This window comes from Podarcis erhardii (assembly GCF_964252035.2).
Source record: "Podarcis erhardii genome assembly, chromosome: W".
Classification (NCBI taxonomy): Eukaryota; Metazoa; Chordata; class Lepidosauria; order Squamata; family Lacertidae; genus Podarcis; species Podarcis erhardii.
This window is the reverse complement of record NC_138506.1, coordinates 24,129,670-24,273,848: the sequence shown is the minus strand read 5'-3', so window position 1 is coordinate 24,273,848 and position 144,179 is coordinate 24,129,670.

The window sequence follows — 144,179 nt, the reverse complement described above, 5'->3', positions numbered from 1 at the left end:
TCATCTGTGCCTCTGCTGTGGCCTCATCTACCGGCAGCTGTTGATATGCTTGGGCCAAGTCCAGCTTGCTAAAAAAATTTGACCCAGCCAGGGTAGCAAGGACATGGCTGACCACTGGCACTGGGTATGCGTGGGCTGTGAGGGCCTTGTTTATGGTACATTTGTAGTCTGCGCAGATGCGGACCGAACCATTAGGCTTGACAGGTGTGACGATCAGGGTTTCCCAGGGGGCATTAGGCACCGGCTCCAGCACTCCTTGCTCCATGAGCCGGTCCAATTCCTCGTCTATATGGGGTTTCAGGGCGAACGGGACCCGGCAGGCCTTGAGCCTGACAGGTCGTACTGCGGGGTCAAGCTGTAGAGCAATGGGGGGGCCCGTATACTGTCCCAATTTCCCATTGAAAGCCCCCGGAAATTCCTTGTATATGGCATCCATGTCCACTTGTAAGTTAGTGCAGTTCACCCCGGTGACGGCTAGCTCCAGTGGTCCAAACCATGCCAATCCCAGTAAGCTAATGTAGGGGCCCTTGACCACAAGCAAGTCCAATTGCCGTGTCCGCCTTTCGATATTGCACCCTGAAGGTCCCCACCCCCACTGTAGGGACCTTATGTTTCTGGAAGTCCCGGAGGGTGAACGGGGCCGGCCTGAGTTTGGGACCCCCACTAGGACACAGTTTCCTTAAGGTCCTTGCCGAGATTATGGATAAAGTTGAACCCGTGTCAAGCTCCATGCGGCACGGGGCCCCCTCTATCTGTACCTGTACATAAATTTTCTCTATGTTGGGGTGGGGCAACTGGTATACTTGGAAGTCTGTGAACTCCGTCGAGTTGCCTTGGTGCATTGGGCCCCGGGGCTCTTGGATCCGTCATCTGATGCCTGGCGTCGGGTGGGCCGAGCCCGACACACCCGGGTGATGTGTCCCGATTTTCTGCACTGCCTGCACTCTGCGTTGCGGAAACGGCAGGTCCTCCTCTTGTGACTCTCCCCGCAGCTTGCGCATTTCCCTCCTTCTCGTTGAGGCAGCTGTGGTCTGTGCGCTGCTTGAGTGCGCTGCTGTACTCAGTGCACCTCCTCCCTGTCCGATCCTGAGTCGTCAGTGAGGTCTTCATGGTGGACCCTCGGTTGGGACGGCAGGCTTGGCAGTGCCTCTTGTGTTGACCTCTCAGCAGCTTCTCTTGCCAGGGCTACCTCCAGAGCAACCTGGAACATTAGGTCCTTCTTAGCGTAGAGGCGTCGTTGCAGCTTCTCATCCTTCAGGCCACCGACGAGGCGGTCACGAAGCATGTTCTCCAACTCTGAGAAGTTGCAGAACCAGGCGGCTTGGTGGAGAGAGGTCACAAACCCAGTTATGGTTTCCCCAGGGGCTTGCCGCTTTGCGTAGAAGGCATTTCAACGAGCCACCACTGAGGGCTGCGGCGAAAAGTGCCCCTTCAGCCATTCCATTATTGTTTTGTATGGAACAGTAGCGACGTCTTCAGGCGCAAGGAGAGCCCGGGCGATTTCAAACGTCTCCTCTCCGCAGACGCTGAAGAATATCGACCCCTTTGGCTTCTAGGAGGAAGGTGAAACGGGAGGCGTACGCTTCCCAGTCTCCGGATGCTGGGTTGAACGGCGAGAAGCTGCTGTCAGTTGCCATTCTGAGTTCCTTGGGTCCCGAAGCTGAAGCCTGGATACACGGTGCGAGGCAGCAGTGCAGCAGGTGGCGGTGCTGCGGTGCTGTGTGTGGCAGTCAGCTCAGCGGGATCCCACCTTTGTCGCCAGTGAAATATTTTTTTTATTTTTTTATTTTTTTTAAATAATATTTATTAAAATTTTCCATATAACAACAAAACAGAAAACAAAAATTAAAAAAACACAAAAAATATCCAAAAAAGCGAAACAATTAAAAAGACACATAATATTTATAGAACCTTATCTTCTTTCACCTTATTTCTGCGACCTCCTCCCCCCTCCCCTTTTTGCATTCCAATTTATGTTATCTGCCCAACAAGTTCCTACACATTTCTCAATTAATTTTAAAAACCTTAAAAAACCCAAATTTAACTTAATCTTGAACCTTTTTCCTAAAGTCGACCCAAATTTCCCTTCCACAATTTTCCTACATTCCATAAAAATCGCCAAAAATCACAAAAATTATAAAAAGAAAAACATAAAAAACTTAACAAACTATATTTAACAAACAAAATTTAACCAACTATATTTAAACACCCTTTGGATTCCCAAATCCCACCCTCCCATTCCCGGTTTTGATCCCCAAATCAATATCCGTCAATCCATCAGTTCTCAGCCTGGATCCCAAACTTCTGAGGCTCCTAAAACTCTTTCCATTTCACTCTGCCGGATTTTTTGACCATCCTTTGTGTTCAACACCAACTCTCGAGGAAGATCTGTCCCAATAATGACCAATTTTTTCTCAAGCCAGTCTCTAGATTTAAAAGTGGAGCTCAAATTTAGTACTTTAAATTTTTTCAAACTGTATGTCCCAAAAGCTCCAACTTCCATCTTGATCTCACTTGTGCTAGCAGGCCTCTGATCTGCCTTGATCTTCCACATCATTATAGCTTCATCCTCATTTTCCACCAAATTTTCCATCAAATCCTCATATATCTGCCCAACTGCAGCAATTTCTGTTCCAACTTCAAAGTCTTTTGGCTCCACAACAAAGACTTGTCCTGTTCCAGCAAGTTTGTTTACTGCTTCATTCAATGTTGTCACCCTTGTAGTCAAAATATTAGCCTGGTCTTTGATCTCTCCCTGTAATTCCAGAAGCTTTCCCAGGAGATGAAATGTCCTATTCAACTCAGTCAGTATTTTTCCACTTGCAGCCATTTCTTGCAATGTTCCAAAACTCCCCTCTAGGGGGATTTTTGTTTACTTAGTATCTTTCCAATTCCAATCCAAAAGTCCAATGTAACTTATTTTTCTTTTTTCCAGCAAATTTGTATCCAAATTACAAAAAATCTAACCGGCAGAATCACCAGAAACAACGTTTCCTTTTGTTTCCCAGCTTTGACAGCTAGTTTGACAGCTGTCAAAGTCTGTATCTTTTCAGCAGGCTCTCTCACTGATCACTCCCGGGTCCCGGGGGGTTGCACTTTAACTTTCCAAGCCAACTCTTATCCTCCAGCAAAAATTAATTGTAGTGTCCAATCATGAAATTAATACTTTTAAAAATACTTCTCTCAACTTTAGCTCTCTAGTCCTTGCTTTAGAATGTCTGCAAGGCAGGGGGGGCAGACTTCCTTTTTGCACCTCCCCCGGTCGTACCGAATTTAAATAAAAAAGATCTTTTTTAAGTCCAATTTTCGTGTTACTCACGGGTTGTTACTTTTAATCCGAATGTTCAAGGGAAAAAGTCAGCGCTCTCCGTCCATGGCATGCGGCTTCGCTCAGCAGGGGAAGCAGAGGACTCTCAGCACCACGCCGCTCCCCAGCCCCCGTTCCGCAGCCTTTAAAAAGGCTCCTTCGCGGGTCGGGAGGGCGCTAATGGTGCCCACCGAGTCACCACGTCCACAGGCATCCGCGCCTGTGGTTTTTAAGGGTCCCCGCGTCGCCGGCGCGGTAGAACCCGATCCCTACTGAGCCGATTCCCTCCGGAGCTCGGAGGGAATCCGCCATTAGACGATGGCGCTAACCCGGAAGTCCCTGTCGCCACTGAAATATACTCAGAGTCAAGAGTGGATTTCATGCTCTTTATTCAACTCCTAGTGGTGAGGAGGAATGAAAGTTCCCCCAACGTATCTGCTTTATATACATTATTTATACAATGAGCTGCACGAGACTGGCGAATTCTGGAATTCTCCTGTAGGCCAATCAGGTTGTGGATTCACTTCCATCAGGAGCTGGATTGGGTGGCTCCTGCAGACCAATCATACTGCTGCATTGTTCTAGGACCAATCAGACTGCTGCATTCTGAATCCTATTGTTCTAGGACCAATCAGACTGCTGCATTTTTTTAAAAAAATAATATTTATTCAAATTTTGAAGATTACAAAAAAGACAAACAATCCAAGAAAAAAAGAAAAAAAGCAAAGAGAAAGAGAAAAACACACACAAATCCAACCTTTACATAATTTTCTTTCCTTTGCTTATTTCCTTGACCTCCTCACACCTCCCTTTTTTGTATACTAGTTCAATTAGATATTTCAGCAAATCCTTTCCATCCTTGTTATTATCCTGAAAAAAATTATCTTAATATACTATATTTTTACATTCTCCTCTTTCACTAATTACCAATCTATTTTTACTTAATCCTTTATATCATTTCTGCTAAGACCACAAAACTTCATTCCAACATCCCTCTAACATTCCTTAATTTTACAATATTTCTGTAAATAAACTTTAAATTTCTTCCAATCTTCTTCCACCAACTCTTCTCCTTGGTCTCGGATTCTGCCAGTCATTTCCACCAGTTCCATATAGTCCATCACCTTCATCTGCCATTCTTCCCGGGTGGGTAGATCTTGTGTCTTCCAATACTTTGCAATAAGTATTCTTGCTGCTGTTGTGGCATACATAAAAAAAGTTCTATCCTTCTTTAACACCAGTTGGCCGACCATGCCCAGGAGACAGGCCTCTGGTTTCTTCTGAAAGGTATATTTAAATACCTTTTTCATTTCGTTATAGATCATCTCCCAGAAAGTCTTAATCCTTGGGCATGTCCACCAAAGGTGAAAGAATGTACCTTCGGTCTCTTTACATTTCAAAATCTTCCTGTGTAGCCTTATCACATGTGTTTCTTGTAAACAAATCAAGTCCAATTGTTCTTTTTTTAATAAATGAAAGACTCTCCGTCTCTTTTCCGGGGAGTTGAGTTCATTCACATTCCAGCTTAATACTTGCAGTGCCATGATGTAGTTACTCTGCTTCTCCACCAACAGCACCCAATGCTTGATCTAGTTCTGTCAATGGTGTTGGTTTCCCTCTTTTTGGTGAACTTCTGTCCAAAGCTCCCAGCTCTTTTCCAAGTTCTTTCTGCAGGTCTTCTCCGTAATTTCCCAAAAACTTTTCTTTTTCCTCAAATGATCTTATTTTTATCTTTCTTCCTTTAAAGCTGAAGGATAGACCTTGGGGGAATTCCCACCTGAAGATAATTTTATTCCTTCTCAACAGGGCAACCAAATCTCCAAAATTGGACCTAAGGTCCAAAAGATGTTTCGGAATATCTTAAAAAATTTCCACTCTTGACTGCCGAATTGTCAAAGTATTCTGAAAGTGCAGACCCAAAATTTTATCTCTCTCTTCTTTAGATTGGAGGGTAATCAAACAGTCCCTTATTTTGTTCTTCTTTCCTCCTCTTCCCAGTCTGAAGGCCCTCACGATTTTAAATTCTTCTTGTTTCAAATCCAATTTCCAAAACTCTGCAAATTCCTGTGTCAGAAAATCTATCAAACTGCCCTTCTCCAATTCAGGTACAGCTCTAATCCTTAAATTCATCTGTTTTTCCTTAAGTTCAATCATAGAAAGCGTCAATTTATGGTCCTCTAATTGCCTCTGTAGATCTGGGATTCTCTCTGTTTCCAATTGTGTTATCTTAAATTCCACAGCAGCAACTTTTCCCCTAGCTTCATCTGCGGTCTGTCGGGTCAAAGTAGATTCCTGCAACAATTTCTGAATAGATTCTGTATTAGTGTTCACCTTTTGTCCCAAGCTATTTAAGCTTTCTGTATTTAAGTCAATTTTAGTGGTTGCTGCGTCTACTTTCACCTTTGTCTCATCCACTGTCGTCTTTGTCTCCTCAACCCTCTTATTTGTCTCTTCAACCCTCTTGTTAAGTTGCTCCAAAGATTCATTAATCTTGGCTAATGCATTCACTAAAACTTCTTCTGATGACATTCCACTAGGCTTAGACAGTGTTGGTACAGTCGCAGATGGGGTAGAGAGACCAGCAGCTGATGGCCTTCGCTGCCAAGTCTTCCCAGACCTTGTTGTTTTATCTGGGAGTGACGAGTCTACTTTTTCTTTCCCATCTGCCATAACACTTAAACAATAGAAGAGCCAAGGTCAATCCCAGCTACAAAATTTGTTTTTGCAGGTGGAAAATTCCCCTCAATTTCAGGAGTTTCCTCTAGGGGGAAACAGTTGCAATAGTCCAAAATAACACCTTTTAAACTCAAACAAAGCAAAGAATAAACAGTTCCATTTTTTCTGTTACTTTCCAGTTACTTCCTTCTTTTTAAGAGCAGAAGAGGACAGCTAACAATGTATCTCTCTTGCTGAGCTAGCTGTCAGCAAGTAACCTATTCACAGCAAGTAACCTATTCACTTCAAAGCACGACAATCTTTGTCTATTGGCAGTCCGTTCCCAAGTTTTGAGCGGTGGATTTTAAGTTCTTTCCCTCTCTCTTGCAGGTATATATAGTCCAAAAACTTTCCCCCTCCTTCCCCTGCTTCCTGGGGGGGGGGTGTTGATATTTTTTGTGTTAGGAATTTAGCCTTTTCCAGTCGGATTTCCGAAGCTTTAGCTTATATCCTCTTTGCTTTGATCTATTTACAAAAGCAGAAGGCGGACTTCCTGTTTATACCTCCCCGCTTCGGTGCCAAATTAAGTCTTTTTCCTCCTTTAATACTTCCAATTTTCCCTACTCACGGGTAGCTGTTTTTAAAGTCGAATTGTCACAAGAAGAAGTCAGCGCTCTCCGGTAACGGCTGTGCAGCTTCGCTCCAAGGGAGAAGCAGTCGATTCACAGCACCGCAACGCTCACCCCGTTTCGCTCCGGAACCCGTAATCGGGTTTCCCCGCGAATTGGGGGGGGGGGCGCAAGAGGTGCCCGCCGAATCCCACGCTCACAGGCTTTACCCGCCTGTGATTTTTGAAGGGTCTCCGCTTTCGCCGTAGCGGTGCAGACCCAATTCCCTCGAGGCAAATCCCTCCTAATCAGAAGGATTCTGCCATTACCGATGGCGCTAACCCGGAAGTCCAGACTGTTGCATTTTGGATCCTATTGTCCTAGGACCAATCAGACTGCTGCATTTTGGATCCTATTCAACTCAGTACATAACACAAATCAGAACCAGTGAAGGCGGTGAAGGTCCTGTGTGAGTGTCTGGAGGCGGTTGGAGGATGGATGGCGGCTAACAGATTGAGGTTGAATCCTGACGAGACAGAAGTACTGTTTTGGGGGGACAGGAGGCGGGTGGGTGTGGAGAACTCCCTGGTCCTGAATGGGGTAACTGTGCCCCTGAAGGACCAGGTGCACAGCCCGGGAGTCATTTTGGACTCACAGCTGTCCATGGAGGCGCAGGTCAATTCTGTGTCCAGGGCAGCTGTTTACCAGCTCCATCTGGTATGCAGGCTGAGGCCCTATGTGCACGCAGACTGCCTCGCCAGAGTGGTGCATGCTCTGGTTATCTCCTGCTTGGACTACTGCAATGCGCTCTATGTGGGGCTACCTTTGAAGGTGACCCAGAAACTACAACTAATCTAGAATCTGGCAGCTAGACTGGTGACTGGGAGCGGCCACTGAGACCATATAACACCGGTCTTGAAAGACCTACATTGGCTCCCAGTACGTTTCCGTTCACAATTCAAAGTGTTGGTGCTGACCTTTAAAGCCCTAAACGGCCTCAGTCCAGTCTGAAGGAGCATCTCAACCCCTATCATTCTAACCAGACACTGAGGTCCAGCACCGAGGGCCTTCAGGCGGTTCCCTCACTGCGAGAAGCCAAGTTACAGGGAACCAGGAAGATGGCCTTCTCGGTAGTGGCACCCTCCCTGTGAAACGCCCTCCCAACAGATGTCAAAGAGAACAACTACCAGACTTTTAGAAGATATCTGAAGGCAGCCCTCTTTAGGGAAGCTTGTAATGTTTGATGTATTACAGTATTTTAATATTTTGTTGGAAGCTGCCCAGAGTGGCTGGGGAAGCCCAGCCAGATGGGGGGGGGTATAAATAAATTATTATTATTGTTAACGGAAAAATCTGAGGGCTCCCTTGGACAAAAACAAAGACACCAAGCAGGATAACTTGGAGCAAAACAGCAGCCTGTAGGCTTGGCCTTTATTGAACTGTTGCAACAGGGTGCTCCCCTCACTTGCAGGAGAGAGGAAGGACCCAGAAAAATTGTGTGCAAGGTCTTACAAAGACTTTTGAAATTCCCATCCTGTCGATCAAGCCCACCCCCAGAAACATCATGCATACATCACAGAAAGGAGGAGTTGAGGGAGGAATTGTGGTGGTAACCTGAGTGTCCTGTCACCTGGCTGGTTCCCCCTTTTCCCCTCCCCATGAGTACTTTCCAGGTGACAGAGGGGAGTTTGCAGTTTCCTGCCCCCAGAGGGAAGAGCTGATTATTGTCCTTTGTTCCAGTCTGTGCTGAATCCACTCTCATATGCAAGTTCTTTGTGATCTTGATGGTCTTCTGTCTAGGACCATCAGGGTTGGCATAGCAACTGGGCAGGGCTCCTGTGGATGTGCTGGGATGGTGAAGGGATTATGGCTGCCCTGTATCAAACCTTCCCCATTTTGTAGTCCTTCCTTCATGGAGTAAAATAAAAGTGGAACAGGGCAAATCCGATGTATGGTTGATTTTCTATGAATTTATAACAGATGTGTAGCGTATGTAGTGTGTGAGTGTGAGTGTGTGTGAAGTTTGTACAAACTGAATGATTGGGGGGGGGGGTTTCCTGCTACATTATTATTATTATGCTATAAATTTGCCCCAATAAATAAATTTATTTACCCCCAAAATAAATTTCCCTTCAGTTCATTAATTCCCTCCCCCCAATTCATTATCAGTCACCACATCATTCCTCCAACCCCATCCCAGAAATAAAATTAAAGAGGAACAGCATGCACTGAATGATGGAAAGAGGACACATAGAAAGAAAACGGTTTAGCTTTGTTTGGGCTTATTTCCCTTTGTTTCGTGTTTTTGGGCGTGCATGCATATTCACCAAAAAAAACGCAAAAGAAAGTTAAATAAGCCCAATCAAAGCAAAACACGTTTTTGGGGGGTTTGGGGTTGTGTAAAAGGGGTGTGGGAGAGAGGGAATTTGGCCGTGGAGGACCTTCACACCCCTTCACTTCCTGTCCTCTCTAGGAACCCAGCTCTGCTCCTTTTAACCCTTGCAAAGCCGAGGACACCGAGCCCGCCCCTCCCTCTCCCTGCCTGCAGTTTTCCTGCTTCTGCGCCTTTGCTCAAGGGGCTGCCCTCCCTCTTTCTCCATCTGTGCCAAGGACTCTGCCCCAAGGAGCCCAAATCTTATCCAGACTAACCGCAAGGCAGACAGGGGTGGCCGGGGGGGGGCGTTACCTGGGCTCTCCCCCTCCCCCATCATAGTGCCTTCAGGCTCCTGGATCCCAAGGAAAGGCTGAAATGGACAAGAGGCGAATGTTTGCCTAGTGGCAGGAGGTGTTTTGGCCAAGAAATGGCTCCATGAAGACACCCCCTCAAAAAATAACCCTCCAGCTCAGCGAGGGTGGGGTATGGAGAAGGGGGCTTCCCAGCCAGGAGATCCCTCCCTCCCCGAAAATAATCTCTCCCCCACCAAGCAGATTTTCATCCCAGAAAGAGAGACGAGGAAGTGTCCCATGCAAGTAATGAAAGGCACACACGATGGGGGGGGGAGGGCGATGTGGAAGCCCCCCGCTTAAAAGCACCACAGGCAGGAAAGGGGAAGCCCAGAACTGGGGAGGGAGGGGGCGCATGTTACTCAGGACGGCCCCTCCCTCTGGGACTCTTCCCAGTTCAAAGCAAGAGTGGCACCTGCCCTCCTTTCCCTGTGTTTCCTGCCAGAAAACCAGTTTATACTGGGCTCCCAGAACCATCTGACCCTATTTCCCACCCCAGAGCAGGGCTGGACCAATCAGAAGGCTCTCCATTGCACAGCTGGCCAATCCCCTTTCAGATTCCCCTTGACCTCATCTTCTGCTTCGCCTGGTTTCCTGAGGGATTCCGTCTGTCCGTCCCCCCCCCCCCCGAGTTTCCCTCTTGGCTGCTCCCCCTCCCAGCTTCTTCATTTCTCCTTCATCCTCTTCCTGTTCCTCTTTCCCCCCAATGTCTGGAGGAGGGAAGAGTTGGGGGGGGGCAGCTGGATTTCCCCCCCCTCCATGGCCAGGCAGGCCCAGGAGGAGCCCAGTGAGGCAACAGGGCCAGATGATGGTGTAGCACCCTGCTTGTGGTTAACGCTTAGCTGGAATGAAATATTCAACGCAGCAATAGAGAAATTAAAATAGTAATTTATTTGTCAGACAAATAAATAAGAGGCTCAGTGGTACGTGGTTACCAAGCTCTGGCCTGGCCTCCTGCCATTCTGGCCAGCACTTATATTCCCTTAATCCAGCCCCCTTTGCTCCTCCTGTGGCTGCCTCTGTCCAATCAGCCTGGTTGAAATTCCTATTGGCTGTTTGCTAGAGCCAATCACAAAAGATACACCCACAAAAGATACACCCACTTCCTTGCCCTTATATGGGAGACAAAGAGCTATATATAAATGACAAATAAGTAATAATATATCTTACATGGAATCTTAATTACCAGCTCACCTCTTGCCCTTCTTGCCCTATTGCCTTCTAAAACAAATGGTTTAATCTTACATTTTATGTTCAACAGATGTCAAGGATCTTGAGTTTCACATCAACATTGAAAGATTTCCTTCATTTAATGTTTCTAAACAAATGCCTGACAACCATATATCAAGACTGCTTGGATGGCGTCTTCTGTCTGGCAGGGGGGGGGCTGGTGGCTGACTTAATTTCAGGATAAATACAACTCTTACAACCATATGAAATAAGAATCTAGCATTCCTTAAATCCTTTGCATAATTACATTTAAGCCAATATATTTAAGCTAATATATTTCATACATTTATCATAGGTAGCCTCTTAAAAGAATAAAGCTTTTCAAAGTAAAAAGGAAGGAACTCAATAAAACACAGCTTTTAAAAGAAGCCTCTTCAGTTTGCACCCCTCCTTTCACCCTCCTCTCCAGCCTCAAAATAAAATAGGAAGAAGCTTCTTCTTCTGCCAAGCCAGTTGCCTTTCCAACATTTAACACATTTTAACCTTTTTTAACTCTCTTAGTTTAAGAAACAGCTTTAGAAAAAGACTTCCCCCAAAAATGTTCTCTTTCCAGCTAAATGTTTCTCCCCATTGCTCCTGGCCTTTTAACCTTAGAAAGAAGATCTGGCTCATTTTACTGGGAGGCACATTAGTATTATCTTTCCCCATTCCTAATGGTGTTTTCTCAGCCTTGGGGCAGCATATGTAATTTCCCCTTTTTATGACTTTGAGAATTGTTTTTCCTGCTATAAATCAATGGGGCCCTTCTTGTCTTAGGAGGAAAAACATCTTGCCAAGGTTCTTTTAGGCAGCTGGTCTTTTGCCTGGCATGAAACATTTGAAAATCCTTTTTTTTAAGCTCATTTTTAAATACAAGCCTTGATTGAAATATATAGAAGCTTTGATAAAAATGCAGGCTTATGATTAGATGCCTCATTCCCCCCTTTCAAGCTCAAGGACCTTCATCCCAAGTGTCCTTGATAGCTTGACCTTCATCATATTCCTGAGGTAAAGCTCTGTATAGGGCCATGATATGAGGTAGAGTTTCATTTGAAACCATCTTGCTAATTGTACTTCTAAAACATGAAATGATACATGGCATCATACATAAAACCAATACTACTACTGTCAAGAAAAACAAGCAAGACAATAGTATCCCTTTGAGTCCTGTGACATTAGGTAACCAATTGGTGAGCCATCCCATATCCCATCCTTCCCATGTTTGTACTGGGACATGTGCTATATTCTCCATCTTTGTGGCCAACACACGGATTGCCTCACCATTATCAGAAATGTTAAAGCAACAGGCATTCCCTGTCAAGTTCAAGACTCCACATAGGCCTCCCTGCCTGGCAAGTACATAATCCATTCCCATTTTCAGCTGCAAAATGGCGGCTCTACTTTCATCCAACTGTTGTGCAATAAGTCTCAAACTCTGGGCCGTTGCATTGGTTACAAGTTCCACTACTGCTTGCAATCGAATTATTCTGTTTAGATTATAAATAGGATCCCGTGCCCCTTGTATGAGCTCACCAGGATTCCAGGAGGCAGGATCATAATAGGCTATAATGCGCTCTGGTGGCCAATCATCAGTACCGCTCCAACTTTGGGTACTTCCTCCTGCTATATGAGAAATATCAGCATTCCTTCGTGTTCGCCTGGCCGAACTAGTGGGCATAATCCACATTGGTGGTAATACCCAACCCAAGAAACAAGTCCCACTCCATTTGGAAGGGAGTTTCTTGTATGCCCATTCTCCACATATCCACCACAACCATCGGGTCTGAGGTTTTTGGTACGGGGAGTACAGAAGGCGAAATACCAAAAGGGGTAGAGAGTTTACAGTGCAGTATGTTAGATTGCCTTTTTCTGTCACAGTTATGTTCCACACCACTTTCCATGCATGAATAAAAGGAGGTGCACAGGGCAAGGCATTCCGAGTTCGATAGGTAGTACCGTGTGCCCAGGTATGACTATTCTTCTTATAATCCCAAGTATAGTGACAATGAGAAGAGCCTATCATGGGAGAATCAGCTGCATCTGATGATTTATGTACACAGAATTCCCCTTGTACAGGTATAACTCGTAATGGTTTAGTTGAGTTCCATCCGGGGAAATTCTGTATTTCAGTTTGGTGTGGCATTTCGCTTACCATACCAATAGCATCTAATGGTATCGGTAATAACGGCATACCTCCCTCTGAATCATCTGGCCCAAGAGAGCAAACAAGGCAATTGGTCCTATTTGCAACATTAGCTACCATTTCAGCTAAACCTACCCACATATTGTGGTCATGGCTGAATCCATATTTAGCCAATTTGGTCAGATTCAAGGACCCTTCCCCTTCCCAAGGGATCAGGATTAATAAAATCATGTTGATGTCTAGTATATGCATTCCTTCCACAAAAGATTACCTTATTATGATAGCAAATAATTATTAGCCCCAATATAATTCCCCCAGTGACAGAAATGGGGAACCACCAAGACCAAAACATATATCCCGAGGATCCCCAATGAGTAATATCTCTGATAATTGTTCCACAAGGGGGGGGGCAGTCAATCAATTGTATTAGAGAATCTTTCCGTTCACAGTCGCTGGTTCAGACGCTCCTCAAGCTTCAGGCGTGCGCAGGTCAGCCAGCTTCCAGGTTGTGGCTGCAGCAGGCCGGTCGTCAAATGTTGCCCGTGACCTAGCCCGTTCCCGGTAGGGCTAGATACAGGGGTTTTTGGAGAGAGTTAGTTTTAAAGGATTAGAGGGGTCACCTTTGCACGTCCAACTGCCTTCAGACTTCTTCAAACGAGAGTGATGAATCCAGGGGGTCACCTCAGCTACCTTCACCGCTGTTGGAGTAGAGAGCAAGACGGTGTAAGGTCCACGCCACTTAGGTGCAAGTGGATCGCGTTTCCACTCTTTCACCCATACGCTATCGCCAGCCTGGAACTGATGAATCGGCTCGGCAATGCTGCACGGCGTGCGCTCGAGGGCCCACCTGTTAAGAGAAACAAAAACACGGGAGAGAGATTGCACTTGTTCCTGTGTCACATGATCTCCTATTTGTTTAAGGTCAGCTGGAATATCCTGAACAAAGGAGGGCGGTCTCCCATACAGGAGCTCAAAAGGTGACAACTTAAGTCTTTTTGTGGGTGCACACCGAACACGAAACAGTGTTATGGGTAACACATCTACCCTTCTGAGACTTTAGACATATTAGTGGGCTTCTGGCATGCCCTGCGGATACCTTGCACAAGTGTCTGGCGGTAGGTGGTAAGTCTGGCCAGGTGAATTGCATTGTTTGGATCCCAATTAGGATCTTCCAAGGGAAAGTTATCTTGGAGATGACGGTCAATATTATAAATATTTCCCGCTCTGGCCTGCTCACGCAAATATATCTGTGCCTTTTCAATTATGTCTCTCCTTTCCTCAGTGGTGAACAGAGTATTTAGGAGCTGGCGACAATCTGTCCAAGTAGGGCTATGAGTATTTACTATTGAAGTCACCAAGTCCATCATAGCCTGAGGTTTTTCTGCAAAAGATGGGGTGTGTGTTTTCCAATTCATCAGATCTGTAGTTGTGAATGGAATATATTGCAGGGTCGAAGTTCGAGGTGGCCGTGGTCCGGGTTGCCCATTAACCAGCGCAGGCTCCTCAAGTGCATCAAATACTCTTCTAAGAGGGGCTACTACGTGATCTTTCTCTTCACTTTGCTCTAGGGGCCTCAAATCATAGGGGATGGTATCTGTCGCAAGGCGTTCTTTTAGCAGCTTTATACGCCTGGCTGTATTGCTTGCTGACCGAGCAAGGTCTCCCTGTAACTTCTGTAACATTTCTCTGGGACTTGGATGTACAGGGGTTTGGGGTGGGCAATCAGTTGTTCCACTAAAGGAGACTGTAGATGGAGGTCTATTAGGAGTCACAGGTGGAATAACCACTTCTGCTTGGGCTTTATTATAGAACTCCAATGCCTCCTGAAGATATTTATCATAATCTATCAAGGAATCAAGCTCTGTGACTCCACTCCCATTATTCATTCCAGTTTCTTGCCTTGGGGTTACAACTGGTGGAGTGTTTGGATTAAGCTCCCTTCGATGTGGAGCATAGGGTGGAGGTGGAAGCACCTCTTCCTCTGGCCCCTCAAAAATGGGTTTGAGTTTATTTGGCAAGATTCCTTTCCTAGCTTCGGCTTTTACAGCCAATAATTTGCATCGTTTGACTTTGCATTCCCTTATCCATGGAGGATTTTTATTTAATGTGCTCAGCCAGGAATCTATATATGGAAATTGTTCTGGGCACCCTCCAGTTTCTTTGGCGATATCAGTCCAAAGTTTGCTTACTAAATTTATATCAAAGGTTCCCTGGGATGGCCATCCAGTAATTTGTTTTGGCCATTCTAGTTCACATAACGTTCTCAAGCGCTCTGGCGTCATTTTGACTCCATATGCCCCTGAGAAGGCTTTCTTAAAATTATTTAACATACACTCAAGAGGTGTATTTTCCCCCTTTGAACCCCCAACTCCCATTGTATGGCCCTGTGAAGTATCCACTCAGTCACTCACAGACGCGCTTTGTGGGTTTCCTTGCCTAGTGAAGTCAGCCTTACTAGGAACCGAAGTACTGCCCACTCCACACTCAGGTCAGCTACAGATTGCTCTGTACTTTCTCACACATACAATGCGCTGGATACTTCACCACACTCTACCTCCCAATTTTTCCCTTTCCCTACACCAGATCACCATCTGATGTACCCAACCACCTAGCGTACTCAGTTTCCCCTTACTGAGACGCAGAAGTTTGATCAAGACTTCTCTTCCTCCTAATTAATTGGAGGGCCAAAAATCCCTTTGTGCACTTACCCTTGGTTGGTTCCCTGTTTCCCCCGGTCCGTCGCCGCCAGTGAGCAGGGTATCAGACAGACGAGTCTTCTGCGTTCCCCCTGGAAAAAATTACCAGTGCGCGCTTTGGGTAAGCAGTTGTCCTCTCTCTTGTACCCTGCCCAGTAGGGCGAAGGGGCTGCGTTCCAGCAGACCACTTATCCGAGTCACAGGGCACCATAAAATGTAGCACCCTGCTTGTGGTTAACGCTTAGCTGGAATGAAATATTCAACGCAGCAATAGAGAAATTAAAATAGTAATTTATTTGTCAGACAAATAAATAAGAGGCTCAGTGGTACGTGGTTACCAAGCTCTGGCCTGGCCTCCTGCCATTCTGGCCAGCACTTATATTCCCTTAATCCAGCCCCCTTTGCTCCTCCTGTGGCTGCCTCTGTCCAATCAGCCTGGTTGAAATTCCTATTGGCTGTTTGCTAGAGCCAATCACAAAAGATACACCCACAAAAGATACACCCACTTCCTTGCCCTTATATGGGAGACAAAGAGCTATATATAAATGACAAATAAGTAATAATATATCTTACATGGAATCTTAATTACCAGCTCACCTCTTGCCCTTCTTGCCCTATTGCCTTCTAAAACAAATGGTTTAATCTTACATTTTATGTTCAACAGATGTCAAGGATCTTGAGTTTCACATCAACATTGAAAGATTTCCTTCATTTAATGTTTCTAAACAAATGCCTGACAACCATATATCAAGACTGCTTGGATGGCGTCTTCTGTCTGGCAGGGGGGGGGGCTGGTGGCTGACTTAATTTCAGGATAAATACAACTCTTACAACCATATGAAATAAGAATCTAGCATTCCTTAAATCCTTTGCATAATTACATTTAAGCCAATATATTTAAGCTAATATATTTCATACATTTATCATAGGTAGCCTCTTAAAAGAATAAAGCTTTTCAAAGTAAAAAGGAAGGAACTCAATAAAACACAGCTTTTAAAAGAAGCCTCTTCAGTTTGCACCCCTCCTTTCACCCTCCTCTCCAGCCTCAAAATAAAATAGGAAGAAGCTTCTTCTTCTGCCAAGCCAGTTGCCTTTCCAACATTTAACACATTTTAACCTTTTTTAACTCTCTTAGTTTAAGAAACAGCTTTAGAAAAAGACTTCCCCCAAAAATGTTCTCTTTCCAACTAAATGTTTCTCCCCATTGCTCCTGGCCTTTTAACCTTAGAAAGAAGATCTGGCTCATTTTACTGGGAGGCACATTAGTATTATCTTTCCCCATTCCTAATGGTGTTTTCTCAGCCTTGGGGCAGCATATGTAATTTCCCCTTTTTATGACTTTGAGAATTGTTTTTCCTGCTATAAATCAATGGGGCCCTTCTTGTCTTAGGAGGAAAAACATCTTGCCAAGGTTCTTTTAGGCAGCTGGTCTTTTGCCTGGCATGAAACATTTGAAAATCCTTTTTTTTAAGCTCATTTTTAAATACAAGCCTTGATTGAAATATATAGAAGCTTTGATAAAAATGCAGGCTTATGATTAGATGCCTCATTCCCCCCTTTCAAGCTCAAGGACCTTCATCCCAAGTGTCCTTGATAGCTTGACCTTCATCATATTCCTGAGGTAAAGCTCTGTATAGGGCCATGATATGAGGTAGAGTTTCATTTGAAACCATCTTGCTAATTGTACTTCTAAAACATGAAATGATACATGGCATCATACATAAAACCAATACTACTACTGTCAAGAAAAACAAGCAAGACAATAGTATCCCTTTGAGTCCTGTGACATTAGGTAACCAATTGGTGAGCCATCCCATATCCCATCCTTCCCATGTTTGTACTGGGACATGTGCTATATTCTCCATCTTTGTGGCCAACACACGGATTGCCTCACCATTATCAGAAATGTTAAAGCAACAGGCATTCCCTGTCAAGTTCAAGACTCCACATAGGCCTCCCTGCCTGGCAAGTACATAATCCATTCCCATTTTCAGCTGCAAAATGGCGGCTCTACTTTCATCCAACTGTTGTGCAATAAGTCTCAAACTCTGGGCCGTTGCATTGGTTACAAGTTCCACTACTGCTTGCAATCGAATTATTCTGTTTAGATTATAAATAGGATCCCGTGCCCCTTGTATGAGCTCACCAGGATTCCAGGAGGCAGGATCATAATAGGCTATAATGCGCTCTGGTGGCCAATCATCAGTACCGCTCCAACTTTGGGTACTTCCTCCTGCTATATGAGAAATATCAGCATTCCTTCGTGTTCGCCTGGCCGAACTAGTGGGCATAATCCACATTGGTGGTAATACCCAACCCAAGAAACAAGTCCCACTCCATTTGGAAGGGAGTTTCTTGTATGCCCATTCTCCACATATCCACCACAACCATCGGGTCTGAGGTTTTTGGTACGGGGAGTACAGAAGGCGAAATACCAAAAGGGGTAGAGAGTTTACAGTGCAGTATGTTAGATTGCCTTTTTCTGTCACAGTTATGTTCCACACCACTTTCCATGCATGAATAAAAGGAGGTGCACAGGGCAAGGCATTCCGAGTTCGATAGGTAGTACCGTGTGCCCAGGTATGACTATTCTTCTTATAATCCCAAGTATAGTGACAATGAGAAGAGCCTATCATGGGAGAATCAGCTGCATCTGATGATTTATGTACACAGAATTCCCCTTGTACAGGTATAACTCGTAATGGTTTAGTTGAGTTCCATCCGGGGAAATTCTGTATTTCAGTTTGGTGTGGCATTTCGCTTACCATACCAATAGCATCTAATGGTATCGGTAATAACGGCATACCTCCCTCTGAATCATCTGGCCCAAGAGAGCAAACAAGGCAATTGGTCCTATTTGCAACATTAGCTACCATTTCAGCTAAACCTACCCACATATTGTGGTCATGGCTGAATCCATATTTAGCCAATTTGGTCAGATTCAAGGACCCTTCCCCTTCCCAAGGGATCAGGATTAATAAAATCATGTTGATGTCTAGTATATGCATTCCTTCCACAAAAGATTACCTTATTATGATAGCAAATAATTATTAGCCCCAATATAATTCCCCCAGTGACAGAAATGGGGAACCACCAAGACCAAAACATATATCCCGAGGATCCCCAATGAGTAATATCTCTGATAATTGTTCCACAAGGGGGGGGGCAGTCAATCAATTGTATTAGAGAATCTTTCCGTTCACAGTCGCTGGTTCAGACGCTCCTCAAGCTTCAGGCGTGCGCAGGTCAGCCAGCTTCCAGGTTGTGGCTGCAGCAGGCCGGTCGTCAAATGTTGCCCGTGACCTAGCCCGTTCCCGGTAGGGCTAGATACAGGGGTTTTTGGAGAGAGTTAGTTTTAAAGGATTAGAGGGGTCACCTTTGCACGTCCAACTGCCTTCAGACTTCTTCAAACGAGAGTGATGAATCCAGGGGGTCACCTCAGCTACCTTCACCGCTGTTGGAGTAGAGAGCAAGACGGTGTAAGGTCCACGCCACTTAGGTGCAAGTGGATCGCGTTTCCACTCTTTCACCCATACGCTATCGCCAGCCTGGAACTGATGAATCGGCTCGGCAATGCTGCACGGCGTGCGCTCGAGGGCCCACCTGTTAAGAGAAACAAAAACACGGGAGAGAGATTGCACTTGTTCCTGTGTCACATGATCTCCTATTTGTTTAAGGTCAGCTGGAATATCCTGAACAAAGGAGGGCGGTCTCCCATACAGGAGCTCAAAAGGTGACAACTTAAGTCTTTTTGTGGGTGCACACCGAACACGAAACAGTGTTATGGGTAACACATCTACCCTTCTGAGACTTTAGACATATTAGTGGGCTTCTGGCATGCCCTGCGGATACCTTGCACAAGTGTCTGGCGGTAGGTGGTAAGTCTGGCCAGGTGAATTGCATTGTTTGGATCCCAATTAGGATCTTCCAAGGGAAAGTTATCTTGGAGATGACGGTCAATATTATAAATATTTCCCGCTCTGGCCTGCTCACGCAAATATATCTGTGCCTTTTCAATTATGTCTCTCCTTTCCTCAGTGGTGAACAGAGTATTTAGGAGCTGGCGACAATCTGTCCAAGTAGGGCTATGAGTATTTACTATTGAAGTCACCAAGTCCATCATAGCCTGAGGTTTTTCTGCAAAAGATGGGGTGTGTGTTTTCCAATTCATCAGATCTGTAGTTGTGAATGGAATATATTGCAGGGTCGAAGTTCGAGGTGGCCGTGGTCCGGGTTGCCCATTAACCAGCGCAGGCTCCTCAAGTGCATCAAATACTCTTCTAAGAGGGGCTACTACGTGATCTTTCTCTTCACTTTGCTCTAGGGGCCTCAAATCATAGGGGATGGTATCTGTCGCAAGGCGTTCTTTTAGCAGCTTTATACGCCTGGCTGTATTGCTTGCTGACCGAGCAAGGTCTCCCTGTAACTTCTGTAACATTTCTCTGGGACTTGGATGTACAGGGGTTTGGGGTGGGCAATCAGTTGTTCCACTAAAGGAGACTGTAGATGGAGGTCTATTAGGAGTCACAGGTGGAATAACCACTTCTGCTTGGGCTTTATTATAGAACTCCAATGCCTCCTGAAGATATTTATCATAATCTATCAAGGAATCAAGCTCTGTGACTCCACTCCCATTATTCATTCCAGTTTCTTGCCTTGGGGTTACAACTGGTGGAGTGTTTGGATTAAGCTCCCTTCGATGTGGAGCATAGGGTGGAGGTGGAAGCACCTCTTCCTCTGGCCCCTCAAAAATGGGTTTGAGTTTATTTGGCAAGATTCCTTTCCTAGCTTCGGCTTTTACAGCCAATAATTTGCATCGTTTGACTTTGCATTCCCTTATCCATGGAGGATTTTTATTTAATGTGCTCAGCCAGGAATCTATATATGGAAATTGTTCTGGGCACCCTCCAGTTTCTTTGGCGATATCAGTCCAAAGTTTGCTTACTAAATTTATATCAAAGGTTCCCTGGGATGGCCATCCAGTAATTTGTTTTGGCCATTCTAGTTCACATAACGTTCTCAAGCGCTCTGGCGTCATTTTGACTCCATATGCCCCTGAGAAGGCTTTCTTAAAATTATTTAACATACACTCAAGAGGTGTATTTTCCCCCTTTGAACCCCCAACTCCCATTGTATGGCCCTGTGAAGTATCCACTCAGTCACTCACAGACGCGCTTTGTGGGTTTCCTTGCCTAGTGAAGTCAGCCTTACTAGGAACCGAAGTACTGCCCACTCCACACTCAGGTCAGCTACAGATTGCTCTGTACTTTCTCACACATACAATGCGCTGGATACTTCACCACACTCTACCTCCCAATTTTTCCCTTTCCCTACACCAGATCACCATCTGATGTACCCAACCACCTAGCGTACTCAGTTTCCCCTTACTGAGACGCAGAAGTTTGATCAAGACTTCTCTTCCTCCTAATTAATTGGAGGGCCAAAAATCCCTTTGTGCACTTACCCTTGGTTGGTTCCCTGTTTCCCCCGGTCCGTCGCCGCCAGTGAGCAGGGTATCAGACAGACGAGTCTTCTGCGTTCCCCCTGGAAAAAATTACCAGTGCGCGCTTTGGGTAAGCAGTTGTCCTCTCTCTTGTACCCTGCCCAGTAGGGCGAAGGGGCTGCGTTCCAGCAGACCACTTATCCGAGTCACAGGGCACCATAAAATGTAGCACCCTGCTTGTGGTTAACGCTTAGCTGGAATGAAATATTCAACGCAGCAATAGAGAAATTAAAATAGTAATTTATTTGTCAGACAAATAAATAAGAGGCTCAGTGGTACGTGGTTACCAAGCTCTGGCCTGGCCTCCTGCCATTCTGGCCAGCACTTATATTCCCTTAATCCAGCCCCCTTTGCTCCTCCTGTGGCTGCCTCTGTCCAATCAGCCTGGTTGAAATTCCTATTGGCTGTTTGCTAGAGCCAATCACAAAAGATACACCCACAAAAGATACACCCACTTCCTTGCCCTTATATGGGAGACAAAGAGCTATATATAAATGACAAATAAGTAATAATATATCTTACATGGAATCTTAATTACCAGCTCACCTCTTGCCCTTCTTGCCCTATTGCCTTCTAAAACAAATGGTTTAATCTTACATTTTATGTTCAACAGATGTCAAGGATCTTGAGTTTCACATCAACATTGAAAGATTTCCTTCATTTAATGTTTCTAAACAAATGCCTGACAACCATATATCAAGACTGCTTGGATGGCGTCTTCTGTCTGGCAGGGGGGGGGGCTGGTGGCTGACTTAATTTCAGGATAAATACAACTCTTACAACCATATGAAATAAGAATCTAGCATTCCTTAAATCCTTTGCATAATTACATTTAAGCCAATATATTTAAGCTAATATATTTCATACATTTATCATAGGTAGCCTCTTAAAAGAATAAAGCTTTTCAAAGTAAAAAGGAAGGAACTCAATAAAACACAGCTTTTAAAAGAAGCCTCTTCAGTTTGCACCCCTCCTTTCACCCTCCTCTCCAGCCTCAAAATAAAATAGGAAGAAGCTTCTTCTTCTGCCAAGCCAGTTGCCTTTCCAACATTTAACACATTTTAACCTTTTTTAACTCTCTTAGTTTAAGAAACAGCTTTAGAAAAAGACTTCCCCCAAAAATGTTCTCTTTCCAGCTAAATGTTTCTCCCCATTGCTCCTGGCCTTTTAACCTTAGAAAGAAGATCTGGCTCATTTTACTGGGAGGCACATTAGTATTATCTTTCCCCATTCCTAATGGTGTTTTCTCAGCCTTGGGGCAGCATATGTAATTTCCCCTTTTTATGACTTTGAGAATTGTTTTTCCTGCTATAAATCAATGGGGCCCTTCTTGTCTTAGGAGGAAAAACATCTTGCCAAGGTTCTTTTAGGCAGCTGGTCTTTTGCCTGGCATGAAACATTTGAAAATCCTTTTTTTTAAGCTCATTTTTAAATACAAGCCTTGATTGAAATATATAGAAGCTTTGATAAAAATGCAGGCTTATGATTAGATGCCTCATTCCCCCCTTTCAAGCTCAAGGACCTTCATCCCAAGTGTCCTTGATAGCTTGACCTTCATCATATTCCTGAGGTAAAGCTCTGTATAGGGCCATGATATGAGGTAGAGTTTCATTTGAAACCATCTTGCTAATTGTACTTCTAAAACATGAAATGATACATGGCATCATACATAAAACCAATACTACTACTGTCAAGAAAAACAAGCAAGACAATAGTATCCCTTTGAGTCCTGTGACATTAGGTAACCAATTGGTGAGCCATCCCATATCCCATCCTTCCCATGTTTGTACTGGGACATGTGCTATATTCTCCATCTTTGTGGCCAACACACGGATTGCCTCACCATTATCAGAAATGTTAAAGCAACAGGCATTCCCTGTCAAGTTCAAGACTCCACATAGGCCTCCCTGCCTGGCAAGTACATAATCCATTCCCATTTTCAGCTGCAAAATGGCGGCTCTACTTTCATCCAACTGTTGTGCAATAAGTCTCAAACTCTGGGCCGTTGCATTGGTTACAAGTTCCACTACTGCTTGCAATCGAATTATTCTGTTTAGATTATAAATAGGATCCCGTGCCCCTTGTATGAGCTCACCAGGATTCCAGGAGGCAGGATCATAATAGGCTATAATGCGCTCTGGTGGCCAATCATCAGTACCGCTCCAACTTTGGGTACTTCCTCCTGCTATATGAGAAATATCAGCATTCCTTCGTGTTCGCCTGGCCGAACTAGTGGGCATAATCCACATTGGTGGTAATACCCAACCCAAGAAACAAGTCCCACTCCATTTGGAAGGGAGTTTCTTGTATGCCCATTCTCCACATATCCACCACAACCATCGGGTCTGAGGTTTTTGGTACGGGGAGTACAGAAGGCGAAATACCAAAAGGGGTAGAGAGTTTACAGTGCAGTATGTTAGATTGCCTTTTTCTGTCACAGTTATGTTCCACACCACTTTCCATGCATGAATAAAAGGAGGTGCACAGGGCAAGGCATTCCGAGTTCGATAGGTAGTACCGTGTGCCCAGGTATGACTATTCTTCTTATAATCCCAAGTATAGTGACAATGAGAAGAGCCTATCATGGGAGAATCAGCTGCATCTGATGATTTATGTACACAGAATTCCCCTTGTACAGGTATAACTCGTAATGGTTTAGTTGAGTTCCATCCGGGGAAATTCTGTATTTCAGTTTGGTGTGGCATTTCGCTTACCATACCAATAGCATCTAATGGTATCGGTAATAACGGCATACCTCCCTCTGAATCATCTGGCCCAAGAGAGCAAACAAGGCAATTGGTCCTATTTGCAACATTAGCTACCATTTCAGCTAAACCTACCCACATATTGTGGTCATGGCTGAATCCATATTTAGCCAATTTGGTCAGATTCAAGGACCCTTCCCCTTCCCAAGGGATCAGGATTAATAAAATCATGTTGATGTCTAGTATATGCATTCCTTCCACAAAAGATTACCTTATTATGATAGCAAATAATTATTAGCCCCAATATAATTCCCCCAGTGACAGAAATGGGGAACCACCAAGACCAAAACATATATCCCGAGGATCCCCAATGAGTAATATCTCTGATAATTGTTCCACAAGGGGGGGGGCAGTCAATCAATTGTATTAGAGAATCTTTCCGTTCACAGTCGCTGGTTCAGACGCTCCTCAAGCTTCAGGCGTGCGCAGGTCAGCCAGCTTCCAGGTTGTGGCTGCAGCAGGCCGGTCGTCAAATGTTGCCCGTGACCTAGCCCGTTCCCGGTAGGGCTAGATACAGGGGTTTTTGGAGAGAGTTAGTTTTAAAGGATTAGAGGGGTCACCTTTGCACGTCCAACTGCCTTCAGACTTCTTCAAACGAGAGTGATGAATCCAGGGGGTCACCTCAGCTACCTTCACCGCTGTTGGAGTAGAGAGCAAGACGGTGTAAGGTCCACGCCACTTAGGTGCAAGTGGATCGCGTTTCCACTCTTTCACCCATACGCTATCGCCAGCCTGGAACTGATGAATCGGCTCGGCAATGCTGCACGGCGTGCGCTCGAGGGCCCACCTGTTAAGAGAAACAAAAACACGGGAGAGAGATTGCACTTGTTCCTGTGTCACATGATCTCCTATTTGTTTAAGGTCAGCTGGAATATCCTGAACAAAGGAGGGCGGTCTCCCATACAGGAGCTCAAAAGGTGACAACTTAAGTCTTTTTGTGGGTGCACACCGAACACGAAACAGTGTTATGGGTAACACATCTACCCTTCTGAGACTTTAGACATATTAGTGGGCTTCTGGCATGCCCTGCGGATACCTTGCACAAGTGTCTGGCGGTAGGTGGTAAGTCTGGCCAGGTGAATTGCATTGTTTGGATCCCAATTAGGATCTTCCAAGGGAAAGTTATCTTGGAGATGACGGTCAATATTATAAATATTTCCCGCTCTGGCCTGCTCACGCAAATATATCTGTGCCTTTTCAATTATGTCTCTCCTTTCCTCAGTGGTGAACAGAGTATTTAGGAGCTGGCGACAATCTGTCCAAGTAGGGCTATGAGTATTTACTATTGAAGTCACCAAGTCCATCATAGCCTGAGGTTTTTCTGCAAAAGATGGGGTGTGTGTTTTCCAATTCATCAGATCTGTAGTTGTGAATGGAATATATTGCAGGGTCGAAGTTCGAGGTGGCCGTGGTCCGGGTTGCCCATTAACCAGCGCAGGCTCCTCAAGTGCATCAAATACTCTTCTAAGAGGGGCTACTACGTGATCTTTCTCTTCACTTTGCTCTAGGGGCCTCAAATCATAGGGGATGGTATCTGTCGCAAGGCGTTCTTTTAGCAGCTTTATACGCCTGGCTGTATTGCTTGCTGACCGAGCAAGGTCTCCCTGTAACTTCTGTAACATTTCTCTGGGACTTGGATGTACAGGGGTTTGGGGTGGGCAATCAGTTGTTCCACTAAAGGAGACTGTAGATGGAGGTCTATTAGGAGTCACAGGTGGAATAACCACTTCTGCTTGGGCTTTATTATAGAACTCCAATGCCTCCTGAAGATATTTATCATAATCTATCAAGGAATCAAGCTCTGTGACTCCACTCCCATTATTCATTCCAGTTTCTTGCCTTGGGGTTACAACTGGTGGAGTGTTTGGATTAAGCTCCCTTCGATGTGGAGCATAGGGTGGAGGTGGAAGCACCTCTTCCTCTGGCCCCTCAAAAATGGGTTTGAGTTTATTTGGCAAGATTCCTTTCCTAGCTTCGGCTTTTACAGCCAATAATTTGCATCGTTTGACTTTGCATTCCCTTATCCATGGAGGATTTTTATTTAATGTGCTCAGCCAGGAATCTATATATGGAAATTGTTCTGGGCACCCTCCAGTTTCTTTGGCGATATCAGTCCAAAGTTTGCTTACTAAATTTATATCAAAGGTTCCCTGGGATGGCCATCCAGTAATTTGTTTTGGCCATTCTAGTTCACATAACGTTCTCAAGCGCTCTGGCGTCATTTTGACTCCATATGCCCCTGAGAAGGCTTTCTTAAAATTATTTAACATACACTCAAGAGGTGTATTTTCCCCCTTTGAACCCCCAACTCCCATTGTATGGCCCTGTGAAGTATCCACTCAGTCACTCACAGACGCGCTTTGTGGGTTTCCTTGCCTAGTGAAGTCAGCCTTACTAGGAACCGAAGTACTGCCCACTCCACACTCAGGTCAGCTACAGATTGCTCTGTACTTTCTCACACATACAATGCGCTGGATACTTCACCACACTCTACCTCCCAATTTTTCCCTTTCCCTACACCAGATCACCATCTGATGTACCCAACCACCTAGCGTACTCAGTTTCCCCTTACTGAGACGCAGAAGTTTGATCAAGACTTCTCTTCCTCCTAATTAATTGGAGGGCCAAAAATCCCTTTGTGCACTTACCCTTGGTTGGTTCCCTGTTTCCCCCGGTCCGTCGCCGCCAGTGAGCAGGGTATCAGACAGACGAGTCTTCTGCGTTCCCCCTGGAAAAAATTACCAGTGCGCGCTTTGGGTAAGCAGTTGTCCTCTCTCTTGTACCCTGCCCAGTAGGGCGAAGGGGCTGCGTTCCAGCAGACCACTTATCCGAGTCACAGGGCACCATAAAATGTAGCACCCTGCTTGTGGTTAACGCTTAGCTGGAATGAAATATTCAACGCAGCAATAGAGAAATTAAAATAGTAATTTATTTGTCAGACAAATAAATAAGAGGCTCAGTGGTACGTGGTTACCAAGCTCTGGCCTGGCCTCCTGCCATTCTGGCCAGCACTTATATTCCCTTAATCCAGCCCCCTTTGCTCCTCCTGTGGCTGCCTCTGTCCAATCAGCCTGGTTGAAATTCCTATTGGCTGTTTGCTAGAGCCAATCACAAAAGATACACCCACAAAAGATACACCCACTTCCTTGCCCTTATATGGGAGACAAAGAGCTATATATAAATGACAAATAAGTAATAATATATCTTACATGGAATCTTAATTACCAGCTCACCTCTTGCCCTTCTTGCCCTATTGCCTTCTAAAACAAATGGTTTAATCTTACATTTTATGTTCAACAGATGTCAAGGATCTTGAGTTTCACATCAACATTGAAAGATTTCCTTCATTTAATGTTTCTAAACAAATGCCTGACAACCATATATCAAGACTGCTTGGATGGCGTCTTCTGTCTGGCAGGGGGGGGGGCTGGTGGCTGACTTAATTTCAGGATAAATACAACTCTTACAACCATATGAAATAAGAATCTAGCATTCCTTAAATCCTTTGCATAATTACATTTAAGCCAATATATTTAAGCTAATATATTTCATACATTTATCATAGGTAGCCTCTTAAAAGAATAAAGCTTTTCAAAGTAAAAAGGAAGGAACTCAATAAAACACAGCTTTTAAAAGAAGCCTCTTCAGTTTGCACCCCTCCTTTCACCCTCCTCTCCAGCCTCAAAATAAAATAGGAAGAAGCTTCTTCTTCTGCCAAGCCAGTTGCCTTTCCAACATTTAACACATTTTAACCTTTTTTAACTCTCTTAGTTTAAGAAACAGCTTTAGAAAAAGACTTCCCCCAAAAATGTTCTCTTTCCAGCTAAATGTTTCTCCCCATTGCTCCTGGCCTTTTAACCTTAGAAAGAAGATCTGGCTCATTTTACTGGGAGGCACATTAGTATTATCTTTCCCCATTCCTAATGGTGTTTTCTCAGCCTTGGGGCAGCATATGTAATTTCCCCTTTTTATGACTTTGAGAATTGTTTTTCCTGCTATAAATCAATGGGGCCCTTCTTGTCTTAGGAGGAAAAACATCTTGCCAAGGTTCTTTTAGGCAGCTGGTCTTTTGCCTGGCATGAAACATTTGAAAATCCTTTTTTTTAAGCTCATTTTTAAATACAAGCCTTGATTGAAATATATAGAAGCTTTGATAAAAATGCAGGCTTATGATTAGATGCCTCAATGGCATTTCCTGCCCTTTTCTGAAAAAGGCAGGGACACCATTTTGTTTCTTCCAGAGGTCCCAGCCACTCCCAGAGACACCATGGTTCCCCTGTGGGTCCCACGCTCTTGGAGGTGCCAGCGCTCATGGGGCGTCCTCAGCCGCCTTCCTTCCATAGTGGCTTTGCCTCCGCAGGGCAGCCTCTCTCCTCTCTCCTCACCATGTTGGCCCAACGGATGAGGCCTCTGGGATCCGCCAGCTTCTCCGCCAGGACAGGCGAAGGGCGCAAGTAGGGAAAGCCCCTCTCTGTCTCTGAGAAGAAGCAGAAGCAGAAGCAGAAGCAGAAGCAGAAGCAGAAGCAGAAGCAGAAGCAGAAGAAGAAGAAGAAGAAGAAGAAGAAGAAGAAGGAGCAGAAGGAGCAGAAAAAGCAGAAGGAGCAGAAGGAGCAGAAGCAGAAGAAGCAGCAGAAGCAGCAGAAGCAGCAGGAGAAGCAGGAGAAGGAGAAGGAGAAGGGCTTTATCCCCTCAGAGGTGGAGGGTTCCCTCAGGGGAATTTGTGACGGGAGGTTCCCTTGTGCAAGTCCTGTATAAAGCATCTGCACACATCCAAAAGACGTGCACACTATAAGGCATATCAGCATCCTCCCCTTTTTCTTTGCAACTATTGCAGTGGCATCTTGCACATTTGCAACATATGTACATACACATTTAGTTGTTCCTTATTAACAACTTTTGACAAAAAGTCAGCAGGAATTTCCTTTTCTGGCATATAGGATACAGTTATCAATCCTCTTTTGACACAGTCTCTTGCATGAAATAACTTGATTTGCAAGTATTTGGTTCTTTGCTTACAACCTTCAGAACTTAGCAAAGCCAAGCAAGATTTGTTTTCCTGGTAAACCTGTACAGGACAAGATACATTCAATCTCATGTCCTTACATAATTGCAACAACCATTCAACATCCATGAGTGAATACGTCAGAGCATTAAGTTCAGATTCACAGGAACTTAAACTTACAGTGGTTTGCTTCTTGCATGACCAGTCAAACAAACAGTTGCTGTACATATAGCACACACCATAAGTGCTTTTACCATCTATGGGGTCACTTCCAAAACTTGCATCAGCATATATTTCAAGCCCTCCAGACTTCTGATTAGTAAATCTCAGTCTGTAATGCATAGTACCTTTCAGGTAGTGAGCAACGCATTTCAGCGCTTTCCAATCTTTAACAGTGGGCTTGGTAGCATGTCTGCTTAACAGATTCACGCTGACTGCAATGTCTGGTCTTGTACATCTGGTAATGAAACTCAGTTTGCCTAAAACACTTCGGAACAAAGTAACATCAGAAAAGCTATCATCAATATCATCAATCTGAAAACCTGTAACCATAGGTGTATCAACAGTATTAGCATCAATCAAATTCAGTTTAGTTATTACATCACTGATTTTCTTTGGTGTACCAGAATATCACCTTCTTGGTTTCTCTCTAACTCGAGAGAAAGGTAATTGGTTACCTCACCAAGATTCTTTATGTCAAAGTGCTCCTGTAACTCAACTATGGTGGCTTTGTACATAGCTTCATCCTTCCATAGGAAAAGGATATCATCAATGAAACAGACACAATAGAGCCTGTGTTGCTTTCCCTCTTTGACAAACACACAAGGGTCAGCTTTACCTTGGTGAAAACCCAAAGAAAATAATACTTCAATCAATTTTGAGTGCCAACAACGGGCACTCTGCTTGAGTCCATACAGGGATTTCTGTAGTGGCATCAAGACGCGAACACATACAGTCAATTAAAAGTTGGTTTTATTCCAGAAAAAAACATGCCACTTGTCTGGAGCTCTCTGCTCCCATGACTTATGGCTACCCTGATGATGACTCAACTAAATCCTCAGCATTGTTCCTCTTCCTCCAGAAACAACACGTGAAAACAAATCTCTTCCATAGCTTCTGTAATGTCAATTCCCCCCCCCCTTTTTTAAAAAAAATATTTATTTATTTTAACAGAAAGAAAAAAGGAAAAAACATCAGGAAAATACAAAACAGCAAAAACAATCACAGACATGAATAAAAAAAAAAAGAAAGAAAGAAAAATTAAAGAATAAAAACTCCAATTTTTAAGTTCATGTTTACATAGCTTTCTTTCTTGACTTCCTCACACCTCCCTTTTTTGTGTTCCTCTTTGTCCAATCAGATACAGCAAATCCTTACCCTTCTTCAAAACTCATTTCTGATTATTGTGATCACTTCTATTATGTCTCCAGTCTTTCCTCCTTATAATTAAATACTTTTAACATAATGTTTACTTTGACATAATATAACCTTATTTTTCCACCCTTTTTCTATTACATTTTTTGCATATTTTTTAACACTGTACCACTAATGCCATATTATTTCATATCCAACATAATTTTAGCATTCGTACACTTTATAGTGTTTCTGCAAATAGTTCTTAAACTTCTTCCAATCCTCTTCCACTGCTTCTTCTCCCAGGTCTCGGATTCTGCCAGTCATTTCTGCCAATTCCATATAGTCCATTACTTGCATCTGCCATTCTTCCAAGGTGGGCAAATCTTGTGTCTTCCAATACTTTGTGATAAGTATTCTTGTTGCTGTTGTCGCATACATAAAAAACGTTCTATTCTTCTTTAACACCAATTGGCCGACTATGCCCAAGAGAAAGGCCTCTGGTTTCTTAGGGAAGGTATATTTAAATACCTTTTTCAGTTCATTATATATCATCTCCCAGAAAGCCTTAATCTTCGGGCACGTCCACCAAAGGTGAAAGAATGTACCCTCAGTTTCTTTACATTTCCAACATTTGTTATCAGGCAAGTGGTAAATCTTAGCAAGCTTGACTGGGGTCATGTACCACCTATAAATCATTTTCATAATATTCTCTCTTAAGGCATTACATGCCGTAAATTTCATACCGGTGGTCCACAACTTTTCCCAGTCAGCAAACATAATGTTATGACCAATGTCCTGTGCCCATTTAATCATAGCTGATTTAACTGTTTCATCCTGAGTATTCCATTTCAACAGCAAGTTGTACATTCTTGAAAGAATCTTAGTTTTAGGTTCTAACAGTTCTGTTTCCAATTTCGATTTTTCCACCTGGAAGCCCAATTTTTTGTCCGTATTATAAGCCTCTCTTATTTGATAGTAATGAAGCCAATCTCGCACTTTATCTTTTAGTTTCTCAAAACTCTGCAATTTCAATTTATCTCCTTCTTCTTCTAATATCTCCCAATATTTCGGCCACTTGGCCTCCATATTGAGTCTTTTCTTGCCTCCATGGGTGACAACCACCTTGGGGTCTTGCTTTCCAATAAATCTTTGTACCTTATCCAGACATTAAATAATGCTTTCCTGACAATATGGTGTTTGAAAGCTTTATGCGCTTTAACCTTGTCGTACCACAAATATGCATGCCATCCAAAAGCATTATTAAAACCTTCCAAATCCAAGATATCAGTGTTCTCAAGAAGCAGCCAGTCTTTCAACCAGCAGAAAGCTGCTGATTCATAATAAAGTTTAAAGTCTGGCAGGGCAAACCCCCCTCTTTCCTTCACGTCAGTTAATATTTTAAATTTTATTCTGGGCTTTTTGCCCTGCCAGACAAATTTAGAGATGTCTCTCTGCCACTTCTTGAAACAATCCATCTTGTCCACAATCTGCAAACTTTGAAACAAAAATAACATTTTTGGCAATACATTCATCTTTATAACTGCAATTCGACCCAACAAGGAAAGCTTCAATTTGGACCATGTTTCTAAGTCTTTTTTAACTTCTGACCAGCATTTCTCATAGTTGTCTTTAAATAAGTTCAAATTTTTGGCTGTCATGTTTATCCCCAGGTATTTCACTTTCTTAACTAAAGTCAAACCAGTCTCATTCTGAAACCTTTCTTTTTCTGTCTGTGTTAAATTTTTCTCTAAAACCTTCGTTTTTAACTTGTTCAATTTAAATCCAGCCACTTGACCAAATTTTTGGATCAGTTCTAATACCCTTTTCGTACTAGATTCTGGCTCCTGTAATGTCAAAACTAGGTCATCTGCAAAAGCCTTCAATTTATATTCTTTAGCTCCGACCTGAATTCCTTTAAGTCCTCTTTTTTATAGCATTCTGTTGAATTAAGAACCCTCTCATAACCGCTTTACTTGCGTCCCAGATTACTCTTTTTTCCACCATAGTTCTCAGATTTACTTCAAAATAGTCTCTCAGTGTCTTTTGGGCCTTCTTGATGATCTCTTGGTCTCGTAATAAGGTGTCATTCATCTTCCATCTAAAGGAACCGGTTGGTATTAGTTTCATTTCCATCTTTACGGCATTATGGTCGGAGCAAGTTCTTGGGCAGATTTCCACCTTTTTTATCTTAGGTGCCAGTGCTCTAGTTATCCATATCTGGTTAATTCTAGTCCATGTCAATTTGGCTTCAGAAAAGAATGTTCCTTCTCTTTCCAAGGGGTTTTTGGTTCTCCATATGTCAATTAAATCCGTATTGTCAGTCAGTTCAAAGAAAGTTTTTGGGAGTCTGCCCTCTTTTGTTACAGTCTGTTTCTGTGCTTTATCCATGTTCGTGGATACCACTCCATTCATATCTCCCATCATAATGATGTTATTGTAGTCCATATAGTCCAACATTGTCTCATGCAACTTCTTGTAAAACTCCGATTTCCCCTCATTTGGTGCGTAAATTCCTAAAATCAAAATTTTTTCTCCTTGTGTTTGAATTTCAATTGCCAAGATTCTTCCTTGTTCATCTTTGAAAATAAATTTTGGTGATAGGCTTTCCTTTGCATAAATGACCACTCCTCTCTTTTTAACCTTATCCGATGCAATAAACTCCTGGCCCAATCTTTTGTTAATCAAAACTTTCCTATGAAGCCTAATCACATGTGTCTCCTGTAGGCAGATTATGTCCAATTGTTCCTTTTTTAATAAATGAAAAACTTTCCTCCTTTTCTCCGGGGAGTTTAGACCGCAAATATTCCAACTTAATAGTTGCAGAGACATGATGCTGTTCTTCTATTTCCCTCCTACTGCTCCCAAAAGTTCTTCCTCCTTTGACAGTGGTGTCGCTTTCCCTGGTAAGTCAGGTCCCAAAGGTGGTGGTATTAAGCCCAGTACTCCAGATCTTAAGGCTCTCAGTTCTTCCTACACCTCTTTTTGAAGGTCTCCTCCGTGTTCACTCAGAATTTTTTCCTTATCTTCAACTGATCTTATTTTCACTTTTTCCCCTTTATATGAAAAAGATACCCCCTGGGGGAATTCCCATCTGAAAACAACTTTATTACTTCTCAGCAGTGCCACTAAGTCTCCGTAGTTAGCTCTAAGTTCAAGCAGATGTTTGGGGATGTCCTTGTAAATTTCCACTCTTGAATCCTGGATCTCCAAAGTTTTCTGGAAGTGCGCACTCAATATCTTGTCTCTCTCCTCCTTCGATCTGAGGGAGATCAAACAGTCTCTCGACCTGATTTTCCTCCCTCCCTTGCCGAGCCTGAACGCACTTACTATCTTAAAGTCCTTATCCTCTTCCAAGGCCCAAAATTCTTTAAATACCTGTGTAAGATACTCACTTAAATTCTCTTTCTCAAGTTCTGGGACTGACCTAATTCTCAGATTGTTCTCCTTACTCTTCAATTCTAACATAGACAGAAAGTCCTGATGTTCCCCAATTTGTTTGCGCATAGGCTTTATTTCCTGTTGCACAGCCTCTACTTTCTCTTTCTCAGCTGTCTTCCGATTCGACGCAGTTTCTTCCAAAAGTTTTCCAATAGTTTGTGCGTTTGAACTAACTTGCTGAGTTAAATTATTTATACTGGCTGTATTTTGGTCAATTTTAGTTGATTGTTCAGTCACTTGCTTACTTAAGCCATCCAATTTTTCATAAATTTTGTTTAGCACAGAAGTAAAGTCCCCTCCTGAGGCCATTCCTTCAGGCCTACTTTGATCTAAATCTTCCTCTTGTGCAACTGGGAGGCTGGGAACAGATGATCTACGTAGCTGAGAAATTATGCTAGGCTGCTGTGTTTTGGTTTTATTTGATCTTGTTATTCTACTCATCCCACTTCTGTCTATAAGTCAAGGTCAGTCCCACGGTCAGTTCTTCTCATGGAAAATCCCCAAGTCCAAAGATGGAAAAATCCCCCAGTGGTTGCACAGTTTCAAAACTCCACTAGAGGTACACTATGTTTATCCTTGCAGCCACAGTTTAAAAAGTCTCTTAATTTTCAAAGTGTCCCCTTAAAAGTTTATACAGTAGCAAATCTCCAGCAGACCTTCTAAAATTTAACTTTTGCAGAGTACTCCTAATAAAGATACAATGTCCCCATAGAGTGCGAATTACAATATAGCAGTTCAAAACAGCCTGTCAATTCTGACGACTTGGCAGCCCGATTACCGGGGATTCAACAGTTCTTTTATAAATCCACAAGAAAAAGGAAGAGGTAAAAGCCAAATTTGTCCCTTTCCCCCTCAATTTTCTTAAGGGGGGATCTTCTTTGGATGTTGAAGTTTAGACTTTTAAAGTCACGATCTCAAAGGCATTAGGCTTAAACGTCGTTGCTTTGAAGTCTTAAACAAAGCCGGGAGACGGACTTCCTGGTTGCGTCTCCCGCTTCAGTGCCAAATTTCAGATTTTAGATCCAATTAAACACAGTTTCATTATGCTTCACCTACTCACGGGTAGTTGTTTTCTTAGCCGAATAGTCCCAGGAAAAAGGTCAGCGCTCACCGACAACAGCTTAGCGGCTTCACCCCACAGAAAGAGCGATCGGCTCACAGCACCGCGCCAACCCCCGTCACGCTCCAGAACCCCTTGCGAGGTCCCTTTGCTGTTTCGGGGTGCGCTGATGGTGCCCGCTGAGCCCCACGGCCACAGACTTCTGCCACCTGTGGTTTTTCAGCGAGAGTCTCCGCTTTGCCGTAGCGGACGACCCGTTTCTGCGGAGCTTCCTCTTCACAAGATGAAGGGGACCGCCATTGCCGTTCGCGCCGCCTCCGGAAGTCGTCAATTTCCCCTTTTCTTACACCCCTCCTCTCCTGCGTTCCTGCACACTGAGAGGCTTGGAAACTGGCTCAGACAAGCTATTGTCTGATAACTCCTGTGTTTCTCTGGGCTGTGAACTCCCCCCTGTACTTTCCTCTGGTCTTCCCATAACAATTCTCCCTTTGTGCCCTGGGCTGCCGTTCAAGTCTGGCAGCTGCTGTTGCTCACTTGCTGGCTCCAGCCTGACAATTTCTTAAGATTACACACCATTCCCTGTTTCACTTTTACACCATCAGGTGGCAGCATGTAAATATCCTCAGCCAGTTCACCATACAGGAAGGCTGTGTTGACATTGTGATGAGAAACATTCATTTTCTCTTCAGCAGCAATTTTAAGCATTAATCTTATGCTTTCAAACTTCACAGTTGGTGAATAGACCTCGTGGTAATCTTGATCTGGGATCTGTGAAAATCCACAAGTGACTAGTCTCGCTTTGTGTCAAATTACCTTTCCATGCTGGTCAGTTTTGGCCTTAAAGACCCAATGACTATCAATTAACTTCATGGAAGGTTGCATTAGAACCAATTCCCAAGTATCGTTCTTACATAAGGAATCAAGTTCAGCCTTCATGGCATTAAGCCAAGGCTCGGCATCCTCTGAGGACAAACCTTGAACCTCTTGGAAATTTGCAGGTTCAAAAACCTGTTTTGAGTTGCTAGCAACAGCCGTGTTAGCATACTCATCAGCATACCTTTTAGGAGGTTTACCTTTAGTGACTCTGAGCCCTGCGTATAATACGCAAATCCTCAGGATCAGGTCTCTCATTCTTTGGAAAGGACCACCCTGTAGTGAAGAGGGGTACCTCTAATTCAGTATCAGACTCATCAGATGGTTTGAGAGATGTTTTGGTGCCTTTGTAATCTGCTGTGTCTGTATTACTATCAGAACCTGCAGCAGCACCATCATCACTATTAGAATCTGAACTTTCATCATCAACATCAGATTCATCACTTGTATCCTTAGAAGTGGGGTGACACTGAAAAATTCCCACATTGTCCCATTTTGCATTACATTCAACACTCCTAGTCAACCTTATTGTGTTGGTATCAGACATTAACACATGATAAGCACCTTTCTCATCAGTATCGCTCAGCAGCCATTTCACCCTTTCCACCCTATTCAAGTGAGTTCCATTCGGAAACAGGGGTTTTATGAATCGGTCTCTTGGGTCTATATATTATGGGCACTGCAATAAATAGTGGCACAGGTCCTCCACACAGGGTTGCCCACACAGACAAAGTCTCTCCTCATAATGTACTTTGCCGTAGCATCCATCCAACACCGCCGAGGGCATTGATTGGAATCGTAATTCTGTGAAAGCGATTCTAAGTACGGCAAGTGGGAGCTTTGACAGGTAACTGCCCCAGGTATGCTCCATTTTAATAAGTGGAAACCATGGCGAACTCTTGGTAGAAGTCATCATGGTTAGATCTCTTTCTGCATCAGACCTAAAGAGACAATCTCTTAAGTGCCTCTTGTCCATCTTCATAGTTACCTGAAAATCTTGTAATTGGTATTGGGACAAGAGGCATTGGATACCGTCCTTCCAACATTTGGTCTGTTTCTGTTCTGTGTGTGACATAGTGGGGAATCTCTCCTCCAAAACAAATTGAAGTCTTTTCACATAATTTAAGCACAGGTAATCAATTCTAGTCTGTATTGTTGTCACATCAGTTTCAATGCGGAGAAGAGGAGCTGCAGTCTTGTTGGGGAGCGAGAGCACTTTCCTGAGGAATTTGTTCTGTGCTATTTCTAAGGCTTTGTTGGCATTTGGGTCCTTGCCCCATATCACTACTCCATGAAGCATCTGGGAAACCACTTTACTGGCAAAGATTTTCAAGGCAGGTTCCAATAGCTGACCACCCGCAGTAAAATAGAATTTCATTAATGTCCCACAAGCTTTCTGTGCTTTGAATTTCATAGCCTCAATGTGCCCCTTCCATGATAGTGTCTCAGTGAAAAGGGTTCCCAGATATCTGAAGGAGCGTATTTACTCCAAGTTCTGCCTATCCATTTTCCATTTGAATCTGGGACTGCGCTTCCCAAAGACCATAATTTTGGTCTTGGATCAGTTACAGATAGGTAGCCGTGTTGGTCTGCCATGGTCAAAACAAAATAAAAAAATTCCTTCCAGTAGCACCTTAAAGACCAACTGAGTTAGTTCTAGGTATGAGCTTTCGTGTGCATGCACACTTCTTCAGATACACATACAGATACAGAGTGTACAGATACAGATACTTCTTCAGATACACATACAGATACAGAGTGTATCTGAAGAAGTGTGCATGCACACGAAAGCTCATACCTAGAACTAACTCAGTTGGTCTTTAAGGTGCTACTGGAAGGAATTTTTTTATTTTGTTTTGGTCTTGGAGTAATTCACGACGAGCTCTTCCTGCTTGCAATACCTGCTGAAAGCTGTAAACAGATTGTTAAGACCTAATCAGGAGAGTGATAGAAGCACCACATCATTGGTGTGCAGCAAGCAAGATATCTTCCTATTACTAATTGATGGGGCGGGAGATTGCACCTGTGCTAGCTGCGGCACCATATCATTTATACAAAAGTTTAAAAGTGTGGGAGCCAATATGCAGCCTTGTTTCACACCTCTTGATGTCTTGAATGCTTCTGAGAGACCTCCCTTTAAGCCCACTCTGACTCGTGTTTCGGTACCACTATACAGTTCATGAATTAATAATAGTCATACATTAGTATTGGTATAATAAGGCAATAGAAATAAACCCTTTTCAAATTTGCCAGACAGAATGACCTCATTGCTCTTGATAATTTCACATTTAGTCTTAGTGAAGCACACTTTGAAGCCTTGTGAAGTGAGCTGTGATACACTCAGAAGATTATCTGCCAGGTGTGGGACATATAGTACATTCCTGATGGTTGTATTGAGGCTTTTAAGAAACACAGTTCCTTCTTCTTTGCTCTCCAACAGTCCTCCATCAGCTTGGTGCATCGTTCCCTCCTGCATTTCAAGCTGGATGAACAGGCTTTTCTCCTTACAAAGGTGACATGTCGCACCAGAGTCTATGACAAAAGAACTCTGCCTACGCTGACTGGAACAGCATGTGACCAAAGCTTTGGGTTGGGAAGGTCCCTGAGGCTTGCCCCCACCTTTCCCTCTGGAGCCATGTTTAAACTTGTAACCTTTTTCACAAGATTTTTGCAGATGTCCATATTCTCCGCAATTAAAGCATCACTGTGCTTTAAAAGCTGTGGCGCATTCTAGACTCTGTGCTGAGGGCTTGGGAACGTTGCTAGCCCTCCCCTGGCTATGATTAATGGCTAATTGCAGATCATTTCATTAAGCAAAACACCTCCCACATGATCAACGGTCAGTTGCGCTGCTGGGAGGACAAAGCTGGGCAACAACTGAATCAAAGCTTGCGTACAAACTATTGGTAATCATGAAACAGAAAACATATTCAGAGAGTTTCACTCCCTTTTTATTAAGTTCCTTCCGGAGAAATTTAAGCTGCGGCAGATGGGCCTCTAAATCACCACCTGGCTGAAGCTGCATCTGGCAAAGCTTCTTAAAATACACTATTGAGGACCTGGCAGAAGTTCTCAAATGAATGTCTCTGAGAGCATCCCACATCTGACTTGCACTCTGCTTACCTTGCAGAATAATTAATTGGGCATCAGAAACCCCCAGCGCGATCGTGCCTCTGGCCTTCTGGACTGCTTTGTGCCACACATTCATGACGGGCTGTGGCGCATCCTCTGTAATGACATGCCAAAGCTTCTCACACATTAGTAAACTTTCCATAAGAAAACTCCATGTTGTGTAATTTGTGGAATCCAGGCGAGGGAATGTAAAAGCGTTGTTTCCACTCTGCACTCTGGCCATTTCTAGCTTTTTCCTTTAGCTAGCAAATGAAGCACACAGCAGCAGAGACTTACGACCTGCAATTTACCCCTCTTTGCCTAATAAGCGAACCACCCGAGAGAGCTTGGCAGCAAAACAGACAGATGCCTCACGTGCACAAAGTCAGCCGGCTCCCACAATCATTCCTCCAGCCCATAGCCCACCCAATCAAATGGCTTGCCACAGAGACATTTCGAGTCCAGGACCTGGGAGACCTGGAACGCCTCATGGCAGTCAACCTGGACTGGCGGTGGTGGTGGGGCGATGCGACCCGGAAAATGGTCCACATGGCAAGGCTTGAGCTGAGATACGTGAAATACTGGGTGGATCTTCAGAGGGGGGGGGGGGGGAGCTCCAACTTGTAGGCGACCGGATTGATCTGCTGCAGGATGGTGAATGGTTCCTGGTACTTGTAGTCCATCTTAGCCAAGGGATGCCCAGTGCGGTGGTGCTCCAAGGACAGCCAAACCTTATCCCCGACCTGGAACACGGGGCCCTGCTGGTGCTGTCAATCCGCTTGCCCCTTATAATCAGCCTTGGCTCTCTAGGTGCCGTACCAGGTCAGCTTGTGTCTTCTGGATGTGGGAGACCCGATCACCGGCGGAAGGCATGAGAGATGCTGCCGGAGTGCAGGGATGGTTGCGTGGGTGGTACCCGAAGTTGGCGTAGAAAGGGCTCTGTCCTGTGGAGGCATGGAAGGCGTTGTTATAGGCAAACAGCCAGTGGCAGCAGGTCCAACCAATCGTCCTGATGGTAGCTCAGGAAGCAGCGGAGGCATGGCAGGTGTTATTGTGAAATATTGCTCAGGGTGAAGGTCCGGCAGGCTTCCATGACGCATCTCTGCTCCTTTGGACCTCTGAGCACAGCAGAGTGAAACACAGCGAATTGTCCTTTTGTGCGTGCAGAGTGTGCATAAATCAAAGACTGCACTTAGCTTCTTTTCTACTCTAGAAACTTTATTTAAAGTAATAATACATCAGCCAGTGTCCGGAGAGAAAAACATCCTCTGTCCCGGACAAAACCAAAAGTCAGGCAGAACAAAGAAACCAGCTGCTCCGGAAGTGGAAACAGCTCCTCCCCAAAACAGGTAGGGCGATTCTTTTTTCTTTTTTTAAAAAAATGTTTTTATTAAATTTTCCATTTTAACAATCCAATCAAATCACATTAAGTATTCCAAATTATACAAATACATATCATATAGTCCAAATATTCTGCCAAATTATAAATTTTTGTTGGGGCTTCCCATGCTTCAAGTTCAGTGGGGTTCCAATCATCTTATGTTTCTACTGCCTTGAGTTTCCAATAGTTCCTTCTTTAAATCTTCCTGTTGTTATCCTTCTTTCTTTTGTGGCCTCTGAGTTGTTTCCACAGGCGAGTTTAAATAAACAATAATGTGCTTCTGTGTGAAATTTGGAAGACTCTCCTTTTTTTTGCAGCTGGTAAGTCTGTTGTTTGCAGAATGGCCAGGATGGGAACAGAGGTAAAAGCCTCCTTCAGGAACTAAAAACCTCTTGCGCTGCCAGCGTCCACTGAAACGCGGCATCCTTCCAGACCAGGGCGCAAATGGGGGCAACCACATGCGAAAATCCCCGAAGCGGCGGTAGAACTTGGCAAACACAATGAACCATTTTGCCCCCTTTACATCCCTGCGGGGGCTCCAATCCAGCACTGCCTGCACTTTTGGGGGATCCATCTGGAGACCTGCAGGGGAGATGATATATCCTAGGAACTCCATGCGCTCCTGGTGAAATGCACACTTTTCCAGGACCAGGCGGACATGTTGGCGATGCTCTTCTGGGGACGTAGAAAATATCAAGATGTCATCCAAATATGCAACCACGAACTGGTCCAGTAAGTCACGGAGAACATTGTTTACGAAGTGCTGGAATGTGGCCGGCGCGTTACACAGTCCAAAAGGCATAACCTGGTACTCGAGATGGCCGTACCGGGTCCGGAAAGCTGCAATGTGAGCTGAAATGTGAGAGGGGGGAGGGGCAGCCTAGCGGCATGGCTTCAGAGAACAGAGAGCAGGCAGCAGATAGCAATGGTAATCTGATCCCTGAACATAGTAACCAAGGAAGGGGGAGCCAGAGCATAGATCCACAAAATACCAATCTTAGCTCAGAAACAGATGGAGAGAGGCCAGGAATAGCCAGCCCAAAAACTCGAAGGCACGAAAAGGTCAGTGAGAGGAGGGGAAAAGAGCGGAAGCGAAAGGGTTTTTTCCCTTTGTTGGAAGAAGAGGAAGGGGCGGAGTTTAGACTCGGAACTGCAAACTTGGAGTCAGACACAGAGTGAAGGAGCTCCGGAGTGATTTATGTGTTTGAGCAATAAACCTGAGATAATTATTGCCGGTGTCTCGCTTCTGTGGGAGAGCCAAGCCATTACAGATTGCCGAGTCTCATCTTAATCTCTCACGCCGGAGGACATCAAAGACCTTGATGGATGGGCAAGTACCGGACGTGGGAAGTGCGGCTGGGGGAGCAGCTGGGGGGGGGCAGGAGAGCCCACTGACCCCATAACAGAATTAAGGAGCTCCACGTGGCAGCTCAAAAGCCAACTAGATATTTTGGCAGGAGCACTGCAGGAACAGAGGTTGACTTCAGAACAGGAAAGAAACCTCAGAGCCAGCAGGGGGCCTGGACTGGACCCGGCTAAATACAATGGAGATACAGGACGTTATGCAGCCTTTAGAACTGAAGCCAGATACATTTTGGACTTGAGATCAGCTGAATTCAGCTCAGATAAGCAGCGTGTTGCATGTCTGATCAGTTGGCTGGGGGGGGGGGAGCGAAGGACTGGGCTATCACCCTTATGGAGATGCAACACAGGGCTCTAGGGAACCTGCAGGAGTTTTGGAGACTGATGGATGCCATGTTCAAGAGCCCACTAGAGCACGCTGCTGCAGAGCAGCAACTACTGAACTTGCGAGAAGGGGGTGACTCTACGGCCTCTTACTGGACTACCTTCAACTCACTAGTGCACAAGGTGGGCTGGAGACAGAACACATGGCCTCTTGCCGCCATGTATCGTGCAGGGCTGAGTCCTTTGATCCTGGACGAGATGGCGAAGATGCAACCCATGCAGTCACTGGAAGAGATAGTTCAAGCGTCCTTACAGCTAGGGTTACACCAACAGCAGAGGAAGCTAAAGAAGAGGGGGCAGGGGGGCCCTTGGGGGTAAGGGCCTACACTCCCAAGCTTCTGGAACAGGGGGTTGGCAGCACACCTAGTCAGGGAGAAGCTGTTGAACCGATGCAGATTGGATCGGTGGAAAGGGAGAGAACCAGGAGGGCATGGAAGGAAGGGAGTAAACAGCGTCGGGAGACGCGCACTTGCTTCGTGTGCACCAGGCAGGGGCATTTGGCTAAACAGTGTCCTGATAGTAAGACAGGGGGATCCCTTTCATGGGGCAGGGCAGAGGAAAAACCCAAACCCCAAGCAGAACAGTAGGGAAACAGCCAATCCCAGCCCTTAAGAGAGGCCAGGGCCTGGGAGACAAGTCAGTAGAGGGGCCTCAAATGGAACCAGCCATTCCTGGGATAGCTCTGCCCATGACGCTACAACTCCCAGATGGTCGCAGGGTGCAAGGGCAAGCATTGGTGGATTCGGGGGCTTCTCTAAACTTTGTCGATGCAGATTTTGCAAAGCAACACAACCTTGGGACACAGCAACTAGACTCCCCAATCGAAGTACAGACGATAGATGGTTGACTCTTAATAGGGGGGGAGGTGGTTCAAGCCACACAATCGTTAGGGGTGGAGATGGTGGGGCACAAGGAGACAATGAGGTTCCATATCACTAAGTTAGCGGCACACCCCATAGTCCTAGGAATGACGTGGCTCACAAAACACGATCCTGTCGTGGCCTGGTTCCAACGCTCCTTAACATTCGCGTCAGCCCTTTTGACAAGCGAACTGCTTGAGGCTTGAAGTACCTAGAGAGGTGGGAGCACAGGGGGCGGAGGTAGGAGGGAAACTCACGGGAGAAGAGAGTTCCATACCCCCGCAGTATAAGGCCTTCAGAAACGTGTTCTCTGAGAAGGAGGCAGACCAGTTACCCCCACACCGCCCTTATGACTGCAAAATAGACTTGGTGCCAGAGGCCCAGATACCCACCAGTCGCCTCTATTCCATGTCAGAGACAGAGCTAGCCAAGCTGAGGGAGTTCTTGCAGAATAATTTGGCAAGGGGTTTTCTCCAACCAACAAAGGCACCAGGGGGAGCCCCAGTTTTCTTCGTAAGCAAGAGGGACACCCCGGAAAAAAGGCTTGTTGTGGACTATAGGAGGACCAAACAAGAAAGGAGGAGGAGTGGCGTTATATGTCAGGGATGTGTATACCTGTGAAGAGATCCAAGATTTAGAACCTCAATGCCAAAGTGAGAGCATTTGGGTCAAAATTAAGGGAGAGAAGAATAACAGGGACCTCATTGTGGGAGTTTACTATAGATCCCCAAGCCAAACGGAGGACATAGATGATGCCTTCCTGGAACAGATGGCCAAGCATGCAAAAGGAAGGGAGATAGTAGTAATGGGGGACTTCAATTACCCGGATATTTGCTGGATGTCAAACTCAGCCAAGAGCATAAGGTCAAACAGATTCCTCACTGGCCTTGCAGACAACTTCGTTGTCCAGAAAGTGGGAGAAGCAACAAGAGGAACAGCCATTTTAGATCTGGCCCTAACCAATGTTGATGACCTGGTTAGTGGGGTAGAAGTGGAAGGATCATTAGGCGCGAGTGATCATGCTCTTCTGAAGTTTACTATACAGCGGAAAGGAGCAGCCAAGCATACTAGGACTCAATTTCTTGACTTTAGGAAAGCCGACTTCATAAAACTTAGGGAAGTGCTGGGTGAGATCCCATGGACAGTAATACTAAAGGGAAAGGGAGTTCATGAAGGCTGGGAGTTTGTTAAGAGGGAGATAGTAAAAGCACAACTTCAGGCAATACCAATGAGACGGAAACATGGAAGGTGCCTAAAGAAGCCAGGGTGGCTATCTAAAGAACTTTTAACTGAGTTAAGATTAAAAAAGGATGTGTACAAAAAATGGAAAAGGGGGGGAAACCACCAAAGAGGAATTCAAACAAATAGCCAGCACGTGTAGACACAAAGTCAGAAAAGCAAAAGCACAGAATGAACTCAGGCTTGCTAGAGAGGTTAAAAGCAACTGTCAGAGCTGCCTCTAGGTCCCAGCTCACAGAGGACCAACGCCCGGTTGATGTAATGTACAAAAGTCTTTATTGAAGTTTAGTTTCCATTTCAAACCCCAGAGCGTGCAGCCCTACGTCTTGGCTCTAGATCGGCGAAGTCCCCTCTGAGTCACTACCCCTTCCGCACCAGTTTAAGATCCTAGCCCGGCTCCACCTCCTGCGCTGTTCCTTCCTCCTCTGGGTCCTTCTGCCCCCTGGGGTTTCCTCCTTCCTGGACTCTTCTGACGCTGACCCCCCTGAGTCTTGCCCTTCCTTCTGGCGGGCTTTAGGACCTGGCTCCCTATCCGGGCTACCTACTGTGCCGCTCGCCTGTACATTTGAACTTGGCGCGCGCGCCCAGCCGGTGACTTTCCTCTTGACCGTTTCCCCGCTCTCCGATGGAGGCGTGGTCAATCCTGACTCATCTCCTCTCTCTGGTGGTGAGAACACTGGTCCCGATGCCTGGGACTCCTCCCCCCCACTGCGCTCTGGTGGGGAAGCTGGTCCTGATTTCCAACTGCTGCTCAGGGAGTCCCCGCTGGCCCCTTCCTTCTGGGGTTTCCCCCTTGGCACCCCACTTGCCCTGGCCATCAGCGCTCCTTTCTGTGAATCTTCCGATTCGCTGGAGAGACTCGTGGAATCTCTCTGACCACTGTCACTGCCTACACCCCCCTTGGATTCCTCCTCCTCGCTCTCCATTTGCTCCATCTCCTGTGTCTCTGCTCCTGAACCCCTGACATCCATCCCCCCCTCGAAGCCCCCCCTTCCCCCTCCCCCTCTTCAGGTGCGGGTTCCGGGAGCTCCAGTGTTGTGGGGGTGAGCGCTGGATACAGTTCGTCCCCGGTGGCGTGCAGCCATCGGGATAAGTCCGGGAAGTCCTGCATGGGCTCATCGACGGCGATCTCCTCTGCTTCCATCTCTTGGGAGGCGTGTTCGAAACCTGGAGCCACCCCCAAATCCCCCAAGACCCCCTCTTCCCCTGGTTCCTGGGACGACACTGCGTGCCAAGGTCCTTCGGCAGGTCTCTGCGCCAGCCCACTTCGGGTTGATCCTCCCACCAATAAGACCCTCCCGTGCCAAACCCTGAGAGCGATCCCTCTGGGGAACTAGTCCCCGGAGTCGTCTCCTCAGCTGATGAGAAACCCTGGAAAGTGCTGGCTGAGAGTGTGGGCGTGAAAAGATATTCGTCGAAATAATCCGCTGGCATGGGTTTGTGCGGGAAAATTGTATGGAATTCTTCCTTGAGCCACTGCTCCTCCACTGCATAATCTGGCACCCACCTGTTGGCGCTGGCTGGGGTGTCTTCTGTGGCGAGGAGATATTCAATCCCTTCCTCCCCCCACCTCGAGTCTAAAATCTCTGTGGCTTCATTGAGTGGCTCCTCTCTCGGCGACCCCCCCTTCCCAGGTGCCCCCCTGAGCGGTTCTGGTGCTGTCCCTGGCGCCTGAAACCTGTGAGGTGCCTTGTAGGGCGTGAGCACTGATCTATGAAAGACCGGGTGCATTCTGGATCCCTCCGGGAGTGTCAACCGGAAGGCCACTGGGTTGATCTGTGCCTCGACTTGGTAAGACCCTAGCTGCTTGTGTCCGAGCTTCTTCTTGGCTAACGATCTGGCCGGGACTGCCTGGGCTGCTAACCAGACCCAGTCCCCCACCCGGATGTCCTCCCCAACTCTCCTGTGTCGGTCTGCCTGCACTTTGTAAGCTTGTTTTGCGAGCTCCAACTGCCTCCTGAGCTGCTCGTGGACCTCCTGCAACTCCGCTGCCACGGCCTCTGCTCCCTGCGGCTCCCCCTCCCTCACATTCTCTAAACCCGGGAAGGTTCTGGGATGCCGCCCATTGTTGGCGAAAAACGGTGTCACCCCCGTGGACACGTGCTTCATGTTGTTGTAGGCAAACTCGGCCAGCGGTAGGTAGTCCACCCAGGTCGACGGCTGCTGGTTCGCGTAGCATCTCAGGTACTGCTGCATGACGGCGTTGACCCTTTCTGCCTGTCCGTTGGTCTGCGGGTGTCTCGCCAACGCCAGGTTGACCTTGACGTTCAGGATGCCCATCAGCTTCTGCCAGAAGTTGGAGATGAACTGGTGCCCCCGGTCGGACAGGATAGACCGTGGTAGGCCGTGCACCTTGAACACGTGGTCTATGAACAGCTTGGCGGTCTGCTCCGCTGTGGCCACCTTCGCGCAAGGAATGAAGTGGGCCATCTTGGTGAACAGGTCTACTACCACGAGTACCGCTGTCTTCCCCCTCGAACTGGGCAGATCAGTGACAAAGTCCAGAGCCACCCGCTCCCACGGTTCGAACGGTGTCTGTAGCGGTTCCAACAGCCCCGCCGGCGGCTTGTGTACCGGCTTGGCCCTTTGGCAGGTGTCGCACCTATTGACATAATCCGCGACTTCCCCCCGCATCTTGGGCCACCAAAAGTCTCTGGCTACTAATTCCACCGTCTTCTCTTTGCCGAAGTGCCCAGCGGTGGGCGCGTCGTGCAACTGCTGCAGTACTTTCGCGCGGAGGTCGTCTCCCGGCACGTAGAGGGCCCCTTTGCGGATGAGCAGTCCGTCACTTATTTGGAACTCGTCGCCCCTCGCTGTGCCGCTGCGCACCTCCTCCATCTTGGCTCGAGCGAAGGAGTCCGTCTGCAGCGCGCGACGTACCGTGTCCAGGTCCACCGTGGCTGAGGCGCATGCCCACGCTTCCGGTGCGAAAATGTGCTTGGCCGCCGGCGGTGCCTCTTCCTCGAGATACTGTGGTTTCCTGGATAGCGCATCCACCATGATGTTGCTGTCTCCCGGGATGTATTCTATCCTGAAGTCGAAATCTGCAAAGAACTCCGCCCAGCGAATGTGTCTCTGGTTCAGGAACCTCGCCGTGCGCCAGTACTCCAAGTTCTTATGGTCCGTGCGGACCTGCACCGTGTGTTTGGCTCCGATGAGGAAGTGCCGCCACGCCTTGAAGGCTGCATGAATGGCCAGCAACTCCCTGTCCCAGATGGTGTAGTTCTGTTCCGACTTGCTGAGTTTCCTGGAGTAGAAAGCGCACGGCCTCCAGTCCCCCTGGTGGTCTTGCTGCAACAGGACGGCCCGCACGGCTCTGTCTGAGGCGTCCGTCTCAACCCTCATGGGCCTGGTGGGGTTCACATGTAGGAGTTGTTCCTCGGACGCGAAGAGACGCTTGAGCTTTTGAAAGGACTGCTCCGCCTGCTCAGTCCAGATGAACTTCTTCTTCTTGGAACTGAGGGTGTCGGTGATGGCCGCCGTCTGCATAGCGAAACCCCTGATGAATTTGCGATAGAAGTTGGCAAAGCCGACAAACCTCTGGACCTCCTTCCGATTGCGCGGGCTTTTCCAGTCCAGCACCGAGCGGACCTTGGCGCTGTCCATGGCGAGTCCCTTGTCGGACGGCTTGTAGCCCAGGAAATCCACCTCCGTCCTGTCGAACTGGCACTTCTCCAGCTTGGCGTAAAGCCTGTGCTCCCTCAGCCGCTGCAGGACTTCCTTGACATCTCTCTTGTGAGCCTCCGGCGACTCCGAGAAGATCAGGATGTTGTCCAGGAAGCAGACGCACTTGTGCTGGTCCCAGGGGGGATGAGGTACTATTACCGTAGGCCAAGATCAACAGGGAGCCGGGCGGGGTAGCAGGAACGATGGTAGAGCAGAAGCAGGAAGCCAGGCGAGGAACCGGAACACTGGTAGGGTAGAAGCAGGAGTCCAGGCGGGGAACAGGAACACTGGTAAGGCAGAAGCAGGAAGCCGGGCGAGGAACAGGCACACTGGGAGTGCCGAACAAGGACTGGGTAAAGCAGATACTTCACAACGACGTTGCTCCCGCAACCTGGGACCGGGCTGCCTGACCTTTATCTTCTTCTAAGGCCGGGGGCGGTCCCGGCCCCCAGAAGCCCCGCCTCTCTTGGCCTTAAGGCGAGCACTCCTCCTGGGAGACACCAGTTCCCTTCGCCTCTCTGCCCTAAGCCTCTGCAGATCAGGAGAGGCCGAAGGGTTACTGGGCCCCGGGGGAGGCTCACCTGTAGCCACTGAGTCTTCCAGCACCTCTGGGGCCTGAATGATTTCACCTGGTGCCTGCTCTTGAGTTTCCTCAGCAACTAGGCCTTGCCCCAGTTCAGCCGGCCCTGGAGGCGGGGACTCCTGCGCCGGCTGGGATTCCTCCGGATCACTCTCAGACTCGGAATCCCAGGCCATCACACCATCCCCCCTCCCAGGCCCCCCCCTCACTTGAGGGCCCGGACCCGGCTTGCTGGGATACGCTGCATGAAACTCCCGGATGCAGGCAGGTGCGTGGACGTTGACCGCTGGTTCCCAGGAACGGTCCTCTGGCCCATACCCCTTCCAGTCAATGAGATACTGCAGCCTTCCCCTGCGGTATCGGGAGTCCAGAATGCGTTCCACCTCGTACTCAGGCTCTCCCTGCACCAAGACTGGCTGCGGTCGGGGACGGTCCGGGTGGAACTCGTCGGGTGGGGCCACCGGACTCAGAAGGGACCTGTGGAATACCGGGTGAACCTTCAGGTTTGCTGGCAACCGGAGACGGAATGCCACAGGCGAGACCTGGTCCACGATAGGGAACGGGCCGGTGAACCGGGCGTCCAGCTTCCGCGAAGGTCGAGAAGGGTGGAGGTGGCGAGTGGAAAGCCATACCAAGTCACCGACGTGAAGTTCCGGCCCCACCTGGCGGTGGCGGTCGGCCTGGACCTTGTACGCCTCCTTGGCCTGGTGCAGCTGCTCCATCAACAGCTGTTGCTGGGACTGGAGCTCCTGAAGCCACTCTGTCACCGCAGGGACCATAGATGCCGGCAGCACATCCGGAAACAACCGTGGATGAAGGCCATAACTGGCTTGGAACGGGGTCTGCTGGGTGGACGCATTCACCGCGTTGTTATAAGCGAACTCCGCCAATGCTAGGTGGTCGACCCAGTCGTCCTGCTGGTAGCTGCAGTAACACCGGAGGTACTGTTCCAGTACCGCGTTCGCCCGTTCCGTCTGGCCATCAGTCTGTGGGTGGTAAGCAGATGAGAGACAGACCTCTGTTCCGAGGGCCTGGTGCAAAGCACGCCAAAACCGGGACGTGAACTGAACGCCGCGGTCGGATACTACACGCTCAGGTAGGCCATGCAGGCGGAAGACATGCTGAAGGTACAGCTGCGCGGTTTCCTTAGCTGAGGGTATGGATGGGCAGGGGGCACAGTGCACCATCTTCGTGAAGTGGTCGGAGAAAACTAGAAGGCAGGTGCAGCCACGAGACGGGGGTAACTCCACTACAAAGTCTAGAGAAACTGTGTGCCAAGGACGTGGTGGAACCGGCAACGGCTGAAGGAGGCCGGGGGGTCGCCCGGTAGGCCCCTTGGCCCGCCTGCAGACGTCACAACCAGCGACGTAGCGAGCCACGTCAGCCTTTAAACGGGGCCACCAAAACTCACGGCTTACCAGATGGGTGGTCCGATACCGCCCAAAGTGCCCCGCCGCTGGAGCGTCATGGGTCATCCGGAGAACCTCAGCCCGCAGCGGCCCTGGTGGGATGTACAGGCGCCCGTAGTGCAGCAGAAGACCCTGATGCGAGACCAGCCCTGGATACTGAGGGCATGATCCTTCGGCCAGTTCCCGGAGTCGTTCCTGGGCCCAAGCGTCGACCCGCTGCTGTTCCCGCACCCGAGCCTGCAGTGGCTCGACCTCCTGGGTGGCCAGGAACGCAGCTGGTGGTAGGATCGTGGTGGGTGCTGCTTGCTGAACCGTGTCTGCGTTGTCTTCAGGTTTCCGGGACAGGGCATCCGCCTTCTGGTTTTGGGAGCTAGGGATGTAGCGGATCCGGAACTGGAACCGGGAAAAGAACAACGCCCACCGGATCTGCCTTTGGTTCAGCTTACGGGTGGTCTGGAGGTATTCCAGGTTCCGGTGGTCGGTTCTCACCTCCACCGGTGTCTTGCTCCTTCAAGATGGTGGCGCCAAACCTCAAAGGCCACCTTGATGGCCAGCAGTTCCCGCTCCCACACGGTATAGTTACGCTCCGCTGGAAGGAGCTGGCGGGAATAGAAGGCGCAGGGTAAGAGTGGCGCTTCCGGTCCGTGCTGCTGAGACAAGACGGCACCGAGAGCCGTACTGGAGGCGTCAGTCTCTACCACAAAGGGTCGAGAAGGATCCGGATGTTGCAAGATTGGCGCTCTCTGGAAACAGGCCTTCAACCCTTGAAATGCCTCCTCCGCCTCCTTGCCCCAGGAAAACGGCGTCTTGGGGCGCAGAAGCCGGGTCAACGGGGTGGTGCGGTGAGCATAATCCGCAATGAAGGTCCGGTAATAGTTGGCGAACCCCAGGAAACGCTGTAGGTCCTTGCGGTTCCGAGGTGCCGCCCATTCTCGAACCGCTGCCACCTTCCCAGGATCCATTTGCACCCCACCTGGTGAGAGTCGATGACCCAGGAAGTCCACTGCCTGCTGATGGAACTCGCACTTGCTGAGCTTTGCATACAGACGATGCTCGCGCAAGCGCTGCAGCACGGTCCGGACATGGCCCTCGTGGCACGCCGGGTCACGGGAGTAAACCAGAATGTCATCCAAGTACACCACCACGTACTTGTCTAGCAAGTCCTGGAACACGTGGTTGATGTACCGTTGGAACACAGCAGGCGCGTTGCACAAACCAAAGGGCATAACCAGGTATTCAAACTGTCCGTACCGGGTCCCGAATGCTGTCTTCCACTCATCCCCGGCGCGGATCCGAATCAAATTGTAGGCTCCCCGGAGGTCTAGCTTGGTGAACACCTGCGCCCCTTGCACCCGCTCCAGTAACTCCGAAATAAGGGGCAAGGGGTACCGGTCCGGGATGGTAATTTTGTTCAGGGCCCGGTAATCATGGCAAAGGCGGAGCTCCCCACATTTCTTTTTAACAAAGAGCACTGGTGCAGCAGTGGGCGAGGTAGAGGGCCTAATGAACCCACGCTCCAGGTTCTTGCGCAAGAAGTCCTGCAAAGCCTCGCGCTCTGGCTCTGTTAACGAGTATAAGCGACTCACCGGTAGAGGCGCTCCGGGCTGGAGGTCTATGCCGCAGTCAAAGGACCGATGCGGCGGCAGCTGGTCTGCCCCCCGTTCCTCGAACACGTCGTGATAGTCCCGGTACTCAGCGGGGAGCGTCGCAGCCGCCTCCTCAGTGGGCGCAGCTGCTAGCATCTCAGTCTCAGCAGGAGAATTGGGGTCTGGGAAGTGTACAGTCCGTTTGACCCAGTCAATCTGCACATTGTGAGCCTCTAGCCAGTCCATCCCAAGCACCAGGGGGAACCGGGGCATGGAAGCAATATCCAGAGTTCGCATCTCACGGTGCTGCTGGAGGCACAGGACCAGGGGCTGGGTCTCTTGAGTGACGGCGCCCGAACGCAGTGGCCGTCCGTCGATTGCCTCCACCTGTACCGGTTCTGGCTTGTTCCGAAGTGGCACCCGATGCTGGGCAGCAAAAGCAGCGTCCATATAAGAGCGGGTTGCCCCTGAATCCACCAGAGCATGGGTAAGAATCCATGGCCCTCCTGGAGGGTATAGATGTACCGGAACCATAAGGTGTTGTAATTCAATTGGTGCGGCCCCATTCTGTGCTGTTTGGGACCCCCGGTAGCTAGGGCCATCAGCTACTGGGGTTGGCGGTTTCCCTGCGGCTGGCGTTTCTCTGGACAAGACCGAGCGAAGTGTCCACTTCCGCCACAGTAAAGACAGAGATTTCCCTGCCGACGCCGCGCCTTCTCTGCAGGGGAAAGGCGTGGCCGCACTGCCCCGAGCTGCATAGGCTCCTCCGTTAAATCAGTTGTGACCGTGGGGCTGCTGGAAAAAGCTGGTGCCGTGAACTGGAAGTGTCGGCGACCCCGGGCCTGACGACGATCCTCCAACCGATCGTCTATTTGTAGACACCGTTGAATGAGAGTGTCTAGCGTGGTGGGGCGTTCCATTGTGGCCAACTGGTCCAGTACCTCGTCTGAAAGCCCCTCGAGATACTGGTCCCGCAGTGCCGAATCATTCCAGGTCAAGTCCTGTGCCAGCAGCCGAAACTCCGTGGTATATGCGGCCACCGTGGACTTGCCCTGTTTCAAACGCCGAATCGCCCGGTTGGCTTGACTCCCTTTCTGGGGATTGCCGAACGCGGCCTCCAAATGATTGCAAAACCCCGTATAGTCTGCCAGCAAGGGGGAGTCTTGCCTGAGTAGCGGCAACGCCCACTTGGCCGCCTGGTCCTTTAACAAACTAATCAAAAAGTGCACCTTGGTGCGGTCGTCAGGAAAGTTCCGGGCTCGCCCCTGAATATACAGCTTGGCCTGGGCCAGGAACATGGGAAAGCTGGCCGGAGCTCCATCAAATTTCTCAGGCAAAGCCACTGGGTACTTGCCAGGAGCCGGGGCGTCGGCCCCAGGAGCCGGTAGGGCTTCCAAGCGTTGCTGAAGTGCCACAACCGCGTCACTGAGCTGCTGCACGGTGTGAGTCAAGGTCTGGTTCCTCTGGGCCAAATCCACCAGTGCAGCCGCCTGGTCAGCCATGGCCTCTGGCTCTTCCCGAACGCACCCCTACGAAGGGGGAGTGCGGGTATGGCGGGAGCAAACTGTGCTGGTCCCAGGGGGGATGAGGTACTATTACTGTAGGCCAAGATCAACAGGGAGCCGGGCGGGGTAGCAGGAACGATGGTAGAGCAGAAGCAGGAAGCCAGGCGAGGAACCGGAACACTGGTAGGGTAGAAGCAGGAGTCCAGGCGGGGAACAGGAACACTGGTAAGGCAGAAGCAGGAGTCCAGGCGGGGAACAGGAACACTGGTAAGGCAGAAGCAGGAAGCCGGGCGAGGAACAGGCACACTGGGAGTGCCGAACAAGGACTGGGTAAAGCAGATACTTCACAACGACATTGCTCCCGCAACCTGGGACCGGGCTGCCTGACCTTTATCTTCTTCTAAGGCCGGGGGCGGTCCCGGCCCCCAGAAGCCCCGCCTCTCTTGGCCTTAAGGCGAGCACTCCTGGGAGACACCAGTTCCCTTCGCCTCTCTGCCCTAAGCCTCTGCAGATCAGGAGAGGCCGAAGGGTTACTGGGCCCCGGGGGAGGCTCACCTGTAGCCACTGAGTCTTCCAGCACCTCTGGGGCCTGAATGATTTCACCTGGTGCCTGCTCTTGAGTTTCCTCAGCAACTAGGCCTTGCCCCAGTTCAGCCGGCCCTGGAGGCGGGGACTCCTGCGCCGGCTAGGATTCCTCCGGATCACTCTCAGACTCGGAATTCCAGGCCATCACAGCACTTCTTGTAGAGGAGACCCGCTAAGACGTGGTGCATGAAGGCCTGAAAACAGTGGGAACCATTTTGTAATCCAAAAGGCATACCTCTATATTCATAGGTGCCTAGCGGCGTAAACATGGCCGTCTTCAACTCGTCGCCTTCCCGCACGCGTATGAGATTGTACGCTCCGCGCAGATCCAACTTAGTAAAGATGCGACCCTTCCTCACCGTCGCCAGGAGGTCATCGATCTTGGGCATGGGGAAGGCTGAGGGCTTGGTCTTCAAATTCAAAATTCTATAATCAACTACCAGCCACTTCTGGGGCGTGTCTTTTTTCTTCACAAAAAACACGGGACTGCCCCCCACTGCCTTGGATTCCCGGATGAATCCCCGCTTCAAGTTGTGATCTATGAACTCCCTGAGTTCCTGCAGTTCATCCTCAGACATGGAATACAGTTTCCCCGTCGGCAGCGTCGCCCCCGGCAGGAGGTCAATTTTGCAGTCGTAGGGTCTGTGGGGAGGCAGCTTGTCCGCTTCCTTCTCGCAGAAAACCTCCAAAACCTCTTTGTACTTGTTGGGTACTGCTTGCAACATGCCTAAGTTCAGCTGTGGTCCATCCTCGTGCCCCTCCTCTTCCGCGTTAGCGAGGATGCAGTGTTTTGCACAGTAGGGGGAGCCGAAGGTCAGTTGACGCTGGTACCATGCTAATGCCGGGCTGTGCCTGTCCAGCCAACTCATGCCCAACACTATGGGCGTGTCTGATAGGTGGGTGACATTGAAGCTGATGACTTCGCGGTGGTTACCAATTCGCATCACCATTGGAGGTGTCTGCTGCAGCACTTGCCCTCCCAGTAGCTCTCTGCCATCCACCGTGACTACGTTCAGGGGCATCGCGGCTGGCAGGAGCGCCACGTTGTGTTGCTTGAGAAAATCCACTCCGATAAAGTCTGCATTGCTGCCAGAGTCAATGGTAGTAGGGACTTCCATGGTGAGCCCATTGGGAAGCTGGAGGGATGCGGTGAGCTGCACCACTGGTTTGGGTGGGAGGGGGTCTGTGGGCTGTAAGATCCCTGGGGACTGCTTCACTGACTCGTCTGGCTGGGCCCCAGTGCCTCCGATTCCAGCCAGACCATTCCGTTTCCCTGCTGTGGTGCATTCTGCTGAACTGATTCTGTTGCTGTTGCTGAGGCTGCAGTGTGCTTGTGAATCCTCCGGGGACACTCTTTCGCCATGTGCTGAGCACTGTCGCAGATGTAACATTTCCTGTTCCCTCTAGGAGGTTTCGTTTTGACTGCTCCCGGCGTTAGGGCTCCGGCTGCTGACTGAGCCTTAGCACCACCTAACTCCATCGGCTCTTCTCCCCCTCCCAGCGGAGGCGTGGATTGAGCGCGCGCTGTTTCCCTGGGAAAGGAGGGTGGTGCTCTTGCTGGTGTGCGTCCCCAACGCCCTTCCTCCTTGTTCCAAGGGCGTTCCTCCAGGCGCACCCCAATCGTTAGCGCCCTCTGCACCACATCTTTGGTGGTCTGGGGTCTCTCCCCCCTTGCAATTTCGTCTTTCACAGCACCGTTCAGCCCCTCCCAGAACAGGTCTCTGACGGCAGCTGACTCTTTCTCCCACCCCAGTGCGTTGACCAATGCGAAAAAACGGGAGTGATATTGTCTCACAGTGGCTCTGCCTTGTCTCAGTCCATGCACCTCTTTCCTGGCGATATCTACATCAATCTCTGACAAAAAACACGCATCCATCGCTTTAATGAAGGCATCCGCATTCCGGAGGGCTGGATCCTTATCTCTCCAGAGATTGCGCAACCATGCTTTAGCTTCTCCATGGAGATGACTGACTATGAAGCCTACTTTCTCCTCCTCATCTCTAAAATCCTTCTCCAGCAACTTTAGCGCATAAATCACGTCTGCTCTGAAGTTAGGATACTGCTGCAGATTCCCATCGAAATGAGACACATGGCTCCCTCCTCTCTTCCCCAGCCCAATCCCCACTGGTCTGGGTCCCGGCAGCCCCTGTGTAGTCAACGCGTCTAACCTGGCTCGCAGATCCTGGCAGGCAGCCGCTGCTTCCGCTTCCTTTTTCCTGGATGCCAAAATTTCCGCGTTAAGTTGTGTTACTGCGTTCCGCAGGCTTGCTATGTGTTCTTCGGTAGTCATTTTGCCTCCTTTTCGTGAGCTCGCGAAGCACCAATCTTCGCCCCTCGCTGCGTTCACTCACGTTGCGAGGTTTTAAAAGTTGAGAGGGGACTTACTGTCAGAGCTGCCTCTAGGTCCCAGCTCACAGAGGACCAACGCCCGGTTGATGTAATGTACAAAAGTCTTTATTGAAGTTTAGTTTCCATTTCAAACCCCAGAGCGTGCAGCCCTACGTCTTGGCTCTAGATCGGCGAAGTCCCCTCTGAGTCACTACCCCTTCCGCACCAGTTTAAGATCCTAGCCCGGCTCCACCTCCTGCGCTGTTCCTTCCTCCTCTGGGTCCTTCTGCCCCCTGGGGTTTCCTCCTTCCTGGACTCTTCTGACGCTGACCCCCCTGAGTCTTGCCCTTCCTTCTGGCGAGCTTCTGGCGGGCTTTAGGACCTGGCTCCCTATCCGGGCTACCTACTGTGCCGCTCACCTGTACATTTGAACTTGGCGCGCGCGCCCAGCCGGTGACTTTCCTCTTGACCGTTTCCCCGCTCTCCGATGGAGGCGTGGTCAATCCTGACTCATCTCCTCTCTCTGGTGGTGAGAACACTGGTCCCGATGCCTGGGACTCCTCCCCCCCACTGCGCTCTGGTGGGGAAGCTGGTCCTGATTTCCAACTGCTGCTCAGGGAGTCCCCGCTGGCCCCTTCCTTCTGGGGTTTCCCCCTTGGCACCCCACTTGCCCTGGCCATCAGCGCTCCTTTCTGTGAATCTTCCGATTCGCTGGAGAGACTCATGGAATCTCTCTGACCACTGTCACTGCCTACACCCCCCTCGGATTCCTCCTCCTCGCTCTCCATTTGCTCCATCTCCTGTGTCTCTGCTCCTGAACCCCTGACAGCAACAAAAAAGGCTTTTATGGGTATGTTCGTAGCAAAAGGAAGAACAAAGAAACAGTGGGGTCACTCAGAGGAGAAGATGGTGAAATGCAAACAGGGGACACAGAAAGGGCTGAACTCCTCAATGCCTTCTTTGCCTCAGTCTTCTCCGATAAAGAAAACAATGCCCGACCTGAAGAATTTGGAGCAAATGATTCAGCAGAGGAAACACAGCCCAGAATAACTAACTAACTAGTTAGTTAGTTAACTAATAACTAACTAACAGAATAACTGACTGACCGAACCCAAAGGGTGCTCATCAATGGTTCCTCTTCATCTTGGAGAAGAGTGACTAGTGGGGTGCCACAGGGTTCTGTCTTGGGCCCGGTCTTATTCAACATCTTTATCAACGACTTGGATGATGGACTCAAGGGCATCCTGATCAAATTTGCAGATGACACCAAACTGGGAGGGGTGGCTAACACCCCAGAGGACAGGATCACACTTCAAAACGACCTTGACAGATTAGAGAACTGGGCCAAAACAAACAAGATGAATTTTAACAGGGAGAAATGTAAAGTATTGCACTTGGGCAAAAAAAATGAGAGGCACAAATACAAGATGGGTGACACCTGGCTTGAGAGCAGTACATGTGAAAAGGATCTAGGAGTCTTGGTTGACCACAAACTTGACATGAGCCAACAGTGTGACGCGGCAGCTAAAAAAGCCAATGCAATTCTGGGCTGCATCAATAGGAGTATAGCATCTAGATCAAGGGAAGTAATAGTGCCACTGTATTCTGCTCTGGTCAGACCTCACCTGGAGTACTGTGTCCAGTTCTGGGCACCACAGTTCAAGAAGGACACGGACAAACTGGAACGTGTCCAGAGGAGGGCAACCAAAATGGTCAAAGGCCTGGAAACGATGCCTTATCAGGAACGACTAAGGGAGCTGGGCATGTTTAGCCTGGAGAAGAGGAGGTTAAGGGGTGATATGATAGCCATGTTCAAATATATAAAAGGATGTCACATAGAGGAGGGAGAAAGGTTGTTTTCTGCTGCTCCAGAGAAGCGGACACGGAGCAATGGTTCCAAACTACAAGAAAGAAGATTCCACCTAAACATTAGGAAGAACTTCCTGACAGTAAGAGCTGTTCGACAGTGGAATTTGCTGCCAAGGAGTGTGGTGGAGTCTCCTTCTTTGGAGGTCTTTAAGCAGAGGCTTGACAACCATATGTCAGGAGTGCTCTGATGGTGTTTCCTGCTTGGCAGGGGGTTGGAGTCGATGGCCCTTGTGGTCTCTTCCAACTCTATGATTCTATGATTCTATGAAGATCATGATTCCCAGCCAATACCCCTTGCCACGTATTGGGGATCTGCTGGAGAGGTTGAGATCAGCAACATTTTTCACCAAGTTGGATCTGAGGGGGGCCTACAACCTGATACGGGTGAGGGAAGGCGATGAGTGGAAGACGCCCTTTAATACAAGATATGGGACCTTTGAGTACTTAGTGATGCCGTTTGGGTTGGCTATTTGCAGTTTAGTAGCGCTGCAGAGAGCTTGCTGTGGAGACCATGCATTAAAAAGGGACTCAAAAATAACTTAAACAAGGTTTTAATAACAAAAACAAAACTCCTTTTACACTAAAGATAACAACAAACAAACATGACCCAACCACCAACCCATCCCCCAGGGTAATGGGAGAGCTAGGTGCTGCTCCTTATATACTATACACAATTGCTGACACAGCTTGATTAACACAACTCAGCAGCACCTGCTATGTTTCACAGCTGTAAGACTGGGTCTCGTTATTTGCCCTGGCCCTGGCCCTTAAAGACATACACAACTTGTGAAGCAATAATGAACCTTCACATTTTAAAGTGACCATTCAACACCTTCCAGGCCTTCATCAATCATGTTTTGGCAGACTTGCTAGACAGGAACATGGTATCTTACCTTGATGATCTTTTGATATACTCAGAAAGTCCTGAAGAGCATGTGCGACACGTAAGGGAGGTGTTGCAACGGCTGAGGGCGCATAGACTCTACGCCAAGTTGGAGAAGTGCCAGTTCCACGTGACAGAGGTGGAATTTTGGGGGTATTGCGTGTCTCCTGAGGGGGTGCATATGGATCCGGCGAAGGTGAAGGTGGTGTTGGAGTGGCAGAAGCCTAAGACCAAGAAGGACTTGCAGAGGTTCTTGGGTTTCGCTAACTACTACAGGAAGTTCGGTCCGTTTGGAGGTTGGGCAAATTCCTATCAGCACTCGGATATGGATACTGAAGATCCATTATTGGCTAAAGCTTATTTTTTCCCCGGTTGGGCTGGCACCCTTAACCTTAGTAGATGTTGGTTTCTGTTTCCTTCACTGTGCAGCGAAATGCTTGTCACGGGACATTGTTTTGCATTCCACAGTCAGAGTACTATTGGGTTCCCACGGGAATGGGAGACTGGATGTGACATTCACTGGTTTCCTGTTTTTCACTATTTCTCTCAGTGTTCTTTGTTTCCGAGAGGAGTTGCTTCTCTGCTCTCGCAGAGGCAAGATGCATGTTTGTATTCTCTCAGCATAGAAGTGTAAATAAAGTTAAGAATGTGGCACATACTGCTCATCCTTCCGCTGTGTGGACTACGCTGCTTTGGGCTCCAGATAAGATGAGCCAGTATCAGCTTCAGCTTCAGATGGGCAGAAGCTGGTCAAAAATCTCACATTTTTGGTTATGGGCCCAGACAAATGGAATCTAATGGCTCCTGGCAGAGGAACAAAGAACCAGAGGATCGGAATGCCGGCAGAGGAACAGAGAGACGGATCGGTGTTATCTGCTCTGCGCGTCACGATGATTGATGAGAGGTATGTGCTCATGCTCCGGGCAGCCTGCCAGCTCCTACTTAATGGCTTTATGGCTGGACTTTGAACTTTTAAAGCCGTCTGCTCGGCAGAGGCTTGGGAGGCTTGAAAACCGAAAGTGCCTTTTAAAAGTGCTTTTGGAATGAAGCAGCTGCAGTAAACACAGACGCAGCTTGTTTAAAGCAGCAGAAATGGCAAATGCAAGGCTGGCTGATGCTTTTGGGATTCCTAAGCTCAATAAGAAAAACTATGCAGAGTGGGTACTCTATGCTGAGGCTATTCTGCGAAAAGAAGGTCTGTTTACAGTTATTTCAGACGCCCCCCCCAGCTCCAATAACAGATGAATGGGCAGCTAAGGATTCCAAAGCAAGGGGAACTCTTACAATGATAGTCTCCCCAGAAGAGCTCTGTCTGTTGCGTGATAAGACCTCAGCCAGAGAAATTTGGCACACTTTGAGAGAGGCTCATTTGAGAACAGAGGCTGGTGCTTCTTTGTTCTACTATGCCAAGCTGCATGATATGGCACTTGCTGAAGGTGCAGATGTGCGTACACATCTGATGGAGATGCAGAATCTGAGACATGAGCTGCAACAGAGAGGACTCACCTTTCCAGAGGCTGTGTATTCCTTCATGATACTACATTCTTTGGGTTCAATTTGGGAGTCCGTTGCCACTCAGATTGCTGTTCAGCCAACTGCTCAGCTCACAGTAGCCCATGTTACTGCCGTGATTCTGAACGAAGCAGACCGCCGGGGTGCTAGCTGCATGGGTAAGGGGGAGTCTTCACAGACGTCATCCCAGAATGCAGTGGAACCACCAGATGGCGCCAAAGCTTTGAAGGCAGTGAAATGCTACTCGTGTGGACGTCTAGGCAATATGAAGAGGGAATGCAGATATCCCAGGGCCAAGACAGAGCAGCGCAGCGAAAGCTCATCGCATGGAAAAGGCAAAGACAAAGGTCCGGTGTCCAGGACTACGCAGCACAAGACAATGGTCTCACGCTTCACTCCAAAGGTTGCAAAGGTCCAGAAGACGTCTAGATCTTTCTTCGTTGTGGATTCAGGAGCCACGAGACATTTATGCAATGATAAGCGACTGTTCGTGTCTTTTACACCGCAGTAAGGTGCGATTCACCAGGCAGATGACCACACGAACTCCAGTCAAGGCTACGGAACTGTTGTTCTTCATAGTTTGGACTTATCGATACAAGATGTGCTCTACGTTCCAGATGCCACACACAATCTACTCAGTGTTGTGCAGCTGAATGAATGGAACATTGACGTTTCCTTCAAGAACAAGAAGTGCACCATCACCAAGAAAAACGATTATGTATTGCATGCTGAATATGTTGATCGTTTGTTTGTTTTGTATTTTGATGATGATGTGCAGGTTGAAACTTGTTGCATTGCAGGTTCTAACAAAAATTTGCATGCAGGATGTATTCATGATTTTCACAGGAAATTTGGTCATTTGCATTTTGAGGCAGTATCTAAAATGCCTGCCTTGGTTGAAGGTATGACTATTAAACCCTGCAAGTACCACATGAAGTGTAAGGCATGCACAGCAAACAAGGTGAAAATGGCTGCGAAAGGTAAGGTGTCCAGTAGGCAAGCTACAGAACCATACCAGGTTGTTCATGCTGATTTAGTTGGTCCACTATCGCCCTCTTTGGGTGGAAACAGGTACTTCATGGTTCTCATTGATGCATTTTCCAGGTATATTTATGTGTACAATCTCAAGCAGAAATCAGAGGCTTTTCCAAGGTTCAAGGAATTCTGTGCTTGGTTGGAAAATGTGCATGGTAAGAAGATAAAGACTTTTTTCACTGATCGCGCGGGGGGGGGGGGAATTCACTTCTCAGCAGTTTGAAGCTTTTCTGACTGAGAAAAGAATTCAACACGATTTGTCTAGTCCTCGCTCGCCATGGCAGAATGGACTTTGCGAGAGGGCAAGCCAAACATTGCTTCAGGGTATGAAAACCTTGCTGCATGATGCCAATCTTCCAGAGAGTTATTCGGCCGAATCTCTCTCTTGTTTTGTTTACAGTTATAATCGCAGGTTATCTTCAGCGATTGGTTGTACATGAGAAGATGTTTGGCAAGAAGCCATACATCAAACACATGAGAATTTTTGGTTCTGACATGTGGGTTCACACACCACAAAGCTCCAAGTTAGGCAAGCGTGGATTGCATGGTATCTTTCTAGGTTATCAGAAAGGTTCTTACAGAATATTGATGACTGACTCTAAGACAATTAGGCTCAGAAGAAGTGTTGAGTACAATGCCAAGTGGGGGGAGAATGTGGGAATTTTCCAATGTTATCCTGATGACAGTGATGAGACTGAGGATAGGCAACAGCAAAAGCAGCAGCAACAGCCACAGCTGCTGCAACGACCCACACCCACTGATGAAAGTCCTGATTCTGAGTCTGAGACTGAGTCGGGTGATTCAGAGGATTTCAAGAGTGCGAAAGCCTCTATGCGACCCTCTGAAAGCTCTGATCAAGAATTGGAGGAACCATTGTTCACAATAGGTCACTTTTCTCCTAAGAAGGAAGAGGAGAGTGTTGAAGACCTACGGCTAATTCGCAGGTCACAAAGAGCCACAAAAGGCAGACCTCCAAAGAGATTTGCTGATGAGTTTGCTAAGATAGCAGTAGCAGCTGTTAAAAGCTCCAACAAGGTATTTGAACCTTCAAGTTTCCAAGAAATCCAGGATTTGGATTCAAAGGATGCTGAGCCATGGTTAAATGCCATGAAAGCTAAGCTTGATTTCTTAGAGAGGAACAAAACATGGGAGCTAGTTCCAGTAGTTCCAGGAATGAAACTGCTTGGAGGTAAATGGGTCTTCAAAGTGAAGACTGATCAAAATTGCAAGATAGTCAGGCACAAAGCCAGATTGGTAGCCAGAGGTTTTTCACAGGTACCAGGTGAAGACTATCACGAGACCTACTCACCCACCGTGAGGTATGAGAGCATTAGGCTTATGCTCAAGCTGGCTGCAGAGGAGAATCTACACGTTAGTCACCACGATGTGAATGCAGCATTTTTGTACGGATCTCTAGGTGAATCTCTTTATATGCTTCCACCTGATGGCGTACAGTTAAAACAGGGATTTGTTTGTGCTCTGAAGAAATCCCTTTATGGTCTCAAACAAAGTGCACGGTGTTGGCACACAAAACTCACTGAAGTATTGTTTTCTCTAGGTTTTCAGCAAGGGAAAGCTGATCCATGTGTATTTGTCAAAGAGGAGGGGCAAAAGAAGCTGTATTGCTTGTTTTATGTTGATGATATTTTATTCTTTTGGAAAGATGTCACAATGTACAATAACGCCCTAACTCAACTGAAAGAGCACTTTGACATGAAAGATCTTGGTGAGGTAAACAACTACCTATCTCTGGAAATAGAGAGAGATCAAGATGGTAACATTCTAGTACACTAGTCACGGAAAATTGCTGACGTGTTAAGCAAACTAAACCTGATGGATGCTAACCCTGTAGACACACCGATGACAACAGGTTATCAGGTAGATGACACTGAAGAAGCATTTTCTGACACTACACTGTACAGAGGTGTGCTAGGCAAACTGAACTTCATTGCCAGATGTTCAAGACCTGACATTGCTGTTAGCTGTAATTTGCTAAGCAGACAAGTCAACAATCCTACTGTTAAGGATTGGAAAGCTCTGAAACGCATAGCTCGCTATTTGAAAGGCACTATGCATTACAGACTGAGATTTAACAATCAGAAGTCTGGTGGTCTTGAGATATTTGCAGATGCAATTTTTGGTAGTGACACTACAGACAGGAAAAGCACGTCTGGAGTTTGCTACATGTACAATCAGGGTCTTTTTGATTGGTCATGCAAGAAGCAAACAACAGTTAGCTTAAGTACTTGTGAAGCTGAACTGAATGCACTGTCTTATTCACTTAAGGATTGTGAATGGTTGTTACAATTGTGCAAAGACATGAAAATTCCTGTCAAATGTCCAATCCAGGTTTACCAGGACAACAAAGCATGTTTGGCTTTGCTGAATTCTGAAGGTTGTAAGCAAAGCACGAAGCATTTGCAATTGAAATTGTAACATGCTAGGGAACGTATTCAGAAGAGACTCGTAACAGTGTCCTATATGCCAGGTAATGAAATTCCTGCTGATGTATTGTCCAAGGTTGTATCAAGGGATCAACACTGTACCTATGTGCAGAAGTTGGGTTTGTACTGATATTGTACGAACACGCTGCCCAGTGATGTTCACAGAAAGGGGGAAGATGTTGGTTTCTGTTTCCTTCACTGTGCAGCGAAATGCTTGTCACGGGACATTGTTTTGCATTCCACAGTCAGAGTACTGTTGGGTTCCCATGGGAATGGGAGACTGGATGTGACGTTCACTGGTTTCCTGTTTTTCACTGTTTCTCTCGGTGTTCTTTGTTTCCGAGAGGAGTTGCTTCTCTGCTCTCGCAGAGGCAAGATGCATGTTTGTATTCTCTCAGCATAGAAGTGTAAATAAAGTTAAGAATGTGGCACATACTGCTCATCCTTCCGCTGTGTGGACTACGCTGCTTTGGGCTCCAGATAAGATGAGCCAGTATCAGCTTCAGCTTCAGATGGGCAGAAGCTGGTCAAAAATCTCACAGTAGATACCTACCAATCCAGATGGAAAGCTACACTGCTGGAAAAACTTAAAGGCTTGGGGATCCCACAGCAGACCCTGATAGCAACAGGCTTCGAGAAAGCCAGGACTACAATTTGCCAGCGTATCCGGGATGTAGAATTACAATGCCACATGAGTGGAATGATTAAACATCCAGCAATAAGGGACCATGGGAGAGGTTTCTCTCCAGCTAACTATCTGCCAGGTCTTCAGGTACCCAAATACAGACGGCCTTTTACCCTCGCCAGATTTAATGTTCTCCCTTCTGCCTTACTTCAGGGCAGATTTGAGGGTAAACCTTACACAGCACGGGTCTGTCCTTGTGGCTCGTTGGAAGTTGAAACTGCTTCACATGGAAGTTGAAACTGCTTCACACTAAATTTGAAAATTGGCTGAAAACGGGGAAGGCACTAAACAAGGAAGTCTGCCCCCCCCCCCCGAACTGCATGATTAGCGAAGCAACGAAAATAGCAAGCTGTATTTGAAGGAAAAACCTTTTGCAAACTGTCAAACCTGACATCGGACTTAATATTCCCCCCAATTGGCAGGAGAAGGGGGGAAGATAAAATTGGATATTGTTCCTGCGCGGAAATAATCGTAAAAAAAGACTTTTCACTGCCAAACTCCCCCAGATCGGGCTGCCTGAGCAAGGCACCGGGAAAGGAGAACTGTCAGTCTAAATTGGATACAAAATAAGGTTTTGTTGGAAACTTAGCTGTTGGACTTTATTAAATTTGTTGAACTTCTGGTTAAACTGAAACATTTGTGGATTTACAGTATCGACTCTTGAACTTTTGGCTCATTGCTCTATGTTTCCCTTGCTTCTTTGTTACCCATTTCCTTTTGGACACAATTGAAAACTCCCTCTAGAGGGTTTAAAGAGAAACTTTTTACATTGAAAAAAGAAACAGTGGGATTTTCCACTTGCAAGTCTACTCTGTGAGAACGACCTTGAGGCCATGAGTGGCCCTGTGGAGGAGATAGTAACTAGACATAAATCAAAACAAGCGCAAGCACAAGCACAGAAGAAAAGGAGCTCAATATCAGATACAACACCAGCTGCACAGGAAAAGACAGTAACAGCTTCTATGGAATCTATGACTCAGGCACTGGTCAAAATAAATCAATCTTTGGAAGCTCTGACAAAGCAATCCATAGAACTGACAAAGCAGTCCACAGAAAATTCTAAAAAATTGACAGAATTGACAGCAAGATTGGACTTGAACACGGCAAGCGTGTCATCTAATACAGATTCTATAAATAAATTAATTCAAGAAAGTTCTGAAACACGAAGGATTGCTGAAAGTGCAAAAAATACTGCAGAGGAAACAAGGGGAAGATTTGAGCCGATTGAAAAAAAAGTAAATGAACATGATGCAACCCTCTCTTTATGGGAACTACAGAGAAAGGAGAAGAATTTGAAACTTAGATTGGTTCCTGAGAGTGAGGGTGACAACCTTGTGGGATTCCTTAAAAACAACTTTGCAGAATTTTGGCATGAGGAATGGGGAGAAGGAGAAGGAGTTGAGATTGAAATAACAACAGCCTTCCGGCTAGGCAGGAGGCAGACAAAGAAACCAAGGGATTGTTTAATCACATTGGGATCCAAGGAACAGAGAGATAAAATATTGAACCTACACTATCAAAAAGCCTTGGTGATCCAAAATTCTCAGGTACAGATTTTTAAAGATATCCCTAAATACATTTTGGAGGTGAGAACCCTCTTTAAAGAATTGGTTGACCTGCTGAAGAAAAACGCCATTCCTTTTAGATGGGAATTTCCACAGGGCTTGTCCTTTAACTTCAAAGGAAAGAAGATCAAAATAAGAACAATCCAAGATAAAGAACAGTTTTTGGGGAGACACCGGGAAGACTTGCAGAAAGGAACTGTAGACGAGGAAGAACCAACTGACATTGCTAATCTGTCATTTGGACTTTTGTTACCACCATCAGAAGAAGAACAGAAACTTGGAGCAGTTGGAGGAACAGGTACTTAGTAACAAAATGTCTCTGCAACTTCTTAGCTGGAACTGTAACGGTTTGAACCTTCCCCGAAAAAGACACCAAGTCTTTCATATTTTGAAGAGAGAGCAGTTAGACTTAATATGCTTGCAAGAAACCCATATTGTCAGGACACACAGGAAATTATTGATAAATAAGAAACTGGGACAGGAATTTATCTCATCAGACAAAGTGAAGAAAAGAGGAGTGGTGATCTATGCAAAAGAAAAACTGGCTCCAAAAATGATATTTAAAGATGAACAAGGAAGATACCTGGCAATTGAAATACAAATTCAAGGAGAAAAAATTCTGATAGTCGGAGTTTATGCACCAAATGAAGGGAAGGCTGAATTTTTTAAGAAGTTGCATGAGACTTTAATGGACTTTCTGGATTATAAAATCGTATTGATGGGAGATATGAATGGAGTCGTCTCCACAAACATGGATAAAGCACAGAGACAAGTGATTTCAAAGGAGGGGAGACTACCAAAGACTTTTTTTGAAATGACTGAAACTATGGACTTGATTGATATCTGGAGAACAAGGAACCCTCTTGAAAGAGAGGGAACCTTCTTTTCTGAAGCAAAAATGACATGGACAAGAATTGACCAAATTTGGATTACTAGCAGCCTGGCGCCAAGAACCAAAAAAATAGAAATCTGCCCAAAAACCTGCTCCGACCATAACGCTGTAAAGATGGAGATGAAATTAACAACAACTGGATCCTTCAGATGGAGAATGAATGACACCCTATTTAAAGATGAAGAGATTTATAAAAAGGCCCAAAAAACATTGAAAGATTATTTTGAGATAAATTTGAGAACAGACGTGGAGAAAAGAACAATCTGGGACGCTAGCAAAGCCGTGATGCGAGGTTTCCTAATTCAACAGAACTCTATAAAAAGGAAAAGACAAAATGAGAGGAAAGAAATTTTTTTAGGAAAAATGAAAGAAGGAGAAAAGAAATTGAGGTCCAAACCAAAGTCCCAAGAGTTCTTGAGAGAGATAAAGTATTATCAGACGCAATACATGGAATTGATGAACCAAGAAATAGAATGGAAAATAAAGCAAATGAGACAAAAAACATTTGAATCTGCAGATAAATGTGGGAAACTTTTGTCATGGCAATTAAAAAAGAGGCAGAAACTGAATACAGTGACGAGCTTAGAGATGGAGGGAAAGACCATCTACAAACCCAACGAGATAAGTAATTGTTTTCAAAGTTTTTTTAGGAAATTATATGCACAAGGGCCAGTAAACGAACAAGAAATTGAAGAATTCCTTAGAAATTACGGATTACCAAAAATTTCAGAACAAAATAAAAGGATCCTGAATGAGAAAATAACAGAACAAGAGATAGAGGGTGCCATCCAGAATATGCAATTGGGAAAATCACCAGGACCAGACGGCTTGACTGCCAGTTACTACAAAATGCTGAAGGATTGGTTAATACAACCTCTAAAGGAAGTTTGCAATGAAATTATGGAGGGGAAAAAGGCACCTGAATCGTGGAAAGAGGCTTTCATCTCACTTATACCGAAATCAGAGACTGAAAAAAACCAGGTTAAAAACTACCGCCCTATATCTTTACTCAATGTGGATTATAAAATTTTTGCAGACATTTTGGCAAAAAGATTGAAGCGAGTGTTATTAGGGGAGATTCATAAGGACCAAACTGGCTTTCTCCCAGGGAGACATATGTCAGACAATGTGAGGAACATTATCGATATTTTGGAGCTGTTAGAAGTTGACATTAATAGAAAGGCTGTTTTGATTTTCGTGGATGCGGAGAAAGCCTTTGACAACATTTGTTGGAGTTTTATGAAAAAGAATCTCCAAGGGATGGGGGTAGGCCAAGGTTTTGAAAACGGTATAGGTGCAATATATTCGGAACAAAAAGCAAAGTTAATTGTAAACAATGTGGTAATGGAAGAAATACCTATAGAAAAAGGTACACGACAGGGTTGCCCAATATCTCCTCTACTTTTTATATCAGTCCTGGAGGTTTTGTTAAATATGATTAGAAGGGACCAGTTGGTTAAAGGAGTTCAGGTCGGAGTTAGACACTACAAACTAAGAGCATTTGCAGATGACCTAGTTTTGACTTTACAACAGCCAGACACTAGTACTAAAAGAGTGCTGGAATTAATTGAAATATTTGGTCAAGTAGCAGGATTTAAATTGAATAAACAGAAAACAAAGGTTTTGGAGAAAAATTTAACAATGGAAGAAAGAGAGAGGTTTCAGAGTGAAACAGGTTTGGAAATAACGAAAAAAGTGAAATACCTGGGGGTAAACTTAACATCTAAGAATCTGAATTTATTTAAAGACAATTATGAAAAATGTTGGTCAGAAGTAAAGAAAGATTTAGAAACATGGTCAAGGTTGAAACTGTCCTTGTTAGGTCGAATTGCTACTATTAAGATGAATGTATTGCCTAGAATGCTATTTTTGTTTCAAAACTTACAAATTCTGGACAAGATGGATTGTTTCAAGAGGTGGCAGAAAGATATATCAAAATTTGTCTGGCAGGGCAAAAAGCCCAGAATTAAGTTTAAGATTTTAACTGATGCAAAAGATAGAGGGGGATTTGCCCTGCCGGACTTAAGATTATACTACGAAGCAGCAGCTTTCTGCTGGCTGAAAGACTGGCTACTTCTTGAGAACACAGACATCTTAGATTTGGAAGGATATGATAATTGTTTTGGTTGGCATGCATACTTATGGTATAACAAGGCAATGGTGTACAAAGGTTTTAAAAATCATATTGTTAGAAAAGCATTATATAATGTTTGGAGCAGATACAAAGATCTACTGGAAACTAAAACTCCCAGGTGGTTGTCACCAATGGAAGCCAAGGGGGTGAAAAAACTTAATATGGATTCTAAATGGCCAAAATATTGTGAAATCTTAGAATATGAAGGTGAAAGGGTTAAGCTTCAGAGTTATGAAAAACTAAAGTCCAAAGTTCGAGATTGGCTGCATTACTACCAGATAAATGAGACATTTAAAGAGGACAGGAAAATAGGATTTCAGAAGGAGAGGTCAAAGTTAGAAACGGAACTGTTAGAACCCAATACTAAGAATCTGTCAAGAATGTATAATTTGCTGCTTAAATGGAATACACAGGAGGAAACGGTGAAATCAGCTATGATTAAATGGGCACAGGATATCGGTCATGACATTATGTTTGCTGACTGGGAACAGTTATGGACCACTGGTGTTAAGTTCACGGCATGTAATGCCTTAAAAGAAAATATAATGAAAATGATCTACAGGTGGTACATGACCCCAGTCAAGCTTGCAAAAATTTATCATTTGCCCAATAATAAATGTTGGAAATGTAATGAGAATGAAGGTACCTTCTATCACCTATGGTGGACCTGCCCGAGGGTGAAAGCATTCTGGGAAATGATTTATAATGAAATTAAGAAAGTCCTTAAATGGACAGTTACAGATAGGTAGCCGTGTTGGTCTGCCATAGTCAAAACAAAACAAATTCCTTCCAGTAGCACCTTAAAGACCAACTAAGTCAGTTCTTGGTATGAGCTTTCGTGTGCATGCACACTTCTTCAGATACACACTGAATCTGTGTATCTGAAGAAGTGTGCATGCACACGAAAGCTCATACCAAGAACTGACTTAGTTGGTCTTTAAGGTGCTACTGGAAGGAATTTGTTTTGTCTTAAATGGACATTTACTAAGAAACCAGAGGCTTTTCTCCTGGGCATGGTTGGCCAATTGGTGCCAAAGAAGGATAGGATTTTCTTTATGTATGCTACTACTGCAGCAAGAATTCTTCTGGCAAAGTATTGGAAGATGCAAGAACTACCTACTCTGGAAGAATGGCAGACAAAGGTGATTGACTTCATGGGACTGGCAGAGATGACCGGCAGAATTCGTGACCAGGGGAAAGAGGCAGTGGAAGAAGACTGGAAGAAATTTAAAATATATCTTAAAAACTGTTGTAAAATTGAGGAGTGTTAAGATGTCAAGGGGTAAGAAGCAGAGAATTACAGCTGTAACCAACAAATTTATGGGAATTTAATGAAGGGAACTAAATGGATAAATTGACTAAAGGGTTGCTAAAATAAATTCTTTCTAAAATAAGGATGCAGCGAAAGGGAGGTATGGGGAAGTCGATTGAAAGAAGTTACAAGAAAATAAGATTATGAATTTATTTATGTTTGATTTGTTTATGTTTGTTTGTATTTTGTGATGTGTTTGTCTTTCAATTATGTGTTTTAAAAATTGAATAAAAATTATTATATATATAAAAAAAGAAACTGCTTCACATGTATTATTACGTTGTCGTCTTTATGAGGATATACGTTTGACTTTTATTACACCTGTTTTGCAAAAGTCTAGGAAAGAATTGGAGTACCATAGCTTAAAACTACTGCTAGAGGACAAGAATCCCAAGACTACATTAAATGTAGCTAAATTCTGTGCGTCTGCAATCAATTGCAGGAAGCAAGTGGTATCCCATAATGATCAAACCCCTAAATGTTAATTACAGGGGGTACGCTAACAATTAATTTTTAATTTTTATATTTAAATCCTTGTTATATTCATATTGTCTCTTGTATTTTTGATATTTTTTATGACCTGTGATATTGTGTGTGTTGACGCTGGTCTGTGACCGTATTAATAAATTCATTCATTCATACTACAGGAAGTTCGTGCCTAACTACTCGCAACTCACCACACCCCTCACTGACTGCTTGAGGGGCAAGAAGCCGTTCGTCTAGACGGAGGAGGCGTAGTGTGCGTTTGAGAAGCTCATGGAGATGTTTGCCGCGGAGGAGTACCTGCACCACGCAGATCCGTACAGACCGATGGTAGTGGAGACGGATGTTTCTGAAAGGGCAGTAGGAGCGGTGCTGTTGCAGGAAGACAGCCACGGGGACTTACGGCCGTGTGCATTCCACTCGCGGAAGCTTAAAGCCTCAGAACAGAACTACACCATTTGGGAAAGGGAGCTGCTGGCTATAAAAGAGGCCTTGGAGACATGGAGGCATTTCCTAGAAGGTGTACGACACCAAGTGGAGGTGCACACGGATCACAAGAACTTGGAATATTGGCAGACCACAAGACAACTGAACCAGAGACAGATCAGGTGGTCGCAGTTCTTTGCCTGCTTCAACTTCCGCATACAATATGTACCGGGGCACCTGAACCAGAGGGCGGACGCCTTGTCCCGGAAACCGGAATACATGAAGGGAGAACAGAAGCAAGAATTGAAACACATTCTGAAGCCAGAACAGTTGCAACTAGTGGCGACATTGATTGTCGGAGTAGAGGAGTTCAAGCGCCAAACACAAGGAGATGAATTTGCGTTGCAGAAACTGGCAGCGATACGTAACAAGGAGAACAGCACTGAAGGATTCACTGAAAGGGAAGGCCTCTTGTTTAAGGGTGAGGTGCTCTAGGTGCCAGAAGGGGATTTGCGAGCACGAGTCATGCGGCAGTGCCACAACAACCTGACGGCGAGTCACTTTGGGCAGTACAAGACCGTAGATCAACTAAGGAGACGGTTTTGGTGGCCCAGGATGAGAGAAGAGGCCCAGGAGTATGTGAGGGCATGTGACACTTGCCAACGAGCAAAAACACCTAGAGCAGCACCAGCGGGACTTCTGCAACTGCTTCCGACTCCGCAGGGTCCTTGGGAGGCGATCGCGATGGATTTCATCACAGACTTGCCGCCTTCTTGCAAGCAGACAGTGATCTGGGTTGTGGTGGACTTGTTCATGAAAATGGCACACTTCATGCCATGCCCAAAGCTGCCGTCGGCACAAGAAATAGCCCAGATGTTTGTAGACCACGTGTTCAAACTGCACGGGCTGCCATTGCGAGTGATTTCGGGCAGAAGAACACAATTTACCTCACAGTTTTGGAGGAAGCTGATGCAGCTTTTGGAAGTTGAAGTGTGTGTGACATCAGCGAGACACCCTCAAACCAATGGAGAGTCAGAGAGGACCAATGCTACGTTGCAGAAATACCTGCACTGCTGCGTGAACTACCAGCAAGAGGACTGGGTAGATAAATTGGGACTAGCAGAATTCGAGTATAACAATGCGGTACATGCGTCTACCCAACAAACACCGTTTCTGGCCAACTATGGACGACATCCGAGGGCGTTTCCAGAACCAGAGGACACCTTGTTGGTGCCGGCGGCAGAACAGTTCGTAGGGGAGATGCAGGCGTTACACGAACTACTGAGAGAAAAGCTGGACGCAGCTAAAAATGCATATAAGAGGAATGCTGATGAACGTAGACAGCAGGGAGAAGAGATCAAGGTGGGAGACAATGTTGGAAAAACGCCCACCCGGGAAAGGTGCCAAGCTTCCCGGCATGCCGGGGCTTCTCTCCGGTGGTCACTCTCTGGCTGGAACCCTCCCTCAGTCCAGAGAGACCGATAATAAGCGACCCCTCCCTCCTGAGAGGAGCACACTCACTTCCTCCTGGCATCTCATCACAGAAGAAAGAGACAGTCCGTAGTCTACTGCTACTTTATTAAGCCTGTACAATCATGACTGCTCTCTGAGCAGCATAACATGAGAGTCTCCGACTCGACTCAGCTTCTACCCAGAAGCGAAAGAACAGCACTCAGTAACTCCACCCGGTTACACTGAGAACTGTCTCACGCTCAGGAACATCACATGATGTCAACAGCTGGTGGGAACTGAAATCCCAACAGACAAGGTGTGGTTGTCGGCCAAGGATTTACCAACAAAGGGGAGGTGCAGGAAGTTAGAGGCAAGGCGGTTGGGGCCATTTGAAGTGGTAGAACAGGTAAACCCTGTAGCGTTCAAACTGAGATTGCTTACCCCGATGAAGAGACACCCTATATTTCACAGGGCTCTCCTGTCACCATACGTTCCTGCACATCCCTACCAGGAACCTAAACAGACACCTCCTCCCCCGCCTGCTTCTTCTTTGCAAACTTCTTCTGCTGCTTGCGCTGCTTTGGACCCTCAGACACGGCCTCCTCCGGACACTGCTTCCTCAGATGCCGAGTAGAACTTCACCGGTAACAACGCTGAACAGCAAACGCAGCCTCTTCGCCAGCCATGGCTCGGGTACGTTGTTTAGGCTGTTTCTCTTCAGAAATGCTGCCTGCATTCCTCACAAGCCTATCACTTGACGAAGCACTCAAAGCTGACAACTTCTTGCTGTCACGCCTCTGCCATTCCTCCAGCAGCCTGCCAGTGACATAATCCAGAGTCAGATCTTCTTCACACATAGCTTCCAGCATGAGAATGAGATTGTCCCAGCTGTCAGGGAGAGAACTCAAGATAATGCAGACCTTTTCCTCCTCTGGAAGATTACAGCCTCTCTCCTGAAGTGCCACAAACTTCAGCTGCAAATCGTGGAGATGGTCTTGCATTGTAACTCCTGGTTTTAGCTCAGACTTGTACAGAGCCTTCCGGATAGCCAGCTTCGAACTAGCCGTCTCCCGAATGTGGAGATTTCTCTCTCCCCCCCCCCCGCCCCGCATAATTTTTATTGTTTTTTAGATCATAACAAACAAAAAAATAAAGCAGTTTACACCTTGTTGTCGCAGATTTCTTTCTATAAGACTTCCTTCAGCTTCCCCTGAAATCATCCATACCCTAATTTAACAAATTCACACAAATCCTGGCTTATATTGACATTATTTTCTCTTTCCTTCTTTTTCTCTTTAGACAATATTCCAACCTTTTCACAGAGCTTTTTTAAACCCAACTAGCATTATCTGACCTTCACTTATATTTTCCAGATATTCCACAAATTTCCCCCAGTCCTCAATGAACCTTTGGTCTTTTAAATATCTAATTTTCCCCGTCAATCTGTCCATCTCCACGTATTCTAGTAGTTTTGCTCTCCATTCCTCAAGCGTCGGTATGTTCTGTTGTTTCCAATTTTGAGCCAATAGGACCCTTGCGGCCGTTGTTGCATATTGAAAGAATTTACTGTCATTGTTCTTTATATCACTTCCTGCTAGGCCTAACAGAAAAGCCTCCGGCTTTTTCCCAAAGTTATATCTTAATATACTTTTCATTTCATTATATACACTTTCCCAAAAGCCTTTGACCTTTCTGCAGTCCCACCCCATGTGGAAGAAGGATCCCTCTTTTTCCCTGCATTTCCAGCATTTATTGCAAGTTTTATATATTTTTGCTAATTTTGCAGGTGTTATATACCAACGGTAAAACATCTTCATGAGGTTCTCTTTTAACGTTATGCAAGCTGTAAATTTAAGATTTTTTTTCCAGAGTTTCTCCCATTCTTCATAGTATATATTATGGCCGATGTCCCTTGCCCAATGAATCATCACCGACTTCACTTCCTCATCTATCAAGTTATACTCTAATAGCATATTATACGTTTTAGAAAGAATTTTGTAATCATTGTTTATTATTTCAGTCTGGAATTTAGATTCTTTATCCGCGTATCCTCTCTCTTTAACGTCTTGTCTAAACATTTCGTTTATTTGGAAATAGTGTAACCAATCATAGACTTTTTCTTTAACCTGGTCATATGGTTTCAGTTTCCATGTCCCCCCTACTTTTGTTAACAATTGTTCATAAGTTATCCAATCACCTCTCATGTTTACTTTTTTCACGCTCATAACTTCCAATGGGGATAGCCAGTGTGGTACTTTAGGTTCTAGTAAAAATCTATTCCTCTCCCAAACTTCCATTAGAGGGCCTTTAAAGATATGTGTTGCGAAACCCTTGTGCTTCCTCTTCCCCTGCCATAAGTACGCATGCCATCCTGCTCTATTGTCGAACCCCTCCAGATCTAATAGTTCCTTATTTTCCAATTTTATCCACGTTTTCACCCAGCAAAGGCACGATGCCTCGTAATATAATTTCAGATCTGGCAGAGCGAATCCCCCTCTTTCTTTAGCTTCTGTTAACAATTTAAACTTAATCCTTGGTTTTTTGCCCTGCCAGACATATTTTGAGATTCCTCTTTGCCACTCTTTAAATATCTTAGTGCCCTTGATTATCGGTAAGTTCTGGAACAGAAATAACATTCTCGGGAGAACGTTCATCTTAATTAAAGCTATCCTACCCCAGAATGACAATCTCAGCTTCCCCCACCTCTCCAAGTCCTTTTTTATCTCTTTCCGTACCTGCTCATAGTTATTCTTAAATAGGTCTATATTTTTCGGGGTTATCCATATTCCTAGATATTTCACCTTTTTGGCCACTTCTATTTCTGTTTGTTGTTGTAATTCCTCGATTGCCTTCGAATCTAAATTCTTCACCATTATTTTAGTCTTTCTTTTATTTAACTTGAAACCAGCCACCTTACCAAATTGTTCCAGTTCTTCCAGTATCTCTTTTATTGAGTTCAGCGGATCTTCTGTTGTTATTACTAAATCGTCTGCGAACGCCTTAACTTTATATTCATTTTGACCAATTCTAATCCCTTTTATTTTCTTATTTTGTCTTATTGAGTTCAGAAGTACTTCCAGTACTATTATAAATAGCAACGGGGAGAGTGGGCAACCCTGTCTTGTACCCTTCGCTACCGTTATTTCTTCTGACACCACGTTGTTTATAATCAATTTGGCCTTTTGCTCCGTATAGATTGCCTTTATTCCGTTGAAAAAGTTCATACCGACCTCCATATATTCTAACTGTTTTAGTAAAAAGTCCCAAACTATATTATCAAATGCTTTCTCTGCATCCACGAACATCATTATGGCTTGCTTATCATACCTGGCAGACAAGTATTCTATGGAATTTATTATATTTCTAATATTATCTTTCATTTGCCTGCCCGGCAGAAAGCCCGCCTGATCGAATGTGGAGATTTCTCAGTGCCAACCACACATCTCGTGCAGAATTGAGCCCACGCACATGTGGCAGCTGCAAATCATCCAGTCCCAGGATTAATGTGGCTTTTGCTCTTTGGTCTTTGTCTTTGTCTTCAGCATCAGGCTTCAAAGGCGGTCTGTCCACCGACTCCCAGAGAAACTCTCTCTGCAACATAGCCTGCATGCGTTGAGACCATAGCAAATAGTTGTGGTTGTTGAGCCATTCAAATGGCAGCGCAGATGGAAAAGCCATTGCTTCTGAGCAGTGTTCCACAACAAACAGGAACCAGCAGCTCACAGTTTACAACTCCAGAGTGCGATCTGGAACATCCAGCTTCCAAACACTCCAGCTGGTGTCTGTATTTAGCTGCTCCAAACATCCAAACACCCAGGACATGCAGGTCTTGCCGGGTCAGCTTCTGGCGTCAACACACACATGACACAGCTACCGCTGATCACCTCCGGCCAGTCCTCACCAACTCCTATGCTAGGAATCTGGGAGACTGTTGACCCAGGTGTCCACTGCTTCAGGACTCGCTGCAACCAATCTGCACCAATCTGGGCCCATAACCTATTGGCAAAACCTATTTGGTGTTTCGCAACTTTCTGACTAGTTGCAGGACCTTAGCCAGACCTAGCAGAGTACACGCAGAATCCACGGAAGCAATTGGCAACTTGGCTGCAGACAGGATAGACGAAGCAGGAACCAGGAACTTGTAGTTAGGTGTTTATTATATACAGTGGATAATTTGCAGGAACAGAACACGGATCTTTAGCTAGCTCTCTCTGACACAACTCACAACTCCTACACTGACACACTGAACCACTGAACTCAGAACTACCAGTTAGTAGGCCATTAATTATCACTCCCTTGAGAGAGCTTGACCAGTCAGGGAGCTGTCTCTGTGCCTCTGTTATCACCAGGCAGACTTACTCTTTCAGATTGCCTTCTGGCTGTCTGCCAAACCTTAATTGACTCTGTGTGAGTAGCTGCACGTACACAGTTTCCCAACAACTTATCCTCTCTGCATGTCAAGAAGATTGATGAGAGGTATGTGCTCAAGCCCCGGAAAGCCTGCCAGTCCCTAATTAATGGCAATAAGGGTGGACTTTGAACATTTAGCCAAAAGCACTGACTGGCTGCAGCTGCGGCAGCAGAAGCCTCATGCAGTGTGCTTTTGGAACGCAGCTGCTTGTAAACAGAGGTAGCCTGCCTTAAAGACACAGACATGGCTAATGCTAAAGTACAGGAGGCCCTTCAATATGCGATGGGAATTCCGAAGCTCTCAAAAGGGAATTATCAGGACTGGGTGCAGTATGCAGAAGCTCTGCTAAGAAAAAAGGGTCTGTTTAATTGAATGAAGCGGATCGGCATAGCGCTAGCTGCATCACTAAGGGGGAGTCCTCACAGACGTCATCCCAGAATGCAGTGCAACCACTAGATGGCGCCAAAGCTTTGAAGGCAGTGAAATGCTACTCGTGTGGACGTCTAGGCCACGTGAAAAGGGCTTGTAAATATCCCAGGGCAACAGAGCAGCGCAGCGAAAGCTCAACGTGTGCAAAAGGCAAAGGCAAAGGTCAGAAGTCCAGGACAATGCAACACAAGGCTATGGTCTCACGCAACACTCCAGAGGCCCAGAAGACGTCTAGATCTTTCTTCATCGTCGACTCAGGAGCGACCAGGCACGTCTGTCAGGACAAACACCTGTTTGTGTCCTTTACTCCACAGGAAGGTGCGATTCACCAAGCAGATGACCACACGATCTCCAGTCAAGGCTATGGAACGGTTGTGCTTCACAGCTTAGATGCTTCGATATGTAACATTCTTTTTGTTCCAGATGCTGCACACAACCTATTGAGCGTCTTGCAGCTGACTGAACAGGACAGAGACGTTTCCTTCAAGAAGAGGAAGTGCACCATCACCAAGAAAAATAACTATGTATTGCATGCTGATTATATTGATCATTTATTTGTATTGCATTATGATGATTCTGTTGATGTTGTGCAGGATGAAACTTGTTGTATTGCAGGTACTAACAAGGTTTTGCATGCAGGTTGTATTCATCATTATCACAGGAAACCTGGTCACTTAAACTTTGAGGCAGTTTCCAAAATGCCTGCCTTAGTTGAAGGTATGACTATTAAACCCTGCAGGTACCACATGCAGTGTAAGGCATGCACAACAAACAAGGTCAAAATGGCTGCAAAAGGTAGACAAGCTACAGAACCATACCAGGTAGTGCATGCTGATCTCGTTGGTCCACTAGCACCCGCTTTGGGTGGAGCCAGATGTTACCATAAAGAAGCAATGCAGCAGCAAGCGGCAGCTTTGTCAGCTGCAGGTGGCTGGAAAGCCAGACAGGATGTTGATGTTTGTGACGGTTACCATGGCAAGAAAGGGGCAGTCCATTCTCCGTACTGAGCACCGGACGTTAGCTCAGTGTGTGTCATCTGACCTGTACAGGATGTACATGGGTGGAGTTTGTTACTCTCTGCTGTTGTTGTAAAGAGAGCAGACATGTTTATCTGTATGGCTGCTAAGGACAGAAATAAAAGCATGTAGATACATTTCTGTCTGAGTCTGTTTCCCCTCCCTGGGGATAGCAGGGAGGAGAGTGAAGCAGTGGTGTGTTTTTCTCACGTCTGGGAAAAATCGCCGATTACAGACCTCGCCTGTTTACCTGCCGGGAGTCGCAGGAGGGAGGTCAGTAAGGAATTCAGCCGGTGCCTGGAGAATGGCACGTTCCTCTGACCGAGGCAGAATTCCAACACCAAATACTTCATGGTTCTCATTGATTCATATTCCAGATATATTCATGTGTTCAATCTCCAGCAGAACTCAGAAGCGTTTCCTAGGTTCAATGAATTCTGTGCTTGGTTGAAAAATGTGCATGATAAACACGTGAAATGTTTGTTTACAGATCGCTGGGGAGAGTTCACTTTTCAGCAATGTGAAGCTTTTCTGACTGAGAAAGGAATTCAACAAGACCTTTCAAGTCCACAGTCTCCTTGGATGAATGGACTTTGTGAAAGGGCAAGCAATGTTGGGATATGAGTGCTCAGCAGCTGCGAACCAGCAGCTCATTGTTTTCATCATGTGATTCTTATGATGTGACTGAGCGTGAGAAAGGATGTTCAACGCTTTCCTCAAGGTTGTGTTCTCAGTGTAACTTGAGACCTTCCTGTTGTTGCTGTAAAGGGGGAGTGAGTCGGTTGTACGGAGAGTTCTGAGAGAGCACACATGCTTTGTGCAAGCTCGTGTACAGTCCTGGAATAAAAGTAGAATGAATTAGACTACTTTCGGACTGTTTTACTTTCTTCTGCTGAGATGCAAGGAGAAAGGGATTGTGCATCTCTCAAAAGGGAGGTGTCGCTAATTACCGATCTCCCTGGACTAACCGAAGACCAGCCAGGGGCAGATCACCAGCAACAGGCCCCAGCGCCTGGGAAGAGGAGTCAGCCTTTCCTGAGGGGGCCGAAAGCCAACAAGTGGTAGCAGAGTTGCTGGTTGTGCCGATTGCATCGACCTCTGCCAGTTCCTGATGGATGGCTGCCTGATGAACGCAGATCGAAGGCTTCTCCGGTTCATCGAAGCTCAGCTGCTGTTTTTCTGCTGTTTGTTTTTGGATTAAAACACAGCGAAAGTCAAGTTCCTACATTCCGGAGGAGAGCTGTTTACCCTGCCGGTAACCGCCAAGGAACTGTGAGTACTCTGTCCTGATTTATGGGCTCGTTAAGCCTCAAAGGAGAGCAGACGCAAGCCGGAGTTGAGCGGTTAAGGCTCAAAGACTGTTGGAATTTTACAGCTTGCTTGCTGCCAAGATTTACAGCTAGTGGCTGATAGCTGTTAATTGGGCTCAAGATGGATGCCAAACCGGGGACTGGGCTGCCCTACCCACCGCCATTGTCAGATGGGAATTATTCCTCCTGGTGTCTAAAAATGCAAGCGCTGCTAGAGAGACAGAGAATATTTGGAGTAATTCAAAATCCCATTCCTGCTGCACCAGCAAGGGCCTGGAATGACTAACACGCAGGCAAGGTCTGCAATCATCTTGTGTGTAGGAGACGACCAGTTGGTGCATATTGCTGATATGGATTACGCAAGAGATTTGTGGCTTGCTTTGAGACGTATACATATGCGTGAAGCAGCTGGGACTGCGCTGCTGCATTTTGAGAAGCTCACAAACTTGAGACTTAAGCCGGATGGGGATAAACAGAAACAAAACACCAAGCAAAGTGCATGATGCTGGCACTCTAAACTCACTGAGGTGTTGTTTTCTCTAGGTTATCAGCAAGGTAAAGCTGATCCATGTTATTTGTCAAAGAGGAAGGGCAAAAGAAGCTGTATTGCTTATTTTATGGTGATGATATTCTTTTCTTTTGGAAGGATGCCAAGATGTACCATAACGCCCTAGCTCAACTGAAGAAGCACTTTGACATGAAAGATCTTGGTGAGGTAACCAACTACCTATCTCTGGAAATAGAGAGAGACCAAGATGGTAATATTTTAGTACACCAGTCACAGAAAATTGCTGATGTGCTAACCAAACTGCACCTGAAGGATGCTAACCCTGTAGACACACCAATGACAACAGGTTGCGTGGCGATTCCCGCCCCCCCCCCCCAAGTTGGAATAAATAAAGACACAGGACACCAGAATTTAAGGTTAATGGGCAAACAATGGCCACAACTTTATTGGTTACAGGTAAGAGCGGTATTGGCTTTAGGCATTGGTCCTACCAGACTATCTGGGATAAAATCGGAAGGGGTTAACACCAACAGGGGGAGCCCCTGAGATGCACATCCCTAGGCGCTCCCCGAGGGGTCACCGCTCGGGAGCACACTTTAGGCCCTAGCCTCCGTAGGTTTTGGACGAGGCAACGCCCCTCAGAATCCTTTATCGGACTACCCCTAAATATTTGGGGGAGGTGATGGCGCTCCCTCCGACTCATCAGCATAATAATACTCCTACCAATGCCTAACCGCCACACGAGCCCAAGCTCGCCGCAAATACCCTCAGACCTGCAACCAATCCCTAATCCCCGTGAAGATGTCAGCAAGCCAAATATCATTACCAGCATCGGAAAGATGCACGCCATCCTCACGGTAGAGGGCCTCATTGCTAAACTGGATGCTGGGGTGGTCAATGACCCTCCCCCCCAGAGCTGCCACTCTACGTGCCACTGAGTGCTCCAGGATCTTCCTGGCTCTATTCACCGCAACAGGGTTTTTGCAATCCCTCCAAGTGCGCCTCTCAAGCAATGATGACCAGATAATTGTTAAATTCGGAAAGGAGGCCCGTAACTCCCCAAAATCATTGAAAATAAACCACATTAAGTCCACCCCCTTCCTGTAGGCTAGGTCGTTCTCGCCCTGTTGGATAACCACCACCTCCGGGGGACCTTCCAGGGCGATTCTTGATGTTAATGCGGGGAGGAATTCCGCCCATCGCATTCCACAGCGCACGATCCAGGACACCCTGACATTGTCTGGGAGTTCTAGGCCGTCTCCCCAGCCCCTGGTGACAGCTCGGATTTTGGCCCAATGGACAATGCTGTGGCCGGCGATCCACAGGCGCACCGCCCCAGTACCTGAAAGCGAAAGAGTAAGAGAGCTGGGTCAGGGTGATGATGGGGAGGGGGATCATTAAAATGGTTTCCGGGTGTACCCTCTGTACGTGTTGGACTTCCAGCGACCCATATCCATTATCCTTTCTGCTGGCAAGCCCAGGTGCACGGCCGTGGTGGCTGTGCCAATGCGAAATGAGTGTGCGACATACTCCTCAGATGGAAGCCCAATAGCAGGGATAGCCTTGCGCATAACCCTCGTGAATTGATGTTTTGACAGGCGGGAGCCATCTGCATGTATGAAAAAGGGGCCAATGGTGTTTGGTCTTAAATACAGGTATCTTCTTGCGTCTTTTACCGGGCAAGGGCCAGACTGCTGGGTAGCTTGCAAGCGAATTAGGGCCCCTCTCCCGAGCTGATCAGTTTTTGAACTACGAATTTTTAAAATCACATCAGTGCGGGACAAGGTCACGTCCTCCAAGAGGAGCCCCCTGTCATTTAAATCCGGTTGGTCTTCACAGACCACCTCGCCTATGCGTAATGCACCAAAGAAGGCGAATGAAAAGGCTGCTGAAAATAATCTGGCTTCATACTTAGACCAGCAGATGACCTTGAGCTTCTTGTGTATTTGCAAGAGTACGTCATATGTTATGGGCCTTCTGCTGTTGGAGCTAGGGGGCTGTAGTCTGCGCCAGCCCTCTAAAAGCTTCCGCACAACGAAGTGTGCGCAAGGGTCGACTGAGAACATGGCCTTGCAGAAGAACAATATTGCTGCGGATTGAATATTGAGAGTTTTAGGTGCACGCCCCAAGTCGTGAAGGTGCACGAGGTATTTTAAGACCTCTGACTTGGCTGGGGGCTTGCCCGGCCTATATAGCCCCTTTCTCTGGTGAAATGCTGTGAAGTCTGACCACGCCTTTTTATAAGATCTTAGGGTTGAGAGAGCAATTGATGCCAATACTCCCTTTAGCACTTCTTGTTCCCAATGCTCCAGAGGTGCTCCGGAAATGGCTGAGGCAGTTGCTGCGCATCCGGTGCCAATGAGCAAAAGCAATCCATCTGGAAACGAGACAGAGCATCCGCAATGTTGTTACTAGACCAGGTATAAATTTGGCCGAGACATACAAATTTAGCCGCAAGCAAGAAAGGACAAAAGACCGCAAGAGAGCTGCCACCCTGGGAGAACACGAGGATTGTTTATTTAAGACTGCAACCACTGCCTGGTTGTCCGTCCAAAAGCAGACCCTGTGGTCTTTGAACTGCTCGGCCCATAAATGAATTGCCACTACAATGGGGAAAAATTCTAAGAATGTTAAATCCCGCAGTATAGGTTTACCCTGCCACGATGAAGGCCACCACTGCGTGCACCACTGACCTCTGAAGTAGACGCCGAATCCCAAAGAACCTGCTGCATCTGAATGCACCTGAAAATCGGCCTGCAGAGCCATGTTATCTTGCCAAAGAGAGATGCCATTATATTCATCCAAAAATTCAAGCCAGCCCCCGAGATCTGATTTTACTGCTTTTGAAAGACACACCCTATGGTGTGGTGCCCGTAAGCTCGCTGATAATTTCGCCAGTCGCCCACAGAAGGGGCGACCCATGGAAACCACTCGACAGGCAAAGTTAAGGTGACCTAGGAGGGATTGGATTTGTTTGAGAGTAACCTTCCTTAGCGGCAATAGCTGTGAAATGAGTTCTTTCAGAGCGGTAAGCTTGTCGGAAGGGAGGCATGATGTTTGAGCAATTGTGTCAAGCTCAATGCCTAAGTAGGTCATAGTTGTGACTGGGCCTTCTGTTTTTTCGTTAGCCAAAGGGACGCCCAGCTCCTCAGCCAAGGACTTGAAAGCCTGTAACAGGGTTGCGCAGTCTTGTGCATTACTTGCGACCAGAATAAAGTCATCCAAGTAATGCCCCACCCCCTCAGAACCGGTTTTAAATTTCAAAGCCCAATCCAGGAATGTACTAAAAGTCCCGAAGGCCGCACGGGCAATTGAGCATCCCATGGGCATGGCCTTATCTATGAAAAAAGACCCCTCAAATTTGAAACCCAGCCAGCGGAAATCCTGGGGGTGGACTGGAAGGAGGCGAAAAGCCGATTCGATATCGCACTTGGCCAAGAAGGCGCCCCTACCAAAACCACGAACAAGCTTTACTGCTTGATCGAAAGATGTATATTTTACTGAGCACAGCTCCTGAGGGATTGCATCATTAACTGAGGCACCCTTTGGGTAAGAAAGGTTGTGTATCAACCAGAATTCCCCAGGGGCCTTTTTGGGGACAATACCTAGCGGTGAGATGTGAAGATTATCCATGGGGGGTTCCGAAAATGGGCCAGCTAACCTTCCAGCCAAGATTTCCTTTTGTATCTTTTTCATTGCAATGTCGGGCCTCTCCATAACTGATTTTTGATTAAGGGGGTTTCCGGAATCAGGTATGAATGAGACCGGGATTCTGAAGCCATAGGAGAACCCTTCCCATAGGAGAAGGGCGGCCTGCCTATTAGGGTATAAGTCTAAGAACGTTTTTAAGGGTTGTAGTTTGATGGGGGAGTGAGCTAAAGCGAGGGACAAATTAGTAGCGGTTGCCTGCTGTGCTGTGGGAGGGTCCAGGAGTACCTGTGGGGGCACCTCGATTACCCTGATGGAGGTGACCCCTGCCGCCCCGAAAGGGCTGCTGTTTACTCTTGTAGCAGGCTGTTGCTGGATGGCTGCCTAGACACTTTTCGCATTCGTGTAGGTACTTACAAGAAGGGCGTTGGCAGGCTCCCCTATTAAAATCCCAACATTGTTTGCGACGTTTTGCGTCCACCTTGGTAGATTTAGCGGGGTCCTGCGTTTTCTTTTCGATGTAGGGACCCACATGCTCCATCCAATAGTTCTGGTCCCTCAGGTCCCAGCGGGTGGACGGTAACAGCAAGGCATTTCTACAAAAGTCCATGTTTTGCGGTGCGAATTGGCCCTTCTCTCATGCATCCACAAGAGGGCCCCAGTCTCCTCTCCTTCTCCCCAGTAGCTCTCCATGGGAGCATCACTATTGCCCTCTGAAGAAGAGGTACCTGTTTCATCCTCGGAGTCAGATGGCTCGCTTCTCTTGCTCTTCTTGGAAACGTGCTTCCTCTTAGCTTTCCTCTTCCCACCCTTGGCACCGGTGTCCTGAGGGGCTGGGTCAGTGGATGCTGATGTTGTCTGCTGAGGAAGTAGCTCTTCATCCAAGGAAGACCCAGATGCACCCTCTGACAGAATGGGCTGAGAAGGTGTGTCCTGAAACAAACTAGGGACATCAATTACTTGCTGATTTGAATTAGCGCGGGTGGGCCGTGATGCTTTGGAGGCGGCCCCCAGGCGACTGGATTTTGCAGCGCTGGATTTAGACTTCTGCGTGCATGAGGATTGTGAACGCGTTATAGGCCCACTAGCCAACCCCCCGCCAGGTTGCGCCGCACTAGATGCAGACGTTGAGGTAACTGCCCGGACCTGCTCACTGGGGCGGGGTGGTGGTGTCTGGAATACAATCCTGGGAGGCCACCACCGCTGTGGCAGTACCGGCAGCCAGAGGCCTGCATTGCAAGTAAAAGGTTTGAATTGCCGCAAAGAATTGAGCTATGGCTTGAGGGTTACAAGGCATGGCGGGTGTTTGGGAACCATCGGGTGCCCCGGAATTGCTCCTATCTGCCATGCTAACGATAATAAGATACTACCAAGATTAGATGTGCACCTGTGCGGCCTGGGAATTTGAGCACCTAATGAAATATTATGTGTGTATGTATGTATGTATGTATGTATCTAAATTTATTTATTTATTTATTTATTGTAATTGATATTTATTATTTATTTATTTATTGTAATTGATATTTATTATTTATTTGTTAATATTTATTATCGTTTATTTATTGTTATTATTGTTGTTGTTATTATTAATATTGTTATAGTTAGGAATATGTATCCAATAAGAGGCCTAGAGGATATACAATATATATATAGTAATAAGCCTGCAGAAAGACCTCTCCCTAACCAAGCAATAAATTCCGCTCAAGGCCGCATGCCTGAATTTAGTTACAGCTCACTCACTGCCAACAAGACACAGATCTATAGTATGCCCTATGAATTATTCCCTTGTTAAGTATTCCGGCAAGAGAAGACTTCCAATGAATTATTCAGACTCTTTAGTAAGCCTATGAATTATTTAAACCCCTAGACAGATTCCTGTAATTAACGCCGCTTGAATTATTAATATTTCAGGCAGCGCAATGAATTAAAGATGAAGCATTATGAACTAGAGCACACAAAGGCAGACTATTCCTCCCAAAGTTATCCCCTTTTTCAGGGCAGCAATGCAAGGCACGCCTCTCTTGCTACTCGGTAAGCCTCCCTTGCTGCTCAGAACTGCTAGAAACTGTCCGCAAAGTAACCTTGCCAGCGACCGCTACAAAGAATAGAAGGCTACCCTAGCAGGGACACCATGTAGCCCTCAAGGATAATGTAGCTCCTTTTGGGTTGGAATAATAATAATAATAATAATAATAATAATAATAATAATTTATTATTTGTACCCCGCCCATCTGGCTGGGTTTCCCCAGCCACTCTGGGCGGCTTCCATAAAAACCAAAAATACACTAAAATATCACAGATTAAAAACTTCCCTGAACAGGGCTGCCTTAAGATGTCTTCTGAATGTCAGGTAGTGCCTCTACCGAGAAGGCCCTCTGCCTGGTTCCCTGTAGCTTTGCTTCTCGCAATGAGGGAACCGGCAGAAGGCCCTCGGTGCTGGACCTCAGTGTCCAGGCAGGACGATGGGGGTGGAGACGCTCCTTCAGGTATACTGGGCCGAGGCCGTTTAGGGCTTTAAAGGTCAACACCAGCACTTTGAATTGTGCTCGGAAACGTACTGGGAGCCAATGTAGGTCTTTCAAGACCGGTGTTATGTGGTCTCGGCGGCCGCCCCCAGTCACCAGTCTAGCTGCCGCATTCTGGATTAGTTGTAGTTTCCGAGTCACCTTCAAAGGTAGCCCCACATAGAGCGCATTGCAGTAGTCCAAGCGGGAGATAACTAGAGCATGCACCACTCTGGCGAGACAGTCCGCGGGCAGGTAGGGTCTCAGCCTGTGTACCAGGTGGAGGTGTTAGACAGCTGCCCTGGATACAGAATTGACCTGCGCCTCCATGGACAGCTGTGAGTCCAAAATGACTCCCAGGCTGCGCGCCTGGTCCTTCAGGGGCACAGTTACCCTATTCAGGACCAGGGAGTCCTCCACACCAGCCCGCCCCCTGTCCCCTAAAAACAGTACTTCTGTCTTGTCAGGATTCAACCTCAATCCATTAGCCGCCATCCATCCTCCAACCGCCTCCAGGCACTCACACAGGACCTTCACCGCCTTCACTGGTTCTGATTTGAAAGAGAGGTAGAGCTGGGTATCATCTGCATATTGATGGACACCCAGCCCAAACCCCCTGATGAGCTCTCCTAGCGGCTTCATATAGATGTTAAAAAGCATGGGGGAGAGGACGGAACCCTGAGGCACCCCACAGGTGAGAGCCCAGGGGTCTGAACACTCATCCCCCACCACCACTTTCTGAACACGGCCCAGGAGGAAGAAGCAAAACCACTGTATAACAGTGCCCCCAGCTCCCAGCCCCTCTAGACGGTCCAGAAGGATGTTATGGTCGATTGTATCAAAGGCCGCTGAGAGATCCAGCAGAACTAGGAAACAACTCTCACCTTTGTCCCTAGCTCGCCGGAGATCATCAACCAGCGCGACCAAGGCAGTTTCAGTCCCATGATGAGGCCTGAATCCCGATTGGAAGGGATCCAAATGGTCCGCATCCTCCAGGCGTGCCTGGAGTTGTTCAGCAACCACGCGCTCAATCACCGTGCCCAAGAATGGAAGATTTGAGACTGGGCGATAGTTGGCCATCGTGGCCGCATCTAAAGATGGTTTTTTAAGAAGCGGTTTAATGACCGCCTCTTTCAGCGGATCTGGGAATGTTCCCTCACAGAGGGAAGCATTCACCACCCCGCAGAGCCCATCGCCCAGCCCTTCCCGGCTTGCTTTTATTAGCCAGGATGGGCAAGGATCCAGGAGACAGGTGGTTGGTTTCACGCGTCCAAGCAGCCTGTCCACATCCTCGGGGGTAACGGATTGAAATTGATTCCATGCAACTTGACCAGACAGAGCTCTAGCACTCTCCCGCCCCAGCCCTGTTCCCACGGTGGTGTCTAGCTCCTTCCGAATACGAGTGATTTTATCTGCAAAAAACTTTGCAAAATCGTTGCAGGAGATCTTGGGGTCTTTACAAGGCCCCGGTGGTAAAGGTGGTTCCGTTAAGTTACGAACCACCTGAAAAAGTCTCCTGCTACTATTTTCTGCAGATGCAATAGAGGCGGTGAAGAAAGTCTTCTTCGCCGTCGCTATCGCCACTTGGTAGGCTCGACGGTGAGCTCTAACCTGTGTCCGGTCAGATTCGGAGTGAGCTTTTTGCCACCGAGGCTCTAGCCATCTCAGCGATTGTTTCATCGCCCTCAGCCCTGAAGAAAACCGCAGAGCTGTCCGGGCCCCATGCAATCGGAGAGGGCACTTCGGAGCCAGACAGTCGATAGCCCTGGTTAACTCCGCATTCCAGCAGGTCACCAGGGAATCAGCTGAAAGGCCATCAACATGGGATAAAGCATCCCCTACCACTCTCTGGAAACCATTTGGATCCATTAAGTGGCGGAGGCGGACCATCCGAATTGGTCCCACCTCCCTGCAGAGGGGAAGGGTCGCAGAGAAGTCCAGTTGCACCAGGAAGTGATCTGACCATGGCACTTCTTTTGTTTCACTTTCACTTAGTGTCAGATCACCCACGTCACTAGAGGTGAACACCAGGTCTAAGGCTTGTCCATGACTATGAGTTGGGCCAAACATATTCAGGGACAGCCCCATGGAGGCCATGCTTTCCACGAAGTCCCGAGCAGCCCCTTGTAAGGTCGTGTCGGCATGGATGTTAAAATCCCCTAGGACAACCAAACTAGGTGTCTCCAGGAGAAAATCCGCCACGACCTGAAGCAGCTCAGACAGGGAATCCTTGGTGCAGCGGGGAGGTCGGTACACCAAAAGGAATCCTGTACTGCCCCTAATGCCCAACCTCCAGAACATGCACTCAGAAAACTGGATCTTCCCAGTAGGACGCCTGGTGCAAGCTAGTGACTTCCTAAAAATCACTGCAACCCCCCCTCCCCGCCCACATGACCTGGGTTGCTGTGCGTAAGAGAAACCTGGTGGGCAAGCAGCGGCAAGGACAGGCCCATCTGCTTCCTCCAACCAGGTCTCTGTCACACATGCCAGGTCAAATCCTCCATCCACAATCAGGTCGTGGATGGCAGTGGTTTTATTCATCATTGACCTGGCATTGCACAGCAACACCTTCAGGTCATGTAGGTTTCCCCTGTTGATTCCAGTATCCATCCGGTCAAGGCCAGACCCAGAGGCAGGGATAGTCTTCAAACAACGACTAAACCTGCCTCCTCTGTAATGACATGGTCTGGTCTTAGCGTAACTCCACCTCCTGCCCATGATCACCGAGATCGGATGTCCCAGTGCTTCCCCCCCTGTGGAACTTGTCCCAGCCATCGTGTTGGCTGGGGTCCCACTCCCAAGCAGCCCTGATTCCGCCCCTTCAAAACAAAACACAAACTATACAGAACCAATAGAACAACAACAACAACAAAAAGGAACAGAACAATTATACTAAAATTAATCCCCAACCAAATATCCATCCCACCCACCCCCAACAATGGAAAAAAGGAAAAAAAGAAATAAACATTTAAATTGCCACCGACTGCTTGAGGACATTTTAAAGCACATTAACCACCTGGAACAGGGAAGCAATGGCAGAACACTTCCCACCCTTCCCCAAGAGTTTGTTCCAAAAGTTTGTTCCTGGGCCACGCCCCCTGGGCCAGTTGGAAAAGGCCCTGGAAGGGAGCAGGCCCTGCAGTCCTCACCCAGCCGATGGTCCGAGGCCTCACTGCAGCAGGAGTCCCTTTGTAGCTGGGAGAGAGGGCCTGGGCCACGCCACCTGGGCCAGCTGGAAAAGGCCCTGGAAGGGAGCAGGCCCTGCAGTCCTCACCCAGCCGATGGTCCGAGGCCTCACCGCAGCAGGAGTCCCTTTGTAGCTGGGAGAGAGGGCCAGCCCAGCCGATGGTTGGAAAGCAATCGCCTAGCAGGGCAATCGCCGGTATATTGCTAACAAAAGGATGCCTCTCCCAAAATGTGTTGCTATCAAAGGGTTAAAAGGTAGCAGAAACGCTCTAATCACTGAGCAGCTGGAGGTCATTAGGCTTCCAGGAACATGAGTTTGTATAAATAGTCTCCCGTGTGTTTGTTCTTCCCCTCTCCCCTTTTGGGGGTGTTTGCTGATATGTGTGGTTCGTCGCTGGGGTTTTTTCTTTTGTAAATAAACCTTTTCTTTGAGTTCCAAACCGCTTGCTCCAAGACTCCTCTTTGAAAAGATACTGCCTCTCCTACCCTCCTTAAACCACTGTGCGAAATGCTCTGCTGTAATGGGACTTGCGACGATGGAAGCGCACTGGACATTTACTTAGCATTAAACTAATTAAAGTTTAATGGGACAGGTTATGGTTGTTTGTACGTCAAGAAGGAGATAAGGAGTGCAGTTCAGAGTGATTTATGCAAGGACTGGAGTGAAGTCAGAAGCGGTTGCCGACAACGAAAGCCTTCAAAGCAGCTTGAGTCCTGCAACGTGCCTAGAAAAGTTTTAAACAGGCACTGAGCAGTTTGTACTCGCTGGAAGACGTCTTATTCCTCAAGGAGCCACCTCAGCAGCTGGGAGACGGTCTACAGGTGTGTGAGTATCGTTCCTAAGCCCCAGGGAGGATGGCAGAGTCCCAGGAAAGTTTTTCTGTCCCGTTTACGTGACTCAATGGGAAAAACTGGCAAGATTGGAAGGCTAGATTAAGGGTTTGGTTGCAAGCAAAAGAGTTGTGGAGTTGCACTGAAGCACCGCCTTTACAGGCAGCTGCAGACGCGTCTGCAGAAGACAAAGCAGCAGCAGCAGCTTCACAGAAACGCGACAGGAAAGCCCAAGGTCTACTAGTTTTGGCAGTGGGACCAGAGCAAATGCCTTATGTTTCTGAGGTCTGGACGGTTCTGCAGCGGTTAAATTCTAGAAACACTGCGGGGGCCAAGATCCATGCTACAAGATGTTTGTTTGATTTACGTCTTCAACCGGGAGCGTGTGTGAAAGAACATATTGCCAAAATGGTGTCTGCCTTTAATCAACTAAGACAGCTGGGCATTCCTTTCTCTATGGAGCAGCAGTCATACATATTGTTGTCTTCTCTTGATAAAAGCTATGAGACTCTAGCTCTAACTTTGGAAGCTATGCCTTCAACTGAATTAACCCTTGAATACATTTCATCTCGGCTTGCAGATGAACAGGATAAAAGGCAAAGAAAGAGGTTTGTCTTCAAAGGGGAGTTATGCTGTGCCTAAGAGTGGGGTTGCTGAGTTTGAGAACACAGTAAATGCTTTTGCAGCTAGACACTGTTTTCGCTGTGGTTCCCCTTCCCATCTAATTAGGAATTGTCCACATGAACCTGGTCAAGACAGCACCAAGGCCGTTACCCCTAGTTACCAGACAAGGAGTTCCAGGGGACGTCGAAGAAGAGGAGGAGGTCGTGGCTACTCCCACAGCACACAGCACATGGCTTCAGCAATGGCGTTGATGCAAGGGCGTGGCCAAGGCAGCAATCTACGCTGGTTGATCGACAGTGGTGCATCTCACCATCTGGTGGCGCCATCTAGTGTCCGTTTGCAGAATTGCAGACATTTGCAAACCCTTAAAGTTGTGACAATGGCAGATTCAACTAAACGTTCCTTAGAGACCGTAGGCACAGTGTTCTTGAATTGTTTGCAAACAGAAATTGATGCCTACGTGCTAAAGGGAATGAAGGGGTGTATTTTGTCTGTGTCAGAACTTGATAGAGTTGGGTTTAAAACTGTGTTTGAAAATGGGGTTTGCACTATTTCAAAGAATAACGTAGCTCTTTTGCAGGTGGAATGCAGAAATGGGTTATATTATTTTGAGACAAGTCCAGATGGAGTTGAACAGGTTCATGCTGGTTGTGTGAACTCGCCTACCCATAATTCTTGTGTTCATTTATGGCACCGCCGTCTGGGACATATTAATTTTCAGTATGTTAAAAGGCAACCTGAATTATCAGAAGGGTGCAAAATGAACAAATGTACTAAGTATTTGGATTGTACTGCATGCAAAAGGGCGAAGGTTCATAGATGCAGCTATCCCAGTTCAGATAGGAAATCTGACAAAGTATTCTAACTTGTGCATATGGACCTATGTGGCCCAATGCCTGTTGCTAGCATGGGAGGTTCGAGGTATGCACTGTGTCTCTCGGATGACAAAACGAAGGTTACATGGTTTTTTCCTCTCAAAACAAAAGCAGATGCTGCAGAAACAGTTAAAAATTGGGTTCATGCAGTAGAACTTGAATTCGGTACTAAAGTACTTGCTTTTCAGACAGACAGAGGGTCAGAATTTACCGGGTCTGTGTTGCAGAATTTCTTTAAGAAAAAGGGAATTAAGCATCGTCTGTCTACACCTTATTCCCCCCAAGAAGGAGGCGTGGCCGAACGTAAAAACAGGGTTCTGCAAGAGTTGGCAAACTCTATGTTGTTTGATGCTAAACTCCCTCAAAGTTACTGGGCGGAAGCCTGGCAGGCGGCTACTCATATTCTGAACCGAGTATATAATTCTGTAATTGGCACTACCCCTTATTTTGCTTTATATGGGAAGAAGCCCAAAATTAATTACTTTCGGGTGTTTGGATGTCAAGCCTATGTACTTATCCCAAAAGCGTTAAGGAAAAAGGGAAGTCCAAGGGCTAGGAAACTCATCTTTTGTGGGTACGAACCACACGCCAAATCTTGGAGATTCGTGAACCCAAATGGGGATACTACAAGAGTGGTCCTCAGTAGGAGCGCTGAATTTTGTGAGCAGTCCGGATGGACTCACTTACATGCTAACCCTGACATTTTGAGAGATGATTTAGGCATTTATGCTGAGAATGAAAGTCCAGAGAGTAGTGAGCCAGAAGGGGATGGTGCACATGGTTCAGATGCAGATTCTGACCAGGCACAAGGTTCTTCTCCTAAGGTAGAAAAGCCAGAATCTAGGAGTGTTCCAACATCGCCAGTCAGTAGGCCTAGCAGACAGCAAAAGCGAAGCAGGTCACCTGCAACACCAAGCCCAAGGGAGGTATCTAAACGGAGGTCTTTATCCCTAGAGGCACATCCAGATATAAAGTCTGAGACAGATTCTGACAGCCAACGGTCAGAGGGGGCACAAGAGGAACAATTGCGCAGGTCAAACCGTGCCACCAAAGGCAAGCCACCAGAGCGGTTTAAGGTGGCAAGTGTATACGTAAATATGGCACAGTGTGAGCCAGATAGCTATATGGAAGTACAACAGCTTCCAAGCTCAGAAGCTGTAAAGTGGCAGGAAGCAATGGAAAAAGAGATGGCTTCAATGAAGTCTCTCGGTGTGTTTACAAGTACAGAGCTTCCAAAAGGGCAACAAGCTGTAGGTTGTCGATGGGTATATCGTTTAAAGCCCACAACTACTGAAGAGTTGCAATATAAAGCCCGACTAGTTGCAAAAGGGTCTTCGCAGTGCAAAGGTGTTCACTATTCTCAAATCTATGCCCCTACTTCAAGATCGGAGTCACTAAGAATGCTTTTAGCCTCTTCAGCTAAGAAGGGAAATAAGCTGTTTCATTTTGATGTCAATGTGGCTTATTTAAATGCAGACTTACAGGAGGAAGTCTATATGACACCACCACCAGGTTTTGAAGGAGACAAGCCAAACCAGGTCTGGCGCCTACACAAATCCATTTATGGGTTGAAACAGTCCGCCCGTAATTGGAATTCCTGCTTAAACGATGCTCTAGAGAGCATGGGGTTCAGAAAGAGCGCAGCAGATGCGTGTCTTTATCTAAAAGGCTCGGGATGTGAACAAGAAGCAGTCTTGATATTTGTTGACGATTTATTATACAGTGGAAAGGATGATAAACGTGCACAACAATTTGCCACAAAGCTTGGAGAAAGGTTTCAGATAAAATCACTAGGCAATGTATCTGTTTATCTAGGAGTTAAAATTCAGCAAGATGAAAATGGGAACTATTGGCTCAGCCAAGAAGCTAAGATCCAGCAGTTGCTGGAAAGGTTTAAAATGGACAACTGTGCTGGTGTTAAAACCCCAATGGAGTTAAGTTACATAAAGGATGCTCAAGCCGAGCAACAGGCAGAGTTCTCTAATCCCGGGGTTTACCAGTCAGCGATAGGCAGTCTACTCCACATTGCACAGTGGACTCGGCCCGATATAACATATGCTGTCAACATGCTGTGTAGACAAGCTGAAAAACCATCAATGCATGCTTGGCAAGGAGTAAAAAGAGTTTTAAGGTATCTCCAAACTACCAAAGGGTTTCGCTTAAAACTATCAGCAGAGGGCAGCACACAACTTGAATGTTGGGCCGACAGTAGTTGGGCAGATGCTGGACCAGATAGAAAATCAGTGTCAGGAATGGCGATAAAATTTGGAAATGCACTAATTGGTTGGAGATCAAGAAAGCAATCACTTATAGCTTTAAGTTCAACTGAATCTGAGTTCAATGCATGATCAGATGTATGTAGAGAACTGGAATTTTATAAGCAACTGGTACAAGAATTGTTTGGAGAATGTTCCCTACCTATCAAAGTGTGGGAAGACAATCAACCTTGTATTAAACTAGCTAAATCAGGTCAATTCAAGGCACACACAAAACACTTGGATATCCGTTATCAAAATGTATGCGAAAGTGTAAAACAAGGTTTAATTGAACTAAAGTATTGTCCAAGCCAAGAAAATATCGCAGACGGTTTTACGAAAGCTTTGAGTCCGCAATCTCATAAATGTTTCTGTTCAGGTTTAAATTTGAATTAAGGTTGGTACAGCTCAGTGTTACGAGCGAGAGGGGGTGTTGCTATCAAAGGGTTAAAAGGTAGCAGAAACGCTCTAATCACTGAGCAGCTGGAGGTCATTAGGCTTCCAGGAACATGAGTTTGTATAAATAGTCTCCCGTGTGTTTGTTCTTCCCCTCTCCCCTTTTGGGCGTGTTTGCTGATATGTGTGGTTCGTCGCCGGGGTTTTTTCTTTTGTAAATAAACCTTTTCTTTGAGTTCCAAACCGCTTGCTCCAAGACTCCTCTTTGAAAAGATACTGCCTCTCCTACCCTCCTTAAACCGCTGTGCGAAATGCTCTGCTGTAATGGGACTTGCGACGATGGAAGCGCACTGGACATTTACTTAGCATTAAACTAATTAAAGTTTAATGGGGCAAAATGGTCGCTGTAGGGACCACGTGGTCCAGACAAAGTGGTGACTGCTCGCAGCTGTAGTCAAGCCAACCGCAGCCGCCTCCGCCGCTGCAAAGGTAATTATCACTCACAAAAATCACCCTAAAGAATTTTATAAATCAATTGCCATGCGTTAGCCGCATTCAGCTCCAATCAGGAGCCCCACAAGGCTCTTAGCTGTATAAAGCTGGCAGCACTCTTTAAACGCTAGAACCCCTTGCCCGGTGAGCAAAACTGCAGCGACATGAATTCCAATACAACTAAGCTCCGCCGCCACCCCTCCAAATGCGCGCCGGCGCCGTAAGTAATAACCAAATCGGTCCCCAGAGCCCGTGATCCCCCCCCCCCCCGCGCTAACTGACTCTGAATGCGGCCGCAATCCCCGATACGGCCAACCTTCCATGAGCGCTGCAGCAGCTCACAACCGTAGATCACTTCCTAGGGTCCCTGAGGGCAGCTGCGAGGCCGTGAATTGAACGCAGGTCACCGGATCACAGTAAGGAGAAAATATGCCTTCCCAAATGACCGGTGTGGCTGAATGAAGCCTTGACCAGGAAACTGTACCGCGGAAAAACCTGTAAGGTAGACAGAAAAAGAAAACACGCGGCCGAAAAAACAGCAAAGAAACAAGAAGCCCGTAAGAACTAGGACAAAACCGCAGCTGAAATGAAGAGGAAAGGGGGCTTTCTCGGGCCGCACTGTCCTTAAATGACCCCCAGCTCCGCCCCTGAAGCCAGCCGATTGGCTGGCCCAGAGTATGATGCGGCCCGAGGATTCCCCAGATTGCGCAGGGCTGAAGCCAGTCCTGCGCGGATGTTAGTGGGCGTGAGCCCGCAACCAACCCCCCCGCCCCCGATGTCAGGAGTGGCTTTATCAGGTAGATGATACTGAAGAAGCATTTTCTGATACTACACTGTACAGAAGAGTGCTAGGCAAACTAAACTCCCCTGCGTGAGTGCCTAAGGGCCCCGTTCCTGCCACTCACCACCTGGCCCAGGGTGGGGCCTGACAGGCCTCACAAGGACGGTTGCTGTCACTGCTGCTGCAGCCCAGGAGGACCCAGAGGGGCACAGAGTTCTTTTTAAAATGTTTTAAAATTTTCCTTTCCCTTTTGATTTTTTTGTATGGGGTGGGATGGATGTTTGGTTGGGCTTGGGAATTTGTTTGATTTTGATGGATTTGTAATTTTTACAGTTTTTTGTTTGTATTGTTTTATTATTTTCTGGGGGGTTGTGTTTGTTTGTTTGTTTGTTTGTTTTAAGGTTTTATTTTGTTCTTAAGGGGAGGGGTCAGGGAGTGGGTCCCAGCCAACAAAATGGCTGGGGCATGTTCCACAGAGGGGGATGCGCTGGGACAACCGATCTCAGTGATCACGGGTAGGAGGAGGAGTTACGCTAAGACCAGACCATGTCATTACAGAGGAGGCAGGTTTAGTCGTTGTCTGAGGACTATTCCTGCCTCCGGGTCTGGTCCTGACCGGATGGATACTAGAATCAGCAAGGGATACCCACATGACCTGAAGGTGCTGCTGTGCAATGCCAGGTCAATGATTCATAAGACCACTGCCATCCATGACCGGATCATGGATGGAGGACTTGACCTGGCATGTGTAACAGAGACTTGATTGGATGAAGCAGATGGGCCTGTCCTTGCCGCTGCTTGTCCACCAGGTTTTTCTTATGCACAGCAACCCAGGCCTTGTGGGAGGGGAAGGGGGGGGTTGCAGTGATTTTTAGGAAGTCATTAGTTTGCACCAGGTGTCCTATTGTGAAGACCCAGTTCCCTGAGTGCATGTTCTGGAAGCTGGGCATTAGGGGCAGTACAGGATTCCTTTTGGTGTACCGACCTCCCCGCTGCACCAAGGATTCCCTGCCCGAGCTGCTTCAGGTCGTGGCGGATGTTCTCCTGGAGACACCTAGTTTGGTTGTCCTAGGGGATTTTAACATCCATGCCGACACGACCTTACAAGGGGCTGCTCGGGACTTCGTGGAAAGCATGGCCTCCATGGGGCTGTCCCTGAATATATTTGGCCCAACTCATAGTCATGGACAAGCCTTAGACCTGGTGTTCACCTCTAGTGACGTGGGTGATCTGACACTAAGTAAAAGTGAAACAAAAGAAGTGCCATGGTCAGATCACTTCCTGGTGCAACTGGACTTCTCCGCGACCCTTCCCCTCTGCAGGGAGGTGGGAACGATTCGGATGGTCCGCCCCCGCCACTTAATGGATCCAAATGGTTTCCAGAGAGTGGTGTTTGTTTGTTTGTTTGTTTGTTTGTTTGTTTGTTTGTTTGTTTGTTTAGTCCTTTAGCCAGGCACTCCAGTCTTCCACTGCCTCCCGCAGTTTGGTCAGACTCATGTTTGTAGCTTCGAGAACACTGTCCTCTGTCATCTTGTCCTCTGTCGTCCCCTTCTGCCCTCAATCTTTCCCAACATCAGGGTCTTTTCCAGGGAGTCTTCTCTTCTCATGAGGTGGCCAAAGTATTGGAGCCTCAGCTTCACGATCTGTCCTTACAGTGAGGACTCAGGGCTGATTCCAGAGAGTGGTAGGGGATGCTTTATCCCATGTTGATGGCCTTTCAGCTGATTCCCTAGTGGCCCGCTGGAATGTGGAGTTAACCAGGGCTATTGACTGTTTGGCTCCGAAGTGCCCTCTCCGATTGCATGGAGTCCGGACAGCCCCGTGGTTTTCCACGGATCTGGGGGCGATGAAACGATTGTTGAGACGGCTAGAGCACCGGTGGCGGATGACCCACTCTGAAGCTGACCGGACACGGGTTAGAGCTCAATGTCGAGCCTACCAAGTGGCGGTAACAACGGCGAAGAAGACATTCTTCACCGCCTCTATTGCATCTGCAGAAAACAGCAGCAGGAGGCTTTTTCAGGTGGTTCGCAATTTAGCAGAACCACCTGCTACATCGGGGCCCAGTACGGGCCACATGATCTCCTGCAATGATTTTGCAAAGTTTTTTGCAGATAAAGTCGCTCAGATTCGAGAAGAGGTAGACACCACCGTGGGAGCAGGGCCTGGGCGGGAGAGTGCTAGAGTCCTGTCTAGTCAAGTTGTGTGGGATCAATTCCAATCTGTTACCTCCGAGGATGTGGACAGGCTGCTTGGATGAGTGAAACCAACCACCTGTCTCCTTTATCCTTGCCCATCCTGGCTTATAAAAGCTAGCCGGGAAGGGCTGGGCGGTTATTAAACCACTTCTTAAAAAACCATCTTTAGATGCGGCCACGATGGCCAACTATCGCCCAGTCTCAAATCTTCCATTCTTGGGCAAGGTGGTTGAGCGAGTGGTTGCTGAACTACTGCAGGCACTCCTGGAAGAAGCGGACCATTTGGATCCCTTCCAGTCGGGATTCAGGCCTCATCATGGACTGAAACTGCCTTGGTTGCACTGGTTGATGATCTCCGGCGGGCTAGGGACAAAGGTGAGAGTTGTTTCCTAGTTCTGCTGGATCTCTCAGCAGCTTTTGATACCATCAACCATAACATCCTTCTGGACCGTCTAGAGGGGCTGGGAGCTGGGGGCACTGTTATACGGTGGTTCCGCTCCTTCCTCCTGGGCCGTGTTCAGAAAGTGGTGTTGGGGGATGAGTGTTCAGACCCCTGGGCTCTCACCTGTGGGGTGCCTCAGGGTTCTGTCCTCTCCCCCAAGCTTTTCAACATTTACATGCAGCCGCCTGGAGAGATCATCAGGGGGTTTGGGCTGGGTTTCATCAGTATGCGGATGATACCCAGCTCTACTTCTCTTTCAAATCAGAACCAGTGAAGGCGGTGAAGGTCCTGTGTGAGTGTCTGGAGGTGGTTGGAGGATGGATGTCGGCTAATGGATTGAGGTTGAATCCTGACAAGACAGAAGTACTGTTTTGGGGGGACAGGAGGTGGGCAGGTGTGGAGGATTCCCTGGTCCTGAATGGGTTAACTGTGCCCCTGAAGGACCAGGTGCACAGCCTGGGAGTCATTTTGGACTCACAGCTGTCCATGGAGGCACAGGTCAATTCTGTGTCCAGGGCAGCTGTTTACCAGCTCCATCTGGTACGCAGGCTGAGACCCTATCTGCCTGCGGACTGCCTCGCCAGAGTGGTGCATGCTCTGGTTATCTCACGCTTGGACTACTGCAATGCACTCTATGTGGGGCTACCTTTGAAGGTGACCCGGAAACTACAACTAATCTAGAATCTGGCAGCTAGACTGGTGACTGGGAGCGGCCACCGAGACCACATAACACCGGTCTTGAAAGATCTACATTGGCTCCCAGTATGTTTCCGAGCACAACAACACAATCCGAGTGTTGGTGCTGACCTTTAAAGCCCTAAACGGCCTTGGTCCAGTATATCTGAAGGAGCGTCTCCACCCCCATAGTTCTGCCCGGACACTGAGGTCCAGTGCCAAGGGCCTTCTGGTGGTTCCCTCGCTGTGAGAAGCCAAGTTACAGGGAACCAGGCAGAGGGCCTTCTCGGTAGTGGCACTTGCCCTGTGGAACGCCCTCCCACCAGATGTTAAAGGCATCTGAAGGCAGTCCTGTTTAGGGAAGCTTTTAATGTTTAACAAACCACTGTATTTTAATACTTTGTTGGAGGCCATTCAGTGTGGCTGGGGAAGCCCAGCCAGATGGGTGGGGTATAAATAATAAATTATTATTATTATTATTATTATTATTATTATTATTATTATTATTATATTTGACAGTGAGTTTGGAGGTGGCTGGTGGGTATCTCTGCCCCTGGCACCAGGTCTATTTTGCAGTCATAAGGACTGTGTGGGGGTAGCCGGTCTGCCTCCTTCTCACAGAACACGTCTCTGAAGGACTTATACTGCGGGGGTATCTTTCTCTCCTATCCAGTGAGAGGCCCACAGACCGTCATCCCGTTGGCCTCGCCTCTTCTCTCCGTCTTCATTCCTAGACAGTGGAGTCTGCAGTGCGCCAATGAGAAGGGCCTGGATCTCTGTCCCCATGAGATCACTGGGTCATGTCGAGATAGCCAGCTCATTCCCAAGACCACGGGGTAGGAGGTCAACCTGGTGATGTGGAGTGCAATGGTCTCTTGATGACCCGGCAACTCTAGCCCTATGGGCATTGTGGCCTCCGACACTCAACCTGACTGCAACAGCCTTCCGTCTATAATCCGCACTTCTAAAGGAGATTCCAATGTCTGTGTCTCTATTCCCAACCTTCTCACTAGGTCTACGTCAATAAAGTCTGTTAACGCTCCCGAATCGATGAGGATGTGTACACGCTCGCCCCTTCCATCTGGGAGTCGTAGCGTAGCACCCATGGTGATTACTGGTATGACTGGTCCAGGCAGAGGCCCTTCTCCTCCCAACCTGAGGCCTCCGGAATGGGTTGGGGCAGATCTTTTCTTGACAGCGTCTCTCTGCACTCTCCTGGCGTTGCCACGCTCATCCCTGATAAGGCTTCTTGGGACCTTCCCACTGTGCACTGTCGGGCCATGTGGTTGGCAGACCCACAGGTGAAACACAAGTGCTCCCTCCGCCTTCTCTCTCTCTGCCTGTGTGGTTCCTGGCGCTCTTCCCCCTCTGAGGGAGCCCAATTGCATGGGTTCCCCTTCACCCTGACTTGGCAGCCCCGTGGTCTCCGCTGGGACATATATTCGGTGGCTCACAGGCCTCCCTTGCCCCCTGCGCATCTTGTCACGCGACTGGAATCTCAGGCCTAACTGCAGAGCGGCTTGCCCCACCTCTTCCAAGGTGTTCAACTTTGGCATTTTCGCAAGCTCATCGCGAATTTCCTCGCAAAGCCCTGCTTTGAACAGGGCAATCAAGGCCTTCCCTTCCCACCCCAGTTGACAGGCGTGCATCATAAAACTGGACCAATACTGTGCTACTGTCCCCTTTCCTTGCCTGAGGTTCAGGAACTCCTGTTCCAACTCCGCCTCTTGTGCGGGATTCCTGAATAAGTTGTCCAAGAGCTTCAAAAAGGCAGATAAGTTCGTGAGCATGTGGTCATTGGACATCAGGTAAGGGGTAATCCACTGTCTAGCCCCCACTTCCAGAAGCCCCACAATTGTGGCTATTCTTGCTTCATCATCTCTGTATTCTTCCCCTTTAAGCCATAGGTAATATAAGCAGGAAGCTCGGAAGGAGTCATACTCTGCACTATTCCCATTGAAGCCAAGCCCCAAGCCGCCCCAAGCCGCCCCAAGCCGCCCCAAGCCGCAAGCCGCCCCACACCACACCACACCACACCACACCACACCACACCACACCGCCCCACACCACACCACACCACACCACACCAGCTCCTCCTGGCTGTTTCTCCAGCTCCCGATACCTCTGCTCTTCCCGGCTGTTCCCTCTGGGATGCTCTGACAGCTGGGCTGAGGTTGTCTTTCACTCTGCACGCCTGTCCTCCTGTGCATATGTTAGGTTTCTGTTTTCTGCCACTGTGCTGTGCTTGGAGTCACAAGACTCTGTTTTGCATTCCAGACATTCCAGATGGTTGGAAGTCTCATGGAAGACGGGAGACGGATGTTGATGTTACTGGTTCCCTGTTCCTTTGTTCCGGTTGCTCTCTGCTTTTCACAGAGAGAGGATGTATATTCTTACTGTCCTGCATAGTTAGAAATAAAAGGTAGCGATGTCGCTCATATTTCTCGTCCTTCTGCTGCTGTTTGTATACTCTGCATAATGGGAACGTGCCTGGAGCCTCATCAAAGGCTTAGGTCGTTAATCACTGTCGGAGATTCCGAAGACTTGACCGGAGGAGCAGCTCGGTCGTGCGGAGATTCCGACAGGAAACAAGAAACAGGAAACCAGTAACACACCCGTCTCCCGTGAGACTTCCAGCAGTCTGTAATGTCTGGAATGTCAATAGAGTCTTGTGACTCCAAAAACTGCACAGTGGCATAACAGAAATCTAACATCCTCCCCCTTTCTGTGAACACCACTGGGCAGTGTGTCAGTACAATCTCAGTACAAACCCAGTTTCTGTACATAGGTACAGTGTTGATCCCTTGGAACAACCTTGGACAATAAATCAGCAGGAATTTCATTACCTGGCATGTAGGACACTGTTATGAGTCCTTTCTGAACACATTCTCTATCATGTTGCAGCTTCAATTGCAAGTGCTTTGTGCTTTGCTTACAACCTTCATAAGTCAGCAAAGCCAAACATGCTTTGTTGTCCTGATAAACCTGGATTGGACACTTTACAGGAATTCTCATGTCTTGACACAAATGTAACAACCATTCACAATCCACAAGTGAATAAGTGAAGTTCAGCTTCACAAGAACTTAAGCTAACTGTTGTTTGCTTCCGGCAAGACCAATCAAATAGACCCTGGTTGTACATGTAGCAAACTCCAGACGTGCTTTTCCTGTCTGTATTGTCACTTCCAAAACTTGCATCAGCAAATATCTCAAGACTGCCAGACTTCTGATTGTTAAATCTCAGTCTGTAGTGCATAGTGCCTTTCAAATAGCGTGCTATGCATTTCAGAGCTTTCCAATCCTTAACAGTAGGATTGTTGACATGTCTGCTTAGCAAATTAGTGCTAACTGCAATGTCAGGTCTTGAACACCTGGAATTATTATTATTATTATTATTATTAATAATAATAATAATTTTATTATTTATACCCCGCCCATCTGGCTGGGCTTCCCCAGCCATTTTGGGTGGCTTCCAAAAATATTAAAATAATGTAATACACCAAACATTAAAAGCTTCCCTAAACAGGGCTGCCTTCAGATGTCTTCTAAAAGACTGGTAGTTGTTGTTCTCTTTGACATCTGGTGGGAGGGTATTCCACAGGAAGGGCGCCACTACCGAGAAGGCCCTCTGCCTGGTTTCCTGTAACTTGGCTTCTCGCAGTGAGGGAACCGCCGGAAGGCCCTCGGTGCTGGACCTCAGTGTCCGGGTAGAAGGATGGGGGTGGAGACACTCCTTCAGATATACTGGACCGAGGCCGTTTATAATAATAATAATAATAATAATAATAATAATAATAATAATAATAATTTATTATTTGTACCCCGTCCATCTGGCTGGGTTTCCCCAGCCACTCTGGGCGGCTTCCAACAAAGATGAAAGATACACTAAAATGTCACATATTAAGAACTTCCCTGAACAGGGCTGCCTTCAGATGTCTTCTGAATGTCAGGTAGATGTTTATCGCTTTGACATCTGATGGGAGGGCGTTCACAGGGCGGGCGCCACTACCGAGAAGGCCCTCTGTCTGGTTCCCTGTAACTTGGCCTCTCGCAGTGAGGGAACCGCCAGAAGGCCCTCAGAGCTGGACCTCAGTGTCCGGGCAGAACGGTGGGGGAGGAGACGCTCCTTCAGATATACTGGACCGAGGCCGTTTAGGGCTTTAAAGGTCAGCACCAACACTTTGAATTGTGCTCAGAAATGTACTGGGAGCCAATGTAGGTCTTTCAAGACAGGTGTTATATGGTCTTGGCGGCCGCTCCCAGTCACCAGTCTAGCTGCCGCATTCTGGATTAGTTGTAGTTTCCGGGTCACCTTTAAAGGTAGCCCCACGTAGAGCGCATTGCCGTAGTCCAAGCGGGAGATAACCAGAGCATGTACCACTCTGGCGAGACAGTCTGCAGGCAGATAGGGTCTCAGCCTACGTACCAGATGGAGCTGGTAAACAGCTGCCCTGGATACAGATTTGACCTGTGCCTCCATGGACAGCTGTGAGTCCAAAATGACTCCCAGGCTGCGCGCCTGGTCCTTCAGGGGCACAGCTACCCCATTCAGGACCAGGGAGTCTTCCACACCCACCCGCCCCCTGTCCCCCAAGAACAGTACTTCTGTTTTGTCAGGATTCAACCTCAATCTGTTAGCCACCATCCATCCTCCAACCACCCCCAGACACTCACACAGGACCTTCACTGGTTCTGATTTGAAAGAGAAATAGAGCTGGGTATCATCCGCATATTGACGAACACCCAACCCAACCCCCCTGATGATCTCTCTCAGCGGCTGCATGTAGATGTTGTAAAGCATGGGGGAGAGGACAGAACCCTGAGGCACCCCACAGGTGAGAGCCCAGGGGTCTGAACACTCATTCCCCAACACCACTTTCTGAACACGGCCCAGGAGGAAGGAGCGGAACCACTGTATAACAGTGCCCCCAGCTCCCAGCCCCTCTAGATGGTCCAGAAGGATGTTATGGTCGATGGTATCAAAAGCTGCTGAGAGATCCAGCAGAACTAGGAAACAGCTCTCACCTTTGTCCCTAGCCCGTCAGAAATCATCAACCAGAGGTTTAAAAATTAAAGAAGGTAAAGTGGATTGAGAGAACTTTTCGTCCCTCTCCCATAATACTGACCTCAGGGGCACCCAGCGAAAGGAAGTGTAGCCTTATTGGAATTCACTGATTGGGTCAGCGTTACTCCGGGACAGGAGGAAGGAAGTCAAACGACACCTGAGGTTGATTCAAAGAAAGAGTTTATTCTGCTCTCTGGATAGCAGAAGGCACTTGCGTGATCAAGTCCACAGCAAGTCCAAAGAAATGACAGGTTTCATGCAGTTTATATATCCTCCAGGCACCCTCTCACTCCTCCCCTAGGAGCCCAACCACGTCGGCCTATGTACTCAGGTTGACATCACATATGTTCCTGCTCTGGTACTCTCAACCATAAAAGGATCTTCCTGTACTTCTGACCATAAAAGGGTATTCCTGTTCCTACTCCTATCTTGGAGCCAGAGGTCACTACTTCCGAGAACATGCTCTGGCGTTAGTCCCAGACTTGGGTCTCTGCGTCATTTGTGGTCAGGACATAAGATATGTCTCTGTCTGTTCTACTGGTAAAGTCAAGGCCAGTCTTGCCGTCAAACTGATAAGGGAGAGAGCTGTGTTCTTGTTTTGCATTTGCTCAATGGCTAAAGTTTATGCATTTTAGCTAAGGAGAAATGGGGATTTTGGTGCAGTTTAAAAACTGCCTGCACAGTCAGTTTTGGGGTTTGTGAAACCCATTCCTTCATTCTCTCCTCTTCTTTTGGACAGCCTTACGGCTCGTCCCAAGGTACTGGCTGGTATTCTCATGTCAGTGCTATAATCTGGGGCCGAATCATTCGTGACATCATTTTACGCATCATATTTTGCAAGCATTGCATTAAGCAGGGTATACAGGAGCAGAATATTAGCAAGATTAGTCCATTAACATCATTACAAGTCCTCTAAGCCACCCAAGGTTCAGAAGCCACTCAGTCAACCAAGACATGTCCCATCCGTTCCAGGTTGGGACAGGAACATGGGCTACCTCTTTCTGTTGCCAGGTGCCGAATAGCTACACCATGGTCAGAGATGTTAAAGCCACAGGCTCCTTCTGTCAAATTTAACACAGCCCAAAATCCGGCAGAACCCAAAATCGGGGCCATAACTGAGGACTCATTCCAAGGCACAGGGAGGAGGAGTACTCCTCCCAAAGCATCTGTAGGTCACAGAGTGCGAGAGGTTCCGGGTGCAGACCGTGCAATTGGTTCAGTTTTGCAGAATTGGCTTCCATTTCTGCGTGTTGCGGGCACCCCATTCTCTCATTAGCCGCTGGGTTACCTTAAGTGGTGTGGGCGCGGCGATGGCCAGAAATCAGAAGACTACCATCCCGGCTAAAACCATGTCCCCCCCACAGCCCTACCTGCATCATTTGGGCACAGGGATATATCTATTTCCTAATACCTTCTTCTTCTAATACCGAGGGTACCTCCCACAAAGCTACATATTCAAAGGGAAAGAAAAGAAAATGTCCTCTTTTAGTCCATGCTGGATTCTTCTTTTGCCGTGCATAGAGATGCCAGCTTCCAGAGGTGGCACCAGCAGCGCGGTCATCTGGTGGGCGCCGAGCCAATGCGGTGAGGAGAAGCGTGAGGCAGCGTAGATCAGTCGTAGCAGTCCAGTCTGATACTGCCTGGGGTTGGCTTCATTCTTCAAATCAGGCCTGCTGGAATATATGCAGTCAGGTGTTGGAGGCCCACCCTCTCTCTCCCATAGGTGGTAGTGTAACCATGTTAAGAGTCTCAGTAATTCGCAGCTGCAACCACGGGTGCATGGGCAGTATAAGTCAGCTGCTAGGCGCTTCATCATCTCTGCTTGGGATAGAAAAATAAGTTCCTTTCATGTCCAACAATGCTGGCACAGCATGAGGAGTGACGCACGTGGTTTCTTGTCCAAAGGTGAACCTGTCAGTTCTCTTTTAGTCAGAGTGGCGGTCGCCACTACTGTTCGCATGCAGGGAGGCAAACCTTGTTCCGTAGTGGTAAAATTTTCAGACAAATAGGCTATGGGTTGGTCATCATCAGGGTCTAACAACTACCTTGATAAAATTACCTTGATAAAAAAAACATATTTTGCCATGTGCAAATGGCTTTAGATACATACTAGGTCCACAAATCACCATATAGCATATATTCAATACACACACAAAAAACGACAATTTGAGCCCAACAAAGGACTGCTGAACATCCAAAGGGCCCCATTACCCCATTAATGCCTTCTGTTTCTTCAGCCAATTCCCATCCCTGTACTCTGCTGCCCTCAGGACCAAAGGCCCACTTTATCGCTATATGATCTTATATACTGAAACACCCTTTTGTACTGTCCTTTTGTCTACTTCACCTCCTTTTCTTAAGTCCTTTCTAAATTATTCAATCCCAACATCATTTCCCCCTCTCATCCTCTCTCTCTCTCTCTCTCTCTCTTTGTGTTTGTGTGTGTGACACTGACACAAAGATGAAGTACGTTAACAAGGTAACACAGGTGATGATCTGGCATCTGAAATCATTTACACAAACAGAATGCTTAAACACACACACAAAAAAAACATGTACCAGATGCTGGCTCTCTTCTCCAGGGTTAAATGTGATTGTAGCATATACACACAAATTGCAAGCAGAAATTAAATCACAAAAGAATGAGATCCTCTCGGGGGGGGGGTGTAGCATATTACTGTGATTATCCTACCTTTGCCTCTTAAGATATGCTTTTGTTTTAAATTCTTTCTGCAGAATATTCACTGTGAAAGGGGGTTCTGTTGGGCTGCATTTGGAAGTTGATTGACCTTTTAAATAAACTATAGGACAGTCCTTCCTAGTTTCCCCCTATTATTATTTATTATTTATCTGCAGATAATTTAATCCTTGATATACATATACATGTACTTAATTGACTTGGGACAGTGGTTCAGTTAAATTAGGGTACAGCAATAGGTTAAGTTCCACCTGCTGTATGGCTCAATATTCTTATAAAAAACATCTGATAACAGTTTGAAAGGGTGCAACTCAACTTTTAACACCATTTCCCCCCCCCATTTCTATTCAATTCAATCCTATATATATCTCAGATGGGGGGGGTTGTCGGGGGGGGGGTTGAGAGAGCAGGTACCAAGACACTGTTTAGGGGAAAGGTTCCTGCTTGTTCCATTTCATAATGTGAAACTAAATATCTGACCTAGAGCACTAGGAACATTTTAGAGAACACCACGTAGAAGGCTACGACAGCATACAAGCAGCCCTGATAAGAAGTGCCTGATAACTTCCATATTTGAAACCACAAAGAAAGGCACAAACCACAAACGAACGAATACAGGCAGTGGGGCCTCTTGCTTGGTGTTATTTGCTTTATGAATTAAGGTCCCAGTTTCTCAGTACACACACTTGCTATTCACCCCAACACTCTTCCTACATGGATTCATACACACAAAATTCTTATCAAGAGTGTGCCTGAATTTGCGTCAGTGTAACCATGTTTGGTAATAATAAAATTCTGCACATTTATGTAATTCAGACATACAAATTATAATGCACTTTTGCATTCAGTTGGGCCAGTGTTCACAACATTCTGTTTTACTTAGCATTTTGGTTTGAAAACCCAGTTCCACTTTCTCTGCACTTCCTGCAAGATTGTATATTATTAAACAATAAAAGGCACAATTTTCCAAGAGAACATATGTCTTGGAGTTGCATATAATCCCCACCAGGCATCAGAAACTGGCAGATATTACTCGGAAATTTCAAAATTAATGCCCAGATAATTCATATCTTCTCCCCCTGGGTGGTCGCAAATATAAACTTGAAAGTCTTTTGATACATTCATATAAAAGTTCATTTACACCTTACATACTTCAGATAGAAATGGTTCTGGAAAAGTGCAGTTACAATCAGAACACAAAATTCTTCCTCTTCCAATTATTCACCATGGTTCAGTAGCATACCAGTGATTTGTTCATTGTACATACGTTCTCCATTTACTTTAATATATCAATTTGCATGCAAACATTAAATAACACTTTTCCTTCAAAGGAACCATACATAGGGTAACTTTGTTCAATATTGCCTTTCACCCAAGGGAAACCTAGGAGGAATCACCTACTGGGTAACTGTATCAATAAGCATTGGGGTATTTTGTCTATCAACGTCTTGATTCTGCTGTTACTAATGCATTTGACACCTTTTGATTCTGGCAACTACCCTGAGTATATGTGTGTCTCAGAACAGGAAAATTTCAAAGCATTGGACACTTTCCACAGCCTAATGTGAACAGGGAAATAAAAGTTATTTTGCCTAAGACCTCTCCTGGCATGTACACTTAGAATTCAAAAAGGGCCATCTCAATTTTCAATTAATAGATATCCAAGGGAGTATCTTTCATGGGAGGGACATACTAAAAAGAGCACAAACAATATTCCAGGTCCCTACTCTTGCTGTTAATTTATGGATGGTTAGCTGTCCAGCCAGCCAAAAAAGAGGGAGGGCTGCTCCATAATATATTGTATTCTTAACTCAGAATTCAGAATTCTTTAAAAGCTGGTTTTTACTCATGAAAACCTCAACCAATAATCTGAGTGCATTTTAACAGCACATGCAAGACTTGACTAAGTGTGTCGCTGGTCACACACAGCTTTTATGCAATACAGCTTTTACTGTATTTAGTAAATTCTCTCTGAATAAAAAGAATTTACTCTCTCAATAATAGCATATTATTACTCATATAATTAGCTGTATTAATTACTCTCAATAATAGCATATGAATATATTAATTTCAGTGATACTATCAGCATAAAACACTCAATTGTCTTTGCAACCCATTACCCAACTTTTCTCCTGTTCCAACATTCTCACTTCTCTACCCTCTACCTCTCACCTTCTTTTCTACTTCCCTCTACCTTCTCCAGACCACTACTTCACCTTCTGTATAACATTTGGGACACAATTGTTCATCCCTTTTACAAATAAAAATTATACGCATTTCAAAAATATATCAGAAGAAAGGTAGTGCAAAAATCAATTTTGGTATCAATTAGTGTGCTCATCCTTATTTTAAACTGAGCTGAGATTTATAATAAAATCTAACTTGCACGCCCCTTTAAGTTTTAAAACACAGGTCTGCAAATATTGCAAATTCCCTTTGCTGCTACTTGTAAAAGTATGTCAAATTTACAGAACCGCCTCTATGATAACAAAAAGAGGTCATATGTTTAAATGACACAGGTACTCTTGCTCATGCTCTGGGGCCTGGCATGTCATGCAATATTTAGTAATTTTGTAATTTTCCTGAGTGTTCTTTGGCCCCATTTTAACCTGGTTTCCAGACTCCACCAAGGGCTGCATAGCGTCTTTGTTTCTGTGTTAAACACAGACACTGCAAGGGGGATGATTTACTGCTTTGTCCCCCGTAACCCTCTCACTTCTCTTCTCATCTGTCTGAACATGGATTTAAAACCCCATCCCTTTTGACATCACTACCTTTTCCCCCCATACATTTGTACATTTTTACTTTTTATCAACATTTAACAAGTGGTTTCTAAATCACCCAGGGTACCTTATGCAACAGAGTCAATAAGAAACAAACTTATTAACAAAATATTAAGATACCAAGTAGCTCAAAGCACAGTGAATGGATGACATTCAAATTCTGAAACCAGTACATGATTACATGATTGTATTAGTAATTGAAACCTTCCCACCTTTAACATGAAAATATAAAATTTGACCTCATGAGCAACTCATGTCACTTTTAATGTTAAAGACCAAATAATGCTTTTTTATACTTGTACTCTGCAAGATTCTAGGTGTTTTAAAGTCTGTTTCCCAATCCCCTAACATGCAGCACAGTGAATGTGGCAGAATTGGGAACCCCTTCATGCAGGGTTCTATTCCTGGCGCCTCTGCAGAGCACATATCTTTTTTTTCCCCGGACCCCACATGTTGGCAATACAATACAAGCCAACTGGACGCACCTATGCTGGTCACTGCCAGAATACAGAAAGGAGCTTAAAGGGTTTTTTTCAACTGTAGCTTGACATTTCCAATTGTCCCCAAAATAAAACACTGCAAGGGGGGTCAATTTACTGTTTGCTCCCCCCATGATTTTGGGACACTCCGACCACCTAATGTAATTACTGTATTTTTCGCTCTATAAGACGCACCAGACGACAAGACGCACCTAGTTTTTGGAGGAGGAAAACAAGGAAAAACGCACACACATTTCCCCTTACCTTTTAGGAGGGAAAAAGTGAGTCTTATAGAGCAAACTATTACCGGACCTTCATTGCAGATTATGCTCATCGTACCACCCCGTTGACCTGGCTACTGCGCCCCAAGACGCCATTTTCCTGGGACAAGGAGGCGGAGGAGGCGTTTCAGGGGTTGAAAGCCTGTTTCCAGAGAGCGCCAATCTTGCAACATCCTGATCCCTCTCGACCTTTTGTGGTAGAGACTGACGCCTCCAGCACGGCTCTCGGTGCTGTCTTGTCCCAGCAGCGTGTTTGCTGATATTGGGTCCAGCAAGCTTCCCAGTTCAGCTCCGTATCCCTGGAAGCTCTGAGCTGGCCTAGCAGAGTAATGCAGCGGTCCTGAGTCCATGTGAGAAAAGGGATAAATCAAGTCCAAAAGACAGATCGGTTCTTATCTCTAGAAGCGTTTATTTACAAGCCATAAATCAGTCTTTTTCCCGTCAGAAGCCTCCGCCATTCTGGCATCTCTCAGTGCTTCCAAAAGCACACAGACACAGCCTGTCAGTTTAGCTGTGTCTCTCAGCGTCTCTCGGTAGAACTGAAAGTAACTCTCACAGACAAAGCCTGTGACGTAAGGCCCTGCTTCCGGCCCCTCCCAGATGCAGGGCACCACGGAGTTTTAACCCTGTCTGTTCCAAACTCCACACCCCCTCTTGTCCTGCATCTGGGGACAATAGCCAGCAATGCTTTCCCCATACACAAACCCTCACAGAACTCCTTGTGCTTCTGGAAGGTTAATGGTTTTGTGAAACCATCAGCGAGGTTCCTGGTTGAGGGACAGTATTCCAGAGCAACTAGCCCCTCACGAACGCTCTGACACACATTTTGAAAACGTGTCCAAATGTTTGGTTCTCGCCTTGAATTGCCCCGTCTCAGCTAATTTAAGGCACGGTTGATTGTCTTCATGCACCACAACAGGCAGACAATTTTCTCCACAGATTTCCTCGACCAAACACACATAGAACTCCAACTCTCTGCAAGCATCTGATAGCGCACTGAACTCAGCTTCAGTAGATGAAAGCGCTATGAGACTTTGCTTCCGGGATCTCCACCCAATCACTGAGTCCCCAAACTTCACCACTAGACCTGACACTGATTTGCGATCCTCAAGGTTAGCCCAATCCGAGTCCACCCAAGCAGTCAGCTTGACATCTCCTTGAGCTGACAACTTAAGACAAAAGTCTTTGGTATCTTGCAGGTAACACAGCACCCGCTTTATACCATTCCAGGCCTGCACACTAGGACTTGAGGCCTCTCTACTGAGCAGATTGACAGCAAACGCTATATCTGGTCTGCTCCACTGTGACAGATATAACAGACTACCCAGAGCTGACTGAAAGAGCTCAGTGTTTTCGAACACCACACGTTCTACTTGCTGACACTCCTTTACAAAACCAGCCTCCATGGGTGATCTGGCACCTGCACACTCAGACATCCTGAACTTCTCAAGCAACTGTTCAATCTTACCTTTCTGGCAAAGCAAGAAGCTTCCATCACTTGCTTTTGTGATCTGCACGCCCAGATAGGATTTGACATCTCCAAGCTGCTTCAACTTGAACCGCTTTCCAAGCTCTTCAGCAAACTTTTCCACCTGTTTACCTGTCTGTGCCATCACTAAGATATCATTAACAAACACCTGGATCACTTCCTGTTTTAAGCCTGACTCTTTAATGTAAAGACAACTGTCTGCAAGAGATCTCTTAAAACCTAGCTCTTCTAAGGCTTCATGTAGGCACGTATTCCAATTCCTGGCAGATTGACGTAATCCATAGATGGATTTGTGCAATCGCCACACAACGCCTGGCTCACTGACTTCAAACCCTGGAGGAGGAAGCATGTACAACTCCTCCTTGAGATCTGAGTTCAGATAGGCGACATCTACATCAAAATGGTTCACCTTCCAACCTCTCTGTGCTGCTATCGCCAAAAGCGTTCTCAGAGTCTCCACTCTCGAGGTTGGCGAATATACCTCTGTGAAATGGACACCTTTCCTCTGTGTGAATCCTCGGGCTACTAATCTCGCTTTATACTGTGGTTCTCCTGCTTCTGTGGATTTCAAACGGTAAACCCATCTGCAGCTAACAGCTTTTTCGCCCATTGGCAACTTCGTGAGAGAGAACACACCTAGAGACTCCATTGAGTTCATCTCCTTCTGCATCGCCTCATGCCATTTGCTAGCTTCTTCCTGAGGCAACTTCTGAACATCCTCAAAGGATTCAGGCTCACATCTAGCCACACCAACCCAGACACTAGTGGCTTCATACCTTTCAGGTGGCTTTCCCTTTGTTGATCTTGCTGACCTCCTCAGCGTGAATTCTGGAACTGCGCCTGATTCACCTGGATCAACCCTACTATCCTCTGTGTCAGACACATCCCCCTCTGACCTGCTGCGCCGTTTCGGGCGCACAGCTGGTTCTGCTGGTGAGGATGGTGCACTCCTTAGCTCAGACTTGACAGTGACCTGTGGAGGGGTCCTAGGACTCCCTTTCGGAGAAACTGGCGCTGGACCCTGTTGCTGTGGACCGCGCGCATCAGCAGCAGGTTCAGCCTCGCCTTCCTCCTCTTCCTCATCTGAGTCTGACAGAACATCTGGGTTCCCGTGAAGACGTTTCCACCCACTCTGCTCTCAAAACTCAGCACTGCCGCTAATAAGCAGCTTAGATTGGTTGCCAGTAGGGTATGCGAAACGCCACGCCTTTGAACCCGACTCATAGCCCACAAAGATCATCTTCCTAGACCTTGGCTCACCCTTTCTGCGCATGGCTTTTGGAATGAGAACCAAAGCCTGAGAACCAAAAACATGGAGAAACTCCACCTTCGGCTTCTTCTGATGCAACAAGTAATACGGTGTGTTGCCTACACTGGAATTGTACACCCTATTCTGCACAAAACATGCTGTCCGATAACTCTCTGCCCAAAAGCGCTGTGGCAAACCCGAGTCTGCCAGCATGGCATTCGCAGATTCCTGTAATGTGCGAAGCTTTCTCTCTGCAACCCCATTCTGTTGCGGAGAGTAGGGGGCCGTCAATCGATGATTGATACCCTTCTGCCTGAAAAACGATTGCAGCGCAGAACCTGTGAACTCCCCCCCGCGATCAGATTGAAAGGAAATCACCCTGGTAGAGAACTGTAGTTCTATCGCCGTGATCCAATCCCTGATCAATGCAGCCGCTTCTGACTTGCATTTAAGCGCAAAAATCCAACTAAATTTCGAAAAATCGTCAATCAGAACTAGAACCCACTTAGACCCAGCTAAAGAAGGTGTCGGCATGGGTCCTGACAAATCTGCATGCACAAGTTCAAAGGGTTTGCTAGTTCTCCTCTCTGATCTGGGATATGGGCAAGTTGTGACTTTCGACTGCTTACAGGCTTGACAATCTAGGTATTTGTCACAAGCCTTGAACCTACAACCAATGGTGTTCTCTGCGGCTTTTCTCACAAGCGACCACCCGGCATGTCCGAATTTTCGGTGCCACAAGTGAATACAATCATCGTGTGGTGGGACATTTGCACACTGCACATGGGCATCTTCAATGGACTCTCCACTAGCCCCATTTTCCACCAGCCCCATTTTTCCACCAGTCCCATTTTCCACTAGTCCCATTTTTCCACCAACCCCATTTTCAACAGGCATCTGCACCAGAAAGAGCCTGTCTGTTCTCTCAACGCTGTAGATCTTCTTTCCATCCCTGTAGAAGGAACAACAAGTGTTAGAAAAATAAACATCGAACCCAGCATCATTTAAGGCTGTTACACTTAAAAGAGAGTGCGCAAGCTCTGGGACAACATAAGCTTGCACCCAACAATCCAAGAAAGAACAATATAAAGACCCAGATTCAGTCAGTGGTCTCTTAGATCCATCTGCCATTTTGACATAACGTCCAGTGTTAACTGTCTTGCAGTTCCTCAGGAGCCCACCAGATGGCACAAGACAGTGAGTCACTCCCGTGTCTATAATTAGAGATAAAGTGTCTCTCTGGCTGTCTTCCAAAGCTGCCATGGCAACGCTCGCACCCCCACCGGGGCCTCTGCAAGTGTCAAAGCCAGTGTCCATCGTGGTTGCCATGGTTACTGCACGGCTGCTGCTGCTGTTCCCAGGCTCTGTTGTCTGCGAAACGCTGCTTATCTTGCTTCCTAGCAGGTGGCTGACCTTGCATTCCAGAGCCTCAGCAGAACAATGCCCTTTGCTGTTGGACTTCGCCTCAAAGCACAAACAACTCTGGGAGACTTTGGCTTTCTCAGAGCTCTTGGATCGGCCTGCACCCCCACTCCTGGGTGCCACGTCGCCTAAGGAACAGCTTGCCACTGCTTTCCTCTTTCCAGCTCTCAGCCTTTCCCCAGGACACAGATGTGTTGAAGCATAAAAACAGCTCCGCAAAACAGCCCCAGCTTCTTCTGGGCTTCCCTTAGCTCCCTCTGGGCTGTCTGGGCGTTGCTCAGCCCCTCCTGGGCTTGCTGCTCCCTTTGGGCATCTGCTAGCCCCCTCTGGCCTGGCTCCCACTGCTTTCTGACATGCTGTCTTCAGTGCCTGCCACGCGACCCAGGGCTTCTTCCCTTGGAGCTCTGGCAACAGCCATGCACGAACGCTGCACTTTAAAATGGCTAGCACCCTCTGCTCTCTCTCTAGAGCATCAGCCACGTCTGCTTTGGGCTGGGCCTGGCCTGGATCGGCTTGCGTGCATTCCCACAGCTCCTTTCCCTTCAGCCAGTGGTACATGTGCTCACTCCAGGCCTCCCAGTTGGCCCCATTCAGCCTTTCACCGGGGTAGCTATCTTGGCCCTGCTGTGCCTGAGCAGCAGCCATTCTCCTCCCCCCGGGGCTTTCAGCGTACTCACACGTCTGCCAGCAAGCTGGACGTCCGAAGCAGCCGTCTCTCTTGGCTCTTGGCTCTGATCCCCAGCATCTCCCACTGCCCTTCCTGGCAGGAGATCACAGCAACTCAAAGCTGGTGTTCTCCTCCCTTCTCACACTTATCAGGAAACACATAACCATCCATAACCTTTGCTGATATTGGGTCCAGCAAGCTTCCCAGTTCAGCTCCGTATCCCTGGAAGCTCTGAGCTGGCCTAGCAGAGTAATGCAGCGGTCCTGAGTCCATGTGAGAAAAGGGATAAATCAAGTCCAAAAGACAGATCGGTTCTTATCTCTAGAAGCGTTTATTTACAAGCCATAAATCAGTCTTTTTCCCGTCAGAAGCCTCCGCCATTCTGGCATCTCTCAGTGCTTCCAAAAGCACACAGACACAGCCTGTCAGTTTAGCTGTGTCTCTCAGCGTCTCTCGGTAGAACTGAAAGTAACTCTCACAGACAAAGCCTGTGACGTAAGGCCCTGCTTCCGGCCCCTCCCAGATGCAGGGCACCACGGAGTTTTAACCCTGTCTGTTCCAAACTCCACAGCGTGGACCTGATGCGCCACTGTTACCCTGCGCCTTCTATTCCCGCCAGCTCCTTCCGGTGGAGCGTAACTATACCGTGTGGGAGCAAAGTGGCCTTTGAGGTCTGGCGCCACCATCTTGAGGGGGCACGACACCCGGTGGAGGTGAGAACAGACCACCAGAACCTGGAGTACCTCCAGACCACCCGCAAGCTGAACCAAAGGCAGATCCGGTGGGCGTTTTTCTTCTCCCGGTTCCAGTTCCGGATCCGCTACATCCCTAGCTCCCAAAACCAGAAGGCGAATGCCCTGTCCCGGAAACCTGAAGACATTGCAGACACGGTACAGCAAGCAGTACCAACCACGATCCTACCACCGGCTGCGTTTCTGGCAACTCAGGAGGCTGAGCCACTGCAGGCTCGGGTGCGGGAACAGCAGCGGGTCGACACTTGGGCCCAGGAACGACTTCAGGAACTGGCCAAAGGGTCATGCCCCCAGTATCCGGGGCTGGTCTTGCATCAGGGCCTTCTGCTGCACCACGGTCGCCTGTACATCCCGCCAGGGCCACTGCGGGCTGAGGTTCTCCGGATGACCCATGATGCCCCAGCAGCGGGACACTTTGGGCGGTATCAGACCACCCACCTGGTGAGCCGCAAGTTTTGGTGGCCCCGCCTGAAGGCTGACGTGGCCCGCTACGTCGCTGGTTGTGACGTCTGCCAACGGGCCAAGGGCCCTACCGAGCGACCCCCCAGGCTACTTCAGCCGTTGCCAGTCCCACCACGTCCTTGGCACACGGTTTCGCTGGACTTTGTAGTGGACTTACCCCCGTCTCGTGGCTGTACCTGTCTCCTAGTTTTCTCCAACCATTTCACTAAGATGGTGCACTGTGCCCCCTGCCCATCCGTACCCACAGCTAAGGAAACCGCTCAGCTTTACCTTCAGCATGTCTTCCGCCTGCATGGCCTACCTGAGCGTGTGGTGTCTGACCAGGGCGTTCAGTTCACATCCCGTTTCTGGCGAGCATTGCACCAGACCCTCGGGACAGAGGTCTGTCTATCATCAGCCTACCACCCACAGACCGATGGCCAGACGGAACGGGCGAACGCAGTGCTGGAGCAGTACCTCCGGTGTTACTGCAGCTACCAGCAGGATGACTGGGTCAACCACCTAGCATTGGCGGAGTTCGCCTACAACAACGCGGTGAACGCGTCCACCCAGCAGACCCCGTTCCAGGTCAGTTACGGTTATCATCTGCGGCTGTTCCCAGATGTGCTGCCGGCATCCGCGGTCCCTGCGGTGACGGAGTGGCTTCAGGAGCTCCAGTCCCAGCAACAGCTATTGATGGAGCAACTGCGCCAGGCCAAGGAGGTGTACAAGGCCCAGGCCGACCGCCACCGCCAGGTGGGGCCGGAACTCCACGTCGGTGACCTGGTCTGACTCTCCACTCACCACCTCCACCCCTCTCGACCTTCACGGAAGCTGGACGCCTGTTTCACCAGCCCGTTTCCCATCATGGACCAGGTCTCACCTGTGGCATTCCGTCTCAGGTTGTCCACAACCCTGAAGGTTGACCCGGTATTCCACAGGTCCCTTCTGAGTCCGGTGGCCCCACCCGACAAGTTCCACCTGAACCGTCCCCGACCGCAGGCAGTTTTGGTTCAGGGGGAGCCCGAGTACGAGGTGGAACACATTCTGGACTCCCGATACCGCAGGGGAAAGCTGCAGGATCTCATAGACTGGAAGGGGTATGGACCTGAGGACCGTTCCTGGGAACCAGCAGCCAACGTCCACGTGCCTGCCTGCCTCCGAGATTTCCATGCGTCGTACCCCAGCAAGCCGGGTCCAGACCCTCGGTTGAGGGGGGGCCTGGGAGGGGGGATGGTGTGATGGCCTGGGAATCCGATTCAGAGGCTGAACCGGAGGAATCCCAGCCTGCACAGGAGTCCCCGCCTCCAGGGCCGGCTGAGCTGGGGCAGGGCCTTGATTCTGAAGCGCCTGCACCTGTGCCGGATCCTCAGGAGCAGGCACCAGGTGAATCCACTCTGGCTCCGGAGACGATTGAGGACACATTGCCTACAGGTGCACCTTTCCCAGCCCTGTCAGGGGAAAGTGAGTCTCCCCCTGGGTCCAGTAACCCACCAGCCTCTCCTGAGCTGCAGAGGCTCAGGGCAGAGAGGCGGAGGGAACTGGTTTCTCCCAGGAGGAGTGCTCGCCTTAAGGCCAGGAGAGGCGGGTCACCTGGGGGCCGGGACCACCCCTGGCCTCAGAGAAGATAAAAGCCAGTCAGCCCGGTCCCAGGTTGTGGGAGCAACGTCGTTGAAGAGCTGTTTCGGCCAGCACCCAGTCCTGTTCCCCCAGAGTTCCTGTCCTTGCCCGGCTCCTCGCTGTGGACCCCGCTCTGCCTGTGGAGGACTGTCTGCCGACCCTCGACTCAGGTCCTGGACCTCGCCCCATGGTAACCTCCCCCCCTGGACCAGCACACTGAAAAAGAAAGAGCATTTTTGGCAATACATTCATTTTTATCGCTGCTATTTTTCCTAATAGAGAAAGGTTCATTCTGCTCCATATTTCTAAATTCCTTTTTATCTCAAGCCACACTTTTTCATAATTGTCTTTATAAATATTTATATTTTTTGCTGTTAGCCATATCCCTAAATATTTTACTTTTTTATGGACTTCTATCTCAATACTTTGCTCCAACACTTTTTTTTCTTATTCCTTCAAATTTTTAACTAATAACTTAGTTTTATTTCTATTTACTTTAAATCCTGCCACTTCCCCAAATTTTTGAATCTCTTCTATGACTCTAGGGAGGGATTTTTTTTGGATCTTTCACTGTAATTACTAAATCATCAGCATATGCTTTCAGTTTAAATTCACTTTTTCGAGTTTTTATCCCTGTGATCTCTTTATCTGCTCTTATATTTCTTGCAAGTACTTCCAGGACCAGAATGAACAATAGCGGTGATAGTGGACATTCTTGTCTAGTTCCTTTTTGTATCTTATGATCGTCCATTATCACCTGATTTACAGTTAATTTAGCTTTTTGTTTTGAATATATTGCTTGAATTCCTTTTAAAAATTTAAATCCACAATTAATTTCTTCAAGTAATTTTTTCATAAAATCCCATGAAACATTATCAAAAGCTTGTCCATTAAACTTTGATTAGTTTAATGTTAAGTAAACGTCCAGTGCGCTTACAACGCCATAAGTCTTATCTCAGCAGAGAATTTTGTGCAGCGGCTGAAGGAGGCAGGAGAGTCAGTACCTTTTATAAATGAAGAATCCTGGAGCAAGCACTTTGGAACTCAGGGAAAAACCTTATTCACAAAAGCAAAAAAAAAAACCTGGCGATAAAGCACACCTGCTTTTATCTCCGGCATAAAGAAAACTTTACTCTAAACTTAACTCATATCAGCAAACACGCCCATGGCCACAAACTGAGTCTGCGAGTCAGGTCAAGGGGGGAAGAGAGAAACACGGGTGAACTGACTATTTATACAAACCAACTCACATTCCTGGATGCTTAATGACTTTCAGCTGCTCAGTGATTAGAGCGACTTGTTACCTCTTAACCCTTTAGTACCAACACCGGGGGCCAGCGCTGTCCGGAGACACTTCCGAGTCACGTGGCCAGCGTGACAAAGCTGCATTTGGCGAGCCAGCTCAGCGCACGAAAACGCCGTTTACCTTCCCTCCAGTAAGCGGTCCCTATTTATCTACTTGCACCCGGGGGTGCTTTCGAACTGCTAGGTTGGCAGGCGCTGGGACCGAAAGACAGGAGTGCACCCCGCCGCGGGGATTCAAACCACTGACCTTTCGATCGGCAAGTCCTAGGCACTGAGGCTTTTACCCACAGCGCCACCCGCGTCCCTTCTGTAATGCATTGTGCCTTTCAAATAGTGGGCTATGCGTTTCAGAGCTTTCCAATCCTTAACAGTAGGATTGTTGACTTGTCTGCTTAGCAAATTACAGCTAACAGCAATGTCAGGTCTTGAACATCTGGCAATGAAGTTTAGCTTGCCTAGCACACTTCTGTACAGTGTAGTGTCAGAAAATGCTCCTTCAGTGTCATCTACCTGATAACCTGTTGTCATCGGTGTGTCTACAGGGTTAGCATCCATCAGGTTTAGTTTGCTTAACACATCAACAATTTTCCGTGACTGGTGTACTAGAATGTTACCATCCTGGTCTCTCTCTATTTCCAGAGATAGGTAGTTGGTTACCTCACCAAGATCTTTCATGTCAAAGTGCTCTTTCAGTTGAGCTAGGGCGTTATTGTACATTTTGACATCTTTCCAAAAGAAAAGAATATCATAAACATAAAACAAGCAATACAGCTTCTTTTGCCCCTCCTCTTTCACAAATACACATGGATCAGCTTTCCCTTGCTGAAAACCTAGAGAAAACAATACTTCAGTGAGTTTTGTGTGCCAGCACCGTGCACTCTGTTTGAGACCATAAAGGGATTTCTTCAGAGAACAAACAAATCCCTGTTTTACCTGTACGCCATCAGGTGGAAGCATATAAAGTGATTCACCTAAAGATCCGTACAAAAATGCTGTATTCACATTGTGGTGAAAAACGTGAAGATTCTCTTCTGCAGCAAGTTTGAGCATAAGCCTAGTGCTCTCATACCTCACGGTGGGTGAGTAGGTCTCGTGATAGTCTTCACCTGGTACCTGTGAAAAACCTCTGGCTACCAATCTGGCTTTGTGTCTGACTATCTTGCCATTTTGATCTGTCTTCGCTTTGAAGACCCATTTGCTTCCTAGCAGTTTCATTCCTGGAACTACTGGAACTAGCTCCCATGTTTTGTTCCTCTCTAAGGAATCAAGCTCAGCATTTATGGCATCTAACCATGGCTCAGCATCCTTTGAATCCAAATCCTGGATTTCTTTTTTTATATATATAAAATATTTATTAGGGTTTTTTATAAAAGAAATACAAAGATAATAAACAGCATTGCTTTGTTTTAACAAAATTTCATAACTTCTTTGGAGTCTCCCGCTCCCACTTACATCGTTAATAAATTTTTTCAAGCAAATTATCATCTTATTTGCAAATTTATAACCACTCAATTCAATATAGTGTAACAATTCTCCAACAAATTTTTGTTTCTCTTAATCTCATTTATCGTCAATTTCCTTTTTTTTTTTTATAAAATATTTATTAGGGTTTTTTATAAAAGAAATACAAAGATAATAAACAGCATTGCTTTGTTATAACAAAATTTCATAACTTCTTTGGACTTCCTCACGTCTCCCGCTCCCACTTACATCGTTAATAATTTTTTTTCAAGCAAATTATCATCTTATTTGCAAATTTATAACCACTCAATTCAATATAGTGTAACAATTCTCCAACAAATTTTTGTTTCTCTTGATCTCATTTATCATCAATTTCCGATCCAATTTAGTGATGGCCAATTATTTATAACCAAGCATCCTTATTAACATTCCTCTAAATCACAATATTTTTGTAGATAAATCTTAAATTTCTTCCAATCTTCTTCAATCCTTTCTGGATTTCTTGGAAGCTTGAAGGTTCAAATACCTTCTTGAAGCTTTTAACAGCTGCTACTGCTGTTTTAGCAAATTCATCAGCAAATCTCTTTGGAGGTCTACCTTTAGTGGCTCTTTCCTTTTTTATATAAATAATTTTTATTAATTTTCCAACATACATTTATAATATCCAATCTAAATTTATCACATATTTTCTCTTTTGGACTTCCTTCAGCCTCTCTAACAATCATCCATTATTCAATTTTTTAATTACACATTTCCTAACCTTCACCCTCTTATTTTTCTTCAACACAACACAATATTCCTCAAACATTCACAGAGCTTCTTGAAATCCCACTAGCGTTGTTTGCTCATCACATATACATTTCAAATAATCTGAAAATTTTCCCCAATCTTTGATGAACTTTTGGTCACGTAGATATCTGATCTTCCCCGTTAGTTTATCTAATTCTGCATAGTCCATCAGTTTCATTCTCCATTTTTCTAACGTCGGTAGTTGTTCCTGTTTCCATTTTTGGGCCAGTAGTATTCTCGCTGCAGTTACTGCATATTGGAAAAGTTTACAGTCCTTTCTATTTATCTCATTTCCTACTATTCCTAAAAGAAAGGCCTCTGGTTTCTTAACAAATGTATATTTCAACATCTTTTTCAACTCATTATATATCAGTTCCCAGAAACCCTTCACCTTCTTACAATCCCACCACATATGGTAAAATGTTCCCTCTTTTTCTTTACATTTCCAACACTTATTACATGTTTTATACATTTTTGCCAATTTTACGGGTGTAATATACCATCTATAAACCATTTTCATAACATTTTCCTTTAACGCAGTGCATGCCGTAAATTTTATATTTTCATTCCATAATTTTATCCAGTCATTGAACTGTATATTATGACCCAAATCTCTGGCCCAGTGTATCATAACCGATTTAACTTCATCTTTTGTGTACCATTCCAGCAACATTTTATACATTTTAGATAAAATTTTGTAGTCATTATTTATTATTTCCTTTTGAAATTTTGATTCTTTTTCATCAAAACCTCTTTCTTTAAAATCCTTTTTAAACATTTCATTAACCTGATAATAATGCAACCAATCATATACGTGCTCCTTCACTTCTTCATAAGGTTTCATTTTCCATTTTCCTCCTTCTTTTACTATCAATTTTTTATATGTAATCCAGTTCCCCCTCATATTGACTCTCTTAAGACTCATAACTTCTAACGGAGATAGCCAGTGGGGAATTCTTGGTTCTAATATACTTTTATACCTCTCCCATATTTCTATGAGAGATCTTCTAAAGATGTGGTTTTCGAAACCTTTATGGATTTTTTTCTTCTCACACCATAAATATGTGTGCCAGCCAAATCTGTTATCAAAACCTTCTAAATTTAGCAAATCAGTATTTTTTAACTTTATCCATTCCTTCAACCAACAGAGACATGAAGCTTCATAATATAATTTCAAGTCTGGCAGGGCGAAGCCTCCTCTTTCTTTCGCATCCGTTAATAACTTAAACTGAATTCTAGGCTTCTTACCCTGCCAGATATATCTTGAAATTGCTCTTTGCCATTCTTTAAAAATCACTGTCCCCTTGATTATTGGAATTGTCTGAAACAAAAACAACATCTTTGGCAGCACGCTCATCTTAATCGTTGAAATTCTCCCCCATAAAGATAACTTCATTCGACCCCACACCTCTAGATGTTTCTTTATTCCCTTCCACACTGGCTCATAGTTATTCTGAAACAAATCAATATTCTTGAGGGTTAACCAGATTCCCAAATATTTAACTTTTTTCACCACTTCTATCCCTATTTGTTCTTGCATTGTTTCTATCCATGTTTTTTGTAAGTATTTTGGTTTTTTTCTTGTTTAATATAAACCCTGCCACTTGACCAAATTGTTCAACTTCTTCCAAAACTACTTTTGCACTTTCCAGCGGTTCTTCCACTGTTATTACCAGATCATCGGCAAAGGCTTTTACTTTATACTCATTCCGGCCTACTGACACACCTTTTATTGCTTCATTTCTCCTTATTGAATTTAAGAAAATTTCCAGAACCATTATGAATAACAATGGTGAGAGAGGGCATCCTTGTCTCGTACCTTTTGATATCTTTAATTCTTCTGTAGTCATGTTGTTTACAATAAGCTTCGCTCTTTGTTCAGTATATATCGCTTTTATTCCATTAAAGAATTATTTCACTTCCGGGTTAGCACCTCTGGCAATGGCGGAATTCCTCTGATCGGGAGGAATTTACTCCGTGGAAACTGGGTCTGGCCGCCATGGCGAAGGCGGAGACCCACTAAAAATCACAGACGGGAGAAGCCTGTGAACCTGGGATTCGGCTGGCACCTTTTGCGTACTCGTGGGGAGACCCGGTTTCGGGGATCCGGAGCGACGTGGGGTGAGCGGTGCGGTGCTTCGAATTGATTGCTTCTTTCACGGAGTGAAGCCGCATTGCTGTTGCCAGAGAGCGCTGACTTTTTCCTGTGGACAATTCGATTTTAAACAACTACCCGTGAGTAGAACGGAAAATTGGACATATAAATGTCTTAATTTGGCACCGAAACGGGAAGGTTTTAAACAGGAAGTCCGCCTTCCCCTTTTGTAAATAGATTGAAGCAAAGACGCTGCAAGCTAAGGTCTTGGAAAGTCTTCTGCAAAGGATTAAATTTCCATCGATTAAAACTATTAACCCCCCCCCCCTTGGAAGCAGGAGAAGAGGGGGGAAATTTTGGATTGCGCAAGCCTGCAGGAGAGAGTGTTGAAAATTAAATCACCACTGCTCCGAACCTGGAAAGGGTTCTGCCAGTAAGATTGACGTTTTGAAGTTCATTGGCTGTGAATAGAACGTATCTTGACAGTTAGCTAAATAAGAGAAATATATTGTTTCCATTGTCCTCTTCTGCGTTTAAAAAGGAGGAAAAGTAACTGAAAATAGAAACTATATCTACTGTTTGAACTGTGCTTAAAAGGACTGACACAAATAGAAACTGTTTCCCTCTAGAGGGAGCTTTTGAAACTGTTATAAGAGCTGAGCTGGGGGAACCAGCTGCAAGATAAGAGACTGTGAGAATCAGGGATTGACCTTGGACTATTTGAGAATGTCGACAGAAGAAGCTTTAGTGACTGCATTATGCAAGATAAGTCACTCGTTGGAACAACTCCACAAGAAGACAGATGTCATGACTACTAAAATTGATAACTTGGGACAAAAAGTGACTAACTTGGGACAAAAAGTGACTATCAATACAGAAATTATTCAGGATCTGATACAGGAATCTACTTTGACAGGGCAAATTGTTGAGAAGGCGAAGGAGAAAGTTGCTGTTGTTGAACCTAAAGCAATACAAGTGGGAGTCGTTTTGAAGTTGACGCAGCTGAAGAAGGAGCAAAAAGGGTTTCCTCCTGTGTGTGTTTCTTGTGGCTGATTAGCTGCTCTCCCTGTGCAAAGGTCAGAGGGGGCAGGGTTTCTGTTGAGGTAGGTGATTAGCTGTGGGAGGAGCTTATCAGAGCTTGCAGGGCAGCAGCTGAAGAAGGAGCAAAAAGGGTTTCCTCCTGTGTGTGTTTCTTTGTGGCTGATTAGCTGCTCTCCCTGTGCAAAGGTCAGAGGGGGCAGGGTTTCTGTTGAGGCAGGTGAGTAGCTGTGGGAAGAGCTTATCAGAGCTTGCAGGGAAGTGGCGCACGCCTAGCGGCACGCGCAGTTTGATCCATCTTTTAGATTTAGGGGAGCTAGTCTCAAACGTTTGTTGGGGGAGACCTAGGGTATTTTTGGGGGGGAGTTATTGTCCCATTAAACTTTAATTAGTTTAATGTAAATGCCCAGTGCGCTTCCATCGTCACAAGTCTCATTACAGCAGAGCATTTCGCGCAGCAGTTTAAGAAGGGCAGGAGAGGCAGTATCTTTTCAAAGAGGAGTCTTGGAGCAAGCGGTTTGGAACTCAAAGAAAAGGTTTATTTACAAAACAAAAAAAACCCCCGGCGACGAACCACACATATCAGCAAACACGCCCAAAAGGGGAGAAGGGGAAAAGGGAACAAACACATGGGAGACTGACTATTTATACAAACTCATGTTCCTGGAAGCCTAATGACCTCCAGCTGCTCAGTGATTAGAGCATTTCTGCTACCTTTTAACCCTTTGATAGCAACACCCCCTCTCGCTCGTAACACTGAGCTGTACCAACCTTAATTCAAATTTAAACCTGAACAGAAACATTTATGAAATTGCGGACTCAAAGCTTTCGTAAAACCGTCTGCGAGATTTTCTTGGCTTGGACAATACTTTAGTTCAATTAAACCTTGTTTTACACTTTGGCATACATTTTGATAACGGATATCCAAGTGTTTTGTGTGTGCCTTGAATTGACCTGATTTAGCTAGTTTAATACAAGGTTGATTGTCTTCCCACACTCTGATAGGTAGGGAACATTCTCCAAACAATTCTTGTACCAGTTGCTTATAAAATTCCAGTTCTCTACATACATCTGATAATGCATTAAACTCAGATTCAGTTGAACTTAAAGCTATAAGTGACTGCTTTCTTGATCTCCAACCAATTAGTGCATTTCCAAATTTTATCGCCATTCCTGACACTGATTTTCTATCTGGTCCAGCATCTGCCCAACTACTGTCGGCCCAACATTCAAGTTGTGTGCTGCCCTCTGCTGATAGTTTTAAGCGAAACCTTTTGGTAGTTTGGAGATACCTTAAAACTCTTTTTACTCCTTGCCAAGCATGCATTGATGGTTTTTCAACTTGTCTACACAGCATGTTGACAGCATATGTCATATCGGGCCGAGTCCACTGTGCAATGTGGAGTAAACTGCCTATCGCTGACTGGTAAACCCCGGGATTAGAGAACTCTGCCTGTTGCTCGGCTTGAGCATCCTTTATGTAACTTAACTCCATTGGGGTTTTAACACCAGCACAGTTGTCCATTTTAAACCTTTCCAGCAACTGCTGGATCTTAGCTTCTTGGCTGAGCCAATAGTTCCCATTTTCATCTTGCTGAATTTTAATTCCTAGATAAACAGATACATTGCCTAGTGATTTTATCTGAAACCTTTCTCCAAGCTTTGTGGCAAATTGTTGTGCAAGTTTATCATCCTTTCCACTGTATAATAAATCGTCAACAAATATCAAGACTGCTTCTTGTTCACATCCCGAGCCTTTTAGATAAAGACACGCATCTGCTGCGCTCTTTCTGAACCCCATGCTCTCTAGAGCATCATTTAAGCAGGAATTCCAATTACGGGCGGACTGTTTCAACCCATAAATGGATTTGTGTAGGCGCCAGACCTGGTTTGGCTTGTCTCCTTCAAAACCCGGTGGTGGTGTCATATAGACTTCCTCCTGTAAGTCTGCATTTAAATAAGCCACCTTGACATCAAAATGAAACAGCTTATTTCCCTTCTTAGCTGAAGAGGCTAAAAGCATTCTTAGTGACTCCGATCTTGAAGTAGGGGCATAGATTTGAGAATAGTGAACACCTTTGCGCTGCGAAAACCCTTTTGCAACTAGTCGGGCTTTATATTGCAACTCTTCAGTAGTTGTGGGCTTTAAACGATATACCCATCGACAACCTACAGCTTGTTGCCCTTTCGGAAGCTCTGTACTTGTAAACACACCGAGAGACTTCATTGAAGCCATCTCTTTTTCCATTGCTTCCTGCCACTTTGCGGCTTCTGAGCTTGGAAGCTGTTGTACTTCCATATAGCTATCTGGCTCACACTGTGCCATATTTACGTATACACTTGTCACCTTAAACCGCTCTGGCGGCTTGCCCTTTGTGGCACGGTTTGACCTGCGCAATTGCTCCTCTTGTGCCCCCTCTGACCGTTGGCTGTCAGAATCTGTCTCAGACTTTATATCTGGATGTGCCTCTAGGGATAAAGACCTCCGTTTAGATACCTCCCTTGGGCTTGGTGTTGCAGGTGACCTGCTTCGCTTTTGCTGTCTGCTAGGCCTACTGACTGGCGATGTTGGAACACTCCTAGATTCTGGCTTTTCTACCTTAGGAGAAGAACCTTGTGCCTGGTCAGAATCTGTATCTGAACCATGTGCACCATCCCCTTCTGGCTCATTACTCTCTGGACTTTCATTCTCAGCATGAATGCCTAAATCATCTCTCAAAATGTCAGGGTTAGCATGTAAGTGAGTCCATCCGGACTGCTCACAAAATTCAGCACTCCTACTGAGGACCACTCTTGTAGTATCCCCATTTGGGTTCACGAATCTCCAAGATTTGGCGTGTGGTTCATACCCACAAAAGATGAGTTTCCTAGCCCTTGGACCTCCCTTTTTCCTTAACGCTTTTGGGATAAGTACATAGGCTGGACATCCAAACACCCGAAAGTAATTAATTTTGGGCTTCTTCCCATATAAAGCAAAATAAGGGGTAGTGCCAATTACAGAATTATATACTCGGTTCAGAATATGAGTAGCTGCCTGCCAGGCTTCCGCCCAGTAACTTTGAGGGAGTTTAGCATCAAACAACATAGAGCTTGCCAACTCTTGCAGAACCCTGTTTTTACGTTCGGCCACGCCTCCTTCTTGGGGGGAATAAGGTGTAGACAGACGATGCTTAATTCCCTTTTTCTTAAAGAAATTCTGCAACACAGACCCGGTAAATTCTGACCCTCTGTCTGTCTGAAAAGCAAGTACTCTAGTACCGAATTTAAGTTCTACTGCATGAACCCAATTTTTAACTGTTTCTGCAGTATCTGCTTTGGTTTTGAGAGGAAAAAACCATGTGACTTTTGTTTTGTCATCCGAGAGACACAGTGCATACCTCGAACCTCCCATGCTAGCAACAGGCATTGGGCCACATAGGTCCATATGCACAAGTTGGAATACTTTGTCAGATTTCCTATCTGAACTGGGATAGCTGCATCTATGAACCTTCGCCCTTTTGCATGCAGTACAATCCAAATACTTAGCACATTTGTTCATTTTGCACCCTTCTGATAATTCAGGTTGCCTTTTAACATACTGAAAATTAATATGTCCCAGACGGCGGTGCCATAAATGAACACAAGAATTATGGGTAGGCAAGTTCACACAACCAGCATGAACCTGTTCAACTTCATCTGGACTTGTCTCAAAATAATATAACCCATTTCTGCATTCCACCTGCAAAAGAGATACGTTATTCTTTGAAATAGTGCAAACCCCATTTTCAAACACAGTTTTAAACCCAACTCTATCAAGTTCTGACACAGACAAAATACATCCCTTCAATCCCTTTAGCACGTAGGCATCAATTTCTGTTTGCAAACAATTCAAGAACACTGTGCCTACGGTCTCTAAGGAACGTTTAGTTGAATCTGCCATTGTCACAACTTTAGGGGTTTGCAAATGTCTGCAATTCTGCAAACGGACACTAGATGGCGCCACCAGGTGGTGAGATGCACCACTGTCGATCAACCAGCGTAGATTGCTGCCTTGGCCACGCCCTTGCATCAACGCCATTGCTGAAGCCATGTGCTGTGTGCTGTGGGAGTAGCCACGACCTCCTCCTCTTCTCCGACGTCCCCTGGAACTCCTTGTCTGGTAACTAGGGGTAACGGCCTTGGTGCCGTCTTGACCAGGTTCACGTGTGCAATTCCTGATTAAATGGGAAGGGGAACCACAGCGAAAACAGTGTCTAGCTGTAAAAGCATTTACTGTGTTCTCAAACTCAGCATCAACACTCTTAGGCACAGCATAACTCCCCTTTAAAGACAAACCTCTTTTTCTTTGCCTTTTATCCTGTTCATCTGCAAGCCGAGATGAAATGTATTCAAGGGTTAATTCAGTTGAAGGCATAGCTTCCAAAGTTAGAGCTAGAGTCTCATAGCTTTTATCAAGAGAAGACAACAATATGTATGACTGCTGCTCCATAGAGAAAGGAATGCCCAGCTGTCTTAGTTGATTAAAGGCAGACACCATTTTGGCAATATGTTCTTTCACACACGCTCCCGGTTGGAGACGTAAATCAAACAAACATCTTGTAGCATGGATCTTGGCCCCCGCAGTGTTTCTGGAATTTAACCGCTGCAGAACCGTCCAGACCTCATGCGTGTTCTTTAACTCAGAAACATAAGGCATTTGCTCTGGTCCCACTGCCAAAACTAGTAGACCTTGGGCTTTCCTGTCGCGTTTCTGTGAAGCTGCTGCTGCTGCTTTGTCTTCTGCAGACGCGTCTGCAGCTGCCTGTAAAGGCGGTGCTTCAGTGCAACTCCACAACTCTTTTGCTTGCAACCAAACCCTTACTCTAGCCTTCCAATCTTGCCAATTTTTCCCATTGAGTCGCGTAAACGGGACAGAAAAACTTTCCTGGGACTCTGCCATCCTCCCTGGGGCTTAGGAACGATACTCACACACCTGTAGACCGTCTCCCAGCTGCTGAGGTGGCTCCTTGAGGAGTAAGACGTCTTCCAGCGAGTACAAACTGCTCAGTGCCTGTTTAAAACTTTTCTAGGCACGTTGCAGGACTCAAGCTGCTTTGAAGGCTTTCGTTGTCGGCAACCGCTTCTGACTTCGCTCCAGTCCTTGCATAAATCACTCTGAACTGCACTCCTTAGCTCCTTCTTGACGTACAAACATCCATAACCTGTCCCATTAAACTTTAATTAGTTTAATGTAAATGCCCAGTGCGCTTCCATCGTCACAAGTCCCATTACAGCAGAGCATTTCGCGCAGCAGTTTAAGAAGGGCAGGAGAGGCAGTATCTTTTCAAAGAGGAGTCTTGGAGCAAGCGGTTTGGAACTCAAAGATAAGGTTTATTTACAAAACAAAAAAACCCCCCGGCGACGAACCACACATATCAGCAAACACGCCCAAAAGGGGAGAAGGGGAAAAGGGAACAAACACATGGGAGATTGACTATTTATACAAACTCATGTTCCTGGAAGCCTAATGACCTCCAGCTGCTCAGTGATTAGAGCGTTTCTGCTACCTTTTAACCCTTTGATAGCAACAGTTATTTGTCCTGTCTGTACGCTTCTTATGATGGAGGACCGCTGTAGCCACCCCCAACGACACGTTCTCAAGATGGAGAGTGAGGGAACAGCTGCAGTCGCCTGCGGTTCCTGCACAATGTTTGCCATCTTGCCAAAGGTTGCAGGCAGCTTTACCTGCAGCAATTGCATGTTGATTGCCCTCTTAAAAGACAAAGTCCAGCAACTGGAGGAACGTGTAGCTACGCTCCAAAGAATTAGAGAGCTGGAGCTCTTCTTGGAAGCAACAGAGCACACCGTATCCACCAAGGAGGAGACAGGGGACTCCCCTGAGAAGGAGGCTAGTTCACCAACACAGGAGCCAGATATATGGAGAAACGTGACTCAAAGAAGTAGGAAGCCCAGGGTTCGCTCTGATTGTTTAGAAATACACAATCGCTTTGAGGTCCTCTCCCCTAGCATGGAAGACGAAGAGCAGACTCCATTTGAAGATCTCTCCCTCATTACAGTTGATCAGGTATATGAAGACGAGCAGCAAAGTCAGTCCTCAGGGAACGTGCAGGTGACCTTGGAACGGACAGCTCACGGAAGAACCCCGACCAAACCTAAGAGGAGGTGTGTAGTGGTGATAGGGGATTCCCTACTGAGGGGAACAGAAGCAGTGATCTGTGGGCCTGACAAGATGTCTCGGGAAGTGTGCTGTCTCCCCGGGGCTAAGATCCAAGATGTAACTGAACGACTGCAAGGAATCATAAAACCCACTGACAAATACCCCTTCCTCTTGGTTCATGTGGGAACCAATGACACTGCAAACAATAGCCTCCAGAAGATCAAAAAAGACTATGAGGCTCTGGGCAGGAAATTGAAGCAATTAAATGCACAAATTGTCATCTCATCTGTCCTCCCAGTTGAACGATGTGGCCCAGGGAGAGAGAGAAAAATAGTGGAAGTGAACAGCTGGCTTCGCAAATGCTGTAAACAGGAACGGTTTGGATTCTTAGATCACGGACTGCAGTTTCTTGAAGATGGACTTCTGGCAAGCGATGGGCTGCACCTCACAACGGTTGGGCGGAATGTTTTTGCCAGAAATCTCAGAAACCTCATCAGGAGGGCTTTAAACTGACTAATGTGGGGGAAGGAGACAGTGCTCCTGAAGGTAGGAGTCTATCAATTGATGAAGATGATCATCCAAATGTCATAGACCAAATGGAGCAAACAGCACGCAGACCTAGTGATGGGAGGAAAAAATCCTTAAATAAGAGACACGGGGGAATGATTAATGGACTTCAATGTCTGTACACTAATGCACAAAGCATGGGTAATAAACAAGATGAGCTTGAGCTCTTGGTACAGCAAACTAAATATGACATAATAGGCATCACTGAAACCTGGTGGGATAAGTCCCACGACTGGAATGTAATAATGGAGGGATACAATCTATTTCAGAGAAACAGACCAGACAAGAAAGGAGGAGGAGTGGCGTTATATGTCAGGGATGTGTATACCTGTGAAGAGATCCAAGATTTAGAACCCCAAAGCCAAAGTGGGAGCATTTGGGTCAAAATTAAGGGAGAGAAGAATAACAGGGACCTCATTGTGGGAGTTTACTATAGATCCCCAAGCCAAACGGAGGACATAGATGATGCCTTCCTGGAACAGATGGCCAAGAATGCAAAAGGAAGGGAGATAGTAGTAATGGGGGACTTCAATTACCCGGATATTTGCTGGATGTCAAACACAGCCAAGAGCATAAGGTCAAACAGATTCCTCACTGGCCTTGCAGACAACTTCATTGTCCAGAAAGTGGGAGAAGCAACAAGAGGAACAGCCATTTTAGATCTGGTCCTAACCAATGTTGATGACCTGGTTAGTGGGGTAGAAGTGGAAGGATCATTAGGCGCGAGTGATCATGCTCTTCTGAAGTTTACTATACAGCGGAAAGGAGCAGCCAAGCATACTAGGACTCAATTTCTTGACTTTAAGAAAGCCGACTTCATAAAACTTAGGGAAGTGCTGGGTGAGATCCCATGGACAGTAATATTAAAAGGAAAGGGAGTTCATGATGGCTGGGAGTTTGTTAAGAGGGAGATAGTAAAAGCACAACTTCAGGCAATACCAATGAGACGGAAACATGGAAGGTGCCTAAATAAGCCAGGGTGGCTATCTAAAGAACTTTTAACTGAGTTAAGATTAAAAAAGGATGTGTACAAAAAATGGAAAAGGGGGGAAACCACCAAAGAGGAATTCAAACAAATAGCCAGCACGTGTAGACACAAAGTCAGAAAAGCTAAAGCACAGAATGAACTCAGGCTTGCTAGAGAGGTTAAAAGCAACAAAAAAGGCTTTTATGGGTATGTTCGTAGCAAAAGGAAGAACAAAGAAACAGTGGGGTCACTCAGAGGAGAAGATGGTGAAATGCAAACAGGGGATACAGAAAGGGCTGAACTCCTCAATGCCTTCTTTGCCTCAGTCTTCTCCGATAAAGAAAACAATGCCCGACCTGAAGAATTTGGAGCAAATGATTCAGCAGAGGAAACACAGCCCAGAATAACTAAGGAGATAGTACAAGAATACTTGGCTAGTTTAGATGTATTCAAGTCTCCAGGGCCAGATGAACTGCATCCAAGAGTATTAAAAGAACTGGCAGATGTGATCTCAGAACCACTGGCAGTCATCTTTGAGAATTCCTGGAGAACAGGCGAAGTCCCGGCAGACTGGAGGAGGGCAAATGTTGTCCCTATTTTCAAAAAGGGGAAAAGAGAGGACCCAAATAATTACCGCCCAGTCAGTCTGACATCAATACCAGGGAAGATTCTGGAGCAGATCATTAAGCAAACAGTCTGTGAGCACCTAGAAAGGAATACTGTGATCACCAATAGTCAGCATGGATTTCTGAAAAATAAGTCATGTCAGACTAACCTGATCTCATTTTTTGACAGAATTACAAGCCTGGTAGATGAAGGGAACGCAGTGGATGTAGTCTACCTTGATTTCAGCAAGGCATTTGACAAGGTGCCCCATGATATTCTTGTAAAGAAGCTGGTAAAATGCGGACTTGACTATGCTACCACTCAGTGGATTTGTAACTGGCTGACTGACCGAACCCAAAGGGTGCTCATCAATGGTTCCTCTTCATCCTGGAGAAGAGTGACTAGTGGGGTGCCACAGGGTTCTGTCTTGGGCCCGGTCTTATTCAACATCTTTATCAACGACTTGGATGATGGACTCAAGGGCATGCTGATCAAATTTGCAGATGACACCAAACTGGGAGGGGTGGCTAACACCCCAGAGGACAGGATCACACTTCAAAACGACCTTGACAGATTAGAGAACTGGGCCAAAACAAACAAGATGAATTTTAACAGGGAGAAATGTAAAGTATTGCACTTGGGCAAAAAAAATGAGAGGCACAAATACAAGATGGGTGACACTTGGCTTGAGAGCAGTACATGTGAAAAGGATCTAGGAGTCTTGGTTGACCACAAACTTGACATGAGCCAACAGTGTGACGCGGCAGCTAAAAAAGCCAATGCAATTCTGGGCTGCATCAATAGGAGTATAGCATCTAGATCAAGGGAAGTAATAGTGCCACTGTATTCTGCTCTGGTCAGACCTCACCTGGAGTACTGTGTCCAGTTCTGGGCACCACAGTTCAAGAAGGACACTGACAAACTGGAACGTGTCCAGAGGAGGGCAACCAAAATGGTCAAAGGCCTGGAAACGATGCCTTATGAGGAACGGCTAAGGGAGCTGGGCATGTTTAGCCTGGAGAAGAGGAGGTTAAGGGGTGATATGATAGCCATGTTCAAATATATAAAAGGATGTCACATAGAGGAGGGAGAAAGGTTGTTTTCTGCTGCTCCAGAGAAGCGGACACGGAGCAATGGATCCAAACTACAAGAAAAAAGATTCCACCTAAACATTAGGAAGAACTTCCTGACAGTAAGAGCTGTTCGACAGTGGAATTTGCTGCCAAGGAGTGTGGTGGAGTCTCCTTCTTTGGAGGTCTTTAAGCAGAGGCTTGACAACCATATGTCAGGAGTACTCTGATGGTGTTTCCTGCTTGGCAGGGGGTTGGACTCGATGGCCCTTGTGGTCTCTTCCAACTCTATGATTCTATGATTCTATGATTCTATGAGTCCCAGCCTTAGAGAGGCAAATTGAGGACTATAAGTTGAGGCCTTTTATGATTGATTCTAGAAAAAGTCAGATTTTGAGGATTGGAGCCCTGCCTGGACTGGAGAAGGAAAGTTGGACAGATCCCTTCATGCAGGGATTTACTGACTTTTGGGATTTGGACTTGGGTCATGAGGAGATTGGAGCTGTGGAGGCCTTTGGATTTGGAGGAATTTTGAAACATGTCCTGAAATACCTTATGGATTTTAGATTTAACCATGGAGATTTGGTTGACCTGTCGAGAAGGAATAAAAGCATTGCTAGGTTGGAGCTTCCCTGAGATCTGCTCTTCAGTATCAAAGGAAGGAAAATAAGAACAAGATCAGTAGAAGACAAAGTAAAGTGCATGTATAAATATGAAGAAGACCTACAGAAGGGACTTGGAAAAGAGTTAAGAGCCTCGGACAGAAGATCACCAGGTTGATGGACTATTTGGAATTGACGAATGACTGGCAGTATCCGAGACCAGGGAGAAGAGATGGTGGAAGAAGATTGGAAAAAGTTTAAAAGTTTATTTTCAGAAATAGAAATATTGTAAAATTACTGAGTGTTAGAAAAATGTTGGAATGAAATCTTATGGCTTTAGTTGAAATGTTATAAGGAGTTAAGCATAAATAAGCATTATAGTATTAATGGAAAATAAGGGTAAAAATAAGTTAAGATATTTATATGACAGAAAATAGAGAAAGATGGAAAGGAATTGCTGAAACAATTAATAGAAGTGGAATACAAAAAGGGAGGTGAGAGGAGGTCGATGAAACAAGGGTATGAAAGATAGATTACTGAAATGGTACAATGTATGTTTTTAAATTGTTTTTGTTTTGTTTTGTTTTGTTTAGGTTAATGTTGTGTTTTGAGTGTCTGGAGGCGGTTGGGGGATGGATGACAGCTAACAGATTGAGGTTGAATCCTGACAAGACAGAAGTACTTTTTTGGGGGACAGGAGGCGGGCAGGTGTGGAGGATTCCCTGGTCCTGAATGGGGTAACTGTGCCCCTGAAGGACCAGGTGCGCAGCCTGGGAGTCATTTTGGACTCACAGCTGTCCATGGAGGCACAGGTCAAATCTGTGTCCTGGGCAGCTGTTTACCAGCTCCATCTGGTACGTAGGCTGAGACCCTACCTGCCTGCGGACTGTCTCGCCAGAGTGGTGCATGCTCTGGTTATCTCCCGCTTGGACTACTGCAATACACTCTACGTGGGGCTACCTTTGAAGGTGACTCGGAAACTACAACTAATTCAGAACGCGGCAGCTAGACTGGTGACTGGGGGCGGCCGCCGAGACCACATAACACCGGTCTTGAAAAACCTACATTGGCTCCCAGTACGTTTCCGAGCACAATTCAAAGTGTTGGTGCTGACCTTTAAAGCCCTAAACGGCCTTGGTCCAGTATACCTGAAGGAGCTTCTCCACCCCCATCATTCAGCCCGGACGCTGAGGTCCAGCACCGAGGGCCTTCTGGCGGTTCCCTCATTGCGAGAAGCAAAGCTACAGGGAACCAGGCAGAGGGCCTTCTCGGTAGTGGCGCCCGCCCTGTGGAACGCCCTCCCACCAGATGTCAAAGCAATAAACAACTACCTGACATTCAGAAGACATCTTAAGGCAGCCCTGTTTAGGGAAGTTTTTAACGTGTGATATTTTACTGTATTTTTGGTTTTTATGGAAGCCGCCCAGAGTGGCTGGGGAGGCCCAGCCAGATGGGCGGGGTATAAATAATAAATTATTATTATTATTATTATTATTATTATTATTATTATTATTATTATTATTATTATTATTATTATTGTATTGTTTATATATTGTATTGTATTGTTCTTTCCTTTTCTTGTTTTTTTTCTTTTTGTCTTTTTTCTTCTTTTTCCTTTTTGTAAGTTTTAAAAGTAATATATATATATATATATATATATTTTTAAAAAGAATTCTTTCCCCACTTCCATATATTCTAAATTTTTTAACATAAAGTCCCAAGAAATATTATCAAAGGCCTTTTCTGCATCCACAAATATTAACGCAGCTTGTTTCTCATTCCTGGCTGTCAGATATTCTAACAAATTAATTATATTCCTTATATTATCTTTCATCTGTCTGCCAGCAAGGAAACCCGCCTGGTCTTTATGAATAGTTTCTTGTAGTATCTTTTTCAACCTCTTCGCTAAGATACTTGCAAAAATTTTGTAGTCTGTATTTAGCAATGAGATAGGCCTGTAGTTTTTAACTTGAGTCAAATCAGAGTCTTGTTTTGGAATTAGTGTAATAAAGGCTTCTTTCCACTTCTCTGGCATTTCTCTGTCCTGAAGAATATTGTTCATGACTTCTCTCAGTGGTGTAGACAGGATGTTTCTCATTTCTTCATAATAGCTTGCTGTAAATCCATCTGGTCCTGGAGCTTTCCCTTTTTTCAACTCTTTTATGGCTTCTTTAATCTCTTCCATTTCAATAGGGGCGTTCAGCCTTTCTTTCTTTTCTGTCGGGATCTTCTGCACCTTTCCCCCTTTTAAAAATCTTTCTATTTTTCTCATGTTATTTTTCTCTTTATTATTATATAAATGTCTGTAAAAATCCAAGAATCCTTTTCTGATACCCTTTGGATTAACTATCTCTTCTCCTTCTATGATGATTTTTTTTATTGTGTTCTGTTCCTTTCTTTTCTTAATTTGCCATGCCAGCCATTTGCCTGATTTGTTTGCAAATTCATTTTTTTTAAAATATATTTTATTAGGATTTTTAAACATAAATGCAAAGATAAAAAAACAGTATAACATATATCATAACATACTTTCTTAGCATCTTTGGACTCCCTCACACCTCCCGCTCCCATTTGCATCATTGTCAATTCTTGCCCGCAATTTATCATCTTATTTACACTCTTGTGTCAGATTCATTTAATTATAATCTATTAATTCTCCAATAGGTTTATAATTTTTCCTCAAACTTACTTATCATCTTAATTCCATCTAGTTTAGTGGTGCACAATTATTTATGATCTAGCATCCTTTCTTAACATTCAACCAAATTACAGTGTTTTTTTAAATAAATCTTGAATTTCTTCCAATCTTCTTCGACCCTCTCTTCTCCCAGGTCTCGGATTCTGCCAGTCATCTCGGCCAGTTGCATATAGTCCATCAGTTGCATCTGCCACTCTTCCAGTGTGGGTAGATCTTGAGTTTTCCAATTCTTAGCGATGAGTATCCTTGCTGCCGTTGTTGCGTACATGAAAAATGTTCGGTCCTTCTTTAACACCTTCTGGCCGACAATGCCCAAAAGGAAGGCCTCTGGTTTCTTGGTGAAGGTATACTTAAATACCTTTTTCAGCTCATTATATATCATTTCCCAGAAGGCCTTCACCCTAGGGCAAGTCCACCAGAGGTGAAAGAATGTTCCTTCATTTTCTTTACATTTCCAACATTTATTATCAGACAAATGGTATATCTTGGCAAGTTTGACTGGGGTCATGTACCATCTATATATCATTTTCATTACATTTTCCTTCAAAGCATTACATGCAGTGAAGTTCAACCCAGTGGTCCACAACCTTTCCCAGTCCTCAAACATGATATTATACCCAATGTCCTGTGCCCACTTTATCATAGCTGATTTAACCATTTCATCTTGTGTATTCCATTTTAACAGCAAGTTATACATTCTTGAAAGTACCTTAGTCTTTGGTTCTAGCAATTCTGTTTCCAACTTCGATTTCTCCACCTGGAACCCTAACTTTTTGTCATTTTTAAAAACTTCTTTAATCTGAGCATAATGTAACCAGTCTCGCACTTTATCCTTCATTTTCTCCAAACTCTGCAATTTCCAATTGTCTCCATCTTTTTCTAATATTTCCCAATATTTTGGCCATTTGGCCTCCATATTGGGTCTTTTTCGGGCCTTAGCTTCCAGAGGTGAAAGCCACCTTGGAGTTTTGTTTTCCAATAAGTCTTTGTATTTTGTCCAGACATTAAACACTGCTTTCCTGACAATATGATTCTTAAAGGCCTTATTGATCTTAACCTTATCATACCATAAGTATGCATGCCAACCAAAAGCATTGTTAAAACCTTCCAGGTCCAGTACGTCGGTGTCTTCGAGAAGTAGCCAGTCTTTTAGCCAGCAGAAAGCTGCGGCTTCATAGTACAGCTTTAGGTCTGGCAGGGCAAAGCCCCCTCTTTCTTTCGCATCAGTTAATATTTTAAACTTGATTCTGGGCTTTTTGCCCTGCCAGACAAATTTAGAGATATCTCTCTGCCACTTCCGGAAACACTCCGTCTTGTCCACAATCTGTAATGTTTGAAACAAAAACAACATTTTTGGCAATACATTCATCTTAATAGCAGCAATTCGGCCTAGCAAAGAAAGCTTCAATTTTGTCCAACTGTCCAAGTCTCTCTTAATTTCAGACCAACATTTTTCATAGTTATCCTTAAATAGACTCAGATTTTTTGCTGTTATGTTTACCTCTAGGTACTTTACTTTTTTAACCACAGTTAGTTCTGTCTCTCTCTGAAACCGTTCTGACTCTGTATCTGTCAAATTTTTTCCCAACACCTTAGTTTTCTGTTTATTTAATTTAAATCCCGCCACCCGACCAAAGTCTTGAATCAGTTGTAATACTCTTTTTGTACTAGATTCTGGCTCCTGCAGAGTCAAAACTAGGTCATCTGCAAAGGCTTTAAGTTTATATTGTTTCGCTCCGACCTGAATCCCTTGCACCAACCGGTCCCCTCTGATCATATTCAAGAGCACCTCCAGAACCGAAATAAATAACAAAGGGGAAATCGGGCAGCCTTGTCGTGTTCCTTTTTCAATTTTGAACTCTTCTGTAACCACATTGTTAACTATCAATTTAGCCTTTTGTTCTGAGTATATTGCATCAATCCCATTCTCAAAACCCCGTCCCACTCCCATTTCTTTTAGATTTCCCTTCATAAATTTCCAAGAGATATTATCAAAGGCCTTCTCCGCATCTATGAAGATTAACACTGCTTTTGTGTTTATGTCTGTTTGCAAAAGTTCCAAGATGTCAATAATGTTCCTTGTATTAGCAAACATGTGTCTACCTGGGAGAAAGCCTGCCTGGTCTTTATGAATTACTTCATTTAGAACTCTTTTAAATCTACTTGCCAAAACATCTGCAAATATTTTGTAATCCACATTTAATAGGGAGATGGGACGATAGTTCTTGAGTTGTGTCTTTTCAGTTTCCGATTTTGGTATCAATGTGATGAAAGCTTCCTTCCACGATTCCGGCGCCCTCTTCCCCTCCATAATTTCGTTGCTGACCTCCATCAGTGGTTGTATCAAATAGTCTTTTAATGTCTTATAATACTTGGAGGTCAGGCCATCTGGCCCTGGAGATTTGCCCAATTGCATGTTCTGAATGGCTTGTTCAATCTCTTGTCGTGTTATTTTGCTATTCAGGATTGATCTGTTTTCTTGTGACAATTTTGTCAGTCCATTTTTTCCCAAAAATTGTTTAATCTCAACCTCATCTTGCGGCCCTTGAGTATATAATTTTTAAAAATATCTCTGGAAACACTTTCTAATCTCCGCGGGGTTCTGAATGTTTCTTCCTTCAATTTCTAAATTTGTGACTGTGTTTAATTTTTGTCTCTTCTTCAACTGCCAAGCTAGCAGTTTCCCACATTTATTTGCCGATTCAAAAGTTTTTTGTTTCATTAGTTTGATCTTCCACTCTATCTCCTGGTTTATCAGTTTAGAATATTGTGCTTGGTGAAGTTTAATTTCTCTCAAAATCGGCTGTGATTTCGGATTTGATCTTAACTTCTTCTCTAATTCTTTAATTTTCTCCAAAATCTTATCTTTCCTCTCATTTTGTGTCCTTTTCTTTACAGCATTCTGTTGTATCAAGAACCCCCTCATCACAGCTTTGCTTGCATCCCAGATAGTTCTTTTTTCCACCGTAGTGTTCATGTTTATCTCAAAATAATCCTTCAAGGCTTTTTGGGCCTTCTTAGTAATCTCCTGATCTCTAAACAAATTGTCATTCATCTTCCATCTAAAGGAACCGGTTGGTAGTAGTGTCATGTCCATCTTCAGTGCGTTATGGTCGGAGCAGGTCTTTGGGCAGATTTCCACCTTTCTGACCTTGGGTGCCAGACCTCTAGTTATCCATATTTGGTCGATTCTTGTCCAAGTCAGCTGGGCTTCAGAGAAAAATATTCCTTCTCTTCCCAGGGGGTTCTTTGTTCTCCAAATGTCAATCCAATCCATATTGTCTGTCATTTCGAAAAAAGTCTTTGGTAGTCTGCCATCTTTTGTAACGTTTTGGCTTTGTGACTTATCCATGTTAGTTGATACGACCCCGTTCATATCTCCCATCATAATGATGTTGTTATAGTCCAGATAGTCCAGCATAATCTCATGCAACTTCTTGTAAAATTCCAATTTCCCCTCGTTTGGTGCATAGATTCCTAATATCAAAATCTTCTCTCCTTGATGTTGTATCTCAATTGCTAAAATTCTTCCATGTTCATCTTTAAATAAAAATTTAGGTGACAGGCTCTCTTTTGCATATATCACCACGCCTCTCTTCTTTACTCTGTCCGAGGATATGAATTCCTGACCAAGTCTTTTGTTTATTAGCACTTTTCTGTGGAGCCTAGTCACATGTGTTTCTTGTAAACAAATAATGTCCAATTGTTCCTTTTTTAATATATGAAAAATTTTCCTCCTTTTTTCCGGGATGTTACAGCCATTTATATTCCAACTCAAAAGTTGCAGAGACATCCTGAATGAATCTGGTTATTTTTCTGGGGGTGGTACCTTATTCGCTGGATCTTCAGAGTCCAAGGGTGCAGGTACCCCTGGTGCTTCAGGCCCAGAAGGTAGTTCAATTCCTTTTTGAAGGTCCTCTCCGTATGAAGTCAGAAATTTATCTCTGTCTTCCAATGTTCTAATTTTAACCTTCTTCCCTCTAAAAGTAAAAGATAATCCTTGGGGGAATTCCCACCTGAAGATAATTGAGTTGCTCCTCAACAGTCTAACCAGTTCCAAATAGTCAGATCTAAGGTCAAGCAGTTGTTTAGGAATATCCTTGTAAAGTTCAATTCTTTTGTCCGAAATGTCCAGTGACTTTCCGTAGTGTAGGCCCAAAATCTTGTCCCTTTCCTCCTTTGATCTCAATATTATCAAACAGTCTCTGGGCTTCTCTTTCTTTATAAGTCTTCCAAGCCTAAAAGCTGATACAATTTTAAAGTCCTTTTCCTCTAATTTCCAAAACTTGGAAAATTCTTTAGTCAAAAACTCAGCTAAGTTGCCTTCTTCCACTTCTGGTACGGACCTTATCCTTAAATTACTCTCCCTGTTTCGCAGTTCTAACATAGAAAGATAGGTCTGATGTTCACCTACTTGTTTGCTGAGTGGTCTTACCTCTTGTTCTAACTTTCCAAGTCTTTGGCTGGTGTCCTCAGCCAATTTCCGATTTTCACCTGTAGCCTCCGTCAGTTCTCCTATTGCCAGTACATTCTGTGCTACTTGTCCAGTTAATCTATTTAAACATTCTGTGTTTTGATCGATTTTGGCAGTTTGTTCATCAGCTTTTTTATCCAATGATTCCACTTTTTTATCCAAAGATTCCAATTTTTCATAAATTTTCTCTAAAATAGAAGCAGTTGCTCCTGAGGCCATATCTTCCAATTGTAATTCCTCAGTTTCTCCCTCCCCTGCCCATGGCAGAGAGGCAGCTTCTTCCTCAGAAGGCAAAGTAGGCACAGATGATCTACGTGTCTGTGAGGCTGCAGTTAAAGTTGTTAAAGTTGTTTGTCTAGCTCTTCCCCTCTTTCTTGCGCCACTCATTCCAGAGTTATCTAAAAGTCAAGGTCAAGCTGAGTTGTTCCCATGAGAAAGCAACAGCCCAGATGGTAACAGTCAAACAGGAGGCCGGGAAAAAGAAAGTAAAATAATGTCACTGCTGTAAATCCCGAATCCTCTAGGGGGAGCTTAAAATGTCTATAGGGAAGAGATCAGTTCCAGTAAAATTAGTAAAGTCAAATTTAATTTCCAAGAACCTTCAATAATAGGTTTTAGCAGAGTTAGTTTTAGCAGCCACAATGTTTCAGTCAGTGCATACTGGTATTCCAAATGATGCTTCAAAGTAACAAGTCCAAACTCCTCAGATTGTTTCAAAGTTTAAAATCAAAGTATCCAAATCTGCAAACTGGCTGCTCAGTTACACAGGCAGCTCCAGCACCTGGGTTTCTTACTTAAATTATAAATCCAATAGAAGAAAGGTATCACCATACAGATAAAAAGCATAAAATCCAGCGCTTAAAGTCCTTATTCAACTTGCAAAGAAGTTCAATTGGTGCTCAGATCCCTTAAGTTAAAAGTTCTCTCTTTGCCTCCACTCCTCCAGCTCTTTGCTTTGAAGTTCAATGACAGCGGAAGACGGACTTCCTGTTTTTCGTCACTCCGCTTTCAGCCAAATTTACTATTTTTAAGTCCCGAAATTTTATAAAGTCCTTATTACTCACGGGTTGTTGCTTTTCCGAATCAAAAATTTTCAGGAAGAGAGGTCAGCGCTCACCGGCAGCAGCAGCGCGGCTTCACTCCGTTGACTGCGAAACGACCCACAGCGCCGCTACCCCCTCCCCGTTCCGGAGCCCCTTACGGGGTTCCTTCCACGTTTCGTGGGTTGCTCCTGGCGCCCGCCAGGTCCCGAGACCACAGGCTTTTGCTGCCTGTGGATTTCCGATGTGGGTCTCCGCTTCGCCGTAGCGGACGACCCGTTCCCAACGGAGCTCCCTCTCCGCAATTAGGAGAGGGCAGCCATTGCCGTTCGCGCCGCCTCCGGTTCCCTGTAGCTTTGCTTCTCGCAAATTCAAAGTTCCTTTGTCACAATTTTTTTATATTCCACTCCGCTTCTTTATTTATTATCATAGCAAATTGTATTTGCAGAGCTTTTATATTCTGTTTTATTTTCAAATTGTCTGGTTTCTCAATTAACTTTTGTTCATTGTCCATTATTTGTCTTAAAATTTCCTTCTTGCCTTTCTCTCTGCTTTTATTTTTTATTGAATTCTGTTGGATAAAAAATCCTCTCATCACCGCCTTGCTGGCATCCCACACCACATTCATTTTTGTACCCTTATTACAATTATTCACAAAATACTCCGCCAGCTTCTTTTGTGCACCCTCTAAATTTTTTTGATCATCTAGAAGGTAGTCATTAATTCTCCATCTGAATGATCTTTCTTCGTAACCTCTTATTTCACATTTGATTGGATTATGGTCTGAGATCACTCTTGGTTGAATTTCAACTTGCATGATTCTTGGAGTTAATTCATTAGATACCCATATTTGATCGATTTGCGACATTGACTGATTCGATTCTGAATGAAACGTAAACTGTTTGTCAAGTGGATGTCTCAGTCTCCAAATATCTATTAAGTTACAATTCTTAATCATCGAGAAAAAAGTCTTTGGTAGTTTTCCCTCTTTACTCATTCCTGATGCTCTCAGTCTATCCATTTCCATTGACACTACTCCATTCATATCTCCCATTATTATAATCTTTTGGTCCATATAATCAAACAGTTTTTCTTCCAAATCTTTATAAAAATCAGTCTTGTTTCCGTTTGGTGCATAGATCCCAACTATTATTATTTTTTCACCTTGCCACTTGATCTGGATTGCGATTATTCTTCCTTCTTCATCTTTGAAAATTTGCTGAGCTTCAATATTATTTCTTATATACAATACCACCCCTCTCTTTTTGTTTTTGTCTGACGATATAAATTCATTTCCTAGTCTTTTGTTAATCAAAACTCTTCTATGTCTTCTTGCCACATGTGTCTCTTGTAAACATATTATATCCAAATTTTCCTTTTTAAAATATTGTTCAATTTTATTTTGTTTTTTCCTATCGTTCATCCCATTAATATTCCAATTCCATAATTTTAATGCCATCTTGATATCCTAATTAATTAAATTTTATAATCCTCCTCTTCCTCCTCCTCCTCCTCCTCCTCGCAATCAGAGAAAAGAGTCTTCTTACCATGCACATTTTCCAACCAAGCACAGAATTCCTTGAACCTAGGAAAAGCCTGATTTCTGCTTGAGATTGTGCACATAAATATACCTGGAAAATGCATCAATGAGAACCATGAAGTACCTTTTTCCACCCAAAGAGGGCGATAGTGGACCAACTAAATCAGCATGCATAACCTGGTATGGTTCTGTAGCTTGTTTACTAGACACCTTACCTTTTGCAGCCATTTTCACCTT